Genomic DNA, 144,179 nt, shown 5'->3' on the forward strand with positions numbered 1-144,179 from the left:
TGGCATATGAAATGGCTGTGATATCCAAAAAAGAGCAATTCTAATGAAGCGTTACGGGGGGTTCACGCCAATACAGCAGATTGGACTCGGGGAGTTACAGTTGAAAATAGCACTTTATTGCTCTACCAAACATGTTAAGGGCATGTACAAACTGTGCACATGAACAAAACACCACGTTATCCAATTATCATGCAAAAGATACACTAACTTCTCCCTCTTGCATATTATTACAATCTTCCCCGTGATTAACATTTTAATAACATAAGAATGTTAATCTTTGACACAACGAAATACGGTTTCTCTAGTTCTCCATCAAAGAAAACATACAAAATAATCCTGAACTAACATTTGGATAAATGACAAATGACAATTAAGAAGAAAGGAAAGAAAGTTCAAAAGTAGCATTGACAGAAAGAGAGACAGAGAGAAAGAGAGACAGAAAAGGAGGAGTGTAACACCCAAGGGGTGCTTTTTCTTTCAGTGGTTGGCTCCCAGGACAGATTTAGGGAGACGAGCAGGATTGCTGTGTATCCCCTTGTTAGGACGCGTCGACCTGCGACATGATACCTCATCATCTCGGGTCTCTCCATCACGCAAATTTGGTGGGTCCCAAATAAAGATGAAGGGAGGTACACTATTCTCTTCGGCTGGGCACAATGTGGCAGTGTCGTCCTTGGCAGTCTTACTGAAGTCATGGGCTTGGGGAGTACCGTTAGATTCTGATCCCAACGTGACCTGCTGCTCCTCTGTCCTTGGATCTAGGGTAAGCAATCTGCGATTAACCGTCTTTGATGGTCCTCCGAAGAGGGGTCTTATTCTGTAGACATCTCCTGCCTGATTGACAGCTGTCACAAGGTAGGGCTCTCTCTCAAATTTATCCGCCAATTTATGCCGGCCGTCAAAGGCGCACTTCCGAAGTAGGACTCTGGTTCCTATTGATATCGGCGTACTCATGGGGCGGACATCATGATTTGACTTCCGAGCCTCTCTGGCAGCCCTTGTGTTCTTCTCCGCGATGTCTTGAGCCTGTTGGAGAGATTTCACATGCTCGGAAATGAAGTCTTCATCCCAGCTAGTAGTCACGTTACCTAGAAGTTGATCCAGTGGTGTGTATGGCTCCCTGCCATATAACAGACGATAGGATGACATACCTGTCATTCCATGTGGGGTGGCATTGTACAGAAACACCAACTGCTGGATTATCTCGGGCCATTTCCGTCTGCAGGCAGGTTCAAGGGACCGGATCATGCTACAGAGGGTGCGGTTAAACCTTTCAGTCTGGCCGTTGCCCTCTGGGTAGTATGGCGTAGTATGGGATTTCTTGATCCCATATAGCTTGCACAACTCCTTGATTAATGCGCTCTCAAAGTTTCTCCCTTGATCGGAGTGTAGCCGAAGTGGCGCCCCATAGTGCACAAACCAGGAATCGAGTAAGGCACGGGCTACCGTTGGAAGAAGTCTGGTCTTTGCATGGTACAGCTTGTGAGTATTTAGTGAACACATCTGCGATTACTAAAACATCTTCATACCCACCCTTCCCTCTGTCTAACTTCAGGAAATCTATGGCCACCAACTCCATAGGGCGGAATGCCAGTAGGTGTCGTCTGGGAGTGTGTACTGCAGGAGTGGGGGCCTAGGCGGTGACACAGGTGAAACACTTTTTCACATGTTCCTTTACATCTTGATGCAATCTTGGCCAAAAGCACCGACTTCGCAGTACTTAGTATCTCAGTAGTTCTGCTTATCCCTTGGTGGCCCCACTGATCATGGGCTATGTCAAGCATGACGCGGCGCAGAACCCTGGGAACAAGAAGTTGCCTCCTGGTTCCTGATTTAGTATTGGGGAGTGTACGATATAACACCCCATCCTCTTCAACGACATGAGAGAACTCTTTAAACCAGGCTCTTACCTCCTCATCATCTGCATCCAACTTATCCCCTGATTTCCAGCCCGATTTGTACGACTTGTAGAAGACACCCAACGTTTCGTCGTCTTGCTGCATCTGGGCTAGCTGTGTAGAAGAGTAAGAAGGATAGGCACTTGGGACAGGTTTTACCGCCGTCTCTGAAAGTTCTTCCCCGCTGTCGATGACCTCGGCTGGGAGAGCAGAACCAACTGACAGCTCGTTGATGGAAACCGTTTCTTCCTTTTCAGCTGTGTCTGGATATCGGCTCAGTGCATCTGCACATCTGTTCAGTCTCCCAGGTCGGTATCTGATCTCTAGGTCGAAAGATGCAAGCTGGGCAACCCATCTCTGTTCTGTGGCTCCCAACTGGGCAGTCTGTATGTGTGCAAGGGGGTTATTATCAGTGTAAACGATACATTTGGCACCCATGAGATAACCTTTGAACTTCTCCACCACGGCCCACTTAGGAGCTAGAAACTCTATTTTGAAGCTTGAGAAGTCAGGATACCTCTTTTCTACTCCTCGTAGAGAACGGCTGGCGTAGGCCACTGGATGGAGGTGGCCTTTCTCATCAGTCTGTGACAGGCATGCCCCTAACCCCTTGAGAGAGGCATCCACTTCCAACACAAAATCCTCCCCAAACTGTGGATATGCCAAGACGGGTGCTGTGGAGAGTCTTTCTTTCAGCAGCTGGAATGAATCTTCTGCCTCTTGCGTCCACTGGAACTTTGTCTCCCCATCTGCATGCCCAGTAGTTGCGTTCTTCCCCGCTTTCCGACGCAACTTCTTTCCTGTAAGGGAGTGGAGGGGACCAGCAATCTTTGCAAAACTGGGGACAAACCTCCTGTAGTACGATGCTAGCCCGAGGAAAGAGCTTAAGTTGGAAGCATTCTTTGGTGTAGGCCAACTGGTTATTTTCTCTACCTTCTCCGGGTCCACCATCACTCCTTGCTCATTGACGATATGACAAAGATGGGCCACCTCTCTCTGGAACAAGTTGCATTTTTCACCTTTCAGTTTGAGGCCATGTTCCGCTAGCCGCCTGAATACTTCTCCAAGCCGGGCCAGGTGTTCTTCCACTGTTTTAGAGAAAACAAGAATGTCATCAAGATACAAAATCAACTGAGTGAAATTCATGTCCCCGAATATCGATTCCATGGTGCGCTGGAAAATACTTGGGCTGTTGCAGAGTCCCTGGGGCATCCTTTCAAACTCAAATAGTCCCCATGGGATGCGGAAAGCTGTAAGGGGGATAGAATCGGGGTGCATAGACACTTGGAAATAGCCATGAGACAAGTCCAGCGATGAAAAGTAGCGTGCTCCTTCCATAGCTTCCAGTGATTCGTCTATACGAGGAAGGGGGAATGAATCCTTCACAGTGATGGCGTTCATCTGCCGATAATCTATACACAGACGGAGGGCACCGGACTTCTTTCTTACCAGAACCACTGGACTTGCATATGGACTGGTCGACCGTTTGATGATTTTCTTGTCGAGCATGTCTTGTAGAAGCTGTCGTACTTCCGCTGTCTCACTCGGGGGGATTCGCCGGTAGGGCATTCGGATGAGTTTATTGCTGTTGAGCCTAATCTCATGAGGGATGAGGGTGCAGTGTCCCAGATCAAACTCATCTTTGGAGAAGACCGCAGCATGATCCCGTAATAGCTGTTCCACTTTCACAGCTTCCTCATGTTCCAGTCCCTCCAGACTGATACCAGCGGGCAGTGAATTTGGGGGTTCTGTTGTATAAGTCTCGGTCTTAGGAGGTACATGTATCCCTTTTCCTTCCCTGGTTAAGTCCTCGGGACGCGTCATTCCATCCCTCTGCCCTGCTGCAGTGACTAGCATTTCTCGCACATTGACTTGGATGGAGTTCTCACTGACTTGCACCTCTAATTCATCTTGCACTCCCAATCGTAGGGCAGAAGTCACCTTAGAGCGTGCAGGTAAAAGAACATCACTATCACTAGTATTCACTAACAATAGGTTTGCGGAGGCCCCCTCCGCAGCACAGCCTTCCACGACCTTTAAAGGGAAGATAAACCCTAAGAGCAATGTGGATTGAGTGAAAGCAGCAACATTAGTACAACACATCAGTGAAAGTTTGAAGAAAATCGGACAATCGATGCAAAAGTTATGAATTTTTAAAGTTTTGGTGTTGGAACTGCTGGACGAGGAGACTACTAGAGGTTATGACATATGAGTGGACAACAATACCAAGAAAATATAAAGAAAATTCTACAAAAATCCATATTTCATGAAAATTGCAAATTCCATCAGCTTGATATTGACATATGTTAAGGGTAGCAATTGTTCCCCCTGCTTTCTGAAAGAGGTTGGTCCATTGCTCTTTCATAATTCTAGAAAAGTGAATTTTTGTTGAATTTCTTTTATATTTTCTTTGTATTGTTGTCCACTCATACGTCATATCCTCTGGTAGTCTCCTCATCCAGCGGTTCCAACACCAAAACTTTAAAAATTCATAACTTTTGCATCGATTGTCCAATTTTCCTCAAACTTTCACTGATGTGTACTACTAATGTTGCTTTTTTTACTCAATCCACATTGCTTTTGGGGTTTACCTTCCCTTTAAGGGAGTTACCTGTTTTGAACTGTCTCCTTCGATGAACCACAGGCCCTTGTTCTCTGCCTGTCCACTTTCTGGTGAATCAATGAAGCATTTGACTGTCTGTACAAACCTGGCAGGTATCCTCTCCTGTGTTGCTGTAATGACCGATGCCTCCTGTTTTGATTCTCGAAGGTTTAAACAGTCTCTAGCAAATTCGAATTCTCCCTCCAAGAAGTCATGGTGAAGAAGTGCCCTTAGAGCATTGCATCCGAGTAGTACCGGAAAGTCCTGATGACGATGTCCTGCAGATTTTCTTGGTACTACTAGGAATCCAACCATAGCTGCACGACCCCCGACTCTGACCCGAGCTCGAACAGGTACCTCTGTCCCTGTCACCCCAATGATCCTCATTGAAGTGTCCAGCAAGTCCACGTTCTGCGCTTGAGTCTCCAGCTGTGAATGGAACACATCAGAAGGAATGATGGAAGCCTCAGCCCCTGTGTCCAAAACACATCCGAGTTCCACACCAGCTATTTCAGCAACCACTGTCGGACTTGGGGAGACCAATTTCTCCCTTATGCTGACCCCTGCTGGAGAACCGGCTGCCTCTCCATCATTAGTTCCAATGTTTCTAACCACTGCCATTTCATTTGAGTTAGAGTCCAAAGCTATGGGCGTGTCATTATGTCCTTGCATCTCTGCTGTTTTGCCCTCAACAGCAGAGGATACTAGTTTTCCGACTGCTGAGAGCCGGTGGAATTGCTCATCTGAGGGCAATCCCTCTTGAAGTGTCCCTTCTGCTGGCAATTATAGCATTGCACCTCATCCATGGTTTTCTTCTTGGGAGCCTTTTGTTTCTTTAGGACAGCCACATCACTCTTCAGTTTCGTCAACTCCTCAATGATGGTCTGCTGGTGCTGGACAATTTCCCTCAATGTTGGCTCTCGGGGGCTTGGGGTGAGTCGGGCAACCTCTACTTCCACTTCCCTTGCCCGGGGGCGTTGATTCTGGGATGGTGACTCCTGGAAGAGGCGGAGTGCTTCCTGCCTTATTTTCGCGAATCCCTCCCCATCGTCTAGTTGGATGCGACGGAGTTCCCGTCTCACCCAGGCTTCCCGTGCTCCATTGACGAATTGGTCCGTAAGTGATGTGTCTCTCAGTTGACCCAAGGCCTGGGCTTGTGCCTGGGTCTCTGCCGCTTTCTCCATCTTCCCATATGTTCGAAGAAGTGCTCTGCTAAAATCACAGAGGGATTCCCCGTCCCTCTGGACTCTATTGTGGAACTGGCTACTCAGAGATTGAGTGTTTTCCTTAAACCCGAAACATAATTGCAGGGCACTCACCACTTCGCTGTATCGGTGCCTCTTCTCCTCGGGAAGGCACCGAATCTCCTCGCGAGCTGGCCCTGTGAGGTGATCGACCAGAAGCCGGGTCTTTTCACTGTCGCTCAGCCTCTGTCGTGCCGTCACCTCCTCGAACTCCTCGAGCCACTCCGAGAAGGACAAGTCACCCGGCTGAAGTGGTGTTCCGTGGAATTTGGTTAGGCGGCTCTAGGTCACACTTTGGAGTCCAATGGACCGCCGTAGCAATTGTCCGAGGAGATCCACATCACTGGGATGTGCTGTAGAATCTGTGGTGGAAGGGTTCATGATTGCTAAAGGGATGGGATGGGATTTAAGAAGAATAACTCAACGATACAGATATATGACAATATGGGAATACAGCAGAATTAAAACACTTTATCACTTAAATACTTGCTACTACTAAGATATGCCCTGTGATTTAATCCACCTCTCGCCCCTGGGTCTCCTAGCTGTCTGTGGGCCAAGGCTGTTTGGTTGCTCGCTCGGTGCTCTGCCAGTCAGCTGGTGCGTCCTTGATCCCTCAGTCCGGTAGCGATCCTCGTGACGTACTCAGCTCCTCCTCAACGGTTGACTCCTTGGATGTCCAATCCCACTCCTGACACCAATGAAGCGTTACGGGGGGTTCACGCCAACACAGCAGATTGGACTCAGGAGTTACAGTTGAAAATAGCACTTTCTTGCTCTACCAAACATGTTAAGGGCATGTACAAACTGTGCACATGAACAAAACACCACGTTATCCAATTATCATGCAAAAGATACACTAACTTCTCCCTCTTGCATATTATTACACTAACAAAGTGTGGGACCCACACTTTGTAACGATCACTTTGTTTTACTTTGTTATTGCCTTGGTTCTTTAGTTATTCCAAACTCGATTTTCATCAAATATATAAACTTAAAGAATAAATTCCTCTGGTATGCTCTGTACTATGTCCAAGTGTTTTCTTGGCATCTTGCAAAAATTTAACAGCCCAATTCTCATCTCAAATATTGTACTTTCCCTTAACAGTTAAACTTAAACATGAGAGTTCTTGTTACATAAGACAACAGTTACGTGCATGAGTAACCGTTAGGCATTGTACGGACCTACGGTATATAAAAACCTATTGGTCAGTGAACAATTACAGAGTTAATACGTTATATAGTTACTTACCCCCAAGAAGAAGCACTTGCGCTTTATAACGGTGTTCTACATAGATCAACATTTAAACATAAATATTAAGCATTGAAGAGAAACCATTTCATCAAACGGCAAAATATGTAGCTGCAAAAACAAAGGAGTACTAGGTGATCTATAGTTTGAATTTGTTATGTACCTGACAACTTTCTTTTGAAGAACATACAACTTATGTACATGAGTCCTAAATGTGTGTCCCCAAGCAATATTGCAATACATCAAATGAGGCATAACAATTGCATTGTATAAAGTAACTAGGGTATACTGGGGAAGGAAGAAACGAAGTTTGGATATTACACCAACACTGTGAGACACTTTAGTATATACGTTATTAAGTTGTTCTTTCCAAGGTAAAAAGCAGCGTAATTGTACATGATTACACAGTGAAAGCTAGAGAAACATCAAAAAGACTAATATATGTACTGTATATATACAAAATACAAGCAAGAAAGTGGTTCAGTAATGTAGTCAAAATGGAAACCTCAGGGATTGATAGATGACCAGGTGGGTATAATTACATGTTTCCAATCCACTATAAAATTTAAACTTGTCGAAGGGTAGAGAATGCCTTCTTCGTGGAAATCCCCTCCTCAGCGGTCTTTAAGGCGGCCATCATGGTCAACATTATCACACTCCTGTTCTGATGAGTCATCACCAACAGTTTCCTGTGCCCTGAGATCAATATCAAAGACATCTAGATGGAAACCAGTTCTTATGTCATCAGTATTTGTGTAAAATACAATCATGCAATAACAACTGGTTGCGTAGACATGTATGGTGTATTTTGCATCAAGTCAAGATTTCAACATAAGTGGTCCGACGTATAAGGAAGGTGCACAAAGTTTGTGTGCGAGTAAATAGGGCTCACACAAATTAAATCACATATTCTCCATTATCTTCAAGTTACAGGTCCCTGTAAACTCTTTTTGATGGCATCATTAAACACCGCTCAAATGAGGTCAACCATTCTTCAGTGATTACATACATCGCTTCATGTCAATATTGATATTGAACAAATTGGTCACTGGTTGACATCCTCTCTCAAATGCACATACCTTTCTGCGATTTTTTGAGCCCTTTGCACTTTTTTTTATTGGCTCCTGCATGCCAATTGTTAATGTCATACTAATGTCTATTGATAATTAAACCTTGAAGAAAAATTGATAACTACATCACTCTTTTATGAAAGCATTGTTATTGTAATATGCTCGCATCCTAACTCATGTCTTGTATGTAATAAATGTAAATCCACCAAGGTGATTTGATCATTTACCAGGCATTCATCAACACATAATCAACACTCGCAAGTATCGTACATTTCACACTGCATTAATAATCAACTAGTGTGGAAGCTGTCTTGATCTCGAGACAGGAGGATGTAGCGCCTTGCCGCTTCTTTTGGCGTCTGTGTTGGATCCTTGCTACGTGTCAACATTTTCTCTGCTGAAGAACAGAAACTGAAAAGTATTAACAGATTTCAGTGACAATATGCAGTCCGTGTTGATTGTCAGGTATTGTTTTAAGTGTCCATCTAAAGTGGCTTGGTGTTAAGCCTGCCTGTTGCACACAAAAAAAGTTTTCTTGTCCGGCTGTAGTGTAGAATTGAGTGTGTACATGTACTGATGTTAGATAAGAGTAGGGGTCCAAGTAAAGGTACTAGTAGGAGCACTGTTGGCAACGGCAAGGGAACTAATGCATTACTGGCCTCCAGTAATCCCCTATTTCCTTTGGGATCTTGAGGCAATGGAGAAGGCCTGGGAGCATCTGTTGTTTTTACTGGAGGAATTGATGGCTGGCACGATGCTCTCGGCTGAGTAAAACCAATTTCTTCAGTAATCTTAGATGTGGGAGCCTCAGTGGCAGTCCTGTTCTGCAGTTTATGCTCCATGATAGCTGATAGGGCGTTTTCTTTACAGTATGTACCCTCTAAAAGAGTCTTCTGCTTCTGTGTCAAGATATAATTGAGAACATTAAATTTTGTTTTCAGTATAACAAGTATACATTAACAGGCTAACATACATGTTATATTGTTAAAAAGTTAATGGTAATCAGAATTTTGAACTTTTCACTTGTGTAATAACTGGGAAACAAGATAAGCTTTCAAAGAGAGGACTAGGAATGATCACCAGTGCTACACAACATGCTTCCTTAGCTTACCAGGGAGGACTTGCTTGTTTCCCCATCCCCTTCCAAATCATCTCGCTTGAACTAAATTTAGGCAATTGATGCATCTACATAGATCTGTGCAGGTTCCCTTAAATGATGTCAACACAAGCACATTAAATCTTCAAGCTTCTTTACATGTGGGTTCCTCATAGCTAGTCTTCTTGCAGCTGTGATAAGGAAGCTCAAGCAGAGTAGTTGGTACAGGTGGAAGATCTCCACACACTTCCTCCTCAGTGGTGTCTGTTACTTTCCATCCATGGTTGAGTGGGCTGAGGATGGTGGGAAACTGTCCAAGATATATGGTACATGTCCTCCTGCTTGGTAGTTGGCTCTCATCAGATGCTTCACCATTGCTTTGTTTGTGGAAGACGTGTTAACCTCTGCTTTAGTGCCCATCAAGAACTTGTTATACCATGTTGTATTGACACTTTAACAATCTCGATCATACAGTCTACAAACAGATTTCTCCACTGTGTGTAGTCTGATGATCTCCTACAGAGAATGTTGCATCAAATTGTGGAAAGGCTAGTTGGAAATCCACAGATCCAGTCATGAGCTTCAAGGCTTTTATCTTGGACCAGCCAAAGAGACAGCTTGTTGAGATATCTTTTGGCATTTGATGCTCTTCATACACTGTAGGTTACCTAGCTTGTGTTGTCGACATGGGCACAGACTCTTTCCTTTGCCTCCGGGTTCCTCACAGCTAGTCTTCTTGCAACAGTGATACGGGAGCTCATGCAGAGTACTTGGCACAGGTGGAAGATTGTGGTGGATGATATTAGGAACCTAGTTTTGACTTTGTTCACCTCGAGGCTCAGCCTCAATGCATCATCATTCAACATGCTTATGAGTCATGTCTGAAATTTGTTTTTTTGATAGATCTTGAATGTAAATTCATTTCAAATTCCATCATCTTGATGGCACACTCATTTTTGCAAACTTAATTTTCTAAAGTAGGGCCAATGTTACAGCGTGCGCAACTTACGTGACTTGACTAACAGTAGGACCATGTCAGGTAGACCGTATGTTTGCTCTTTTATTTCCCCTTACCTTCATCTGTAGCTTTATAGCTAGGTGAATATCTTTAAAAGAAATCTTGGAATAATTGAAACGTCAAATCGGGAATTTGTACTGACCAATTATAAGATTGAGTTTGGTTGACCCACCTGTGTTGAGGTTGGCAGTACTGCTACATGTACCCTGTGGCTTTTCAATTCTGCATTCATTTTCCACACATCCTTGAATTCAAGCCAGTCTGCTTGTGCTGCGATGCCACTTTCTGGCTGATTTTTAATCTGTTTCCACAATGCAGCATACTCTTTGAACTTATTGAAACTTTTCTGTGAAAATGGGAACACTCTTCTGTGAGGTTTAATCACATGCATGTAACAAAATGCTGATGAATACCCCTCAGAGTCATCCTCATCAGAAGACAATGGAGACGACACATGCGCAGGCATCTTGTGCTGTGAACAGTGAATGCAACAGGGCATAATGATTGACATATAGGAATCATCTTCCAAAATACAAATTAACTGACAACCTCGAAAGTTACTTATTTTTCCTACATTTTCTCAATTTTCTGTAAAATCTACAACTTTATGCTTGTTGAGTTTAAGGGATAACTTTTAGTATGTATCTCAGATGATATGAGTGACTTTGAGGTAGTTACCTGACAGTACTTACAAAAGAGTGCTGGGTGTTTGGGGCTTTGCATGTCAAACTTTATATGCTGACTGGGCACATGTACTATTTCCTGACAACGGCATGCGATTCACTCTCGAAGATGTTTGGATGCTGTTATGGCCCGATTTGTAATTGATTAAAAAAGCATTAAATAAGGAACTACGATTGCATATGCTCTGAAATTTGGTGACTTTTTTGGCTAATATTTCCAATTTCCATCATTACCAAAGTGAAGTCATATTATCACAGTCTTATTTCTCTCATTTCCAAGGTATATTATGTGTTCTTTGTAGATTAAAAAATTGGCAATTCCTGCAGGCATACCAAAGCTTTATTTTATCATTAATCTTCGATGGTATTCAAAAAGATGAATGCTATTTCCCTGATATATCACCATTTCATGGCCTATATGCTCTAAGGCAAGTAGTTTGTTAAAGAAACAACAATAAACAAACAGCCTGGTATTTCTTGTTACTATGACAAAGGCCAGCATCTTGACATTTTGCAAGTAATGAAGTTGTAACATTTGAGCAACTTGCAGTATTGATTATAACGAGGTGCATTATTGATACACAAAGAACAAGCAATTTTATTGTGCCACCTTAAATCACAAATTAAAAAAAAAAAGACAAAAAACAGATACATTGTACTGTAGGCTTTTTGATGTAGGGTCACAGGAGATCAAAGGTTCAGTGCATACTAATTGTGCAGGGATCAATTTTTACTCCAAACATGATTTGTCACAATATTTTGTCATGTAATGTTTTATTGATTTGATTTTTTTTTACTAATTGTTTTCATTACGTATGTGTTTTTATTAAGTTCAGTTTAATAATGCCTTCCTACCAGTGATTAATTTACAATGGAAGCTGATTTTAAGAAATTATTTTGTTATGGAGTCTGTTCATGCAGCTTTTACACTTTGAAACACTGCACTGTGTATGTGATTGATTGCAGATTGTGTGTGTAAGGACTGTAGTGCTATGGTGGGTTAGTGATGAAAACAAGGAGGTTCAAAAGCTGGAGTTCCATCTGGCTATAGTTATTTATACAGCTGTTCATTTTCACGGGATGCACAAAAGAATTCTACATGTGCATTTGTGCCTTTGATAATGGTGGTTTGATGTTGCCTTCTTTCTAAGCAATCTGAAGATTCATTGAAGCTCTGGCATAGGTTGATGTCAGGCAATATTTTGCCTGTTTATTCATTAGTAAAATTAGATTAGATTTCACCTTATGATAAAATATACTTTGTAAAACAAAAGTCAATTCCATCCAGAAATATGTACAAAAGTGTAAATCAGAGTGTGAAAGTGTTGGAAGCTGAACCCTCCTGGAAAGCAGATTCTCATCACTTTTGTTTTTTATCAATTCTGACAAAATAAAACTGATAGGATGTAATCGTCAAGTTTAGTTCTTTATAATTTCATATGCCAAATTAGGGTCCAGACATGTCGGGTCTAGTAATTTTTTGATTATCATTTCATTAATTGGGTGGTAGAAGGCTTAACAGTGCGCCATGTATTCTTTCTAGGGTATGTGTTTGGACTTGAAAACGGGCCTATCCAGTCCCCAAGTTTGTTTTTTTCTTTTTTTATTTCATCATTACCCAGTTTGTTTGGGTTTTGTTTTGTTTTTCATTCATTTTTACTGAATTTCTGTTTGCGTGTCCTGTGTCTTTACCATTGTGTAATGCTCATCTTTTGTAAGCAGGGATGGTGAAAAGCAATTACCTTCACAAAGACATACTTGTGCATTAATCTTCCTTAGAGAGTGGCAGGTCATAATGTAATGAGACAATGACTCGCGGCTTTGAGTAGATAAGAAGAAATTGTCTTGACAAACACGAGAGATAGCGGAGTAGGTTTGGATAATTCAGAGGTAATGCATATACTCAATTCCTACCTACTCACAAAAAACCCCACAAAATCTGTGAGTCATCTGTTTTATGAAATGGGTCAAAAATTCCTAAAATTATTGTTGAATTGTGTGCTGACTCTAGTGTACCAGAAGATTGAAAAAAAAAAAAAAAATCATGCATCTGGTACGTACTGCTTGCATGAAAAAATTTTGCATCCAGTAAATGTGGAAAATGGCATGACTGAAAGTTAAATGCATATGTGGTCAGTGAGAATTGATTATATGGCAATTGACCAATCAGATTGCAAGAATATACTAACTTATGTCTTAGAATTAATTGTCTTCTTATCTGTGAGACAGATCCAGTTTTGGCACATGTGTACTGTACTTCAAATATCTTTGAGTGGCGGCATCAAACATGGGTTCAAAGGTAATAAGAGTTGTGACTACATCTCTTGAAGTTGAACCTCCTAAATAAAGCAAATCTCATTATAATGATGATAAGAGATTGCCTTCTAGAAAAGAAAGACATGTAAGAATGCCTGTGTATGATGTGTTCATTTATTTTGAGTTTATGTATTAACCAAATGAAACACATGTACAAGTGAAATGTGAAACTGAGTTATATGTTTGTGAAGTATGGCAATTTGCATTTTTGTACATGTTATGCAACATTGTTAGCTTATTAAGCTTACTGTGAATTTTCAAGGGACATACAATATTTTAACTTTAATTTTTTGGCATCTTTGTGTAAAAAGGGAAGATTCAGTGAGTTCAGCATTGACTACAGTGGGGTTATTACCAAAACACTCATCCTACCAGCAGTCTTTATATCACCTGAAACTTCTCTCTTCTAGACAGACTAAAGATCCTACGCGTAGTACATCTTGAGCACTCACTGTCTACATAAAGGAATGTAGCATAACAGTCACACAAGGGTGCATGGCACAAGGTATACCTGTATAGTGTGAGATAAAAAGGGCAAGCTCAGTAGCTGTGTTCACCTCCACCTGCCATGAATACATATCTATGTATTTGTATAATGGAGATTATGATTAGAACACACACACTTAAGAACAGTTCACTGTTCTGCTGTGCTATGTGATTTTATACTGGTTTATGCAGACAGGGGAGCTGTGCTGCTGAAGGTGTACCTGTTCAATTATTGTTCATGTGATTACAGTTTATATGTCCTCAAATGATCATGATCTTTGAACCTTGAATTATGCATACATAATAACCTAAATTGAAAGAGAGCACCTCTCAAAGGGGACAGATTAAAACATGCTTATTGTTTGTGTTCCAAGATGTCCGCAACATGCATCCATGGTTTCCAGAGCAACCTCTGGAGAGCCAGCAGAAAGGATTTATGACAGAATAGCTATTTACATTTTGAAATATGAAGGACAATGTAAACCCCAAGTGGAAGAAAGAAATTATGGAAGCAAAAGCAGTAAACTGTAATTAAAGTGTCACCAAACTTGGCGAGTATTTTGAAAAGTATTGTGGTGTGAACGTTAGCAATTCAGCTGATATCAAGTCCTGCTCTGAACATCAGAGAGCTCTCTTTGTCATGTTATAACAACTCATTCATTTTTTTTTTCTTTTAGCAGTTGTTGAAAGAACTGTTCTAGTGTTGTATTTGGACATTTCAGGAGGTAAGAAATGCAAGTTGTTCATGGCTTTACCCATGGACACTTGACTTTGTGCTTTTTGGTTGACCAAATCCACTTTTCATCTCATATTAAAAAGTGTAATTAAAGTCTAACTTTGATGGAAAGATACACTGACATTGTATGTGTATAAAAGAATTACAGGTAATGTTACAGCAATAGCATAACTTTCAATATTGTATAACCTATACTTATATGCCGCAGTTTTTTGTTTATTTGTTGTTGTTGTTTTTATATTTTGGAAGCTTGAAAGTGTAATAAAGTGCTGACCAGAAGGAGATACCTCTCACAAGCCTGTGTCAGAAATGATGATGACTGACTATGGTATATACCTTCATTGCATAATGTTGTGTATGGATTGCCTTAAAGCTTTAGACATCTTTATAGCTTGGTTCACCTTTATGCCACTACAGATTAACTTCCTTGATGTCACACGTGACACAGTACAAATTTCGTCTGCTGACACTAGTCCCAAGCGTCTAGATACTGCATGTCCCTAATAATGTAATACATTTAAGTGAAATGATCTTTTGTGTATTGCCATTAATGAAAGTAGTTCAATACCTGTGCCTAGTTTGTACATATGCAATACAGTGTTTGTGTACTTAGATTGTACCATCGTTATGAGTTTATTTCATCACTGTAATGACAAGTCCCGTCTGAAACCACACTTGCCAGCCTCATTTTGTGATTCACAGGTCCAGTTCTCCCTGCCCTTTGCACCAGTTACATTCCAGATGCTGACAATGCAAATATCATGCATCAAATTCCTTGCTTGTGTGTTATATTTTATTTATAGAAAAGGTGCTATATAAATATTGGATATTATTATTACTATCATTATACCCATGGGAACATTTTGTTTTAGAATAAAGTCGCATCACCAGTGGTGGTGGTCAATGGAATTGAAACATGGTAGTGTTTACATCCTTTTTGTCTGTCGAGTCAGTGCGCCCCCACTATACCGAATTTTTATGGGATATTATATGCATTAGCATGTGGTTGTTCAGTCGTGGGGTTTGTCTTGGATGAACAACACTTTATTTTCAAAGTCATTATGTGATTCAAATCATAAGCTATCTGACATGCTGTATGTTTGCTTGAATGATGGAAGGAACATTGGCAGAAGGAGTGTTGCTGAACATGGTCCTAAATCTGGGAAAAAAATAATAATGAGGGAAAAAAAAGCGGAACAAAAAGCTATTTAGTATGGGTGCCAATTTCGGATTTGGGCCTAACCCTGTTTTACCGTCCACTCAATTTTCTTTTGATGGTTTTACCCTTTTTGAAGGTTCTGAATATGACTCTTGGTGGTGGCCATTATCTCAAAATCCTCAAGGATGCAATAGTTGCATCATCCAGATTCGGATTCAGCACCTTGGCTTCCAAGTAGGATGAACCATAAAAACAACAGCAACAGCAGCAGCGGCAGCAACAACAACAACATCAACAAACAAACAAACACTGGCATTGACTGGTAAGACGGTTAAACAAGGATCAGCTTTTGGCACAAAGACTATAATTCCGTCTTCAATCTCCTCAAATTACTTGGTATAGCAGTGATACGTTGTTTTGAGGTATTTATGTGCCACCAGGACGCGTCATTTTGAGGATAGCAGCTAGGTACTGAATTGCCGTGGTAATTATGACCAAGGAAAATATTAACTTCAAAAACCTTACACGAGCCATGCAGGAAAACCCTCTTCATGATAAAGCAACCCAAAATTTCCCCTATCTAACAACCTGTACCAATGCGACTGAAATTTGGCACACATAGTCCATTCGTATCATGAATGTTTGTATAAATCTTAATAATTTTTGGAGTACCGACCGTGAGTGCGGCAGTCACCCGAATGCCCTATGGTTACTCCCATGACGGAGTGGGAGGGAAGGGGGAGGGGGGAGGGGTAGTCGTCACTCACAGGCTGCAGTACCAAACGAGTGGTGAAGGAACTGTCCTCTGTGTCTTCAGGTTGTTACAGGTTCATGAAGACAAACCGATTAAAGTAATGAAATTTCAAATCGGTTTCTCTCTTATCAGATATAGGTCCTGCATGATGACCTCACCCTACCTAGACATCTACACCACTATCAACATTGGAATGATTATCATCGCATGGTAGTGCTTACCGCCAAAACTTGGGTATGCAGAGCCCAGTGACATCACATCGATGATAGCGATATCATGTCTTGTGTAATCTTTTAAAAGAGCTGACACTCGATGTTTCTTTCAAGATAGATGATAAGTGATATGTAAACACATTCGGCATTAAGTCAATATCTTGTCAGCCTGTTGCCTACACCTACAGCACTACGGTGGCATAGCTCTCATGACCTCCTTACTAATGTAGGCCTACTCCTTTTCTCTCTCCCTCTCGATCTCTCTCTCTCTCTCTCTCTCTCTCTCTCTCTTTCTCTCTCGCCTAATTTTTACACAGACAGCAGCTGTGGCTCTCCTTTTAGCAAGCATAATCTGCCATTTATTTGCTCCTTGTGATATTTTAAAACTTGAACACACACGATATGCATTGCATTACACATTGATATGTGTACATGGTGATGATGATAATGCGGAATAGTCGGAACTTGCAGAAAACTTGAAATATTACTTTCGTCTGTTCGTGCGTTTTAAGTGTGCTTCAACGTTTTCGCTTCTAAATTACCAGATTTGCTCTATCCACCGTACCGATGCTGCTTAATGTTACTACATGTATCGCGGAAGCGCTGCAGGATAGAAACTTTGGCGGCCATGCTCGCACAATACACTTACTGTTTCATCTCTGCTATATGAATATAGCGCGGTCGCAAAACGCGGGAAAAACCGTGAAAGAAATATTTCAGCTTCCTAGGCCTACATTCGTTTGTTTTCCCTCAGACATTTATCCGTGCATCACAATCACATGTGCATCAATTAATTTTGTTGATTGACCAATGTGGCAGATATCAGATGCGTGTGGGACTGCTTGGCGCGGTAGGGATACCCTGCGTAATATCAGAATTTCGATTATCGATTTGAAATCTTTAAATTTCCCTAAACTGCTTGTCGTGGACCTCTTTAGTTCAATTGATTGTAAAAGTGTTTTTTTTTTTTACTATTTGAATGACTTTGATCATGTAAGTCAGTTCTGAAAAAAAAAAATCCATTATTGATTACCCCCTCCCCCCCCCCCCCGTTCGTTAGTTTATTGAGCGTAGGCCAAGTTATAAAAGTATATACAGACTATAATTTAATATTTTAACATGTTTCTTTGGTATATTTCTCATTTTCCTTTCCTTTTCCTTCTTATCTTCCCCATGCGCTAAGAAACATTTACCACTTAATATGATCGCTTTATGTATTACATCCATTGCCTTGTCCTTTTGTGGAGTTGTATAGGTATTTCTCTTGATAAAGATAGTTGTGATATATATTTGATATACATTTAGAGTGGTATGTCTGTCATAGATAGCTAACACAAAGTCCTTGCCTAGCGGTACCTTATACAATGTCGTGTAGCAGTGCTTTTTAACCATGACATTGTGATGGTGATGGGCCTCCATGTCTTCCCAAAATAAAGATTTAAAAATGTAATCGGGGCCTCGGGTTGAAAAGGGGTTTAGAAGCGCGGATACAGCGCATGATCTGGTGGCGTGTTGTAATGATTAATAATTCATTGTCTACTGTCCTGAGTTCAGCAGTGTCAATGACTGGAAAAGTGCATGAGATCGAAGGGGTGTGAGTGAACAACTACAGAACACATCCACTTAATGTACACAGATCTATATTCATACGATTTATTCTCTAATCAATTTACACACCTGTTGCTAAATAGACCATTCCATTTTTCCCCTCAACAGCTAACCATCCAATGAGCGACAAACACTGAACCGTATATGTATCGAGCTATATGAAAACAAAAAATAAAGTGTCATTATCCCTCTTTCCAAAACGAGTATTTATAATTGTACAGTTGAAAATAAAAGTACATGCATCGCACACGTGTATACAGTCAATTTACACACCAGTGTTGCTGAATAGACTATTCCTTTTTTTTTCCTCAACAGCAAACCATCCAATGAGCGACAAACACTGAACCATAATGTATCGAACTATATGAAAAAAAAAATATTGTCATTATCCCTCTTTCCAAAACGAGTAACAGTTGAAAATAAAAGTACATGAATCGCACACGTGTAGTGTGACATTGAGACGTGATATTCTTAGTATATTATATATGTTTATACATACTTATACATATATTTTATATATAAGCGTATCGTATATATGGTACGTATGGCTATAAAAAGGCTATAAAAAGCCTACTCTCATGCACAGAGGCAAGGAAATAAATATAAATAAATATATTAAAGGGATGTGATTAAGTTCGGTTATTCCAACGATTTATTTATTGCCGCTTGTAAAGTGAAGCAGGTCTGTAAATATGACCTCATTGTATCTGACCAAATGATCACTTTTCTTTCTTCCCACTGAATATGTCCTCACTATACAAACGCTTAAAAAGCAGAACTCGTTTTAAGCGGGCTGTTCTACCGTAGGAACACACACATTGAAAGAGAGATCACTTCGTTTTACCTCGTTCTAAGCGTGTGCGTTCTAATGGGAAACCCCTGTATTTAGACACGTTGTAGGAGGGGGGGGGGGAGAGATTTTTTACAGCAGTTGCTCAAAATTGGTGGGGCAAATCATGATCAACATTTATATTGGACAGGAACTATCGCATGCCTTCAGTATGCATGAAGGTACAGAATCAGTGTTGCAATGCAGGTTCAGAATGTGACATAAACACTGATGATTGAAAAAAAAAATCTAAATCACAAACTTACGACACCTCGGATGAATAATTGTCTGCAGATCCCGATAGGTAATAGAGTAGAAGTTAATTCACCGCAGTTTTCAATTACTAGCATTCCAGTACAGGGCCCCAGAGTGAGATCCAGAAAGAAATTTGATCTTTTTTCGATATTTTCTTCCAATGCCTTCGTATACTATGCCCCATAGGGCAGGGCTACTGAGGGCCAAAGCACTAAAAGTCAAGCATCATCTCGTATATCTTTCTGTCCGGAAGAATTATTTTTTTAATAAGACACCTTTAGTAATCATTTTGTAGAGTTCCCCTCCCCCTCCTCTCCTTAGTAACTACGAAACATTAATGAAACACCCTCGGGGTATACACAGCAGGAAGGTTGCATCGTGTTTGAATTTGTCTCGGGCACTGAATATCAAATCTTCTATACGCCTCTCGTTATCTTATTCTATAATTTTAGGAGATATGTGTTTGCCCTTTATGTAAAGGTGAGTTCCAGTTTGTTCAAAGTTTATTCGAAATTTCTCATTTCTGTTGATATGAACCCATTTGCTCTTGCCAATCTCTTGAGATGTTGATTAAACCTGGACCGGTTCCATGGGCAACGTGCTGATTTATACATATTCGATGAGATTTTGCAAATTTTCACCGCTTGTTTATTTTATTTACCGTCATTATCATTGTAGCAATAAAATCACCCGCCCCCCCCCCAACAAAAGGGGGGGGGGTGTGGGTGACATACCTGAAACGTGCTAGGTTAAACATGTCGTGGTCTCTCTCTCTCTCCCTCTCTTTCTCTTTGGTTTGAGGTTGGAAATTTCAATGCATATTTGGGGGGGGGGGGCTAGGTTCGCGAGTATGCATGGTGATATAAATGCGACTATTGCCACGTCAATTGGAAAATATATCCATATGATTATAGGAATTCGTAGTTGTGATGACGTCATATTCAGGACTGACATGCTATTCTTAATTTAGTCAGTTTTCGTTACGCTGTTGATGCCGGAGATGAAAACATGATAATTGCAGATTGTTTCCTCAGACAAAATTATTTTTGTGCTGTTTTGTGCTGTTTTGGGGGAAAGGGAGCAGTAAAGAATGAAGCAAATTTTGTTTTTTTTTCTCTCTATAATTTACTTTTTTCCAATTGCTTGAACTTATGCATTTCTCATATTTGTCATTACACCACGGATTACACTATTGCACTGTTGTTATGCGTTTTCATATAATATGCAAGGCAAACTGTTCAAGACCTAGCTACGACTGAAAGAGCGCTCCTTCCCATGAGTGGAGAATGAATAAATAAAAATGGATAAAATCGATTAAAAAAAAACAACTCATATTCAATTAACCTAAATCTTATCCACAGCTGTATAAATGAAAACGAATGTCACAAGTGAATGATCAGTGAAAGTTTGTAATGAATTTGATCCAATCAGGGAATTTTCGACCATTGAATGTTGAGAGTCGTACGGCCACATATGGTGTTCCTGATGCGTTTAAAGTAAAACAAGTGGGTAATTCATGCTTCTTGCTTCTTGGTTGAAAAGAGGAAATTGTTGACATTAAGTCGATCAAATTTAAGAGTCGCATATTATACTGAAGCAGTCAAGGTCAGAACTGTATTTCTGTATGATATTAAAGATAGGATGATTTTTAATTCAGTAGTCTCGCAAAGTCAATACCTTTCTGAATCTGGTTAGCTATTTTAAAGTTTTACTCATCTGAGCTTTCTTTTTCATGTGATACTATATTTCCTATGGACTTTTTTTTTCTCCTGGAATTCGCTTCCTGTCAATATTTCCAACCCTAAATCAACAAAATGTTAATGTTGCTGGTCATTCGTATGGACATCTCTTGAGTAGTTTGGTCTTGTGCAATTTTGTAACTGAAATTGTTACCATGCCATATGCATTATCGGTATTCAGCTTTAACGTGGTAACGCGTGGACGATAGCAGCATTGACTAACTGTAAATCATGCACTGAATTATGGGAGGACCACTTGGCAAACATAAATATAATGCCTCTATCACCATTAAGTGCACGGCAAAGACATAAAACATAACACATCAGTGCAAATCAGGAAAATGTGAGCAAATACTCTTTAACTGCTTTGCATTTCACAACTGAGTAAAGGTCAGTTTAGAATATGATATGATGTAACAACGTTTTGCCCTCAACATCACTAAAATGTTGGTCTTGTGGAATATCATTCTGACGCTTACAATGAGGTATTCTTGAAAGTTTATGCAGAAATACTATAGTTTTGATGCACAGTGAGCGATCCCTATATCTCAAGTATAGAGTCATCGTAATTAATTTTGTGTGGAGAAATTCGAAAATTTGCATCTTTTCACTAGAAATGTTTTTGATATCGCTTCACTGTCATTTGATCATGGCAGTTCGGCATAAGTTTATAAGTAACAGATCGATTAGTCAATTTCATGCTGTTTTGACACAGATATTGATCATGAAATTTGAATGTTTTGATATCCTATTTCTCACTATGTGTAATTATTATCCGTTATTCCTGGCCTTATTTCATTTTTGGACTTCGAATTTAACAAACCTTTGGAACGACAAAACTTCTGAATGACGCCATAAATGTTGGGATTAACGAAACCTGTTTTATTTCGGACGAATATAATTATAAGTGTACGGAATTTGTATGTTTCCGAATAACGAACCTCCGGAATATCGAACATTTACACGTAAATGTGAAGAGGTCCGCCGTATACATGCTATGTGAGGGAAGACCGAACTAGGCCTTCTCTTGTGCTAGCATTTCCCGCTCAACATTAATGTCTTGGAAATGATATACGAGGACACACGCACGATGAATATTATGGATGTCTTGATTACTCTGAACAGTTAACCCCTTACTCCCTCTTAACATTCTGGACGCAATTCTTTCCACCTTTTTTTTTTTTGGGGGGGGGGGGAAATTGAGACATCACTAAATGTAGCTCAATGGATGACTTTTTATAAGATAAACTTCTAAACACCAAAGACATATTTCTTTCAAGCTAACTCCAATTATTTTGTCTTTCTTTGTTTCCTTGTTTGTTTGTCGTTTGTTGTTATTGTTTGCAGATGTGTACGTGTGTTTCTCAATTCATGCGAAATTGTATACGTATGTCGCTATTCATGACGTGATTGTCAGATAAGTTGTTTAGACAAACTTCTTCTCGAAAGTTAATGTCTGAACAGTTGAGAGGAAAAGGTTGAATTGTATGTGCCATCCGGATTTCCGTGATTACCAAAACGAGTACAAATCGTGGTGGTATCATTATCTCTTTTCCATTTTGATATGTGCCGTTTGTGTGTTTGGCTTTAGAAAATAACTGACGTTTTACAACCAACATAAAACACTCAGAAAACATTTTCTGATCTAAGATATGCGATTGAAATTATTGTACTCAGACATTAGTGTCATATTTAATGGCAATCGTTGGAATAACAAATATAAAATTTTATGTTTTATACGATCATCTCAACAGATAAAGTGCCAAGGAAATAAAGATAAACTCTGAAACCCATAGACAAATGTTATACATATTTATTCATTATAAAATAAGATTCGTTAAATTACAGAGTAAAAGACCAGTGAGTTAAAAAAAAAACCCAGAAAATACAAATGTTCTTTTCTGCTTCACCCCAAATACACATGAGGAGTCAATGAGTATACATATTATACAATCATGACAATGCATGGAGCTATTTAGGTGATTCAGTAAGTTTTTTCATAGCTATACTTAAAAAAATGTTCAGATGAAATTGTGTTGATATCAAGTTAATAATAAAAGTATAGCCTGCACAATACCAATGATAAAAATTAGACAAATACAGAAAATTAAAAGTCGAATATCAGGGGGAAAACTATGTCAAAGGTATAATTAACCAAAATAAGTTTTGTTGCCACACCAGTTCACTAAACAAATCAATAATGACACCACGTGTATTGCCAGGGGATACACTGGAAGAGAAGTAGAAAACATGGTGGATCGCACTGCATAGCGGGACTTTGTATATGGGAACAGGTTGACTGCTTCTCAGCCAATCACGCTTCGTTTCGTGCAAACACATTGACAAATAAGGACTGGGTGTTAAAAGTAGATTGCTGCGTGTCATAAGTATAATATAGAGATCACTATTTCCCTGGTGAACCCACTGTATGTCATAACATGTTTAAGCCATGCATGCAGAAGTGACGAACAACCATAAGGGAAAGCGTTTGTTGTAGTTTTTTAAAGTCAGGAAAAGGAAATCTATCATTCATGTTGATGAATCAATTTTCACATGATGACTGCGCAGAAGATCATCATACAGGTGTGAGCAAAAGAAAAAAAAAATATCAATTTATATACGTAAACGGTGAGCAAGCTTTATCACGATCCGTCATGTTATATGAAGATTGGAGGGTTATAAAACAGAACATAAAGCGATCACCATTAATGAACTGTTATGCTGTGTATGAGTTTGTTAGCACTTTGGTAGAAATTGTAAAAACATTGATCAGAACGATAAAAAAGAAAGATCACGCAGAGGATCACGTTATCAATATCATTTTTATGATATTTACATTCTCAGATATGTGCGGTGTGTCTCATTTGCGTAAATATCACAATATGACTTTCAAACGTAATAACACTTCTGCAAACTGGCACGAATTGCCATGCTAATATTTTATTTTGTAATAAATGCATTAACATTAAAGATTGCAGTACAGAGTAAAAATGTTAAATAACACACACACACACACACACATATATATATATCTATATATATACATATACATGCATGGCAAAACCGGTGTGATTCAAGTATTTTCCATAAAACAGCAAAACAGTTAATTGATATAATATCTTGACAACACCAACGAATTTGATATACGATAGTAGACTGCTATTATCGTATTATTGTAATCACGGAAGAGGTTTTTCCATTTCAGCGTTGAACAAAAGTATTCATAAACAAAAAGACATTTAGTTCCACGATATTCTATCTTTAAAAAGGAAACATTCCGACAAAACTCCGCCACATCGTCTTTGTTTTAAAGTGGCAGTGCAGTGCAAGGCCAACAAATACAGCTTAGTCAGCTATGCGACATCACACCTTGAATATTCTAGTGAGATATACAATCTTCATCTATTTATGAAGACATAATACAGCGCGCCAATATCGCAAATGTTATCACCCCCCAAGAATTAGGACCGTAAACATTCCTATTGACAATACGTATAGAACTCCTCACATCTTTACAACCGTGGATAAGAGGCTGTTTGTATGTATCATAAAATGTAATGTAAACTTTGGCTTCGGGTGTATACACGCAGCGCCCACCGAGATAACATAGTATGCGGTTTCTCTACAACACATACTGATAGCGTCACATGCAGGGAAAGGTGTGTTTATCCAGCACAGCAACAACACACACGCACAAACTGGCACGGATCATAAATTAGTGCCCCTGTGATTTCTCTGCGCAAAGGGAAGGAATAGATTAGTTTATTGCTCCTTTTATGACTTAAAATTTCGCATGTCTGCATTCCCATGCATTCTTCAGAGGAAAATCCGCGAGGCGACAGACCCCCTAACGACTCGGACGTTAGGTAATGTTGTCATGTTTCATGATATGGCCAAATGTTTCCATCGTTGTAGTAAATGTGCGTTCAGAGTAATTAAGTGAATTTATCCGTAATTACAAGCAATCTTCACCTTTTATCGAAAAGTTCATTGATTGAAATGTCTTTTCACTTCCCCATCACAGATCTGCTCTCGTGTCGCCACCAAGGCACCAAGTCACCAAGCCAAAACCAAAGATGAAGTACTACGAGTACATTCAACAGATCTTGCGCATCGACAACGACCTCGCTCGTGCTCTCTTAGCCGAGTTCCTGGGCACATTCATATTTGTGGTAGGCGATATAAATTGTTCTTTTCTTTGCAGTGGCCATTTTGCATAATGTGTCGGATGGATGACATTGTTTTATAATAACGTTCTGTTGAAAGTATTGATTGACCACGTCTATACACATCCACACACACACTCGTATATGTATATGTATAAAATAATATATTAAAGCAAGTTATTTGAAGAAAAACAAATTCTTTGGAAATGGATGAAGATGTACCAGTAACACTATGCGCATGATCAGACCTCCCTGTTAGAAGTCATTCTACTATGTGCATCATTTCAATGATAATGATTGTTTTTACACAAATCCTCACTCTTTGCAGGGTTAAGACGGAAATATCTGTTTAATAGATTTATGTAGTAAAATTAAAGATTTATTCAAGAAACATATATTTCATTTACGTCTTCGTCATGAGGGTACTAGACATACATATATTTTTTCTGTTTCCTTTCACGACTAAGCTGGCACCTATGTCTTTTCTGATATTGCTAAAGAATTAGGCTATACTTTTTTCACGTCGACATTTGTCTCTTCAACGGCGCACTGCTAACTAGCATTCCGTTTTCGCATTCACTGTAAATGGTATGCTCAAGTGAAATTCTACTACCCCCAAAGGCTATTATTATGAAATGTGTTCATTGTCTTGGATTATCTTGAGTCATGTTGTTATACCGTTTGTCAGACCACGCATTTCACATGACAACGTCACACGAACTGCCATAAAGAGTCTCCATAAGTATATTCTCGTGTGGTGCAGTTTGGCCAACAGTTCAGATTCTTATTCAACCTCTAAAGGTACACTTAAACATTTTAGTTTACTGTCAAATTTAGTTCCATATTCATTAACCTTAATTAAATGAACCACAAAATTATCATCAGGTTATATCACATATGTTATCATCACCGTCAACCATGTTTAAAGCAACAATAGTTAAAGCAGTAATTCTGTCATTATTTCGTCACCGATGATTCTGATTCTGATGCCGATCGATAACTTTGTTTATCCCTTTATCAATGTTCGTTTTTATATCACTGCAATCATCACAAGCATAATAATTATGATCACCATTGTTTGTTGTTTTTTGTGGGGTTTTTGTGTTTTTGTGTGTGTGTGTGTGTGTGTTTTTTTTTTTACAGCTCTCATAATCCAAACTGTTGCCAAGCAAAACTTTCTGGTTGAGACTGTCAATAGTAAAGTTATAAAATGCCAAAAGTCTGTCATTGTAGTCATTTCTGCCTCTTACATTTCATCCCTGAGGCTTTCACCTCTTGACATTTTCCTCCAACACATGAAATATATCCGTGAAACTTTCCTACAGTGCTTTGTCGACGGCGCAGTGGCGCAGGCCACTATGGCGCGAACGCTTCCACAAGCCGAGGTTCAGGTCGCCTGGGGTGTTGGATGTGCTGTGGGCTTTGGCGTTTACATATCTTTCGGAGTCTCAGGTAAATACAATGTACTAGTATCAGCTCTGCAAATGATTTGTAATAAAATGTTCACGTTTGCAATTATGGGGGAGGGGTGCGGGCTGGAGGAGTAACAAATTAAAACCTCATATGCATTTTAGCAGATATCGAAAAGTATACATTTTTATGCAGTTTAGAAAGTGCGCATGTGTATCGCTAAACCGAAGTGTACAGTCGTAACGACAAAAATTTAGTATGCTTTTACCTCTGAAAACTGAACTAAACATAACATGAAATATTATGTCAAACAGTTGGATTTTGGGGTAATTATCCGTCCCTAGCTAAACGTAACTAAGTCGAATTTGAATCATGTGCTTATATAACCTGTGGTGAAGTATGGTGAGAGATTGGATATCTTGAGTTCCTGCTTTCAAAATGTTTCTCTGTAGGCGGGCACACCAACCCTTCTATTACATTTGCTGTGGCAACTGCCGGCCACTGCCCATGGTACAAGGTGTTTCCCTATATGGTTGCCCAGTGCGCTGGCGGATTGCTGGGTGGCTTCGTTGTCTATGCACTTTACGCAGGTAGGCTGGAACTACACGTGGCCATTTTCATCTACTTTGTTTTTTCCCCATTACTAATTCAACCAAGGTGGTACTAGGCTATTATAGTACCTCCTTGATTCAACATAGTGCGCACAGTCCATATGTCACATCTGTTGTTGACATTGCATTAATGTAGAATTTTCATGTTAAAGTCCAACCCTTGAGTATAGAGAACTTTAAAGAACTCTACCACATTATAACCGATGCGTTAAAACAGCTTAAAACCCAAAATTTATTTCACTCTTATTCTTCTTCTTTTTTTGGGGGGGGGGGGGGATGGTACTTTCGAACGTAGATGTGATGTTACCTACTTTTTAATTTGAAGTGACAGATTTATTAAAGTTACATTTTAGTACAATATTATAGTAATAAAAGGACGTTTGATTATGTATTGTTTGATAGTCTATTGTCATGCTCCCCCTTATACCACCTATACGCAGTAATGGCATTAAAGAATCTATAGCAACACTTTCTGCACAACTATAAGCGTAAACTTATGAAAACAATATTCAAAAAGAAAACTAAAAGAAATGTAATAAATCAACTAACTCCGGTCTCCGAAAATTCCTGATTTCTAAGTCAGTACAACTTCACATCAATTTGACATGGATAATACCATCTTCATTGTTTAGATTTGTGTTTTAGAGAATGCAGTCTAACTATAAGATGCATGCTCAGGTTAAATGGGAGACTTGTTAGATGATTGCATTATCACAAATATACCATTTAATACCCCGGTTAACACATTCAACTTGAATCAAAAGAGGTGTTTCGTGTTAGATTTTTGAATACGCCTATATTACAAGGTATTATATATGCAATTCAAACGTCTTTTCGGGTTATCAGCAAGTGTATTTCATCAATATCTATGAATTTGAGTTCAAACGAAGAAATATTCTGTGTCCTTTAGCTTCCTTTAAGCTAACCTGAAATAGAACTTAATATCTTCATATGAATCAAAAAGTACGTTCATAGAGCAATAATTAGATTATTTTCATTGATTGTGTAACTGTAAGACGTCTTACTTGTTAGTTTACTCTTATCAATCAAAATATCGTTTGTAAGAAAGAAAAATCAATTATGGATTCATGCTACGTGCTCATATGCGCTCTACTTTCTCTGTGAACTGCATGCCAACAATATGCTGACACACACACACACACACATACAGACACACACACACACACGCACACACACACACACACACACACACACAAGTTCATTCAAAAGTGTAAACATAAGCACATGTTGACATACAGTAGGCGGCCGACACAGTCACAAAACAACTGACCGACACATTCTGCACTTGTTTCTATAATTCTGCACATTGTAGAAATGTACTCTAACCACTTGGCGCTCACACCTAACATATTTTTCTCTGTTCTCTTTTCAATTGCTTTTGTGTGTTTTTTTTTTTTTACTTATTCTCTCAAGCCCGTTGTGTTCTCTCTAGGCCGCCATCTATTAAAATCAAGCAACTCATTTTGATGGCAAGCGGTCTCTTTTATTAGTCACTTATCATTTCCCAGAGATTAATCACAACAAGAAAATATGCTTAACATCTCACAAGCGTATAGTTGCGATGGATTATTGTTTTGATAGATTACATTGTATTATATATACCTATCTATCTACTGTGCGCATGTCCTGAGAGTTAAGTATTATGTCTTTCTTTATTGTGTTTGCGTTTTAGAATGCAGAAATGAGTGAAATGAACTAGAACAGTCAAACCTGTCTTTAGCATCCACCTAAGGGAGACGAAAAAGTGGTCGTTGTCGACAGATGGTCGCTATAGACAGGGTCTGTGACATGGCTTTTCTTAACAAAGATAATAATAATAATAATGATAATAATAATAATAGCAATAATAATAATAATAATAATAATAATAATAATAAAATTGCATTCTATATTATATTAATATTTTTCATTATTTTTTTTTAATTACTTTTTTTTTCTTCCGGGGGGATTCTTTTTAGTGATCTTATACAGTACGTGGACGCTAGAGACAGGTGGCCGCAAAGGCAGATTCCACTGGATATATTGTAATGGTCTCTGAAAACGCTTACTCTAGCACGGTAATTTGTTGTCCATTTCATCCATGGAGCTCAGTCCCATAGAGACTTTTTAAAACTTGAATCAGTCCAACTGAAGTGCAATGGGAGGGCCTTTATGTGCAATATGCATATCTACAGAGAAAGCGAAGAAAGAAATCTAATACGTTGATTATTCACTGCATAAATGGCTCTTTTGGTTCGGTAGCTGCTATCTGGGAATTTTCTGGTGACAGCGATGTCTACGTCCTCGGAGTCAACGCGACGGCTCACATTTTCGCCACATTTCCCAAGCCACACTGCAATCTGGCAGCGGGCTTTTTCGAGCAGGTAGGGCCTGTATGTTGTGTAAGAGGGTCTGCTTGTTGCTTTTCTTTTCACCTTCCTTTAATTTCTAATGGCATACTTATATATTTCATTTACTTTGTAATATGCTCTCATCTTTTGTAAAAGATTCGTATTTACATGTTCAGTTGGAGATGAAAATAAGTCAATGAGTGAGCGAAAGAAAGGAAAGAAGAAATGATACTGCAAGTTCAGTTTCATTATTAAGGCTACGAGTTGAATAATGTATTTCATCAGATTGTTCTTATATGTTCGCTGTACATCTCAAGAGTTGAAGACAATTAAGCTAATTCTACTACTAAAATTCACAATGCAATGAAAGCCATTGTCATTGCAAACAAGACTAGTGTTAGTCAGTTTTGATACAGTGTATTTGCTAATGATGTTTTACAGTGTTCTGCATGATTACAAATTCATAACTCAATAACGAATTCATAACAGGGATCCCCAGGATAGCTCTGTACTAACGGAAGTTAAGGTATAGAATTGTGAAGTTGTTTTTTGTTTTTATAGCACTTATTGGATTTTTAATATTCAATTTACAAATATTTGGTACGTTCAACTACATTTAAAAAAAAACAAATGTTTTTTTTTTTTTCCAGTTCATTCCATCCCACCATAATTTCATTCTATGTTATTCTTTCTCATGTTATTTTACTTTGTATGCGTGTATTTTTTGGGGGGATATAAGAATGACTTGAGAAAAAAAAAATGGCGCTGAATAACTGACGGTCATATACATTAATGAGAATGTTTGCGGAACTTAACGAACATTTCTAATTCTTTTACATATGTTTATTTTTCTGCTGACGGGCTAGGTCATAAATACAGGTCTTGTGCTTGCTATCTGCATGTCCATTTTGGACCAGCGAAATGCAAAGGTTCCTTCCGGACTCACACCGTTCTTGTTTGGGCATTCCGTTTTCGCGGTTATTCTTTGCTTCAACTACAACACCGGCGCCGCCCTGAATCCCGCCAGGGATTTCACCGGCAGAATCGTCCTCTCTGCTATTGGATACGACAGTTCAGCTTGGACGTGAGATACTGATTTGTTTGTTTGTTTGTTTGTTTCACAACACCTCATTCACAAATTCATAATTAGCGGTGATGATAACGATGATGATTACAACATAACAATTATATTGATCATAAGATCATAGAGATACAGAAAAGAAGAGAATGAAAAAAAAAGTCAGAAAGGAAGCAAAACTCGGGAAAGACAGATTATGAAAAACGGAGCAAACTGCGACCAGCTTCTCACGACATAGTACCTTGGTTGCAAGCTGTGCTCATAAACATCAACGCCATGTATGAAGAAAAAGACAAATGTAAACCTACTTGTCGTCACTCATTCCTTGGGACTTGGGACCAGACTGTTATACTCCATCACTATTAGAAGACAGAAATATCATAGAGAATGAAGAAAAAGACTTTGAAGCTTGCAGGGGGTCAGATGTACTGAGATGTAAACGACTTTCACCCAAAGCTTAATGTAGTGCAGTAATGGAAATGGACCAATGGAAGATTCAGCTCTGTGACTGTAAAAGTGTCAGCCGTTACTATATAAGGCCATTTCCCCTGCGAGATTCTATAAAATCCCTTATAGTTTTGAAAACGACTTGCCAGACCCCGTGCTCATTATAGGTTAAGGTGTTGTTGCTATTAATTACTCACTAAACTTTTATAAACCTATCTTACCACAGTGCCAATCGATCCTATCACTGGTGGTGGGTTGGAGCCCTTGGACCCACTGTCGGAGCAACGGTAGGAGTTTGGCTGTACTTCTTGTTCGTTGGCTGGCAACATCCACCCTTGCCGAAAGAAGATGAGGTTGAAGTCAAATCCCAACCACTTGAGTCCTACCGGACGCAGGGTTAGTCATCTGATCAAGGCTTATAATATAATGCTTCATCTTCTGTCTCTCATATCCATACTTTATACAGAGACTAAGCATACAAGATAACGCGCATAGAAACTAGATTAAAATAGAGTGCATGTGATAAAATAACTTTTTAATTGACTCTTCGATTGGGATATTTATTAAAGGGTGTGTACAGTTCTGGTCGATGTGAGGATTTAGCTTTTAACATTTTGCGAGATATTCAGAAACCGCTCTATGAGATGTCAAAAAGCATGGAATTCTAAGGGGTATCAAAAGTTTATTTGATGAAAATCGGTTTTGAAATGGCTGAGATATCAAAAAACAAGGTGAAACAAAGAGATCTTAATAAAAGGCGTGGTCTGTCGCCTTTTATTATTATCATCACTTTTTTGGATATCTCAGCCATTTGAAAACTAATTTTCATCAAATAAACGTTGAATCCTTCTTAAAATTACATGCTCTTTCACGTTTCATAACAGGTTTCTCATTATCTCACTTAGGAATGTTCAAAACATGAATCCCCACCTCAACCAGTACCGTACAGCCCCTTTAAATCAGTTTAAATTAGCTGATGACATTAGTCTCATGTATTTCATGGAGCAAGTGCCCAACGTTTAAAAATCAAATTGAAACAATTGTGAAATGAGCGAGTTTCGGACAAAGATCCACCCTTGACATGCTTGATTACATGTCAAGTTACAAAATCGCTGCACGACAGCAGTCTTTTTTTTTGTTCTTGTGGTTTTTGTTTTTACTGAACGTAGAAAATACGAATTTCAGTCACTGGCCATTGAAATAGAGAAAAAAACATGAACACAGGCCTCGAAATGGTTGAAAAACAAAAACAAAAGTAAACGCAACACCCAAATCACTCTATGAAAATATTCATTTTTCTTCCAGATAAGTGGTATGTATGGATTTACTTTCTGAAATTTGGTAAAGTCTTAAAAAGCTGGCTGGACATTCTAGGGACTGCAACCATTATGCCTTTGAATTACTTGAGCTGCAGCAACAAGATCCCCAGTCTCTAGCAGATTTAGGTGTCAGTATATCACCATCTTAATGAGCTATTCGTTAATCGTGCTGTGCATGTTCTTCTTTTTGTCATCAAGTATGTTATGTTTTTGTTTGCCTTCATAGATCCGGAGATAGAAGTAAATCGTCTATAATCAACGTGACGTCGCCTTCCCGTACGGAGCTTGGGGAAACAAACGAATTATGTCAGTGTTTGGGTCATCGAGTGCTTAGTTTTTTTGAGCCGATCATAATGAATAAAAAAAGAAAAAAACACAAAGAAAATGCAAATATAAAATCCCAAACAAGCGTCTTTTGGAGAAATATCGCACTTTGGAAATTTGGCATTTGGAAGACTTTTTTTTTTTCAACCGGCTATACCTCCAAATTTAAAACCTGCCTTTACCATCTATGTAGTTAAATCCTGATAATCGACAATAGTTGTCAGAGAGAGCAAAAACGGTGTAAGGTCTCTTCAGCAAGCTTGTATGGGATATCAAATTTTCCGATCATTAAATTGCACTGATTGATGTTTATATGTGTTGTTCGAAGGCCGAAAACACAACTCTTTTTTTTTCCCGACACAACTCTGCAAAATGGAAGTGACCATTCACGCCGATGATTTTTTTTTTTCGTCAGCTACTCCAAGTGCGTTATTAAAAAGCTGAGTCACATAAGCAATCAAACTGATGCCTATATAATATATGAATATATATATATATATATATATATATATATGGGTGAAAACGTTGAACGATGTACAATTGGCCATTTTCTTGCTTTTTGATATTCAAACCCTTGTAAAATTGTCACCTGGGGGTGTTTTTCATGGTTTTAGGTATCATTTGGTAGGGGAGGGTGGTACCTTTCAGAAATATATGCTTTGTAGTGTTCTTACTGCATTTTCTTTAAAAAAGAATGCCTTGAAGCTGAAAAAATTGACAAAAATGCATATTTTGGGAAAAAATCCCAGAATCACACGTCTTAATTTTTGTTCTAATGCAATTCTACAGCTTTGTTTTTCCTTGTGAGTAAGCCCACACACTTCAACTATTTAATCAAGTACTTCTGCCATGAACGTGTGTATTATTTATCTTATCAGGAAACATTGAATTCACTTATGTCTGAAAAAGAACGTCTCTGAATGAATTATCTTTTCCTTGACGCCAACAATTCAGGATGACTATGAAAACATTTAAGGCCATATTTATTTAGCGTCTTATCCATACTACCATTCCATCAAAATTTGTGAGTGAGCTGTGTGAAATAATCATGTGGTGGCTCATTAAAGAAAATTATACTGAATAACCATCAGAGATGTTCAGTTGTTTAATGGTGTCATTAATGAAAGTGGATTATGCTTGAGATAAAAAGTGGATATCAGTATGTCAGTGTTAGCCAGGCGACTATGATGATTGGCAGCTTTAGTAGCATACTGTCCACAAAAATGAGTTCTGGTTGAAAACCCGAATTGGCGAATGTCTCTGATCAAAACGAATGTCCCTGACTGAAAGTCTCTGAAGGGATATTCCCTCATCTGACACTTTCGCACGACATGATACTTTATTTGCGTGCTTATTTTACGCACTGACGAGCCATCCTTGAATCGAGTCAGCACAGCTCAACGACAGATATGCCCACAAATCTTGAAAATGTGAGTAATAACAAAAACTTTCCTGGTGTTTGTGCCCATTTATTACAATCATTATTCCGTAGATTTGCCAATCAGTATCATTTGTGAAATTATGTATTTTAATCTTTGGATTAGAGGTAAATTAAAAAAAGGATAGACAGTAAATATGTAAGAATCTGCACGAAAATCAAAGACCGCACGTCTCTGAGCAAAATGAAAAACGTCTCTGAAAATTACTGTTTCATGAAATAAAGACATCCACTATACAAATTATGAGAACATTAAAGTAAATTTATGTCTGGATGGGCTCAATTAGTATAATAGGAACAAGTAGAACCAAGTTAACAAGGGCGTGTTGTAATATTAAGAAAAATGAAGCTCCCTGAAAGATGTTGAAAATATGTAAAAGAGTTTCAAATTTAAGATTTTCTGTTGATTGAGCAAGTGTAAACACATTGCCAGGACATAAAATATGTTTTATGACTAGTAATAGGTCAATAGTCTTTGATTATTATGTAGTAGTCACTTTAGTTTACGTATTTTTTGTGAGAGAGGCAGAAATGTAAGAAAAACAGGTTTAGGTCAGAGACGTTCTCTGAACAAATAGGATCTGCTCTCAAACCAATATCAATGACCCACCATGGCGAATTGGTGCCTATGTTTGTAGCACATTGGCTCCTCAATCCAAATATAATGCCAATATCTTGTAAAAATCAAACCCATTAATTACTGATAAGCAAAGATGTTTACGTCAGAGACGTTACATTGAACGTTTTACACATTTTCAACTACTACAATAAGGAGTAGATCTTTCATTATTCCACAGTATATGGCCATCGTATACATACATCGTTCTAGGTAATTTACGCAATCTAAAAACAATGTTGATTTTATAATTTTGATCAGAGACGTTCATTTGTGCGTACATTGTTCTTCCAGTGCATGATAAATTTATTTTAATATCATTTTAACTCTATCTTTTTTTTTTTTTTACAGCAAGATGGGAAGACCGGATGGATTTTAAATTCTCCTAATCTTAGAATTTCGTCCTGCTCAGGATCTTTAGGCTCAGTCATGTTCATGGAGCCTACAAGTTCCAGACAACGGCCGTGGTACTGGCAAGACCGGACGGACATCTTGGAGGTGCCATCTGTTAACAAAACAATGACTATCCCAACCCCTGTTTCAGGTAGCAAGCGACGCAGTCGGTACCATGCACTGATTGAGGACATGGAATACCAAGTGGAGGGGAAATACAATTCAACGTTATAACGCGGAATCTGTTTTTTATGCACATCACTACGTTTGCTTTTGAGGCTGTAAAATCTGTGGCTTACACGCTAAGAAATAAATGTTCAAATTTGCACCTAATTTGTAACAATAGCAGCACACCTGCGGTGCATACTAGCACCCTTAATTGTGCTTAATTGCACCCTTAATTAACTGCCTTTTTTATGTTTTGCTAATTCCTGCAAACGAGTTCTCGTACAGTTGATAAGAATATGCAAATGAGTGAGCTAACCATGTCATAACCTCACAATTTTCCATTGATCGTGTACAAAAAAAAATAACGAAAATTCAATTTTTCTGTCTTTGAAATCTGAAACATGATGCTATTCCTGGTTGATTACCTTCAGAATAGTAATCAGTTAGATATACCCGGATTAAAGCCTCGGGCATAATTATGTTTGAATGAAAAACTTAAGATTTCAAAAGTTTATGTGCAAACTTTATGGCAAGTTGTGAGGGAATGACAAGCTCAATTTGCCATTAGCATATTCATAATGACCATTCAAAAACTGTTTCCTGAAAAATTAGCGAACTTCAAAACGTCATAACTTCATTATTTTTTTTTCTTGAGCCCATAAGATTTTATTCTTCCTTATCAGCGGGTAGCTCATATTTGGGCTGGATATCCCCTGTAATGACTCCTTTTCTCTTAGAAGTAAGGTGAGATGTTCTAGTGGTATTATTTTTGAGGTTTGTAAGCCAAATACATGAGAAAAGGAAAAGTACTTACATCTGAAACAAGAAAATGTCTATTAAGAATGTCCCTTTACTTAGTTTCCTCTACAACACTATACTTATGTATCGCCTTCGAGTAGAAAGAAGGATTGATAATCCCCTGCCGATGTGACAGGTAAAATATGATATTGTAATGTTATCATTGTCAACCTCTTGAAAGAGGTTTTCAGTTCATTTTGGTCAAACATTTGCTGTACCACACCGTTGATATTCTTTTGAGTTTGGCGTTTACAATTTATTTCTGCCATAGTATACATACAAGCACAGCGGAATTTGATGCTTCTAGGATGAGTATAGGTTAATTACAGCTTTCTGAGACGACATCATAACGGTGGCCCAGGTACGGTCCCTAATAAAAATCCGAACTGGCCGGACATACACATACAATCATATTTGAGGTATAGAATAGTATTACTAAATTCGTGTTTACCTTTGTTATAGATTTGAACTACATTACGTATTTTGAAAGAAAACATATACGATATTGATAGCATGTGGGCACACCTTCGCATACACCGGAAGGCGAAATACAAAGTAGTGGTCATCATAAACAAAAACAATTCTTGACATATGCCTCGATAAATGATTTCTCAATGAATGTGGAATGTTGAGTTACGAGCATCTTTTAAAATAGGGAGTTTGGTGTTTAATTCTAGTGATAACTTACAGCCGAAACGTCCCTTATGGAAAAGCAAATGTCTCTGATATAAACAAATAATTTAGGTATGGTAGTCAAAATTTCATGTAATTTTTATTTGTCTGTAATTTAAAACTGTTGTAAGATATGAATAATATAACAAGGACAGGTTTGTTGTTGATTTTTGGTGTAGAAATCGAAATTCCTTTTACAATTTGGAGGTTTGTAGTTACAATCGGTCATCATGAAAAAGAATTCAAGTTTGAATTACCATTCTGAATTGTTAACAAAAGATAAACATGTGTTTAATAAAAGAATAATGTTGTTTGTTCACAAACCTCGTAATTATGGATCAAAGGACATCGTTTTTATTGTCTATCCGCTGAGGAACGTCTATGAGTGAAACCTGAACGTCTCTGATCGAAACATGGCTTACTTTCAGCATCTGTAAAGGGCTTTTATTGGGATTTGAGCAAACGAAATGCACTAAATTCATTATTAGTATCTAGTGAACATTAACATTTAAACAAATGAGACCCCTGCTATATGTTTTGTTCAAATGAGATGAAAGTGAAGATAAGAATATAAAAATCTCTGCTTAAATGACAAAAACTCCACTTTTTTCTTTAACTTCCGTGTGTATTAGCTTTTGTAAACTTCACAGGAGGTAAACAATATTTTAGGAACAAATTAACACAGTCTTCAAAAGCATGAACAAGATGAAAATATATTCATTTTAATGTTTTTCTACCCTTCATTTGAATTTTCACTAAAACAGTGTTTATTTTAGTCAGAGACGTTCGCCGATATGTCACAGTTCTATCTAATCTTGAATGAAAACAACACCCTTGGAGATATCCCAGTATAATTGGGTTTCCAAGAAAGCTAATATCAATGACATTTGACTGAGATATATTTATATCAATGAGTGACGTTTTTTTAATTTTGACCCCTGATTTGCCCAATTGTACATCGTTCAACGTTTTCACCCATATATATATATATGATTATAGAAGTCTTGGAACAAGTTCACTCGGTTGACATCAGGTTCATCCGTATTTTATTGCTACTCGGAGTTTCATGCCACCTTCATTTAGGGGCAATCATATTTGCATTTTCTTTTGCATTTTCTTCTTGATGATTGCCCCTAAATGAAGGTGGCATGAAACTCCGAGTAGCAATAAAATACGGATGAACCTGATGTCAACCGAGTGAACTTGTTCCAATACTTCTGTCTAAAGCTCTTCCTTTGAGGATATCGAGCACTCTTCATAGAAGGATAGAACCACCAAGTATATATGATTATATATATATATATATATATATATATATATATATATATATATATATATATATATTGATTGCATGAGAGGAAGACACATAGATGCGAAAGATAGAATAAACAAACTAGGCACAGCTAGGCGTAATAAATATAGCAATGCATACAGTTAAGGCTGCAACTTATCAAACTTATATGAGTTGGCACTTTGTGCTGCAATGGCCTACTTCTTGTTTACACATCCAACAATACTTGACAAAGAGAGCTCGTTTATACAACTAACCACTATGATAACTATAAATGTTGGAACAAATATAACGCTCGCAAGTTGGTTTTGATGTATAAATTCTGTGGTTTATTTGACTAGGTCATAACTGAAATCTCTTTGCAGTTATATACTCACAGATGTAATGGTTTTATGTGAGTGTATAGAATTTACATCCTGACCATTGATGTCTGAACTTTGAAGTGTTACAAAAATACAAACGAACAAATGAATAAACTCAGAATACATAGTGGTGATAAACAAACCCGTTGAATATGATGAAACTAATGCATTTCGTACAATGTGTCGTGCTCAAATTATTTCATGAGTATGATCATTATATGAGTATGATTATGATTATTATTTTTATGAGTATGATTATCAGTACATAATCATATTTCGACATTAATTTCAATGTCGGCCCTGACAGGATTGTCACTGGGGTCACGACTCTACACAGTGTGCTAAATGATTTACAGTCACTACATAAAACATAGATTTAGACGAGAAAATGGAACGGTCACTTCTCACCTTTGCGATCCTTTCCAATTAAATTGAAAATCCCTGGTTTGTTTGGGTCTTTTTTTTTTTGATAGCACAAAGCACAAGGCTAATGACTAGTGATTACTTCATTTAGGAAGCATTACAAGTTTAATTTCATATAGTTCAAGTGCATCAAATAAGCGTTAGACTGAAAGCATCTAATATATGTACATGCATGATTATACCATTATAGAGGGAATAAACATTTGTATTATCTGGCACTACATTCAGCTTAATCTTAACCATACTCAGTACAATTGGCGATGGAGTTGCACTGGTTTTCATGTTTCACTGTGCTGTGTTTATCAGGTTCTGTTTACATTGTTGATAGTTTCTCCTTAGATAGCGTGCCTCCGTCGTTATTTAAATCACTGTAGACATTACCAGCATTACCTTCTCTGAACTGCCCTTTTGCGTTAACTTGTTCACATATCTTTGAGAGAATTTTGTTCATTTTCTTTATCATTGTTTTGACTGTGTTGATGTCACGCAAAAAAAAAAAAAAAAAAACGTTTATGAATCACGAATACGCGTGACAAAATAATGTTGCAAGCAGTGTTGGTTGGCATGCAGTGAATACGAATAACAAATACGCTTGATATTGACATAATACAGGCTTTGAAGGTTTTTTTTTTTTTTTTTTATAGATTTGAAGGGGTACTAACTTGGCAATTGTTGTTCATTTTACATAACACTTTGAGTACGCAGATTTTGTCAGAAAAAGTATTTGGAGAAATCTCATCTTCATTTTTAAACATGTACTGTTTGATATCCTCGAGAGTAAACCTTATGTTTCACTCCCACGCAAAACAGGCGTTGTTTATAAATGTCCATGTATTCTACTTTCAAGCATTGCTCGATGTGTGTTGTAAAATCATGAGCATGCTGATTCGGATTTATTTTATTTGCTTTTTTCCTTTTCATTATCGATTTTGTTCTCCAGTTTCATACATCACACACTGAACTTTGCCTTGTAAATTTCAAGTTGTGTACACAGCCTCATACTGGTTCCATATCGGTGCTGTGCTCTCCATGTTTGCTAGACATAACATTATAAACTTGCGATAACCCGCTTCACGAAGTCACTGTGTTATTTTGTCTGGTTTATGAACTCCATTGTTATCAGCTAAATTTCATTCCATTTATGCTAGTATATCGGTATGGTTCCGCCATACACTGTATCAGAACCTACACCCGGATGAAACGATGTGTGTACATGATATGAAATGTGAAAACGTAACTGTACATGATATTATATTTCCTATGAATGGTGATCTTTGATTCATTAAAAAAAAAAGAATGCCAACCATTTAGATTTTCCAAGACAAGAAAGTATAATATCAAGAAAGAAAGAAAAGAAAAAAAAAAGCTTATTTGATACACAAATTTAATGGGCCTGTTACCTGCACATGGAGATATAATGGACATTTTAGCGGTATACATGGTATAGTCTTGTTACCGTCCAATTATAACCTATGGAATGTGGCTATATGAATTACGGCTGTTTATCGATCGTATGTTTCAGATTTCCGTATTATGAATCATATTCCAAAGACTGATGCAACACACTCAAACGCATTTAAACACGTAACCATTATGAACATGTTTGAAAGCACACTAGCACTACCCATTCAGACAAATCATTCAGATTTACAGATTCAGATTCATCTCTGTTGATCTATGATAGGACATAGTAATTTTGTTTCCATTGACATTAAATTTACGATACAAACACGTCTCACATCATAGTTATTTGTTTCCATGATAGTTACAATCAACGTTATGAACATAACATAATGAATTAACTAAAAGTGTCCCTATAACTAATGTTCATCTGTTGTGTCACATTATTCTCCGAAGAAACTGACATTTATACATTCATTTATTCATGTTATACTTCATTTCTGTTCCGCCTGTCTTATTCTGTCATGTCTGTGGGGAGTTCGCATCCCTCAATGTCGACGCAGTGTGCTCGACTTTGCAAAAATCTTTAAACACTTTCTCCGCCAGTGACTTTGGGCAGCGTGTACAATGCTATGAAGTTTACTGTTGCAATCGGCACTCAAAGGTTTAAAAGCGTCAATGCAAACTAGGATTCGTTTTGTTCTCTCCACATCGGGTATAGGCCTATATGTATTGGGGACGTGTTTGCACTTGACTATGAGCACCGTGCAACCATGAATTTGGAGACGATGAAAAAAACAAAACAAAGACCGATATGAAAGCCATCAGTCATCACTGAGTGTGAAGCTTGATACTGTGTGTGTGAGAGTGACAAGACCTGTGAATAGTCTTCATGCCTAATAATCCTACCCAAATGAATCTTAAAATGGTAATTTATTGTGATATACACTTACAGGCATTTGTGAACGGGAAAGCAGTGCGTGGTGTGTGCCTATAAACAAGAGAACTGATGTGCAGAATTTTGAATGTTCTCTATGAGCTCCAATAGGACCATTATTATTTTATAAAAGCTCCAATCCAATACAGCGCGAGAGAAATAAGGGTTACATAAGGGAGTCTGATTTATCCTATCCTCGACCTTTCGGGTGACATTGAGTTCCAGCGTTGAACACTGGACTGAATAGGAGTACACTGTATACTGTAAGCAATAATGTTAATCATTATTTTTAACGCTCGAGTAATATTGTAACAATGCTTTTGGTCACACTTGAAGAGGGCGCCAGACTTCAAAACTCACTCGCAACGCACATGCACAAACACGCATACACACGTACGTATACACCACTGGTCTCTGTATAGGAGGGATTTCTGTACAGATCAGTGGTAAACACACATTGTGTAATTTCTCGTCTCATTCGGATGCTGGGAGTTGGATATTGAAATTCCACTTGTCACTGAGGAACCAACGGATATATCGACTGTGCATCAGGGAGTGATGTCGAAATGTAAAACGACTACATCATTCACTGAAATTGACTGAATACATGCATTACTTTTGTGGGTCAGAGGGATGGGAATAGGTGGTAGGTGGTAGGGACGGGGAAAGGTGGATCAGGAGAATTTGTGGGGCAGCGGAGACAGGATCTGCATGGATAGTAGGGAAGGCTTGGGGGGTGGTGGGAATAGGGGGGGGGGGTGTAGAGAGAGTGTTTCGGGAGTGAGGAGAGGTGATTGGTGCCAAGCTTTTTCTTTTCTGTCTTGTTTTGTGATGTTGTGTTTTGTTTTGTTTTGTTTTGTTTTCTTTGAAATGCCATGGGTGTGCTGTCAAGGGGATCCCAACGCAGCACCGGCCACATGGCCGAAACACTGGTGATCCCTGGTGTGCTGCTGACGACCCATGGCATTTGCGGAGTTAACATCTTTCCGTTTATTATCTTCCTAAACACACAAAGAATAGTAGCCACATTATTTTCATGTCGCACAAGAGGAGAGCAGATTGGCGTTCGAAGGGTACTTCCTGTGTATGTCTGTTTGTTTACTCCCCTTTTGTCTCTCTTTCTGTTTCCCTTCCTCCTCTGTCTCTTGTCTCTATCCCCCCTCTTTCTGACTTGAAAATCAGTGACGTGTGAATGAAAATTATCACCTCGCTTATTGGTTGCTTTGAGGTGCCACACACTTATACGCTTATATCTATGTTTTATACTTATGTGCTGTTCCAATAATGAGGGGGACAAGAAAAATGTCTCTTTTTTGTTTGTTTGTTTGTTTGTTTGTTTGTTTGATGACATTACAGAGTAGGGCGTTTAGTCTTTCTCATGATAAAAACTGAATCGAGTTTGAGAGATGTGATGACAGTTCGTATTATTGTCTGTGTTACTCGCATCCTTTTCAAAATAATGTTAATTTGACTTTGCTGGAGAACTGGTCAAAACGTCCTGAGGCTATAAAGAGACAATGAAGAAAATCCCTTAACCGCATTTATTTCAATTCTGAAACTCATTAATCGATTAGAGCAGCACCTGGAGTTTATTATTGTGAAAAATGTGTATCGACTTGGGGAAAGAAGTGATGAGCGAATAAAAAAAAAAAAAAAACAGCTTATAATACTTATACATGATGTATGATAAATTACACAAATATTTTTGCAAGTATTTGTTGGAACATTTTACAACTTTATCCATTCTTGTCCATACTTATTCTCTGACATTAATGTTCCAGATCAAATCTGGGATTTGTTTTTCTCTGCCACGATTCCTCTCAATTTATTACTGTGTACACGGAAGATGAAAGTGTTAAACGTAAGGCCGCTGTAACGATTGCTTTCGGGAAGATATTTTCTGGAAATCTGACATCAGTACCTTACAATGTTAACTATCGTTTTCAACTTCACTTATAAGATAAGATCAGCAAATTGCAAACAATGCATGTCTATAACTTCACTTTGCATAGCGACCTGTGCATCTTAGTTCTGATGTATTTTCCTGTTTATACAGACTTTAAAGTATGTTTGTTTGTTCGTTTTTTGTTTTTGTTTTGTTTTGTTTTGGGGTTTTTTTTTTTTGGTTGGTGGGTTTTTGTTTTTGTTATTGTTTTTGTTTTGTTTTTTTCCACCGGAAATCAAATATCTTTCATTAATAAATCATATCAACATTCAATTTTCTGGTTTGTTTGTGTTTGTGTGTGTGTGTGTGTGTGTGTGTGTGTGTGTGTGTGTGTGTGTGTGTTTGTTATGTAAGCTACTACTACATAATAGAAACTGTAATCCAATCAAGTGTTACCTTTTATTTTTTTGAAGAGTACAACCGCTAAACAAGCCAACGAAAGTATTATTTTTCTCTCATTTCTCAACACACCCATTGTCTTTCTTATTTGAGGCGTAGACAAACACACAAATAGACATAATATAATCGGAAATGAAATACTATACATTATTTACACCTTTTTTAAAAATAAATTTCAACGTTTCATCTTAGACCTCATCTCATTCAGTGTACAGTGTACTTCAATGTACACTCTAGATAGAACTCAAACTAAATAGGAATTATTGCAAACGGAGTCTTATGAGACTTCTACTTACATATCTGTTCAAATTCTAAGTGGATTCTATAAAAATAGGATCAGAATCTTGTTAAGTGATGAAGAGAATTAATTAAAAATATGATCACATTGTGAAAAGAAACCTTTTAAGTACTCATCTGAAATTACTCCAATTCAAAATTGACTAGTTGGTTTTAATGGTGTATATCTACGAGATTATACATGAATGTATACATAACGGGGTTGGTCATAATCTTTTGGAGAGCTTTGATTTACAGGAAATGCATTAAGCAATTTTTGATTTCCCTTTAAATAACCTGTCTCGATATGTAAGGTAATATCGATTTAACATGTCTTAAAAAAAGAAAAAAAAAAAGAAGAAAGGCAGAATATATCTTTTATAATATAAACAGACCGAGGTTCATTGCTCGGTCTGATAGACATGCAAGATGGACGAGGATGTATTCACAAAAATATTACCGTGTTCGCACGAAATCTTCTTTAGCTTCTTTATGATCTATTTCGTGCACATTCCTTGACAGTGCATGGCGGATCAAGAAGGGGCGCAACCGGCGCACGCCCCCTTTATTTTTCGTTAAAAACAAAAGAAATAAAAAAAAAATGAAATGAAACCCGAAAGTGGCACCAGAAATATTAGATGCCCCCCCCCCCCCCTTTACAGAATTCCTGGATCCGCCCCTGCTTGATGTCAACACCACCTGTAACGAACATCCCATTTGTGTTAACAGTGATGTGTGTCTAAAATTATGACAGATAAATCAAATCAACTCATTTTTTTTTCACAATAATATTACTAGAGTAACAATGGACGGCGTTGATAAAAAAAAAAAGTGAAAGACTTGAATATGACTTAAAAGTTAAAAATGTACAAAATATCTGAGATATATACACACAGCATAGTATACATAAAATAGCTACTGTATTATTAGTTGGAAAAAACGAATTCAGATTATCAACTTCAGCTTCAAGCAAATTTGCGAGAACGATCACTTTAACAACTGCTGGTTTTACAGACAGTCACTAGCAATCAACAGGAAAGATAGTTTACACATTCTTTCAAAAGCATCATCCCCATTAAATTCACACAGAAATCAAGGGTTGAGGTAAAATGTATGTTTCTAGTTTGATTCCATATTGTACATGATCTTTTTAGAAATGGGGAAAATGATTTTTCAGCAAAAATCAATTTCCGTGAGTAAAACTAAGCTGTCTCTACAATTTCTACAGTCAGATTTTTTTTTTTTTTTTAATAGAATCATAGTAAGCAACTCAAGACTGTCCCACTCCAACCATTTTCAAATGTAACTGAGAATCTATAAAGATTCAACAGAGTATACACAAATGCACACACAAGTTCACAATGTTAGTGGATGTACTGGAGCTCTGTGTTGTAGTGGATATAAGGTTTTAGGCTACAGAACAAATGTTCCTCAATTAAAATCATATTCAGTGTTACTATCTTTGGACAAGGGTTTTTCTCCTTGTTGTATTTTTATATTTATTTGTTTGTTTTTAAAGAAAACAAGTCTCACTAAAGAATGTCTCGGACTCGGAGAAGAACAGTCATTGGCTAAAGTGAGTGACCCGTGGTGAAATAAAACAAACTCAAACTCAAACTCTTCACTTAAGTATATGAACGGAAACCTTGCAATATGCTTGGGTAACGATAATGACAGGGCCTCTTAAAGAGTGCTCCTCTCACTAAAGAGGCTGCCATAGTTTTGTTCTTCGGAATTTCTAGCTACGGGAGGCAATGATTGATGATCGTATTCTGCTTCACGTATTATGAACACACTGTATTCCAAGTAGAGGGGAATAGACAGTTGCATGTGGTCATCATTATGAATATGAGTCCGAATGGATTGTCATGTATAACTTTTAACACATACCTACAAAATGAAGGAGAAAAGTAGAAGGCACAATACATATTCCTAATGCACATGCCTCAGGCCTAAACGCACACATCTTTCAAACACACGTTCACGATCTCGCCGCTAAACTATCAGTACTTGGCTAACCCTACTGATCCTGCACAGTTCTCTCAGTTTCTGTCGAGTTAAGTAGTAGTTTAGAAGGACAACATGTTTTCCCACGCACAAGATTGGGGAAAATAAACACATAGCAAATAAACAAACAGATAATGAAACTTGTATAGACTATAAGGACGTTCAAAGACAAAATAAGGATCAAAACATTACTCGGGCGCTATCTTTTGTGACCGCTTACGCCCGAAGACCTTGCCACTGAAACCTACGTCGTCGTTGTCTCTTCTTCCCTGTAAATCGTCTGAGTATGGGTTCTTTTTGATATCGCGTTCCACTTCGTCCATGATCTCCTTCATCAGGCGATTGTACCGATGGGCTTGGGCGATCTTCACGATTCCGAGGATGATTACCATGACGAGAAAGATAATGGACAAGCCAATACCCATTATGGCGTAGATGGAGAGACCTTGAGGTTCCTGTACGGGTTCTGTGAGAATATAGCATTGTAAATTTGTTAACTTTATGCGAAAGACAATTTGAGTTAATCTTCAAAGTAGATTGTACAATCTCGTAGGTAATGAGGTTGATCATGTTCAAGTGTAAAATCTACCATCTTCATACCAGTCACGAGAACTGTACTGTTTTGTTTGCGTGCTGTCTGCACTGTTGAACGGTTTCTCTTCATGTATTACCATCGTTCATAGAATCACCGCTATTAAATATCAACGTGATTATAGTAATCAACAATGAATAGCAGTATCTCCTCCATTACTATCACAAAGCATGAATTTTAGAAGATCAAAGAAACAAAATTCACAGATACCATCAGGAGAAAACAACATGATGAATGGAATAATGCCCTAACCCATTGTGAAATAAGGCAAGTGCCATAATGTGTCTCGCCCATTCGCGTACAAGAAATTGTACGCGAATGGGATATAACAGATAAAAAGAGATATAAAAGGGTAAAAATTTATGGCAAAAAAAAGTGCCATAAAAACTTAACATTGGGCCCTTGAATGTCGTTGACCCCTGCCTGTGACCTTTGACCTTGTGGTGACCATCCACTCCCAAAGGGACATCTACCATCTAAGTTTGGTCACAAACGGACCTATGGATCAAAAGTTATGACCCATAATAGAAACGCGCCGTAAAAACTTAACATTGGGCTCTAAAAGTTCGTTGACCCATGCTTGTGACCATTAACCTTGTGGTGACCATCCACTCCCCAAGGGACATCTACAATCCAAGTTTAGTCACAAATGGAGTTATGGATCAAAAGTTATTACCCATAATAGAAACGCGCCATAAAAACTTAACATTGGTCTCTACAAGTTCGTTGACCCCTGCTTGTGACCTTTGACCTTGTGGTGATCATCCACTCCCCAAGGGACAGCTGCCATCCAAGTTTGGTCACAAACGAACCTATCGATCAAAAGTTATGACCCATAATAGAAACACGCCATAAAAACTTAACATTGGGCTCTAAAAGTTTGTTGACCCATGCTTGTGACCATTGACCTTGTGGTGACCATCCACTCCCCAAGGGACATCTACCATCCAAGTTTGGTCACAAACGAACCTATCGATCAAAAGTTATGACCCATAATAGAAACGCGCCATAAAAACTTAACATTGGGCTCTAAAAGTTTGTTGACTCATGCTTGTGACCATTGACCTTGTGGTGACCATCCACTCCCCAAGGGACATCTACCATCCAAGTTTGGTCACAAATGGAGTTATTGATCAAAAGTTATGACCCATAATAGAAATGCGCCATAAAAACTTAACATTGGGCCCTAAAGTTGATTGACCTGTGAGCTTTGACCTGTGAGCTTTGGCCTTGAGGTGACCTTCATATATGGTAAAATGTGAAACTTTGTATGACCCCTCTTCCCTCGAAGTTTGATTGCAATTGAAGCCCAGAGTAAAGAGTTATTGAAGTTTTTGTAGCGTTACGGACAGACGACGGACGGACGGAAGGACGGACGGACGACGGACGGACAGACGCCGCAGGCGATCCCTTAGTCTCCCCTCACCTCCCCTGGGCTCGACAATAGAAATTGACAAGAAAGACTTAATTCTTCGTGCAAGTGTTGAGACTTGCTATAGAGTGCAAAATTTAGTTTGTCATCCAGCCTTAGAAAATTAATGTCAAGTGAATTACAGCCACATGAGAGCAAATTGTATGAAATTAATGAGTGGTTGTAGTCGACCGATCGTCTAGTCCTAGAACAATTTTGCTCCAGATATTATCATTAGATTGACAAGTCGGTGGTTTAAATGTATGTCCTATGTTGTGGAAATTAGAGACTGGTTAAATTGATCAAATCCACACATATTTCAAATCAACAGTAATAATAAATCCAAATTAAAACAAATAATAACTGTAATTATTCAAAATGTGCTGTCAATTCAATCATCAATCCTAGATTTAGGTTCCCAAAATGAACAATGGCATAAGACCAAATTATGGCTAAAAAGAAAGAAAATTTGTTGTACTATTAAGGAACTACAAGCGTACTAACAATGAATTTCAACTAAACGTATGTAGGTGTAATAAAATGATACAGTATCAAAACAAAGGAATACGTTTTGTTTTTTGGTGTTTTTTTTTTTTACTTTGACACTGTCGGCGTTTATATCTGGTTTATATTACATCTTATAGAATGGTGTGGGTACATTAGACTCTGACAAGCTACTGTACACACACTATGGACAACATTTATTGCCCTGAGCAATGACAATCATAATGCAGGCGCCACACTGTCCCGAAATTGAGCAAAGATGGACACAACCATAAAGGAAATGTTCAAATTCGGCTCTAATCGTGTAAACATAGTCATTCATGAGGGTATCTTGAGCCACACTGTGACCGCCGATGGAATTTCTTAGGCTTCAGCAGCAACTCCGTGAGCGGTGAAAAAACTTCATGTAGCCATTTTGTTTCCGTTGAACAAATTTTTTGTTAAAGATTCATATCGTCGTGTAGTCCGAGTGTGTAGTTCGGGTACCATCGTGTGACCTGTAGGCATGATACTTGCTTCGGCTGTTGATTGTCTTTTGACCAAGTTCGAGGCCAAATTTGCACGGAATTGAAAATTCCATATTCGTATCGCCATCTTGTGGCAATTACGTAACAGTGTGACAAAACAAGCAGTTTGATTAAAACGTGCATGGTCCCACCTGTGCAGTTTCCTTCGTCGCTCCAGTCTCCACACATATTCAACGTGTCGCAGACGAGACTCTGGTCAACACACCAGCTATTGTTGCAGGCGAATTCCCCGTCTGAACACGGCGCTGGAAACAAAATGGGATATCAGGTCACAAAAAAAAAAAAGAAAAAAAAAAAACATGATTCACTTTCTATACAATTTAAGTGACTTAAGTGTAATGTCACTCATTGTTCAAGTTAGCTTTAAGAAAGAGAAATAAAGTAATATTTGCATTAGAAAATGGTAATTGGAAACCAAGCTTCACCTATAGTTTAGAAGAAAGTGATAGTTGAACCACATGAAGTGATTATGATCAGCACTTCACAAATCTTTCATTGACCTGAACACAAAATATCACTTTTCTGCTGATAAAATCAAAGAGAGTAACTTCGCGTCCTTTACATCGAAAGATGTGTGTGTGTGTGCGTGTGTGTGTGTGTGTGTGTGTGTGTGTGTGTTGTGAGATCCTAACAACTTTGAAGGGGAAAGGTTTTGTAGTCGCTGAAATTATCTAATCAAAAAGCATTTTCATATATTTGTGCACAAAGGTGTGAGATGATAACATAGATTTGCATTTGAAACTTGCAACTAAAAGTTGGAATTTACATAACTTTATATTTCGGTGTCGTATCTTAATGAAACTTGTACCATTGTCTTTGTAGTTTTACTCCATTTGTTTAATGACCGCTTGATAATGAGTGGAATTCCACTTGAAGTAAATACCCAAACAAGGACACAATGAATGAAATCTTTACCGGGAATGCTGGATTTATTCAGTAAAACAGTTGTAATCATTATGAAGACGACTTATGAGGATGACTTTTTAAAGACACAAATGGACAGCGATTCATTTGAACATATCCCAAAGCTGCGGCGGCTTGCAGCTGCATATTTCATTTAATCATCACATATCATCACAGATTTAAACTACATTGATCTTTAAAGTAGCTATTATACATTGCACTCTCTGTGCCAGGGATTTTGAACAGTGTGTACAATACTATGGGATTTTATGTGCCAATAGGCACTCAAAGCACTCAGATGGTTAAGACTTTAGGCCTAGACGAAGTACTCGGCTGTCTTTTATGATTTAAGAAGCATTAATATCTGCCACTGGAGTTGTACCAGTTTTAGTGGTAGCAGCAGCAGCAGCAGTATGCCTAATATATTTAAAATATATAGTAGTATAAGTAGAAAGAGTAGTAACAGTAGTAATAGTATAAGTAGTTGTAGAGATGGCAGTAGTTGTAGTGGTTACATTAGAAGTAGTTTTAGTAGTAGAATTTTACCACCCGCGATGCTACAGTGTATCAGTAATTAAATCTCAGCAGTATAATTGGCGGTTGGACTTAATCATTAACAGTTGCGTACACCTTCTCCTTATGATCTTCGTTGTCGTTATCGCCTTTCAATTACCCCTATTTTTCTATCAAACATCCCCTTTCGTCATCTCAATTTTCCTTCCAAAATGTAGAACAAGGAAAATGAATATCACTACAAATATAATAAATATACTAGTATACTGTACTACTTTCACCACTATAGTACCTCCACTACTACCATAGTTCTACCACTAGTATAGTGTATTATTCTTCCTCGTCCTCCTTACCTTCATCATCATTTCTATCATAATTTCAACGAATCTTGCATTTTCATTATTTTCACCTTCTGAAACCTGCGTGTAGTAGATGCCAAAGCCAAGACCCCTCCCGCTTTCGTCCGATCGGAATCGAAACGTCACGTTACTGCTGGTAGAATTCACGTTGGGTAGCTGGTGAAGGCGACCGCAGAGCTCTGGGGTCAACGGTGGGTCATCCGCTGTGTTCCCATCGAACACTCCGAGGCTGTCAAGGCAGCGACCTGTGCAGTGTATCGAAGGTCAAAGACAGAGGAAGATCATCGGGTGTGTCAAAAAACTAGATATATAGGTTTTCCCGGCCAATTTCGCACTTTTTTTCAGTCCAATTCCTAATTGGTGCATTCAATTTAGCACAATTTAGCCTAGACGGCATGTTCGGTATTTCAATTTTATAATCTTTTCATTCAAATTCATTTTGGAGCATTCAAATTACCTATTACATCATTCGAATCAGCACTTTTTCAGTTCAAATTCGTAAGACAAGCACCATTTCGCAAATCGTTCATTCAATTTAGCACGATAATATAGTCACGTGATCACGTATACGCTGCGCTCGTTCATTCGAATTCATTCTTGGGCATCCAATTTCGCATTTACTGCAGTCAATTTAGCAGACACGTTTATGCTTTTATTCTGATATCACCTTTGCAATAGTACTTTCAAAACATGCGTATGTGTTTATAATGTTCGATAGCATTATTTCATTTACAGATACATTGATCTTAAGTTTGTTTTGTCAATAATTGGGAGAAAGAGGTTTCAATAACTTACATCGTGATTATTTCTTTCATCTGCATGTTTCATTATTTTCATTTGGTGGGTGCTAGATTACGTTAATTATCATTAGGAATGAATAAAAGTTCTTGGCTCAGCTCTAGCCATCAATTTGTCAAGGTTATTACCCTCAAATGCTTCTATGATTCTTTCCCTGTCTTCTTGAGAGATACACTCTAAAAACGCAAATGTTGAATCAACATTTAAAAGGGCCGAGGACTGACAGCATTTTTGAAGTGTTGCATCCAACTTTTAAGATAGCATTTTAAATGTTGAATCTAGCAGGAAAACCAACACTTTGAAAATGCTGTCACTCCTCGGCCCTTTTAAATGCTAATTCAACATTTGTGTTTTTAGAGTGTACGCCTGTACTAACTCGTGCTGCCATGACTGGACATAAGAAAGTAGAGTGAATCTATGGTATAACTGGTGCAAGCATGGCATGTATAGTTCTGATAACATGTGTGAAAGAACAACAAACAGAACAACAAACTTGAGTTATTTAGAGTCAAAGATACCTTTACTATATACTTAACAGTGTGTGGATGAAACAAAAATTCACATTTAAATACATATAAATCACGGTTCTCACCTTTTCAAAATAGAAATAACATCACGCCAATTTGAATGAACATGTTTGGAATTTGACTGCCCATACGCGAAATTGAATGACTGAAATACCATGTTCCGCCGGTGCTGGCGAATTTGAATGACTGAAGAGCATGTGCCAATTTGAATGCCCGTTTTACGAATTCGAAAGGCACATGTGCGAATTTCATTGATCGAAATGCTAAATTGAACGAACAAGTTGCAATTTTGAATGACAGAGTGTGCAGTGACGAGGATTTTCGCTAAATTGAATGAACCTTTTATCAAATGGACTGACAAAAGTGCGAAATTGGCCGGGAAAACCTATATTAACCATCTCTTGCAAGGTACGTGGACATAAAGGAGACAGAGGTTGTACAAACAAACGAAGTCGTCAGCGCTCGACAGACACAGATAGAGTCAATAGACGGCAGAAAATGTATTCTCTCAACATTTCACAAAATTTCACATTAAGCTTCAGACGTATTCCCGCCTTTTTGATGACTACCAGTACCTAATTGTTAATGAGAGCCAAAGCGTAACCTTCTCACTATGAGCATGTTATCGATGTGAAACTGATGAAAAAAAAATCCATATCGGTGAAATGTTGAGCAAAAGACCCCAGTTACGAAAATATTATCACTTTCAATATTGATAGAGTACATGAGAAAGCAACCTACTATAGTGTATCTCAATTGGCTCACTGTAGGCCTATCATTTTACAGTACACTGCGGGTATTACTGAAGCTTTTGGTCCACTCCTTTGTATTTTTGCGCTTATTTCTTGTACTGCTATCACTCGAAACTCTTAAGAGGCTTAAAGTCATGAAAGGGGACCCTTGTAGATCTTGCACTAGAAAGACGCCTGCACGTTCCTGTCAATAAGAAGTTCAAATCTAGTTTGCGTCATAATTAAGGACACAGAATGGACGGGAACGAAACAACGAAAGCCTATAGTATACGTATAATATCTCTTCGAAATGTATAACTACAATTATTGATGTGTTTTCGTAAACTTCTCCGTCTTTAATATTCACCTTGGTGTCATTAACGACCAATGTACCTCCAACAATATTTCATATTCACCTTTTATGACGAATAATAACTCGACATCTCGATATGATTACCATAGTGACGAGATACTGACGATATTTCTCCACTGGCTTCTGTCTTTTGATGTATTGATTTTAACATGCTTAATGTTGGTGCCTGTAATGTTGGTTCTTCAGCATACAGAAGGCTGATGACGTGTAATCTAATGCTCCCTTGCGAACACGATATGACCCCCCCCCCCCCCGTCCAATCATTTACAGTCGACGTAAGTGTAGAATTATTGATTAAAATTTATCGTCAAGCCGAAGAAATTTTCCACAGCCATATCATTCGGCAGATCTATCGATTTATTGTGTTTGCGTATGTTTGGGGGGGGGGGGGAGTGAGAGGAATAGGTTTAGGGACTATATACAGATGTCAGATGTCTGTATGCGTTCTATTCCTGTTTAGGGAACCTGCAGAAATAAACACAACAGTTAACATCATGTTTAGGGTTTAGTTTTGGTCTTTTTTGTTTGTTCTGTTTTTAGAGTGAAGTGTCGTGAAATATTGGTAGGCCTACATGATAACTGGAACCTTTACAAAAAGTCAGCATATACGTACTGTCGACATCAATTACTTGAAAAGACAAACTTTTGAAGGCAGTTGGAACTTTTGGTCAGTTGAATACCATAGAATTGAGCCCAACATGATAATGCATTGAAGATGCAAAACAAGAAGGTGGAGACTAATTATTTTGATGGCCGTATTACACAGGGTCTTTTTTTGGTATGGGACAAGAATATATTGTATTATGATGTATAATGATGAAATTTATGTACTCAGTTTAACTGTACATTCATACCCCACGAGACAAATCAATGAATTCCATTTACCACTCTCTAGGACGATTTTTGCAAAGTCTATATTCTCCTCCGCTGGACCTAAATTTTGGAACTCCCTTGACAGCAGCATAAAAGAATCTCTAAGTTTTAACACTTTTACTTTGAAATTAAAGAAAATGTTTATCAATTCTTATATCACTGGGGATTTGCATTTCGAAAGTTGCTAACTGATTTCTTTGCTGTTAAAGTCTTTATTTTGTTTAATCTATTTCATAACTGTTATATATATTACTTATATAACATAGTCCACTTCTTGGTAAGACCAAAGTCTCATGTGCCCTGGCGTTGACCCTTGAACTCTTCCTCCTTTGTCCTTTTCTGTCTCTTCCTCTGTCTTCCTGTCCCCCTCTGGCCTTTGACCTCCTATTTATTCTTTCCACGCGTATGTAGGAGAGCAGCTTTGTTTTTGTCTGTGTGTGCGTTTTGTGTGCGTACTTGTTTTATTCTCTGTTTCCCGAGGACTACGTCAAATTGTCTTGTTGCATTATTACTATAATTTTCACGACTCACGAGGGGACTGCATTCTACAAGCTTGGCTTTTTAGCAGTCCCCTCCATTTCCGACCTTTTCTTTCTTATGATTCAGTCACATTTTGCCCATGTACTTTCTGCCCCCCCCCCCCGCCCCCCCCCCCCCCCCCCCCCCCCCCCCCCCCCACGGAAGAAAGCAGTATCCAGTAACTGCATAGCTGCTGAGCTGAGATAAATGCGATTTTGTGTTTTTTGCAGATTCTTTAAAAACACAGAAACATTCAAAAATAATTTTGTGGTATGATTATGCACCATACCTAGTTGTCTAACAATACCTAGGAAAAAAAATATGTTTCCGTTATTTTTTAAATGTTATTTAGGAAAATGCAGTTACTGCGGTGGCTCACCCTTGATTCTGGGTAGTTTCCCCACGGAAAAAAGCAGTAACTGCAGACGGCCAGGAGTCTGCTGTTTTCCCCATGGAAAAAAGCAGTAACTGCACATGTCACATGACCATAGGAGGAGAATTGTTACCACCACCAGGTTATAAAGTTCTTCTACTTTCTGGTTAGTCTAGATCTATAAGATCTAGGACCTAACGCTAGACCTAGACTAGGTCTTGTCGATTGAATGGCATTCTGTGTAAAAATAAGGTACCTAACGTTACATGTAGGCCTACCCTAATTGAACTTTGAAGTGCCCGGCCTGGCCCCTGACACATGACCCTGGACTAGACAATAAAATATCAAGTCTCTTCGTCTTAGATCCTAGTCGAACTCTGACGTTACACTTAAGCTAGACTACAGATCTATGCCCAATGTTAGTGCTAGACCTAGATCTATTACGTTAGATTAGGCCTACTGACATTTTGTCTAACAGTAAACAGTTAACAATAGATCTAGATCCTACTCTGTAACGTTTAACTGGTACGCGGTAGACCTATAGGGCCTACGTCTAACGTTAGACTAACGTTAGTGTATTAATACTAGTGCTCATCTCCCTTCAATATATTTTCAGCTCACCTACATTTTCTGGTTCTGGCCAAAGCCATGGCTAACATGACTTTTCCTCTGCAATTCATGATAGATTTACAGGCATGCCTGGACCGCAGAAACTGTGTGACAGCATGGTTAGCACTGGCATGATCACTCAGACTGTACCAGACCTGCAATACTGTGCAAGTGATGACTGTGATGTGATGCAGTGTTTAGCTAGTTACTATTATATCCCTCACAAAATGCATCTCGTCCTCTGATTGGTCGAGAGCACTGTAAACAACAAAACATAATTCTACCATACAAGTGCGCGAAAAAGACTATACTCCCTAGGGAAATGGTAAAAATTATATACCTCATTTCTAGAATCCTCTCATCTGATTGGTTAAAAGGGGAGTCATGAAAATAACTGTGCCCTATTTTTGAGTTACTGTGACCGGGGCCCGGGCACAGTTAGTAAATAGGTTTTAGAGACAGTCGCGACCCCGTACACGTAGATCGCTCATATGTACGCACCAATGATACGACCGCCGCGCATTCATTCAGCGTGCTGTAAAAGAGACTAGCGGACTGGTTTGGAGACAATCGCAACCCCGTAGTACACGTAACGTACACTGTACACATCACTGTACGCACCAGTGATACGACCACCGCGCTGTCGATCAGCATTGATTACGAGTGCTGTAAAAGAGACTAGAATCTATATTTTCGGTATCTATATTTCGGAATCTATATTTTCGGTATATAAAACAAATAATAACTGCTTTACATTCGGGTCACAATTAAAATTATGGGCCCTCGGTGATGTGAAAACCGTAACCATGCCCTCAGCTTCGCTTCGGGCATAGTTACGGTTTTCACATCACCTTGGGCCCATAATTTTAACTGTGCCCTCATAAGCAGTCATTATTTGTATACTATACCACGCTGGTGATTTTCGCGCCTTTTTTGCTTCGCGTCGCGACGCGAAATATTTCACGTGTAAATGAATGGGTATCGCAGCACCTTCGCTTCGCGAGAGATTTCATGTACAAATGAATGGGTATCGCGGCGCCTTAGATCACTGCACTACGCGAGAACCACAAGGCACGCATACACTCAATGCGACACGGGTTACGTTAGAGAACTCTTATAAAGCCCTCATTCTACGTTACAACAGAGTAGGCGATATCGTAGATCTATAATTAGACAACAATAAGCAAGCTAGGGTTCTTCGACGTACCGTAGGCCTTTGAAAGTTGGTCTCGCAGTTCACTATTTAAACTCGAGCGACCCACCCAAAAGATGTTGACAAACGAAACTGCAGTAGATAGTAGGCCTGCATGCTCTAACGTTATATAGCGCTAGTTAAGCCTAACGTAAGTTCTACCTGTCTAACAGTAGGCCCTATTTCCCGTAATCTCATTCCTAATAATTATTTTTAGAGTGTCTAACGAGTAAGTTAGAGTCTAACTTGTTCACTGTTTACGTTAGAACACCGTACGAATCACACGAATTTACAGTGGCACTCGATGCTTTAATTGCTAGAATTTTTCCAGTGCCTAATCTAACCTTATACGCTGTTACTGAATGCTACCCAAATTTACAATGTATACTTGCATTTTAACAGGAAATGATAGTCCATATTCATGTACAGACATGACAGCTAGGTAGAAAGACGACAGAAAACACAATCAACTGCAGCTCACAGTCATATCGTTGATCAGCTCGAGCACGCACATCATCACCGCGCCGCACTGGCAACCGAACGTGGTACTTGTTGACAGATCGGATAGGCGTATTGCATGTATGAAGCGCGTAGTGAGTTTGCAGTTTGCGCATGTTTACCAGTACGTTGTACAGCAATGCACCGAGTACACTTCAGCGCAAAGACGCTTAACTAATAAGACACGAAAGTGCGCGCTAATCATGTACAAAACAAATGGACAGCGCGCGGTCTTCAAGCGTATACGCACATCACCTGAGACGCGCTACCTTGACGCTTGATACTAGTAAACATCAGCAGCGGCTTCAGGGACAGCGCGTCTCAGGTGATGTGTGTCTTTGCCTGAGACGCGCTGTCTTTGAAGATGTTGTTGTTGTTTGTCAAGCGTTTTGATTGTGAGATCATGTTGTTGCCAAATTTTTACCTCCACGAAATAATCCTTATTACTCTAAAATCTCGTTCTTCAAAATAATCCCCTTAATCGAAAAAAAGCTACGACTATAATTTTTAAATCTTTTTAAGATAATAAAAATACCACTGTCTTTGGCAATGAATGATGTTTCTAGGTGTACTGAGTTTGTACTTAGCTCTCTTTTGTATCGTCATGTAGGGTAGCCATTTTGTGTCCATTGTTATCGCGCGCCTTCATATCTTATTATCTCTACTATCTTTGCTTCAGCGGCTGAGCGCGCAGTTGTCTCTTCATACTACGCGTACGCGCTGCCCTCCTGCTGAGCTGCTTTCCCGAGCGTGAATGACTAGTCTATCTTCTTGAAAAGTAAAGCAAGATGCCCTTAAAAAAGAGGTAAATTACATAATACCAGCAGTCGAATACTCTTAAATTCATTGGGAGGGATATAAAACAAATATACCAGGCCAATTTTTCGAGGCACCGGTTGAAACTATGTGCCTTCGGTGACTTCAGTAGCACTATTTTCTTCGGGGCTGCGCCCCTCAGAAAATAGTGCTACTGAAGTCACCTCATGCGCATAGTTTCAACCAGGGGGGCGTTTCATCAACGAGTTTGTCGGAGTTTTCACCGACAAATTTGCTATCAGCCAATCAGACGCAAGGATTTACACTGACAACTGTTAAAAGCTAATGAAATCCTTGCGTCTGATTGGCTGATAGCAAATTTGTCGGTGAAAACTCCGACGAACTCGTTGATGAAACGCCCCCCTGAGCCTCTCAGGCCTGGTATATTTGTATATTATACAACACCTCAGAATGATGTCGAATTGTGATTGGCCAAGAACATGTCACATGACATTCAATAGAAAATACCTATCAAACTCATTGAGAGTGACAGCCATGCAATAGGCCCCTGGCATGGGCCTATTGAACGGCTCGAAGGTACTATAGCACGGCTTCGCAGGGGGCTACTATTGCACGGCCGCTCACTGTAGAGTTCTGTGGCTCACACTGAGATAGCAAAGCGCCAGCAAACTACGTGCTGGCCGGCTGCGCTGCGCTGCCGGTAAGTCTCACAGACCAGGCGCAGCGCGGTGGAGTACTGCAACGTTAACGTGTACTTCTGTACGCGCAGCTACCTTACCTAGCTAGTTGCATGTATTGCGGCCTTACCTACTGCTGTGTTTTTACTTTTGACTCTGATCTGCTGCGTGGACCACAGTGATCCCAAAATCAAGACTTCATTTCAAGTTGAGAAACCGTAATTTGATTATTTTTCTGTGTTTTTATACAAAATCATTTTCGGAAATAGACAAAGTCTAGACCTACTACTAGATCTACCGACATCTCAGATCGGCCTAAAAGGCCTAACTCGATCTAACGTTAGTGTAGAATGGATATAGACCCTGCACAGTTTGTGATTCCTGTGACTGTGTGGTCGAGTCATGACGAGTGTTTGAAAGCAGTACACAGGGTGGTTTACAATTCTCGGCCTAATTGTTACATTTATTTTTGGGCCTTCATGAGTGGCGGTCACTAATTTAGTACTGTGATTGTGGACAAGGTGTTGTATAAAACGAATAATTTATGATTTTGTTCGTGCATTGGGGCACGTAATATCGCACTCGGCGCGAGATTCGCCACTGGTCTATTCAACGCGGCGCTACGCGCCTTGTTGAATAGACCAGTGGCTTATCTCGCGCCTCGTGCGATATTCGTGCCCTGATGCACTCACAACTCATAAATTATTCGTATACTGTATTATGCTGCAGAATTTACGCGCATGCAGCTAGCTGCACGCGTATTCTGCACTCTGAGCGCGCTGAGTCTGCCAGGTTTGCTAGTCTCCAGAAAGAAGCTTTTTCTACAACTTGTCATATGATTCCCTGCGGGCAGAGTCAAGTTACTCAACTGGTGAAACAATCTTTTTATATCTACTCCCCTAACTTATGGAATAAACTGCTGTTTACATTGTTAAAAAAAATAGTAGAAAAAATGAATGGTATTAGGGGAAAAAATATACAGGAAGGACTATACAGAGTCTGAATGATTAGACTAAATTGTTAGTTACTGCTTTCTTCCGTGGGCTTTGTTAGTTACTGCTTTCTTCCGTGGGGAAACTTGCAAAGTTGAATCAACAGGGGTGGTATTCTGAGGTCGTAATTAAGTCTGTAATTAACTTCGTGATTAAGTCGTGAAGTTAATAGGCCCTTAATCATGGGCAAAATCGGTATTCTGAGGACGTAATTAAGGTATGATTAAGTCCCCTGTAATTATCTTAGGTCCCTCCCATCTAATTGTTATTCCATCCAATCAGACGCGTTGTTAGAAGCCAAAATGATGATTACACGCGCAAACATGCCCTCAATGCGCGCTCCTGCACGCCCCCTGTAATTACAACCCAAGAGCTCCGTGCGCACACTCCGGTATTTGATTACAACCCCTCACCTACGCATGCGAAGATCTCAACCTCTTTGCTCACATAAAATGACAAAATTCCTCGAAGATCGGCTATATTTCTTTTTTCTCTGAATTCTATGGATACCATGATAACAAGATTCAACCGCTCCTCGGTTACCGAAGACGGTAAGCATCGTTGTGGCAGAGAAAACACGATGTAATGCGTGATATCGGAGTAGTTAATGACTCTCTTTGGTATCATTAAGTTTTCCATTAACTTTCATACTTAATTACACCCTCAGAATACCGATTCGTAATTAACTCTGTGATTAAGTCCTCACAGAGGTGCACGCGCATTGATACGCGCAAACGCGTAGGTCCTTCCCGCCAAAACGCTTGTTGCTATGGTAGTTAATATACCCCCTACTTAATCATGCTCTCAGAATACCAATTCGGTAATTAAGTGCTAATCAGACACTTAATTAGCTCTCAGAATACGGCCCCTGGATGCAGTTACTGCTTTTTGCAAAAGTGAAAAATTGCATTTTTGGTCACTTTCTTTTTTTTTTTTTTTGCAAAACTGACCTATTAACATTGGAGAGCATTGGGTAAACTATTCATTTTTGCAAAAAAGTAAACATTCATAAAAATGTCAGTTACTGCTTTTTTCCGTGGGGGGGGGGGGGCAGCTTTTTCAACTAGTATGTTTATTGAGTCATGTAAACAAATGACGTGTATCTAAATTTCATTTGGAAATGTAATAGTTACATTATACTTAATTTGCTTATATGAAATTGTCATATTGTATGTTTTGGCCGGAAATGAAATAAAAATGAAATGAATGAAATGAAATGAAATTTCTGTAAAATATTTGTATGTTTGTGTTTGAAATGGAAAAATGAATGAATGAATGAATGAATGAATGAATGAATGAATGAATGAATGAATGAAAAAGGGAGCGCAGCAACAAAACGGTAAGCTGGAGGGTATGGAAGAGATATCCCCCTACTGGCGACGAGGGAAATTTTGCTTTTTTAGAAGTAAAATTCAGCGATCTGGTGCACATTTTAGGTAGAATACGCGGGAAATACTTCTATAAAACGTAAGAAAAATAAATATTAAGGAAAAATGTGAATGCCTAAATTGTGGTACCTGCCACCTCTCTCCCCACAACAAAGTCTGTCATCGTAATTGTAATCAACTCGTCTGTATCAAATTATTTAGCTATCTTGACCTCCACTGCATTCGATGACACTCATATACACTCGTAAGCGCTCATGAAACTTTTTTGTGACTATTACGCTTTAGCATAATGATTTGGACGGAATTCAAAGGATATGATATGGATGTTAAAAACAGTCAAAAAACTTGTTATGTTTATTATCTAATTACATGTAAACTTTTAAGACTGTCAAACACAGAACGTCTTCTACAGTCTCTCATAAAATATCAAATACGGCATATATACAAGGCTCGACACTATAGCACTGAGGGCCCCGGTGATCCAGGGCCGCCACTGTAAGTAGATGTCGGGCCACCACCAAAAAATGATATGCGTTGGTGATCCGATTGGGCCATCAAAAGAAAAAAGTAGTGTATCACGTTGATATGTATAATTGTCATAAACAAACATTGATAACCATGTTAACATTTTCTATATTTGAATGCTTGTGTCAATGTCTACTCAAAAGTGCACTCCAAAATATCTTTCTGAGATTTCTTAATGATGAGACACAAAAGGGCAGAAATAGACATTGGAAGAAAATAGCGGTGGTGGTAAATATCATGCCGAGTTTGAAAAGAGTTTCTACCGTTATACAGTCCCTCCAGAGAGAACCTGTGAAACTGCAGCAACAGTCGGTGGTCAGGGGAGGCGTAGAGCGTCATCGTACAATCGACATTCTCCTTGTAGTACAGTCCAACCTCGGGCTCGACCAGGCCCCCGACGTCGGCTCTCACGGCGCCATTGCAGTTTGAAGATATGTACGCTGTACTCAAAAAGCCCATGCCAAGAGACAAACGAATAGATAAAGGAAGAGATAAACGAACAGACGAACAAGACAATAGAAAGCAACATTACTCCTTCTCAAACAGACGAAGATATAACTGCTTATCGATAGGAGAGATGAACATCGCAGTCTATTTGTAAGCTATTGCTTCTGTCATCGTCCAGTATTTACAACACCTATTTCAGCCACCAAGCGTCATTTTATGATAACTTGTGCCCAGTGATCAGTGACTTGTTCTTGCAAGGGTGACGATGCTACTCTAAGATTTTTCTATTTACTGCATGTGGATAACGTTTAATTTAGTGGGGGCGCTGTGGCAGGTCCCGACTCCCAGTCGGAGGACCCGAGTTCGATTCCCGCCCAGTGCTTACACCGTACGTCCTTGGATAAGATGTTTTACCCACCATGTCCCTCTCGACCCAGGTGTATAAATGGGTATCTAGAACGCTAGGGTAATGATAATGGCGGGACCCTCTGGTAGAGCAGTGGCAACAATAAAGAGGCTACCCTGGATAAAGAAGACCTATTATTATCATTATTATTATTATTATTATTATTATTATTATTATTATTATTGTTATTATTATTACTATTATTATTACTATTATTATTATTATTATGATTATTTACAGCCCTTCATTGCATTCCACTTCCAGAAAGAAACAGACAGACTGACAGACAGGCAGTCAGAAATAATTGTAATAATCCTGTGTATATCGAACACACATTAGACAGGGTTCATATTTCTTGCAGCATACAGAAAAAAAGCAAACTTAACATGGAGAATCATTATGTCCTACACTGTCCCTGAAATTAGCCACGGAGTTTGCATGTATTGCAGTTCATATCATAATAGCTAGGACTTGAATCGAATAGAAATGATTTTAGGATTCTGTCTGAAGGAACCTTGAAGACGTGAAGATGATAATCCCTGTTTTCTCCGTATTTGACATTATTGCATGGAAATTAATACTTCTTGCTTATAGTGATAGAAACTATGTCACAAAAATATAGGCCTACTACATGTACAATGGATTATGAATATACTACATAACTTCTGACCATCGAGTAATCTTGCAAGTGCCGTGGAAAAGGGTTTGAATTCTCAGTTTGAAAACGCAGCGCACAGTCCATGTGACCATGACAACTCCTTCGAGATTATCAACATATTTGCTGAAAAGGAATCGTATTTATAAGCATATTTATGTTCACAATACCAATCCAACACACAAATAAACAATGGAATGAAAAAAAAAAACACGAAATGATTCTGGCATAATGAAGAATAATGCTTTCATACAGGCATCCGAGTTAATGTCATACCAGTGCAGGCCTATATTCTATGAAATAGGCGGACTATAAGGGTAGTAAAATCTATAACACTGAAGGAGCGCTTCGGGAAATCCGACTGCGCTATATTCATTTCCTATCTAGACTGAAACACTTGCAAGTTCAACATAATTTGGCACATGGAAAATTCCAAACTTACCGACATGAAGTGCTCCTACTGCGCTAACTAATGCCGTAAGATACACGACGGACGCCAGCTTGACTCTGAATGTGATGGGAACCTGTTGCAGCTGCAGCGACCCGCTGACATATGACGTTACTAAGGACGCCATGTTGGGTTTTTTTTTTTTCCTCTCCAGACGGCCTCACAATCATGGTGGGCGGCCAGAGATGTATGGTGATGCGGGCACGTTTGTGAACTTCACGTTCCTTCCAAGATCGTTGCTGGTCGCTTGCGCACCACATAACGGACAGTTAATGGGTGTTTGGCCAAATGTGTGTAGGCACTATTTGCTTTTCCTTGCGAACTTTGTCCTCTCCCAGCGCAATGTTGAGTTCAGTTTGAAACCGCCTCAAAAATAGTCTATGCAAGATACTGATCTCGTTACAAAGCGTAAGAGTCATGAGAACCTAATACAGTATACTTGATTTAGCGCGATTACATTGTGTTTAGTGTTTCATCAATACTAGAAACAACTGTGGTGGCGACTCTAAGGTCTGTTGCAAATATAGATCATATCTAGAATGATGGAAGAAAAAGAAGAATAAGTTTTTATCGAGGCGATGCATTAAACCTCCAAAATATAAAATGTAACAAACTATATAATGGTAAAAGTAGGTTATTAGTATCACCATTTTATAGCAAAATTTTCAAGCCTTAGGTTCGTGGCAAGAGAATAATAAATGGCTGTTTGACTGTGGTTTTGTAGCATTTAATAAAGGACTGACATATCTTTGCGACTGTGATATCATTTTGTCTATGAAATATCTGCCTCGCAAATAAAGCATACGACCGAGTAGACATGACACCGAAGATGATTCTATCTATACGTTGCAAACAATTTACACTCGAGTTGATTGTGTGTACGCATCATTTCCCAAAGCATGACACTATTCAAGTTGATAATTAGGGCCTGGTATTTTGTTTTAACTTTGTTTTCTGATGTCAATTCTCTTAGTGAATGCATGAAGACAAAATCACAGCCCCAAATCTTTTTACGCTTAGAGTAAATTTCATATTCTTATTGAGCTGCAAAACAACAAACGAAATACTCCATTTACGTAGGTTACAGCTTTGATAGTAAAATAATCAGTAAACCATTAGATGATGATTTTTTTTTTGCATGTGTGATGTAAGGGAGATCATAGAGACCAAACCGCGGTATACATCTTAAACTGTACAAATATTATGTCTTTGCAGGTGATAATGAAAGCGAATAAGAGGTTTTCCCCACTTCGATATAATTATATCTTACAATACTTTTGGAAACTTGGAATCAATCAAAATCATATCTTGTGTCAGGCAGACATGTCTCTTGATGTTACTCATTAATTGAAAAGAAGATACACTGTCAATGAAATCAGATAACACAACTTTTTTTTTTCTCTCTCTAACATGCCTTGTTTGCTTGACTGTGACCATGTAAACTATTCACGAGAAAAAAGTCGGTCCGAACCAAGTATCACGCATGAACAATTACATGTGATGACAGACTATTATATCTCGCAAATCATTTGTGACAACTAGCAGTCTGCGGGCGACGGGTGCACTAGAATACATTGAGCTTACTGCACCATAGGAATGCTTGGTGGGATGTAATGTCCTCTACAGTGCCTTTTGTGTGTGTGTGTGTGTGTGTGTGTGTGTGTGTGTGTGTGTGTGTGTGTGTTTGTTGTCGTCTTTTTCTTCCTCTTTTTCCTGTTGTTTTGTAGTTATTACACGTTTTGTTGTTGTTATTGTTGTTGCTGTTGATGATAATTATAATAATAAGGTGTTATTTATCCAGGGTAGCCTCTTCAGTGTTGCCACTACTCTACCAGAGGGCCCTGCCATTCATTATTACCGAAGTGTTGCCAGGTACCCATTTATGCACCTGGGTCGAGAGGGACATTGTGGGTAAAACATCTTGTCCAAGGACTAAGCACTGGGCGGGATTCGAACTCGTGTCCTCCGATTGGGAGTCGAGAGTCTTGTCCACTATGCCACAGCGCCCCCACTGTTGTTGTTGTTTTCTTCTTCTTCTTCTTCGTCCCCTCTTCACTCGTAATGAATTGAATTTGGTCTTTTCGTGTCAAAACCCGCTCACAAAGTCGCACATTACGTTGTAATACTTAACGGATTTCGGTCGGATGCGTTCCCGTCACTGAGCAAGATGAATAAAAAATTATGTCAGATATACCTCGTGGCTTTTAGCACAAGGAGAGGACACACTATCCCATCCAATGCGCGGCATCATTGCTATATCTTTAGAATTCTCTTTTCCCCCTTTTTGGTCGTCTCTCTGTGGGACATGATGTCAGTCTAGATGAGTTTTCTTGTCTACATTGTGTCGGAATGACAACTTGTGTTGATACCTTCAACCATATGCGGTATCGATGTCAGGTATCCCACGAGAAGACTCCGGGTGGAGCAGGTTGCCGTTCCGCACGTACACCATCGGCCGCACGTGGATCCGACATCGTTTTACCTCCACCAGGCCTTTCAGACTCGAACACTTTGATTTACAAGGTTGTGAGTTGAAGTCTCAGAGAGAGCAGTGATTGCATTGTTGTTTATAATGCCTCGGAAGTCAAAATATATCTAATGCCATTTTTCTGCGTTTTGTCAGTCGGAAATGTTCACGTTGGCTGAAGTGGCATACAGAGGTTACAGGAGGCTCGAAAGAAAGACGGCAGGGGGATAACTGATTCCGTCATAGTGAAATTTTAACAACTTTGATAGCAAGAGAGCGAGATGTTATGGACTACTTTCGAAGTGACATCCTTGCGTATATAGAGATGAATTTTTCTGTGTGCATGATAGCTTTCACGGTTCCAATTTTCACATGTCTATACGAACAACAATACCAACATAGCAAAAAACAAAAACAAAAAACCTTCTAATTAAAGGTTTGTTGTCATAAGCAAAGCTTGTAGAAATACGTCATGCCTTATAGAGTTTATTGAGCAAACCACATAATGATTCATATTTCATCGGTGCATGCTCTTAATGTTACGATGTGAATTGCCCCGGATGACGTGCAAAAAGTCATCTGGAATGACAGTTTTCATCCTTGCGCTCTAATCTTTGAAACTTTTGCTATTTTGATATGATTAGGTCAGAACCATGGGGGACTCTTTTAGCTAAGTGGCCGCAAAGGAGATTATTGAAGGAAATATTTGAAATGGGAAGTTGAGCAGATTTTTCTTTTTTGACACAAGAATTACCCCCTGGTTGTTTCTTAACCCATGGCCTACGAATACCTGGTGGTCCTGTGCAAAATCTAGTGTATGGAAATTGTTAGCGGGTCGAAAGGGCTTACTTGTCATGCTTTTGGAAGGTTTAAAAGAGGAACGTATAACGTGCACAAAATAAAGCTGCACCCTGATAAAAGAACAGAAACAAGCCATTCTCAGACTTACTTCTTGATAACGAAAAAGTGTATCTGAGATTGTGTACACTGCTTCATGTCTTGATGTCAATAAGAATCAATACGGCAATTTCTGGGATAAAGTTTATCACAGAAAAATAACAAATTGCAAGTTATTCCACTTGGTGAGCAAGTGAACTCAAGTTCAAACTGCCCTATAGTCTATAGAGAGTTTGTAGCTAGGCCCTTAGTCTGGAGATGGTTGTTTGTTCAAACGAAACAGTTTGACTCTAACGTCAAATGTTGAAAATGGGTTGATGAATTTGCACTGGATCTAGGTTGTCAGACGGGATTATTGGGGGCACTGTGGCATAGTGGTTAAAACTCTTGGTTTTCGATCGAAGGTCTCGAGTTCGAAATCCATCAAGTACCAACGTCCTTAGACAAGATGTTTTACCCACCATGTCTTCCCTTTAAACTCAAGTGTATAACTGGGTAATAATGGGTAATAATACAACGTGCATTCTGGTTGGACAGTGGCAACGCTGAAGTGGCACTCCTGGGGGCATTTCATGAAGCAGTTTGGTAGGATATTTTTTGGACACACTGTTACAAGCTACTGAAATCCTTGCATCTGATTGGCTGAGAGCAAATTTGTCCGACAAGTTTGTCGGACGAAATGCTTCATGAAATGCCCCCCTGGATAGAGATATATTACTACTAGTATCATATGTTCTGTGAATGTTCTCAGTCATCCAGGTGAAGTATAATAATAATAATAACAAGGTCTTATTTACCCAGGGTAACCTCTTTAGTGTTGCCACTGCTCTACCAGAGGGCCCTGCTATTATTATTACCCTAGCGTTGCCAGGTACCCATTTATACACCTGGGTCGAGAGGGACACAGTGGGTAAAAACATCTTGTCCAAGGACGTAAGCACTGGGCGGGATTCGAACTCGGGTCCTCCGATCGGGAGTCGGGAGTCTTATCCACTATGCCACAGCGCCCCCTCATGAACTATATTGGTAAATCTGGTCAACTGGACTTACTTGTAATTTGGAGTAGCAACGTTTCATGCCCTCTCCGGGACGCTTCATCAGGCCGACTGATCTTTGGCGGCAATTGGTTGTTGACCCGTAACAGGGTCGGGGAATTTCGGAAAGCGCCGAGGAATCTTCCGAACTGCCGGGTTGTAGGCTCCGGCTAGGTTGTGTCGCAGGCCCAGGCCCTCCTCGGTTTAAGGATGGCTCCTCCCTTTTTACGTTTACGGGTCAATAACCAATTGCCGCCAAAGATCAGTCCCGGAGAGGACGTGCAACGTTGCTACTCCAAATTACAAGTAAGTCCAGTTGACCAGATTTACTGACATAGTTCATACTAGTATCATAGAGATACTTTCCGAACTTGACCCTTTGCCTGGGGGAATCAAATGCTTCATGTACCTATATAAAATCTACTGAGTCCCACCCTTTTTAGGACCACTAACCTTTTACTCTTTTTTTTTTTAAGATATCTGAGCCATTTTAAAACCGATTTTCATCAAATAAACTTTTGATTCCTCTTAGAATTGCATGCTATTTAATACTTTACAATGATTCTAGGTGGTTTCTCTTTCAAAAAAAAAAAAAAACAAACCAACAACCCTGAATACCCATCTCAAAAAACAAACAAACAAACAAACAAACAAACAAACAAACCTATACCATCCCTCTAACTCCTGGTGACATAGACAGAAAAAAAAATACATCCAAACCACAGAAAGTAATGAACGATAGACACATTTAATTCAGAGTTGTATGATTGGTATTCAAGTATCCACTTACACCATGAGCCTGTCACTATATTGCATGGCCTCCTACATTTCCATCATTATCTTGTGATACAGTCCTACGATAGACGATTCGAACAACCATGATGAACAGTATGGTAAACTCATCATATGGACTTTGGTCACAGTTTTGTCCATCATACACTTTCACTTCATAAACCTCTTTTTATCATCATCTTTGATTTTGCAAAGAAAAATAGCTATAGGTTGTCTTATTTCTGTTGACTCTGCCTCTTAAATCTAACCAACAAAGCTATGAAATTGTCTTACAATAGAATTTGACACAAGCGCACGGTAAAATACTGACTTTACGATAATTTTTTTTTTCATAAATGCTCGGCCTTCACTCTGAGTAATAATAGATATATGGCACAATGAAAAGCAATTGCAGTCGATAATAAAAACGTCCAAGGCTTTGATATTTTCAATTCTAAATATTTAAAAATGGAAATGAACTCAAGCTTTTCAAGTCTTTCAATAGAAATCGGGTTTCGAAGTCACCATTACGATGGTGCTCCCGTCAGAAGGATATCGGATATTGCTGTTTTTGTGCTCCGTTTGTTGTGCGCTGAATTTCCAGCATACACCGAGCGCCAACCCTCACCTCAAATTGTCAAGGCACACACTCACAATCACCCTCCTTTGACACTACAGCATGCAAAATAAAACAGTTGTGTCAGGGGCAAGATACTAGTAGCCTCGTCATAATAAATCTATTCAAGATTCAAGATTCAAATCTATTTCATTTCCATCGAATAAACAAAGAAATCATATACAATACATATATGTACAGGATATTTGTAATAATTGCAGAATGTGATATAACAAAGTACATATGAAAATGAGTAGCAGATGAAAAAAAACAAAACACCGCAATTATATCTTTGCTAATATTTACATAAAGCGTATAATACAAGTCAACTAAGGATGGGGATGGAAATGCAGCAGAGCCCGCGGGAAAACAACAACAACAACAACAAAATAGATATAGAACGTGGAAGTAAACACGACATGGACTTTCAAGTTTAACCGAAGAACGTGATGCTGTCAACAACAGTGGATTTAATTCTTTCATCCCAGAACAGACTGGAGAGTATAGTGGGCGCCTTCACAGTATGACTACTGCGTGTTTTCAGGTAATTCTGATGAAAATATCCCTATGCAAACACGCTGCGCATAATTCATTACAGGAGTAGTGCATCGTGATAAAAGACACCAATATTTGTTAATTCGAATTTGAATGATAAGACACTCATGTGCTTACAATCCTACCAGACATCCTTATGTGCGTCTATGGGTGCGTTTATCAACTCTTTTTCTCGGCAGAAACAGGTTTTCCAAACAGCTTTCAAGGAATTTTTACGATTTGATAAACGCAAAGCTGTTTTGAAAGCCCTTTCGGAAAGCCTTTTCGAAAGCCGCAAATTTGTGGCTTTCCAAACAGGTTTCCTAAACAGGTTTTCTGAAACCTGTTCGTAATAGCCTTTTGAAGTTTTTTTTTTTTGAATTTTTTTTTTTTTCAACTGAAACATAGCCTTGTATTTTTTTTTTTTTTGCGTATACATGCATGTAACTTTATTATTGTATCATTTGATATCATTTGCAAGATGTATGTATACGATTGTGATATGATTCCTAATTTATACTGTGTTATGTTCTGTTGGAAAGAGGAGAAGAATAAAATAAAATGAAATGAAATGAAATGAAATGAAATGAAATGAAGTTGATAAACGCAAAGCTGTTTTGAAACGGCTTTGTAGTATTGTACTGCAGTTATGAACAATGCACGCCGTATATGACCTCTTCTCCTCGGGTCGAATTGCGCAATGCAGCTGTGCAGTGACGGGCCAGTTCTCGTGTTCGCGAAGAGTTGATAAACGCAACTATTTTGGAAGCCGTTTCTAAAGGGCTTTGGAAACGGCTTTCGAAAGGGCTTTGGAAACGGCTTTTGAAAGCCCTTTAAACAGGGGAAAGTTGATAAACGCAGCCTTTGGCAGAATGAGTGATTGTTTGCCCTCCTAATAATGTTGCCCGAGCATCTAAAGGCGAAAGAGGACAGACGGCGAGTTAACTTGGGGAGACACTTCGCTGAATAATGATATCAGGAGTAGGAGACAAGCACTGGTTGATATAAGATGAACCCCGAGATTCAAAGAGCAGCCAAAGATTTACAAACTGAAGAATCACGTGACAAAAAAAAAAATGTTTTCAAAAGACGAACTACCACAACACTTTTTTTTTCTTTTTCTTTTTGTTGGTTTTTATGGTAGTGTTCTTTGTTGGCATGCTTTTTTCTTCAAGTTAATAATTCGTTTTAAAAAGTATCCCTTCCATCAACACCTAAACCAATCCGTACCGAAGCTCTTTTATGTCTTTGGAGCGTTATCGCTGTTCAATGTAAAATCATAAAAACATGATTATCTACTCACTGATGATCACTTGAGAATAAAAAAATAAGAACCCAGAACTTTTATTCTGCTTCAAGCAAAGAGTTCCTAAGGCGTTCTCCACATATAAAAGTATAAATTTTATAATATAATCATATACTTTTATGATATTAATATGAATTTCATAATATATAATTTCAAAATATAAAAGGATTAATTTCAGTCAAATCAACGCCCACTTAATTTACCCGTACATATGATCGGCGTTAAGCAAGGGCGATTGAGTACTTCCTATCACAGTCTGCTACAATTGATGACATTAATCACACCCCTGCTACTTGGGGATGTACATCTTCTTCAAACCATCCCGTATCGAGTCGCTTTGGTCATCCTGTGGTATACTAGACTAGGACCCAGACACGCAGCCGTGGTATTAGAACCATTGACGACTTTAGCGATTGATCTACTCGGTAATCTATAATGCAGATTGATCAACGCCAAGATCTTCGTCATGTTCGTAAGCAGAATTACTGGCGTTTGTGTCAACATCGGGCGACTCTGTTGTGTGACAAGGAGGACGATGATGGTGAAGGAAGACGAGAAAAATCAACCAGAATTACGTCATTAGAGTTTTAGAACTGAAACAGTGTAGGCCTATATGTACAATAACCATAGTTTTCTCTAACTGAAGGTAAAGCCTGCTGTATTGAACGGTACTTATTATTTTTCGGTGGTCTCTTTTATTTCTCCAATTTATTTACAACTTATTATGGCACTGACATAATTCCCATGCCAAATTTTCACCGTCAAAGTAGAAAACTAGAAGCGAGTCTGTTCTCATGGAGTGCCTTTCTATGATCACAGATATAGTGATCTTGTCGTCTTGTTTTGTGAGGTTCATTCAGTTAACTAAACAGCATATTGGTAAATTGTTAGTATCATATCAGCGTGGCTAATCACACAGGGGAAAAAAGGAATAAATGAAGCGAAAAGAGACGGATCGTCCAGCGATCAAGGTTACTGAGAAAATAGACGGACACCACACCCAGCTAGGACTCATTAGCCTTGAACTCACCTTGTTTTAGGTTGGTGCCTTCCAAACCAAGTTCTGCAGTATCATCTACCCGTGGGTGATGCAGTTCCACGGCAAGATAATAGCTCCAGGACCCGAGAGCAGACCCTATAGTTGGTCCAACGATGGGTATGACCCACCAGTGGGAACCCCGTGGTCTTTATTCAACAACAAATACCGAATTCGGTTGACCCAGTTAGTGTACACGGCTACACGATGATTTCAAATATGCATAAACATCAACAGCAATATTATGGTCCATCAATTCAACAAACGAACTGATAACGCTACACAATGGCATTGCAAAAGTTTACATCTATTGATTTTGGTAGGCTAACAAGATGACAACTTGTGATGTTAAGACCATCACCAACAATAACTACTACTACTGCTACTACTACTACTACTACTACTACTACTACTACTACTATACTACTACTACGACCACCACTACCACTATTCTCCATCTTGGGGTCACGAGTTCGAGTCCGCTATCACCAGCGGTCGTGCCTAATAATATACAGCTGCACTTCATCGTATGGTCCTTCAGGGTAAGGTTTGTTATTCCGAAGGTTGGTCAAACCTAAAATGAAATAAGGTTCGCTAATCGAAAAATGAAAAAAGAAAATAAAAGAAATGGTGCGTACTAAGAAACCTTCAGAATTACGAACCCTTTTTCATTGTAGGGATAACGAACCGTTAGAACCTTCGGGATGACGGACCTTATTCCAGTTTCGGATTATCAAACCTTCGACATAACGAACTTAATTTCATTTTCTGCATTACGACACCTTCGGAATAACGAACCTTCGGAATAAGGAGCCTTCGGAATAACAAACTGTAACCGTCATTCGGAGGGGAATTTACGCCCTTGGTCTCGCTATTGCTCGTTTAGCATCTCATTACCATCGTTTCTGCCACATGAAATAAATCCACTCACAGTGGCGTAACTACGGGGGGGGGGGGGGGCACGTGCCCCCCCCCCCCCCAAATCCGCTGGTTAAAAAAAAAAAAAAAACTTACCAAAATGGTAATTCAAGGGTTAGTAAACTGCTTTTGAAATCGACATGAAAGGGTGATCAAGAAATAAGATATTTTTCTAAGATTTCTTTTAACCATAACTAAAAAGGTATATAGTGTGAAACATTGTTCAAAAAGCCCGGAGCCGACAAAAGATTGTGATTCAGCGTGATTCCTGGTTGGCATTCTGAATTTAAGCTGGATGTGCGCAGTGTACTCTGAACATCCGAACGGGAAAAAAAAGAGTCGTTGCAATGTTGCGCAATGTGATGTAGAATGTACACCTTTGTACCTTACGCTTCGTTATAAATATCAAAGCTAGATCATTGATTTTGCAGTGTTGCTTTACATACTAGTCTATATTAAAATGCCTTGCGTTGCCAATGATAAGACTTGACCTGGGCTATTTCCTAACTTTTCTATGTTATCTATAAACACACACACACAAACACAAACAATTATTAGGGGATGCTCTAAAGTGCAGATTTTGGACATCCTTCCCCCGCTTGGTCGCTTCGACGCTCCCTCGCTGGTCATACCTCCCCCAATCATGAACATAAACCAATACCCTTGACTACCAGTGGCGGATCGGGGTTTTTTTATGCCTTTCTCCTGATGTTGCTGCCTTTTCAATTTCCAAAGCGAAAAAAAATGCTCTACAAGGGGGGCGCATGATTGAATTGATTGAATTGAAAAAAAAAAATTGAATTGAAACGGCTTTTTTTGGACTGTAAAATGTCAAAATTTTCAAGCTCGCATTTAGTCGTTATGCCATTCTCCTGATGTTGCTGCCAGTAATTGACACCAGTTGCGCCCGGTGCGCGTTCCCCCCCCCCCCCACCTTAATTTCCAAAGTGAAAATAATATAGCTACAAACGGCAGTTCTTGGACTGTAAAATGTCAACATTTTCAAGCTCGCTCGCATTTAATCGTTATGCCATTCTCCTGATGTTGCTGCCAGTAATTGCCAGCAGTTACGCCATGTGCGCCCCCCCCTTTATTTTTCAAAGCGAAAAAAAAAAATATAGCTACAAACGGCAATTTTGGGACAGTGAAATGTCAAAATTTTCAAGCTCGCTCGCTCCGCTCGCTCGCATTTAATCGTCACTATGCCATTCTCCTGATGTTGCTGCCAGTAATTGCCAGCAGTTGCGCCCAGTGCGCCCCCGCCCTGAATTTCTAAAGCGAAAAGATATAGCTACAAACGGCAGTTTGGGACTTTAAAATGTCAAATTTTCAAGCTCGCTCGCTTCGCTCGCTCGCATTTAATCGTTATGCCATTCTCCTGATGTTGCTGCCAGTAATTTGTCGTTTCACACCGACATTCCATAATTCATGTAAGGAAAACTTACAATGGTGCTCAACGACTGCGCTGTGGAATGTATCACATTCCGTTACGTATTGTAGTCTCCATTAAGTTTGCAGACTGATAGCGCACGTACACATGCGCACACACAAACATACACACGCACGCACGCACAAGCATACACACCCTCATAATTACTTTTCCACGAGGTGCCCCCCCCCCCCAATGTCTTGACCCACAATACACCACTGTCCACTCAACAGTATGCTTATAACTCGTTCCTAGATTCTGCTAGGTATTGCTCAATCAAGTGACAGTAATGGCACTATAGCGGTGACTTTGTGGCAATCCTGATAACACTGGTATAGCTTTCCGGCCATTTGAAACAATGATAAAATCTAAATGAAGAATAATTACTTCTGTAACAGGGTAGAGAAGAAAAAAAAATTAAACCACAGTTGTATATACCACTTTCAAACTGACTTAATCGGGCGTCTATTCACAGAGGCCACGACCCTGATAGCAGAGACACGTCAGAACGACGTCTATTTCACGTCAGCGCTGTACCTATATACATTTGTTGAAACGTTGTGTTTTATTGTGCGTTGTCATTTGGCGAAAGACAACTTCATTTTTAGGCAGTAATGGTAAATAATCAAAAGAAAGCTACTTTACCCGATATTAACCAAATTCAAGATCTTTTCATTTAGATGGAACATCGAGCATCACATCAGGGGGGCATTTCATGAAGGAACTTGTCGGATAAAATGTCCGACAAGTCAATTATATCCGACAAGTTCAGAGAAATCAGCCAATCAGACTAAAGAATTTCTCAAAACTTGTCGGATATAATTGACTTGTCAGATATTTTATCCGACAAGTTCCTTCATGAAATGCCCCCCAGAGTTATAAACGCTACTGACGTTGTACTGTTGTTGTTTTTTCTTTAAGTATACCGATAACTCGATGGGCGCCTGACGGCGCAATGATTGCATCTTCCATGCACTTGGTATGTGTGTCTATGTGTTTGCGTGTGTGTGTGTGTGTGTGTGTGTGTTCGTGTGGGTGTTGTGTATCTATGTACTTGTGTGTTTGTGTGTTTATGTGCTTGTGTGTTTTTGGATGTGGTAGGTGTGCAGCATACCGTTACTTGCAAAAGTCTTGTGCATGCTAAAAAAGTAATAATAATCAAGATTTATTTTGAAAGAAAATAAAAGTAGGTCAAAAAAGTGAGGTCGTTGTTCACGTCTGAAAAAATAAACTTTCTGGTCATAATCATAAAATTGTAAGAAATTGTACACTCTTTTGTAACGTTATTCAAACTTTCAACTTGTGTTATGAGCACATATTTTCTATTTCAATTGCGGAAACATATTGTGAACTACAGGTTGTAGTTTAGTAATCATGTTATTAAGCATTACAACTTTTTGCTCGTATATTATATATATATATATATATATATATATATACTCCTAATGTATATATATATATATATATATATATATATACAACAATGTTGCAACTATATATACAGGAATAGGTGGTAGACGTAGATACAGGATTTAGGACATTAGGAGTAGAGTAGGTTAGATTCGTATTATGGTTGTACCTTGAGTTACAGCTTTATTACATCTTGGAATGAGATACTGCTAAGCCTTGCGGTCACAACTTAAAAAAGATATCAAAATCACGTCCATTTTATTTGTTTATTTTCGCCAAAAAGGCGACTTTAGGACTTTTTTCTTGTTTTCTTTAAAAAATATACGTTAGAAAGGCATGAATTGACGTGCAAACGACGTGTAAATGACGCTACTCTGACGTGACATCTTGTCTTAAAAACGGTAATTTACACGTCATTAAGAGTTTTCTATATGACCGCCAAATATGACGTCTTTTGGACTACTTCTACACTTGGACTACACGTCAGAACGACGTCTATTTTATGTCAGCGCTCTCGTCAGAAAGACGTCGTAAACTGTCGACAAAATTACGTCATCTTACTCAAATGGAAGACGTAAAAAAGACGTCATATTTAGACGTCAGAAAGACGTCTAATATGTCGTCTTAACGACGTAAATAAACAAAGATAATGGACGTGATCTAAACGTCTTAGACTGACGTTAAAATGTATCTTTGCTCAAATGGAAGACGTCAAAAAGACGTCATATTTGTGACGTCTGTCTGACGTCTAGCTGGTCGTACAAAGACGCCTTAATGACGATTAGACTACTACTTGAAAGACAATATATCACGTCAGAATAACGTCATAAACATGTCGTTTACACGTAATTTACACGTCATTAAGAATTCTCTATAATATGACCACCAAATATGACGTCTTTTGGACTCCCTCTACTTAAGCAAAAATACGACATATTTCACGTCAGTTTAAACCATCTATATGAGGTTCATTTTCTTTATTTTCGTCAAAAAGACGTTTTTTGACGGCAGATCTTGTCTTTAAATTAGAAATTTACACGTCTTCATGGAGTCATTGTATGAGCACCAAGACGTCAGAAAGACGTCACAAATATGACGTCTTTTAGATGTCTTCCATATGAGCAAAAATGCGATTTTTTTTTCTTTACGTCAGTTTATTAGACGTCTAAATGGCGTCGATCTTCTGTGATTATTTGTGCCAAAAAGACGACTATAATGACTTCAAATTGACATCATTCTGACGTGTCTCTAGTATCAGGGAATACGTCGCTAGTATGACGTGAAAAACACCTTTAAAGAGCAACGTAAATTTGACGTCATTTATTCGGTGTTAATATGACGTCATAAATATGTCCTGAATTGACGTAAATTTTACGTCTAGTAATACGTTAATTATACAACGTCGTAAGTACGTCGCAAAACTGACGTAAACTTTATATTATCAATTAGTCGCTAATATAACATCAAAAATACGTTGCAAAGCGACGTAAATTTTACGGCAGTTACACGGCGTTAATATGACGTGAAGAATACACGCAAAACTGACCTAAATTTTACGTCTTTTGTACGGCGCTTATATGACGTCATAAATACGTCGCAAAACTAACGTAGATTTCACGTTATCAATACGTCGCTTATATGACGTCAGGAATTCGTCGCAAAACAAAGTAAATTTGACGTAACTATTACGTCGTTTTTATGACGTGCTAAATACGTCGCAAAGCAACTTAGATCTTGCGTCATTAGTACGTCGTTAATTTGACGTGAAAAAATACGTTGCAAAATTGACGTAAATTTTACGTCATTAATACGTCACTAACAATTGGTAAAACACATGACGGAAAACTGACGTAAATTTTACGTCATTACGAAGTCCGTAACATGACGTGATAAATACGTTGCAAAAAGACGTTATAATCACATCATTTTCTGGTCATTCTATGACGTGCGACCAGTTTTACCAGTTGCGACCAAATAAAGACATCTTTTCGACGTCAATCTGCTATGTGGGAATTTATATTTCTCTGGTGTTGTTACCATACACAGGTTTGACTGTTCAGTGGTGTTAATGAAATTAAAAAGAATGGAAAAAGAGGAAGAATGAATTAATGAACCAAAAGACTATCCTCACATCCAAATGTCCGAGCCATAGCCAGCGGCCGCCAGCACCAGCCTCCCCGACAGGTCAAGCGTAGGATTGAGAGGCGGTCCAGCGTTGTAGCCATAGGCGTGGATGATGAGAAAGACGATGAAGCCGAAGAAGAGAGGGATAACGCCCTGGGGTGGAGCCTGGTTGCGACGATCAGCCACGGCTCCGATGAGCGCCAGCATCAACGCCGTGTTCAAAATCTGTATCAAGATTGTGGTAGATTATAACGTACTGCTATTCGCCAAACTCGATGCGTGGCCAACAAAACACCATAGATCATTGATTACACTTGTATTCTGAAAACTCAATCAATCAATCAATCAACCAATCTCTCTCTCTCTCTCTCTCTCTATACATATATATATATATATATATATATATATATATATATATATATATATATATATATATATATTTATTTATTTATTTATATAATATATATATAAACCCCTCAAAAAAGTTTGGAAATCTGAGTTTGATCAATCATTTCTCATTTTTCCTTAGAAATCAGCATTTTCATGGAGTGAAACATGTATGCGTTCAACCAAAAAACAGATAAACAAATAAACAAACACACACACACACACACACACACACACACACACAAACGAGCATGACTCAAACCATTTTATCTCACAAAACCTCGCCACATTAACCACAACAAAGACATGAAGAAGTGAAATGGCATGGTCTTGGTTTTATTGGTGAGTTTCATCTTTATTATGTCTTCATTTTGTCGTTATTTTCTCTTTACTTTATGTTTAGTACATTGTCTTTATAATTGTCAATGAACATGGTCGGGGCTCAGTATCTGGTGGACGACCCAAGTGCTTGCACCACCGCCTGGCACCGTGTCCTCATGCTGTTGATTAGTTTCGTGATTCGCTGCTGAGGAATGGCGTTCCACTCGTCAACCACTATCTGACGGAGTCCTGCCAATGTCGTTTCATTTGTGACCCTCTTCCCCACAGCTCGGCCAAGTTGATCCCAAAGATGTTCTATGGGGTTGAGGTCAAGGCTGCATGCAGGCCAGTCCATTCTAGTGATGCCCTCTCTCTCGAGAAAGTTGCGCACATATCTCGCTCTATGTGGTCAATTGCGTTGTCATCTTTTTGAAGCATCTCATCTTTAATTTGCCCTATGGCGCGGGCTTTTTGAACATTGCTTACACATGGCATGATGTACAACCATAAAACTTGATGAGCTATCAAAATTGTCTGGCATGGCACCACTGAAAATTTGAATGTGAAGTTAAGATGTCTGTTGAAATTTGCCTTCATGGCTGACCAGTTGAGAACAAAAGACATAATACAAAAGAATATGTTGTCTATTTACTCTTCACGACCGTTTTTATTCATAAGGACAGTTCTTGTTCATTTTGCAGCTTTTCAATGCAGACCTTATCAGACACTTTTGAGTACAGCCCTTTACTTGATAGCATAATCATATTGAGTAGGATATTTCAAAGAGAATTTGATAATCTTTCCATTGATAGCAAGCATGTATTGTATAGTGCTTACAAACTGGAGAAATTTACAACTGCAGTCAAATTTCCAAACTTTTTTGAGGGGTTTATATATACATACATGTCGAGAATTCACGTATTGGCTCCAATATAACGAAGAATCAAGAAATAAACTAGTAATGCATTTTTTTTTTGCCAATAAAGAATGAGTTTATTGTACTAATTTTCGGTGGCCTCCACCTTCTTCAGGAGTCTGCAAAAAAAAAAAAAAAAGCATTACTAGTTTATTTCTTGATTCTTCGTTATATATATACAGTCAAACCTGCCTTAGCGGCCACCTGTCTATAGCCGCCACCTAGTGACCTAGCTGTCTGTAGCAGCCACTGAAAAATCCCCCCGAGAGAAAAGCCCTGTTTAAGACCCTGTGTATAGCGGCCACCTGTCTAACGCGGCCAGCGGCCACAGATTTTGTTTCCCTCGGTAGATTTTCACCTGTCTATAGCGGCCACAGACCCGGTAATTCGGCGTGTTTTTCTGGTTTGTGGCCGTGCCAGTCATTCATGGGCAACGTTCAGTGATCGCCACCGCTGCATTCATCACTTATTCAGTCATGATAATGCACTAGTGTTAAGCTTTCTTCACGACTGTACAACATGCTACTGTGTAACAATTTCATAAACGCCGGCATTGTTCAATGCATGAAACGCACGTGTGCATACATACGCATGTACATGTATGTCCTACACTAAGTACTTATAGATGTATACAACGATGATACATGTATCACATGTACAGTACATGTATAGGCAATGCACACATATAGTTGGATAACCTGTCTATAGCGGCCACCTGTCTATAACGGCCATTTTTCGTTTCCCTTGGGTGGCCGCTATAGACAGGTTTGACTGTACTGTATATATATATATATATATATATATATATATATATATATATATATGTATATATGAAGGGTCTGTTTGCAAAAACCGATAAGTCCATTTTTGAAGATTTTGAAGTACGATCTCTGTCATGAAGTACAAAATAATACCTTTTAAATGATATATCGGTCACTACATATAAAGGTATATTTTTGAAGTTATGGTCAAAAGAAGCAAAACATTTCTTATTATTCTTTTTATTTTTCTTGACCTTTAATCGCAAATATCTCCATTTGGCAAATATAGACTTATCGGTTTTTGCAAACAAACTCTTCATATATTTATATATATGTAACATTATATAAACAATAGATGATTCATATATAAACTGCGTCAAAATTTAACGAAAAGTGTTCTAAACACTGATTGATGCGATACGTTGGACGATATAGGCCTACATGCATTCTACACATAAAGTAGATGACACTTTCAGTAGTACACTATCAGTGCATCGAAGAGAAGTTTGATACTAGCAATGACAATTATTCAGCAACATGATAGCTCAATGGATTCAGTTGTGAAAACTCTTGAAAAAATGATACAGGAAAACAGGAAAAAGCAGTATGTGTAAGCGAAGAAAAATTGGTCACCAGCTGAACGCCTATATAAATTGTATTGATATGTCTCTCAGAGAATTTAAAAAAAAAAGAAAGATAAATGACTTGTATCCGTGATTTTTCACTTGTGTTACTCTTTCCCCCCAAATCAGTCCGTCAACTGACTGATAGCTGAGTATACAGAACCGTCGGCATTCTCTTGTGTGCCTTTGCTCTCGCCACGGTCATTTTGTTTACTCCATTCGTCCACTTCCTGACGATACCCATCCATCCTGTTTTTGTACGTCCTAGCCTTGCCTTCCCTTCAACGTGTCCTTCTACCGTCATCTGTGCTGTCTGGTCGCCGTTTCCAATGACCGTGTTTCCACATACAGCTTCCTGTTCCTTAGCTGTATGGGCAAGCAGACCTTCTTCTTCTGAAACTCCTCGCATTGGTCTTCATATCTCTCTAGCTGACCTGGAACATTCTACGCCATACCCACAGCTCAAACGCATTTAATTTCCTAATTTCCCTCAACTGAGACTATTTTCATTTCGTCGTTTTGATATCGTGCCGAAAGAGGGAAAGAGAAAATGAGAGAAAACATCGAAAGATATTGTGGAGAAAACGCTTAATTCATAGCTACTTTCAATCCATTTAATCACCAGAAAAAGTATGTATTATACGTGTGATCATCAAATAATAGTAGTAAATCTGAGGTGTTGCTCAAACCTGTTCAAAAACCGCTGTAATCGGTGACAGGAAAGGCTGGGGAAAAGTGGCGAAGATTGAAGCTGTCCCATTCTCACCGAAAACCTGTCGAGTTCCACCGTCCAGATCATCAAAAGCGTCTATGATTTAGTGCAACAGAAAATAGATCACGCTCAAGCATCATAAGTGAGCAAATTAAAACGAAAACAAACTACTGCATCTGATTACGTAGAATTGAATCCTTAAAAAAAAAAAAACGCTCTCTGTTTTTCCATGTAGCTTTCTTTCAATCTAGAGAAGGACCAGTCATAAGGGTTACAGCTCGTTATTCCGAAGGTTCGTTATTCCGAAGGCTCTTTATTCCTAAGATTCGTTATTCCGAAGGTTCATTGTTCCGAATTTCATTTTCGGATTAACAAATCTTCGGAGTAACGAACCTTCGGAATAACGCCACAAATTTTCGGATTAACGAACCCTTTTTCATTTTCGGATTAACGAACCTCTAGGTATAGGGAATTTGCGTGTTTCGGAGTAACGACCCTTCGGAATAACGAACCTTCGGAATAGCGAACCTTCGGAATAACGAACAGCACCCCATAAGAAGTTTTCTGAAAACACAAAACAACAGCAGATCACCTTTATACTAGGTGCTACAAAAACATTTCCCACTTTTGATCCATAACAGTTTGAAAACTACAAATCAGATAACACTGTCATTGGTATGAGTAATAGCTGAGTGGTGTACAATTAAGTTGCAGATGATTTGTATATGAAAGCATAAATCATTTTCGTGAAGTCCATGATTAATTTTAAAGTTAGGTTCCAGATTTTGGTCAAATTCTAACCCTATGTACAAAATTTGAACATTTGATTAATGATGTGTATGTGAGTGTGTGCTTACAATGGCCTTGAACAATGGACATGAATATCACCTGTTCAGAGCTCTGCTGAATAGGCTTCAGAGGTCTATTGCTCCAGGCACATGAATGCTTTATTAATGATTCATGTGGATTGCCCTGGGCACTGCTAGTCTGAATTCATGGTAAAGGGTGAAATGCATGCACATGAAAAAAAAGTAAGCACATGTATTTCCATGTGCTTGCATATACTACATTTCAGGATGAATGAAGACTAGCTGTGATAGTGGAATTTCTCATGAATAAATTAATAATAAAGCATTTAAACCCTGGCCATTGTCCAGAACCATTGTCTGGGTGTTAACCACACACTCCCATACACACCAATAATGACCACTGTGCAAAGTAAAGGTTTGTACAGAGGGTTGAAAATAGAGCAAAATCTGAATCCTAACTTAAAAATTCATCTTTAATTTCATGAATCTGATTCATGCTTTCATTTTTAAATTACTTCCAACAAAACCCTACACTATTCAGCTATTGCTCATATCAATGTCAGTGGTATCTGATCTATAGTTTTTGAACTATTAAGGATCAAAAATTGGAAATGTTTCTGTAACACCTAGTACTTATACCATGTAGGGGAGGAAGGTCTCGAGCCTCGGTGATTAAGTTTGCCTTTTCCTCCCCTGGCAACCAGCAGCATGCACCTGGAACCACCACAATATTATTTTCATATCATGTAATACGATTTTCTGTTTGTATTTTATGTCAACTTGTATTGTATATTGAATTGCCGAATAAATAAATAATAATAATAGTAGCAATTCAAGAGTGATCGGTCTGTACATAATTTAATATTGTTTATATTTATTTTGCTTCGGCTCATTTTGTGCTTCTGCTTTAGACTACTAAAGTCATGCATATGATACTGGTAATTCGTGTTTCTCTGTCGAGAGCCTGTACTGAGTCTTGCTTTCCAAACGCGTTCGCTGAAGGGGGTGAAGTTCAACGAACATTCTGTCGTGATTAGTCCCCAAGTTTTCATCCTGCGCAGCTGGCCTATTGCATATTTTATCGATGTTACTTGTCCATTCCGACAGATTTAGAGTGTATCGGAGCTGTCGTGAGATCTTAGATTGTGCTTCCACTAAACACCATTCTTATATAAGCTATTAAAAGTGTTCCTTCTTCAGACATGTCCTGGGAACAATCAATACATGCACTTCGTGCCCTAAGTCGAAAATGTAATTCTGGTTGTCTGTTTACGCAGGACTTCAAAGAAGACACGCAATAATCAGATCTCGTTGAGATTAATGGATACATTGTTGAAGATTACTAAACGGGCTATTGGTTCAGTTCCCCCAGTGCCAATACTCGTGGCCGAATCGGGACATAATTAAGTGATCACACAAAACCATCCTCATCAAATCTGTACAAGTAATCTATACTATAGCCCGCAAAGCAAGGATCTAAAAACTTCGTGTTTTCTTTTGAAGAACAGTTAGAAATTGATTTGTGTGTATATGTGTGTGTGCCCTGCATTAGCTATTTTGCAATTGTTATAATTATCATGGACGGGCTTCTCGTCTATGATAATATTCTCATGATAGTTTCCTGTGTTCACATTCACTGTTAGTATAAAGATAACATTGTTTTCCCCTACCAATCCATCCCCCTCCCATATTTCTCTATTAATCTCTCCGTCTTCCTCTCTCTCTCTCTCTCTCTCTCTCTCTCTTTCTTTCTCTTAGATAATTGCACCGTTAAGAGCAATAGATGAAGAAAGGAAAGGCAACTGTTCCTTCTTAATTCCCTACCCTGCTACATTATAGATCATAATCATTTATTGGAATCATTACACATTAGATCTATTTTTGACGTTTTGTTTAGAGTGAAAATGTTATGATAAACCAGTGTATGTTTCAGGTCAAATATGGATAGTTTAGTTTTGGTTGAGAGGGGGATTCAAAGTTTATCTTTTTTGCGAGATAATTGGAAACCATCTGTAAAACATTATTGTAAGAGGAATTCAATGTATATTCAGAATTATATGCTTATTGTATCACGAAACTGTTGGAAACATTAAGGCCCCATCTCAATCAAAACTATATCACCCCTTTAATACGTAAATTTAGACAAACATAACTGTGGAAGCTTCATGAATCTGGGTGTAGAACAGTCAAAAAGAAAGACAATGGAATTTCGAAGTTTTTTCATGTGATACTGAGTCACAAACACATAGCTATGATTGGCTATGACCGCTTGTTTGTCAGATGTTTTAGAATTTTTCAACTTTTTGATAATTCAATTCATATTCATTTCATTTCATTTTCTTCCACAGAACATAACATGATGAACGAAAATTACGAATGATCTTGAGAACACAATAATTGGCTATATGATGAAAATTAGAGGTGTTAACGAATTAAAAGCAAATGTACATATTTTCCAACCAATTGTAATATGTATATTGCAGTATCCGTGCTCTGAGAAAAAGCAAAATGAGGGGTCCACTACAAAGTGGAGCTTACATACTGTGGACAAATCATGTAATCGACTCATGATCTTACAAAATAAAAATGTAAAGTCATTCTGGACATGACAGACATCACAGGACAGAAGGAAACAAACATAAAAACAAAACACAAATACATATACAAAATCACAGCAACACAGTATGACTATATAGACAAGGTCTACAAGCTGTTATTGAAGAATCAGAAAAGGGACGGTCAAGAAAGTTGCTTGAATATCTGATGATTCAGTGTAGCTGTAAATCTGTGATGATAAAACGAAAATATGCATTTCACTATCTGGGGATGACGATATTTATATTCATTACGGATTAATTACAAACACTGTCTCTTCGGTAGGACTCGAAAAGAGGCAAAATATCAGCTTGGGCTAAAAAGATTATATAATGAGAGAGCGTTTTCTTTTTTGGTTTCATCGTTCGGAGAATCAAAAAATGTAGGGCCTGTGTATGTGAATGCATTTTGAGCTTATCAAGTCCTTAAGACCAGTAAGTGAAAACGATTCGAACACCTACTAGGATATTTATGAAACAATTCATTTCTCTAAAATATGAAATTAAAGGTATGTGGGATTGTATTATACTTCAATTAAACATTATTGTTTCAACTGTAACCAATACAAATCTTTAATTTTTTGAATTCTGTAATCCAAAAAACAAATGGTGAATCTGACTGGATGCGCGGGGTGATCCGCTTAGATCATTTCGGTAGCAACTTTTTGGTAATGACAGCAGTTTATCTAACAAAATGAATGCTGGTGGTTTTTTCCCCATGCTAAAATTCCATAGTTTCAGTTAAAATCAAGGAAGGATATAAATTCAACAGAGAAGTGGAAGGCATATGCAATTGAAATCTGTTGATAATACCAATGTTACGTGGAATAGCTGTACAGATGTTGACCCCAAGATGATTTATTATTGACAGTGACAACCACCCAGAAATTTGATTTTAGATATATTTTCCAAAGGAGTGCCGTTAAATAATATGATATCTGTTGGCAAAACTTCATTCGAATGGCTAAAAGTCATGTACTATATACTTGGCTTCTGAAGATTTAGAGACAATTTATTTGCTCTTATCCATCGAGTAACTTTTTGCAATTCGGAATTTTTTGTTCATACAAAAGTAATTGGAGTTTGGTGCGAAAAGAAAACATTTGAATCATGTGCTAACAGTGTAAATCACTGGATATTCGAGGATCTGCAAAAATCATAATGAACCATAAAGGACTAATAGTAAACCACCCAGTGGAACATCGCAAGTAATATCTTTCAAGCTTGAATATTATCCCTTCATAATGTACATCAACTATACCTCCCCCTCCCCCTTAAACAAAGTTATCTTGTTGAAATGTTCAGATTATAATGTGAAGGCATAATATTAATTCAAGTCTATGATAAAACAAAGAAAAGAGAAAGAAAAAAACAAGGTGAACTTTTCTTTGAATTGACTTGTAAGGCCATACATAGTGAAAATTCGTATGATTTTCATACTTGAATGTGCTCGGTAACATCTGAATTAAGAACTGTAATTTTCTGACTTTTTTACGTCTGGCTTTCATGAAACTTTGTTGTTCTGTTTCTTTGATTTTGTTTATTCAAAGTAAATTCAGCAATACGGTCGTGATGTCATGACGACACGAACAATCTTGTGTCTATAACAAGGGGCAGTATAATAGAAATTACTATACTTGTACCTGTGTAAATCAAGTAGGCTGTGCCAGCTCCGAGAAAACCTCCCATAAGTTGTGCGATGATATAGAAAGGGACCTTCCACCAGGGAAAGGCGCCCACGGCAGCCAGGCCTAGAGAGACGGCTGAGTTTAGGTGACCACCTGACCCCAGGGATATATCATGAAAGACGCTTAGTAGTTGGCATGTCAAAATATGTCATGTAGGTTTCACGTAATTAAGTACGTTACAAGCGTGCATACGTATACTGTTAAGATTTTGGTCGCAATATAGATTCCTATATATCTTTAATACATCTACCGTTTTACTTAAAGGCATAATTTACCATTTGCAGATAAAATAAAAACCCAGCATTAGTGCTTGTGAGTGAAATGTGAGTTAGGGATAGAAACAACCAATGTAAAAATTTGAACCAGTATGTGAACAATAGTTATGATAGAAAATGTTTCCAGACTAAACCGCCTAATATGGTTTAATGAAACAAATAGTGATATCTCCTTATATTTTAGGCTTTATTGCGAAAATTTTATATGGTAGGATGTTTTGTAATGCAACTGACCTATAGGCATCAAAAGTAATATCTTGAACATTTTTTAAATCACTGCTCCCAAAGGTAAACAGGACCTTTAATAAAGGAGCATATCATCATAACAAGTAACATAAGATGATAAAAGTCATTTAATCTCTTCAGGAAGAAAATTGAAATATGTGAAGACAGCGGAAACAGAGAGCAAATGAAATAAGAGGAAACGAAATGGAAAGGTTAACTTTCAAATGTTATGTTGCTATGAAGGCTAATCAAACTACAGGAGAGAAAGGACATTAATTTGCATCCTAAACATCTACTTCTCCAGAGGTTTCTATCCTGTCGATTGCTATAAAAAGCTTTATGTAAGGGTTCATTATAAATCAGCTGTCGTTCTCTTCCCTTTGATAACGTTAATGACGTCAAATTTATTTGCGATTATTGGAGAAGAGACCTGTGCTGACAACTACAAAAAAAAAAAAAAATGGCAAAAACACCTGATAAACTTTCAATTAATTTCACGCGGATATAATGAACAAAAGCTTGAATGCAATGCTTTGATCTTTATTCATCAAAATTCAAGTTTGATATTTAATTACACTACAAGGTTGACGTTAAGCGCCGTTACACATTATATTCTATTAGACATTAGACAGGCCCTACTTGTGTTGACGCCTATAGGTTTTGTATCAGGGAAACCACTCTATTAGTCTTGAAAAAAAAAAAAAAAAAACCCGCATCACTACCAATAACACGGTCTATCAAAGACGTGAGATTCATGTCGCCCCTCACTCCGCCGCTCTCTCTCTCTCTCTTCTCTTTTCTTTCCCCTACTGTTTATTCTTTTTCTTTTGTTGCTGTCACGTACAGTATATCATGATGATATAAAGGATTGACTGACAACACAGATTCAGTTGTAATTCGTGGTTAGAATAAAATAGACTACAGAATAAAATTAGATTAAATCAAGTGAATTAAAAAGAAAATGAAACAAAGAAAATACATAAAGAAAATAGAATACAAGATAGAATGTTAAATCAATACAAGCTCCATTGGGACGTGGTACATCCAATAGTATAACATCTGGCCTGTTGTACAAAACATTTCACTTTTGTCATACAACCTTTATAAAGCGTAGCCAAACACACATATCTTAGAAATATCAAACACTAAGTATGTTTACTGCGCAGTCTATACAGAATCACTGCTCATCATCATACTTATTCATGTATCCATTTCATTTCATTTATTTCATTTCCAGCACACACACACAAAAAAAAAAAAATGGAATTGCAAATATACATTCAAATAAACATAATTACACAAAATCAATGCAACATTGAAATCAAGAAAAATACTGTGAACTGAAATACAACAAACGATGTGACTTTATGACAAATACCGGAAGAAAATTGATCGGAAATGGAGGAGACGGTTGAAAAAAAAAAAGCAGAACATGTCATGAGACTAACATCTAACTGCTGAGGGAACAAGAGTAGACAAATTGCCTCGGAAAAAAAAAAATGCACACAAATTCCACAAACACGTAGCCTTTTGACAAGGCCTCGTGGCTGAAGATTGAGACTAACTCGCCACACCGAGAACTGCGAGAAATGGGTGAACGCGAGACCGAGTGGGGCAGCCACGAGGCCTCTTGAAACCTGGGTTTTTTCCCTACCACCTCCCGACGAAGGCGAATATGAATTATTCATATATTCATGGTGAGCAATGCGGTCGCTGATTGGCTGCTACCCTATAGGGTAACAGAATTGGCGAGAAACAGGGCTCAAGATATTCAAATTCATGTCAGGTTTCAAAAGGCCTCGCGGCTGTGCCGCTCGCGAATATTTTTTTTTTTTCGTACATGGAAACGCTATGGGATATGAATTATTCATAAGTTGAGCTGAAAGACTGAAGTGCGCAAGCGCGTGGACTTGCCTAAAACAGTGTATAGCTTGGTCAACTTGTACACAATGAACGGACTCGACCACAGATATAAATAGGTAGATTGATCAAGCCCATTCACATCCCACGCGTAGCTTTATAGCCAGTTGCGCGCACATTACATGCCGCCATTTTGATTAGTCTTTTGTTACGTCACGGCTTGCGATGAACAGGGGGGCATTTCATGAAGCATCTTGTCAGATATTTCGTCTGACAAAATGTTAAAAGCTACTGAAATCCTTGCATTTGATTGGCTGAGAGCAAATTTGTCCGACAAGTTGTCGGACAAAACGCTTCATGAAATGCCCCCCAGGGGGAGGTAAAAAAGAAGAAAAAAAAGTCAGCGTAGGCCTGCGCTATGCTGCAACTCTGCAAACCCTGTTCTGCGCACGCTAGCCGTGACGTAACAAAAGACTAACCAAAATGGCGGAGATCGCGTGCGCTGGCTATGCTTTCATACCCCACTTGATCATTCTACCTATATAGTTCTGTGGACTCGACTCGCACAGGCCTACACTCTGTGTTCACATGCAGCGAGCTAGCTATGACAAGTAGGTACCTGTGTATGTGTGTGTATGTGATGTGTGTGTGTGTGTGTGTGTGTTGTGCATGTACATACGTTTGTGCGTAAACATGTCACTGCACTCACGAGGTTCGTCCAATCAATGAACAACATGCAGGAAAATGACATATCACGTACTTCTAATTAACTAATCAGTTTGAAAACACAGAACTAGACTACTGAAGTTCGGTCTACTATTATTAGTTTACATGTGGATTGGTAATGATCTTATCGTTGTAATACGAAAGTGCACTCGAGATGCTCGAGGTACCATGTTCACTGGCAGCACTGAGAAGTCGATTGTGAATACACGTCAAATCATAGCCAAGTAGTACGGAGTAGGCCTACTGTGGTAGCGGTGTATTTACGAATACTAGTACCCGATCCACAAAAAAGTTGGGCAAAAGATTTCGAAAGAGCTCTTATTTGGCCATTTATGCATGTAAGAATAGTGGTAATGTGGCATCAACTCCACAAGCCTATGGCTGTAGAAGTTTTGACTTGTAAAGTTGTACATTTCACGCGAACTACGCATGTACCTGCTCTCCTATCCACGCCGCCTGCCCTGGCTGACAATCACGATGCTCTCCGCTAGCTCCCCGCATATTTCCAGCGGGGTTACGTAGGGCGCTCATGAACTGCGAATCGAATGTAAACTGAATAGCGAGCACGTACGTACGCACACAGTGATCACACGTGATCATGTATGTAAATAATTATGTACAGTATGCTAGTCCGTTCATCCTGTACAAATTGGCCAAGCTATAGAATTCTAGTCCACGCGCTTGCGCACTTCAAAATTTCAGCTAAACTTATGAATAATTCATGTCCCATAGCGTTTCCATGTACGAAAAAAATCTTCGCGCGCCGCTCGGTCTCGCGTTCATCCGTTCTCTCGCAGTTAGTCTCTTTCACAGCCACGAGGCCTTGCCAAAAGGCTAACAAACACGAGGAAGCTTTCTCGAAAGAAAAAGGATTAGCGTGGAAGGAAAAAAAAAACAGGAAGAGACTGGAGGAGACGAGGAAAGGACGAAGGAAAAGGAATTGGAGGCACCAGATACATAGGTTTACCAAGATGTAGAGGAGATTTTAAAGGGACTGTACGGTACTTGTTAAGGTGGGGATTCATGTTTTGAACATTCCTAAGTGAGATAATGAGAAGCCTCTAATGAAATATGAAAGAGCATGTAATTCTAAGAAGGATTCAACATATTTTATTTGATGAAAATTGGTTTTCAAAAGGCTGAGGTATCAAAAAAAAATGATAATAATAAAAGGCGACAGGCCACGCCTTTTATTAGGATATCTATGTTTCACCTTGTTTTTGGATATCTCAGCCATTTCAAAACCGATTTTCATCAAATAAACTTTTGATACCCCTTAGAATTGCATGCTCTTTGACATCTCATAGAGTGGTTTATGAATATCTCGCAAAAGGTTAAAAGCTAAATCCTCACCTCGACCAGAACTGTACACACCCTTAATGATATCAAGAGACGATAACCGATCATGATAAAAAACGAACTTGAAATCAGGGCTAACAAGAATATAAACATTCTGCATAGGAATTTCTGAGAAAAAAAAAACACCTCTCAAAGTAAAAGTATTAAAACTTTAAGCTTCCTTCATACTGTTACTGAGAGAATTACAAATTCAGGGCCAAAAAACAGAGATTATGGATTTTGAAAAAAATAGTCCTAGCCAAGTGCAATTAAATTCATCCCATGGTCGGGTAGGATGTAAATGGACAGTTTTGGTTTAAACGAAGATGGAATCGAATACAAGAAGGAGAGAATGATTGGTAAATTGTACGTAATTTGTCCTGAATGCAAACGATACAAATTAATCAATAATCTTTACATGTTGTTGCCATAAAATGGAACATCAGTATGGCATCTCCACGATTAGGTACCAATAATACAAAGGACTGTTTTCTGTAATAATAGTATTCTTTCTATATAATTATAAGGAATATGTGTTTCAAAACGCGAGTATGTCATAATAGATTAGAGGGGAATTAAAAAAATACATGTTGATTGAGTGAATAGAGCATTATTAGTAGAATGCATCAGTGAAAGTTTGAGGAAAATCGGGCAAACCGTTCAAAAGTTATGAACTTTTGAAGTTTTGGTGACGAGGCCGCTGGATCAGAAGACTACTACGGATCATGACATCACATAATATGGACTACCATATAGAGAAAATATAAAGAAAATTAAACATTTTTTCACTTTTCTATCAAAATGAAAGAAGACTACCTCTTTCAGAAAGCAGGGGGAATAATATTACCCTTGACATATGTCAGTAACAACTATAACAAGTTTAGGGAATGTGTTTTTGTCATATGAAATGATATTATGTGGAATATACTTTCTTTATAAGGTAGTCTAAATGTGATGTCATGAATGATCTGTAGTAGTCTTCTGATCCAGTGGTCTCGTCACCAAATTTCAAAAATTCATAACTTTTCAACCGATTGTCCGATTTTCCTCAAACTTTCACTGATGTATTCCACTAATATTGCTGCATTCACTCAATCCACATGTATATTTGGCTTTAATTTCCCTTTAAGTAAGGTGATAACAAAGTAGAGTACAACATAAAAGATAATTCTGCATAGTTCTGAATGTCGCAATAGGCGTGTTACATTGGCTGTAACTTTCATGTGAACAATGCACTCTGGTGATTGCGTGAGAGCCAAACGACCATCTCAATATAAATATCCGGCAGTGCAATGAGAAGGGAAATTTCAGCTGTTTGTACAGACAGACAGGAACGTATTGCATTGTTAACCCAATTTACTAGTGAAATCAATACATCCTTCTAAGCCCGTATTGTGTGGACAGACAGCGATGTGTGCAAACACAGAATGTAAATATTGTGCAGTTTGTATACTTGACAAATTAGATAATGGTAATCTGTTTATCTAGGCAGCAACGCATCGTGCTGTGACAAAGTAAAGTATGTGTGCAGGCTGCGTCTACTCTAGTGAAATGAAGAATAAAGAAAAAAATAGAATAGGAACAATATGTATGACAAAGGTTTATCGGGGACGATTGTCATCACTATGAGGGCATAGCCCCCTCCCCCCAACAAAGCTGATGACTCATATAAACTCATATAAACACCACAGATAAAGGGATAGCATTGTCCTATACGTCCTTGCATAATGACGATATTAAGATACCATTACTGGAATGCCTATTATTTAATCAGAAATGAAACTCTCACGAGTTGAGAAAATCAATCTTCTGTATCTAGTATGCAGACGCATCATGTGTTTTGATTAAAGGACCAGTTTCTTCGAGACAGTCAATTCTTAAAGACAGACTAAGTGAAATGACTTTGTTATCCCTAATATTATGAAATCAGACACAGAATTTCAATGTCATAATTAACGGACTTACAAGTTTTGTTAAATCACCATTGTAACAGATTTCATCTATAATTTGAATACAACAGCAAAACATCTCAAACTGGTCTGTGAACTATTGTGAAAATTGAATGTAATTGCAATGCAATGTATAATATAGTAATGAATTTATTTCGTCGCTAAATTCTGAAGAGAATGAATAGTATTTCATGTACTCTCTGAACAACCGTGTTGGCTCAACATTTCATGTGTAGCATTCATAAATTTGAATAGCCCAAAAGATAATGTATAAGAGGACAGTCCACACCCCCACGAAGTGACGTCACTTTCCAGAATGTTTAGACATGCATCTCACCTGATACCCCGAATCCAGAGTAGATGGACAGTGCGAGAGCCATGCCGATAGAGAAGGCCGTTTGGAAGTTCGATGTCGACATCGAGAGCGTCGCTCGAGCAGCCACTCCTCGCACGAGGACCTTGGAGAGTTAACGCACGGGATGGAAGCGAAATGTTGTCAAAAATGGTCAAAATAATGTAGGCTACATGTATCTAAATGATTTAGGTTTTCATGTCGTTTGTCCTAACAAACAGAAACTTTATGATGTTTGCATATCAAGAACCCCAATCCCCCGAATTTTAACAACTTTGTTTTATTTCGTGAGACCACTCTTTTTAGAAATAAAGGCAACAAACATAAAAAAAAAATATCTGTAAGAGAACAGTTGTGATGCATCGTGAATGGTCTGAATTGTAAACGTCTTCCAAGGACATTACGGGTTCGCGGCACGAGATCCACACCAACGAGTCAAACAGCCCACGATTTAGACACCTAATTAACAAGACCTATGATGAGTTCGACAGCAAGTAGAATGGATCCATGAGCTATACGGTCCATCAGCTCTACACTAGGCAAATAAGGCCCATTAACTTGACACAATGGGCAATCAGGGCACACAAGTTCCACACTGGGCAAAGAAAGCCCACGAGACCGACATTACAGTACAGGACTTAATGTAAGCAAACTGTTAAGATTTTTTTTTTCCTAGTGCCGAGCTCATGGGCTGTCTGACTCGTGGGATGTATGACACGTGGACTCTTTTAAATGTCCGAGCTCATGGACTGTATGACTCGTGCTTGTCCAGCTCGTAAGTAGATCTCAACATGATTCATAACAATGCTTTGTAAGCCACATTCTTCTTTTCCTGAACTGATTACAAACGTGCTTGGCCGATGGTGTTTGAAGTAAGTTTACAGATGAAGGCATAAAAGCTGCAGTTCAGAATTGATTAGAATTGATCTCCTTTCTAAGTGACCGCTTATAAGGCATTGGATGCTTTATAAGCCAACAACTACGAAGGCTTGAGACCCCTCCCAAGGACCAGGCAATGACGTTATTGTGCATTAGGCATAATAGGGGTGCAAACGCTGCAGCCTTGCAGGGGCTTCGAATCAGGGACATCGTGATCGATAATCCGCTTCAAGAACTCAGAATCATTCTATGTCATTATCAGAGGGCTTACCTCATATGGATACTTACAGCATAGAGATACATTCCGTAGAATTCACACAGCGTTTGTCTGGCCAACTCATTTCTCAACGTGAAGATCTTTCTTAGCTTGTCTTTATTTTGCGCGCAAGCCATGCTGCCCGTCCACGACTATTTGACCTCCTGCAGACACAGTTCTCATAGGAATGACGGCATATTGTCGAATAGCTTTCTCTCATATCCACAGTGGATCAAAAAGAGAATTTAACCTCCCCTATGTTTCTTTACCTTACACTTTATAATATATTCGTCACGTTCGCTCCTCCGGAGAAAATACAAATATTGAGTATTAAACCGCCTGTATTACACCTTTTAGGCACAACCACATTGGTCGGGTATAAGTTAGTGTACCTGTTATGGTCGGTGTTTGAATGACGGATGTACAAACGTTGGGTTCACACAATGGGTATAAACGTCCAACTTTATTCTATTTGTTGCATAAACAAAAGGAAGACACGCTTGGGGAAACCGCGAGCACCTTTGCAGGGCCTCCATAACGTTCTGGATGTCTCAACAGCAGATATCTGCCTAATAGATGCGCAGGGGAGTCAACCTGAACAGTATAAAGGGCTCTTACCTTAACAGAGCCACATAGTTATACTCAAGAGTTGTTTCCTCATCATGCTCATATTGCTGATTAGTAAGACATGGAAAAGTGAATAACGGAAGAAACGTATCAAAAAGGGGGAAACAGTGGTAATAGAAAAATACAGATGCAACACTTTCTCAGAAAGATCTGCAAGGGCCTCCACAGCAATCTTGTTCCCGCAGATCTTTACTGACATACAGTGAACTGTCAGAGGTTCAAGTACATGTAGTTCAGCGCATGGGCAGTCAGATAATTTGAGATATAATAGTTAATGGTTTTGTACGCAGTTATGTCAGCAACTCGACGAGAGAGCGTCAAAGAGGCAGAAGCTCTTTGGAGAGCGTACAAATGTGTACGTAGGAACATGCTATACAGTATATGTCCGTATGCGTGTGTGTGTGCGCGCGCGTGTGTGTTTGTGTGTATATGTGTTTGGGATGTCTTTTTTTAAGTTATATATGATACACTTAGTCCTGTTTTTTCTACTTAAGGAAACACCGCTGACCTTAATTCATTTGTCATATACGAAAATAAGGTACACTGCAGATTTTCAAGCACTGTGTGTACTTATTCAGTTATAATCTCTCTTTTATCAGGTAGAAAATTGAGCAAAGAAAATGGGATTCCATCGGAATTCGAACCCGAGACCTCCGGATTGCTGGCCAGGTGCTCTACCGACTGAGCTATAGAAAGCCCTACTTCAGTGTTCGTCCCAGAAATCCTAAATTCTTTAATACTTTAGGGTTCATAAATGTTTATAAAACAAAGAAACAATGTGACTACTTCCAGTGACATGACGCTCTTATGAAAACGTTGATTTCGGCCTCGGTACCGGTAAGTATATCAAATATTGTGGAGTTGTTTTATCACTACTATTAATAGTGCGTTTATATAGTGCTCTTTGTATATAATTCTCATAATCATCATGGTATCTGTTTGGACATTCTGCCATATGAATATATATATATATATATATATATATATATATATATATATATATACATATATATCAATAATAATGTCACAATAGAGGAATGCATTAAATGTCAATTGCCCTGAATTTAATTAAAAATCCGAATTTTCGGGGCCTCCCCCTTCGTCAGGGATGAAAGTGCTAATGAATCATATATATATATATATATATATATATATATATATATATATATATAAACTAGGTGTTACAAAAAAATTTCCCACTTTTGATCCTTCAAACACTTTATAGTTAAAAAACTGTACGTCAGATAACACTGCCATTTATATGAGTAATTGCTAAATAATGAACAATTTTTTGGAAGTAATTTTGAAATGAAAGCATAACTTGGTTTCATTAAATTCGATATTATTTTTCCAGTTTTCAGATTTTGCTCTATTTTCAACCCTCTGTACAAAACTTAACTTGGCACAGGGGTCAATAGGAGTGTATGGGAGTGTGTGGTTAACACCGAGACAAAATTAATGGTCCTGGACAATGGCCAGGATTGGAATGCTCCATTTTCATTTATGACGAATTCCACTATCACAGCTAATCTTTATTCATTCTGAAATGTGGTGTATGCAAGTACATGGAAGCATGTGCTTATTTTTTTTATTTTCATGTGCATGTAGTTCACCCTTTGCCATGAATTCAGACTAGCAGTGCCCAGGGCAATCCATCATGAATAATTGATAAAGCATTCATGTGCCTTGGAGCAGAGCTCTGAACAGGTGGTATCCATGTCCATTGTTCACTGTCATTGTAAGTACACACTCACATACACATCATAAGTTCCTGGGTTAAGTTCAATTTTTGTACGGAGGGTTAAAATTTGACCGAAATCTGGAACCTAACTTTGAAATCAATCATGGATTTCATGAAACTGATATAGGATTTCATATTCAAAACACCTACTTTAACTAAATTGTACACTATGCAGCTATAACTCACATCAATGACAGTTTTATCTCAATATCGTTTTCGAACTATTAAGGATCAAAAGTGGGATTTTTTTTTGTAACACCTAGCATATATATAATATACATATATGTTTTTCTATCATGACAGTATACCATAAATCAGTCATTTCGTGGTGAATTAACTTACAATAAGCGTTTTCAAATTACCAAATTAATTCATCTGAACAATATTGCCTTGATATCATTTCAAATTGATTTCTTCGTTAGAAAAGGTTTTGTTTTTTATCGTACTGATTTATTATGCAGAAGAAGAGAAGACGTTTGAAATAATCACGATGTTAATTATTATGATATTATAAACAGTTCCCAATCCAGCACCTAAATAATTACGTTCCTAAGACGGTACACGACTAACATACAATGATCATCGATCATCAGTGCTGGTGATCAATCGAAATCCCGCTTCACAAGTTTTATCAGTTAAACCACCGTGTCTTGAGATACGTCAAGACTAGGATTGATTACACAGTGCAATATCACGTTAAGAATTCTACGCGGTGTACAAAATATTTGATCATCAACACAGTCATACAAGAACAATAACAGTTGATAGAATATAAATTGGTATACACGTAATACTTTGTACTTTCTCTTTTTCATTATCTTTCATTTTGTCTCCCCCTCCCTCTTTACCGCATTATTGTAATTATATCGTTCTTTCATTACAATTGACCCAACATCTTTAAGACTACAGTGGACCTACAGATACTTCCCCCAAATTAGTACAAATGCTACTACGATCGTTTTTAAATTAACAAAGAACACAGAGAACAGAGAAAGCCAGTTTTATACACAACGTGTTATTCATGTATGAAAAAGGTTGATTATTTTCCCAAAATAAATCAAGGTAGATATGTCCCGTTGATTCAAAGGCACAATTTGATTTCAGAATACATATACGGTATTCTTTCTTCTTTTAATATCCAGGGCAGCCTCTTCACTGTTGCCACTTGTCTACCAGAGTGTCCTGCCATGATTATTAACATATTGCCATTATTGCTATAATTAACCGTTGCCAGGTACATATTTGTACACCTAGGTCGAGAGGGACATGGTGGGTAAAAACATCATGTCTAAGGACGTTAGCACTGGACGGGAATCGAACTCGGGTCCTCCGACTGAAGACCTAGAGTCTTACCCACTACGCCACAGTGCCCCCCCCCCCATAATTATCTAAGACACATGCCAAATTTTTGAAGCAAAACGTAATCTGAACTTCAAATACCTAGAGGGCGTTTAAACGTACAAGTCGAACTTAACAAACTTGTGATAACCTCATGATCAAGTAAAGCATGGATCTTACTTGTATTTAAAAGAGATTTGGGAGTTTGAACTTAGCTCCCCTGCATGTCGAGGAATGATGTTGTGCAATCCACAGCAATAACGAAATGATTTCTTTTTATAGGCTTCCTAACCCGCTTAAAACCTCCATTTAAGATTCTTAATAAACCATACACGTAAAGGGGATGGCTAGTAACTGAATCAGTGAGAATGCTGGGGATGATTGTTCCAATCCTCGTGGGATTCATTTAAGAGTACATTATATATCTATTGTTGTGTGAAAATTACTGTATTTGCTGCAGAATGGTCTCATATTCAAGTAATGTGCAGTTTAATGTTTCCAGGTTAGCATGCCTGTACAGTGTCGGGGCCATCGTATTAACGAAATGATTTCGTTTCAAGCTCCCTAACCCGCTTAAAACATTAAATTCTTAATAAACACGGAATACACGTAAGATAAAATGAGATGGAACTAAGAAATGGATAAATCTACAAAGTGATTTGGCATGTCTGGGTCGCGATGACATAGAATAATTATTGTTCGTCAAATTCATCAAATAATATCATAATCAAATGATAGTTCGTCAAAATCAATAAATACTCATTCGTCTATCAACCGTCAACAGTATTGATTATTTGAAAACATATTTTGAAAGGAACTTTTTACTTCCACTTCTCCGGATACGTATAAATAACTTCTAATGGTGTCCTTGTTTTTATCCTCAAATTCATAGAGGAAAAAATTACATTCTGATAATCTTATCTTAAGAAGAATATAATGAAGAGGTGTTTTGAAATGCTACTTCAGTCACGTTACAAATGCATTTCGGTTTTACTATACTAAAATATTTCACAAGAAAACGTCGTTGGTGCTTTCGTTCACCAGCGTCTGATCGTTGTAGATGACGTCAACACACAGCGGTCCCGACATCCTGTCTTCTCTGTCCTTTTCGTGGTTGACATCGAATTCCGTCATTGATGTCGAATTTTCACAGCTGTTTGGAGCTTGAGAATTACCGACCTCCCCAGTCATTTCTGCCATAAATTGTATGAAAGTAAAATGGCAACATAGATGATACAGTGACAGCGGTGATAACATCATTCTTATGATTGATTACATCTGCACCAAGTCATTGAAATTTGGGGATATGAATTGGACATGCCTGTTGCACCTGCCTAAAAGCCGTCATCCAAGTAAGTCAAACAAATTGCTCATCGATAACGGTCTCCACCACCTGCATACTTAAAGATACCATCAAATATATTCACGTATATTATACACTTTATCTTCTGTTTCTTTTCAGTGCTTTTGTTTATATTTTCATGTGAAAAGTGTTGATTTTGTCATAATGATTTCATTTGTACAAGTGGAAAATAAAAGAAACTTTAAGCAAACTAAAACATAAGAGAACGCCTGCCCCACGTGATTATGTGCGAACAGTCCGGCCGGATTCTGCTGATTCTCACCTGTAGCTTCACTATGCTGGATCATGTCTTTGGGGTCTTCGGTCAGCGGTGGGTGATGCAGCGTTATGGCGAAGAAGTATGCCCAAGACCCGAGAGCAGATCCAATAGTTGGTCCCACGATAGGAATCCACCACCAGTGTACGCCGTTAGGTCTAAACATGAAACAGGAAAAGGTGATTTTATAATCAGTTTGTCGCTCAGACATCGAAACGCCTTCCAGGTCCACATAGTGATTGCAATGGCACGTACTAGCTATTCTTTATTAGAGACACAATATCATATTTGACGTTTTTATCAATAATGTGTAACATTTCTAATGCATAATAATAACTGCATTATATATATATATATATATATATATATATATATATAATTATATAAATGCGTACATTGCAGTATGCATAATCAGAAAGAATTCATCTGACGACAAATCCATCCAAAGCGTTTTCCAGCCTGGACAAGCTTCTCGTTACTTTCGTTGGAAATGAAATCATTACGATTTGTATACGATATTGCATTTTCATCTTCAATGTTTTCGTGAGTTAGTTGTTCACATGCAATCATTACGGGTCGAGTAGTTGGACAGTATGTCCGTTGGTAGAGCGTTTTGAATTGGTCACCATACAGCCTCAGGGGTGGATCCGGGAATTCCGTAAAGAGGGTGCGCCTTTACAACATTAGAGGGGGCACACGCACCCCATCCCCCATTTTATTTTTATTTCTTTTGTTTTTAACAAAAAGATAAGGGGAGCGCCCGGTGCGCCCCTCCTGGTTCCGCCATTGCCATATACACGTGCACTTACACCCAGACTTCGGGTCCGTAACCAACTGCCGTTAGTAACAACCTGCCCGATAGGTCCAATGAGGGATTTAGCGGCGCACCGGCATTGTAGGCATACGACATGAGAATGGTGAAGACGATGATACCGAAGAAGAAAGGCGCTACGGCCAATGGGGGCGCGTTGTTTCGATGATCCATTATCCCTCCAATGGCAGCAAGGAGCAAGGCCGTGTTTAGGACCTACAGCACAATATTGTACACATGCATTTTTGGGGTAAAATAAGACCTGTGCATGACTAATAAAAAACAACAACTACTAACTGAATAATCAATACAAAAAAACACACACACACACAGATCATGAAAACGCAGTAAACATTTGTATTGTTGAGGCTGCTTTAATTTTACTGATATAGTCTTTACAGATATGTAATCTGGCAATGTCCCTTTAAATGCACTGTTATCCCTGCTTTTTGGTTTTGGCATAATGGTAACTAACCGCTTATTTTCTGATCGTTTGAATAATCCGATGTAGCTCATGAGGGTTAAATTCCACGTAATGATTTTGAATAGTGAAGTTATGCTACAGACGTGTCTCAAACCGACGACCATTCCGTTACTTATTGTTCATGCTAAACAAATTACTTCGAAGACAGGATGCATTTCTATAAGTTTATTAGAAGACACACTTTGTTCCTTTAATAGGAGAATAGTGAAGGCTCTCAATGATTAAAAACACAAAAACGACAAAAGAGGAAATAACCAAATAAAAATCCGAATTTTAGTGAGCTATTTTGTGCTTCAAGTACTCAGAAGCAACCGAACATGTGAGACGTATTAAATTATATACGATTATTTTTTTTTTCAATCAGTTCATAAATTAGTCGTTTAATTCACAATGAAAAGGATTATTCTTTTATGATTTTCTTGTACCGTTGTTAAGTAACAAAATCGTATAGAGATCTAACCAAATACGAGAAATGCTATACGCAGTGTTTTAGTATGTGTGTCTTTGGGTGCGTGCATGTTCGTGTAGTATTTGTCAGACGAACATACACAATAATAGTGAGCTGCAAAGTCTCTTTTGTGTTCGTGAGTCCATTTTGCAACCTGGAATTTGGATTCCTTTCCTAATGCCCCAGTCACATAAAAACACGGATGCTCAAGGATCTACACGGTGATCCGGAGACGTCCGGGGATATCCGGGGAGATCCGGGATTTTGGTATGACTGTACACACGGTATCAACACGGCAGCTACACGGATAAGGTCGGAAGAGCGCGGCGTCTACACGGACAAACACGGCATCTACACGGCAGCTACACGGCAGCCACACGGACCACCCCGGATTGCTCTGCCAACACGGCAATCCCCGGATGACGCCGGATGTTTTTGACCTCCAAAAGTTGCCGTGTTGGCCTCCCGGCGTCAACACGGATCTCTCCCCGGATCAGATCCGGGGTGGTCCGGGGTGATCCGGGATGTCTATGTGACTGGGGCATAAGCTACGACATTGTAGAGGTATGTGATTCAGACCTTTACTCCGTATAATGAAACTGGAAACCTCTTTATGATGGAGGAGAAAACAATTCTATATAGATTTCCAACACATTTCCAGTGGACAAAGTCCAAACGTTATTTTTGGTACAAAAGGGAGGCGTATTCTCGAGTGACATGGGGTTATAGTTTTTCACTTTTTTAGTTAAATCTGAGGTGTATTACAGTAATATTTCATGTTTGGAGACATTACTCTTCAACCATGCAAAATTTCGTTTGCAAAAGGAATATACGACCTTTAAAGACTATTCCACACCATGCTCCAGTTGGCTTGAAATAAATGGAATAATATCAGAAGGGATGACAACATTTCCTTCAACTCATACATAAAAGTGGTCATACAATTGCCAACTGTCAGCGTTTTATGAAGACACGGAAAACTTTAAAACCTCAAAGCTTTCATATTAGGGCTGATTGTCAGGAAACCTCTATCGTTCTGTTTGTCTATGTTTACGCCATTTAAACCAATGTGAATATTTTGAAGAACTACAATTTGATGACAAAAAGTGAACTTATTGAGGATTAATACTATTACGGAAGACAACGAAATACCGCGGCAACATAAAATAGCAAATTGCTGTGTTCCCGTTGATGGACATTATAAATTGATGTTTAGTCTCTACCTTAATCGCTGCATTTCATGTGCAATCAACTGCCGAGTTCGCCCTCCCTCCCTCTTTCCTTCTTTCTCTAGCTAACTCTATCTCTCTGTATTATTCTTCCCATGACACAATGAAAAAATTTATCAGCTTTTTAGATATTTTTACAATCATTTAATATTTACGTATAGTTATAAGATGCGAGACAGATTCATAAAATAGTTGATTATAACCTTGGTAGTTACCAGACACAACTGCGTGTTACTCATCTATTTTTGTTATTTACTCTTTGTTGTTGTTGTTGTTGTTGTTGTTGTCGTTGTTGTTGTTGTTGTAAATTTCGACGGGTAACAAGAAAGTTCATTACCAATCTCGCCTTCCGTTATACAGACCAGTGGACGTACCTGTTCGAAGAAGCCGGTAGTAACAGAGAGGTATGGCTGTGGAAACGTAGCGAAGATGGCCGCTGTACCGTTCTCACCCAGAACCTGCCGAGTGCCACCGTCAAACTCATCGAAAGCATCTTGACATAGAGCGAAAAATGATATGCGGGACATGATAATTATGTATATCGGGTACCCTATGTCATCTCTTATCTCCAGACTTTAGAATAATTTAGAATAAAACGCTTTCAGAAGGTTATAATTGACATATATTTTGACCTTGAGTGGTGCAAGATCACATGACTGATATAACTCTTGCTATCATCCAAACTGTTTCAGATAGGATGAAGATTACACGTTATCGGAACGTGTAGGCCTACAGATTGTCCAATCAGTATTTTGTTAGCCCATAAAGTCTCACAAATCACATTTCCTTGGTTTGGTGCTGTGAATATCTTTCTATTATGACTTTTACTATTCATTTGATAGTGCTCCATAAGGCTGAGTGAAATGTTCTTTCATTTTTTAGCACTTTGTTATCCTAATAATATCACAATGGTTTGTTACCGCTATAGAATTTTTAAAAGCCTCATTTTTGCTTTATTCAACTGATCTTTCAAATAGCAAGATATATTAGAAGAATGGGGTTTGTGTTTCTTTCTCTCTTTTTTGGGAATCTCTCACTGATTTTGTATACATTAATGAATAAGTTTTAACTAATCCTTCTATAATATAAGATATGCAGCGAAATTTTGACGTGGTGTTTAAATGATGACAAATAATGCTTATGTGGCGGCTCTGCGGTAAATTATTGATATTTGACAGAAGCGAGATTGAACGACACCTACAACGACACTTGTTTTGTTCTCAGCAACAACAATAGATACAAATTCCTGAAAACGTCATAGCAACTAAGGTTTTGCAAGAGGCGGCAGAAGAAAAACCACCCAGATGGTGAAAAGAATGATACAAAATATTGAAAATAATATAGGTCAAAAGTGCCGAGGGAAACCGCTCCTCACCTTTCGCAACCTTTCACCCCCTTGGTTAAATCCTCATATGTCACCACCAGCTCGACAACTTACTTCGCCTACGTCATCGTCAATGACGAAAGGTGTTTCGATGTTAGCTGATGACAGCGAGCTGTAAATGCTTCTCACTCACCTTTGTAAACTAGATACACCAGGGCAGAGCCGACGAAGCCCCCGGCCAACTGGGACACGAAGTAGAAGGGAATCCTCCTCCACGGAAAGACACCAATCACTGCGATCCCAACGGACAGGGCCAAGTTGACATGACCACCTGTCGATATGTTTGCAAGCCAACTTCGTTTGTTAATACTCCTTTTTGGCGAGATATGGAAAACATGAGCAAGATCTGGAAATCAAATTTCAGACGTTTTAGACAATTTTCTTTACTCTCTCTCTCTCCCTCGTTTCCTCCCTCGCTGGACCTTATTCACGCATACCTTAAAGGGCATGTGCCCTTCCTACAAATAGGAATATAACAAACACGAGAAGATCAAAGAAGAGCTATACAGTCACTGACAAATGTGATGCTAAAAGGGGACGACGGAAACGAGACACTCTTAGTAATTGACAATATATCGTACGACTCGACAAATCATGCTACTAAAACATTCAGTCAAACAGAAGATAAACTGTCATGTGATTCTTCTTTTTTTTTCTCAGCGTTTAACGCTGCCAAAGTCATCAAATATCATGGGATTAGAAGTTCGAGTAATAACAAAAAAGTGCGATGATTTTGATATTTTTTACACGTTTAGTAAGAAATAAATAATTTCATTTCAGATAAATCTAATCGTGTCTGCTTGGTCTAGAGAGGTAAACAACCTGACACGCCGAATCCGGAGTAGACAGCGAGACTGACGCCCATTGCTGATCCGAACGCCATGTTGAAACCCGACATAGACCTCGATACCGTCTCCTGAGCAACCACGGCGTGGGCAAATAGCTGCGAAGATAATTATTATGACTTCAATATCTACGTTTTTCTTTAGATTATCGTTTGCTTATGGATAAGAACCATAGTCATCAGAGTTAAGTGATTTCATTCTCAAGAATCTTTTGCCTTCATAGATCCACAAGGAAAGCAAACAAACAATTTAGATTAAAGTGAAAATATAAGATCCGACGAATATTACTCTACAGCACAAAAAATGATAATAATAATAATAATAATAACATAATTATAGAAGTCATTCGGGTCCGGCATTTTTGTTTTCAACTTCTTTTACATCTCACTGGCTTCGCTGATACCAGTTGTAAATGAAAAGTGAATTCTTCCATATTATGTAGTTGATTCTACTAAGAGATACTTTGCATATGGGTATAAGAATTGTGGTCCCATGTCTCAGATACAGACTTATGGACAGATTGATGTGCACAACTTAAGCGAAGAGGCTGTCTCAAAAAGATGAAATCAAAGTTTTTTGCGGAAAGATAATGCAATCACTTACCGCTAAAATCATTGTCGCGTAAAATTCACACAGCATAAATCTCAGGAGTTCATCTTTGATTGTCAGCGTTTTTAATAGCTTCTCGATCCACGACGGCTTTGCCATGATGAAGTCATAGAAGCACGATCCTCGTCGTTTTCGGGTGATGATACTTTAGGAACGAAAAGACGCACGTGTTTCGGCGAAGCATGCAGAAAATGGTATGTTGCATCTCACATTATCTTATCAAACCGTGATCATGATTACGTCGCACACGAGTTGCACACGGCAATTGATACTGACTGCATAGCAACAAAATTGAGACCTCATCGTCTCAATAGTTATCTGGGGATACCATGTATTTCATAAACATAATACCGGGGGTTTCCGTGATGTATCATAGCACCGAGACCTTCTCAACCTTGATGCTAATATTGTGACATCATAGAGATGTGCAACGTCCATTGGGTGATTTTTGGAAAGAGAGGCGGGGTAATGGGGGATCTTGGAGGGTCCCGATGACATCGGTAAAGAGGGTCGGTCGTCAATCTTGCGCAGAAGTCAATATTTTTGACAAGGTCAGCGTTGCGGAATTAAGGAAACGTGATGCGAGTAAAGTAAATATAAAGGTGATGGGGATAGGATAGGTGTCGATCGAGGAAGGTTCGGGGATGTGCCCCATCCCCCTCCCCCTTCACAACATTCTTAGGCTTTAAGATGGCCGGTATCATCTCCCACTTTACACTTTAAGACCAAAGTGATCACAACAAAATCGTTTGCAAAGAGAAAGAGAATGACCTTTAGTTCCTTAAGGCAAATTTAACCTTGGAATCACTTGATATTTTCCGATGACTAAAAAACAAACAAAACAAAAAAAAGCAAAAAAGCAATTAATGATACGAAGTGTGTGTGTGTGTCTATATATATATATATATATATATATATATATATATATATATATATATATATGTATATATATATATATATGTATATATATATATATATATATATATATATATATGTATATATTCATATATTTATATATTTATATATATTTCCATCATTCTCCTAGCGCATTTCATTTACTGTCTTTGACGGATTGCAAAACGATGACAGTGAACAATTCGAAGCTCATGTCCCTTTGCTTCGATCGCATAAATTACACAGAAGCGGTGAGTGCGTTTGTCAGTAAATTAATTGTAATATGGCCCTTTCTGATGAATAAAATCATCAAATATGATAATATATTGCTGGCTGTAGGAAAGCTTCCTGATAATTACTGGTATGTGAAGCCTATGCCGTCGTGACTAAGAGACATCAACGAGCCAATCTACTTCAGCAAGCGTCCAACAATATGGACACAAGACAGCGTTGTATTTTACACGAAGCGCTACTTTTGCCGATCGCCAAGTGATTGAGTGGGTGAGATGAGGGTCGTGCATTATCAAGACGCCAAAGCAAGCCAATATATATTTTGGGTTTAGTTCTGATTGCAGGCAAAAAATAAAAAATAAACTGGTATCAGCATTCCTTACATCCATACGAGTATAATGAAAGGAGACATACATATAGTTGGTGGTTGCTCGGGCATGTCTGCTATAATGTAATAAATAATTTGTCTATATGATCTGATTGTGACCCTACCATGTGGGCTGACAACGTACTGGGCTGTTCCAATATTTTAAGGAAACCGAGAGGAAAAAAAGAATGAATTTCACTCGGCACCTAGTTATTTTGAGTCCTCTCTTCCCATCTGAATTTCGTGAGAGAATGTTTTCTTAATACAGTTGTAGTATCAAACTCTAAGAGAGACACACAATGTCACATGGACTCCACAAAATGTTCGATATGACATAAGTCACTTATAACTGTATAATTATTGATTGATTCGTTTATTCATTCTTATTTCTTTGGTTGTTATTGTTTGCATCGATTGATTGATGCATGGACTGAGTGCTTAACTGATTTTTTTTTTTTTTTTTTTACAAGAAAAACAAAAAACAATAGAGATTCCTGATTGATTGAGTTTACGTCTAGCTTCCGTGACTTGTCGGACTCGTGTTCGATACATAGCAAATTTCACGATAGCGAGCTTCAGATCTGCCGCGACACGAACGCTAAGACGACGCAGCCTCCCGGGTTGGACAATGGAAACAGCTGTCTCGCGTATGTGCAGAACACCATCCCCGTTGCCTAATTAGCGTCGTCTTAGCGTTCGCGTCGACGATCTGAAGCTCGCTATTGTGGTGCTACTTCGCGTCCGTGCTGGAAGAAGTCAAGGCTTCACTCACGAGCGATGACGACGTCTATGTGGCTGCATCTTGCGAGTGCCATCGTTGTCAACCGCTCTATCATTTGACAGGATCCTGTTCTATGACTTCCGCTGCTAATGTTGTCGACGTCGATTTCGACACCGAGTTTTTTTTTTTTTTCTTTGGCAAGTTTGAGAACAATATCTAGTCAGTGTTCTCAACCTTGGTTTCGGGTATTTCGATTACTAGTACCCTTAGACAGTTTCTTCTCGAATGTTGATGCGGGTCTTTTATTTTGTTTTCCAGTGATTATATTTACTATATTTGTTTAATTAGTTTCTCTAAATTTCATGATAATTTTTCCCCTTTTGGTTATTGTAAACTTTCAGAGACTTTCTGGATTCGCTGAGCTCAACCTACAGGTGTTGACATCATGGAGTTCCTCTCTGATCATACCGTCAATTCTTCCCAGCTTTAGGCTTTCACTGCGTTTTTCACGGCGGCGAAAATTCCATTATTTTGCAAGAAATCTGTCATGACGAAATACGGCTTGTCGTTTGACACTTGGTAATGATTTTGAGATTGCCCTATCTGTCTGGTAGACATTTGCACACTGAGGTTTCGCCATTTTGATCGCATTCCTATTGAAAATAGGTCGCTCGTTCTGGTGAATAGCATGTCAGCGACACGAGCTTTTGTGCATATACAAAGTCTTGAGGAATATAATGGAGGCACGTTTTTATCATTGTCATGTAAAGAAGTTGAAGTAATCCGCTTACCCCTAAAAAGCAAAAACAATCCATTAGTGCTTCCGTGACTAACCTTTATCCACGTGATGATATACGTGATAACAGCGGGAAGGTGTTTGAAAAGGAGTGGAATCTCTAATTCATGCTAATTCATGCGTAGGTTTATAATAGCATGACAATTGAACGCTTAGCATTCCATTGGCTTTGATGTCCCATGCTCCAAGCAGCTCTTCCATAGAGTCTTGATATGGAGACCGAATAAGAGGTTCTTGATTTCAACCATTTACGCTGTATTTTAGAGAAAAATAAATGTGGATTGTTGAAATGTTCCTGTGTGGATTTTTTTTTTTTGGTTATAGGCCTATGTTACGGAACAAATACTTTTTGTTTTTCTTCAAATATACTTGTTATCAATCAATACCCCGGACTGAAAAAAAGGAGCATTAGTATCACATTTAAAAAGTTAGCATTTAACCATCTTGCTCACATTGTACATAATTTTGTTTGACAGGTTTAGTACCTGTTAATGTGAAATCTATCGGATTATGGCTAATGCATGTTTCCGCATGCTTAATAGCATTTTACACAGTGACAAGAAATACAATTTTTACCGATTTTTGTTCGCGTGTCCTGTTCTCTCCACACAAATAACTGCTGCCTAATATTGATTGAGACAGCGAACTGTTGTTCGCTCGTGTTTTTTGTTTTTTTTCGTTTGTTTGTTTGTTTATTTTTGTGAATGAGGAATAACGCATATAGGCCTACTTAAACAGAAATTCTGTCTTTTGTCGAAGCAATTCACTTAACACCTGCGATAGAGCGCATAACATCTGGGCGGCACGGAGCATGGGTACAAAGGAGAGATAATGTTCTTGTTCTTGTTTTTTCTCCTAACATCTCACTGGATTGTCGGGCTGTTATGTCTTCTTCTTCTTCTTCTCCTCCTCCTCCTCCTCCTCCTCTTCCTCCTCCTCCTCCTTCTTTTTCTTCTTCTTCTCCTTCTCCTTATCCTCCTGGTTAAATCTACATGCCCCCTTCAACTACCAGTAGCTGAAGATTCTTGAAGATTGTAACTCAGACAGCGAAAAAGAAAAAAAAAGAGGCTTTTCCGCACACAAATCGCTGTTTGAGTCATAATTTTGATCCTTTGGCGTCACTGAATGAAATCAGTAAATTTTGTAAGGCCCTACATATCGATGATGTTGATGTAAATCCAGAACTGGAAATTTACACTCAAATCTAAGGAAGATCGTATCGGAATTTACTCTAGCGTCATATGGTGGCGCCCTCGGATTCCTAGTTGCGTATATCGTTCATCCTTTGCAAAGATGGTGAAAAGTAATTGCCATCATAGAAAAGTGCTAGTAATTATGAAATGAGACAAGAATCAATTGTCTTCCTATCTGTGAGGCATATCAAGTTCGACACATACATTTGTACTTTAAATATCTTTGAGTGGATGCAGGGAACATGAGAACAAGACAGTTTTTACTCAAATCACCTGAACCTCATTGGCTGAAATACAAGCCGCTGACTATTAATAAGCCAGTTCGGGGTTCCAGTTTGCACATGAGTAAAAAAAAAAATAAACAAATAAAAAAAAATAAATAAAATAAAAAGGGGTCATTTTGTACTGCGGAGACAGGTTGGTTTTTATATTCACTGAGATAAGCATCTGTGATGCAATGATTATTCATGTAATCCTTATTAAAGGAGCCTGCCAGTAAATGCACCTGACAGCAAGCCTGGTATTTGGCAATGTGAAAAACAACAACAAAATGTTAATACCTTGACTACAGCACAATGAAATAGATGCTTCCCAAAGTGGTGATTGACAAACTTTTCTGGCCACTTCATCTACGCAGGTTCAGCTTTTGTTTGAATACGAGTTTCATAAATTGCTATGTCCGGCAAACTAAAGCATTATGTCGCGTTGAATCGAGTGAAGTGCCTAATCAAGTGAGAAAAATGAAAAGTTATTTGTACCCATGTGCACATGAGCTATCTCCGAACTGACTTATTGTATACGCAGCACCCAAGGAGCATCGCACACTCATTCACACAGTCATGCACACTGTAATTGACAAGATCATGAATAACTTTCAGTGTGGTCCCAAAGTGTAAGGCCTACCATGTTGCTTCGTTCGCGGCCGAAGTCCAAATAGTAGAGAACCAAACAATGCCGAGTATGTGTGTATGCTTGTTGTCGGGTCTTTCGTTTTTATAAGAGAAATGTATCTGTCGACTTAATACGCGAGACAAAGGATTCCTCTAGCTGGGAGCATGTCGACCTAGGCGACTTGTTGACAAAGGGAAAAATCGTAACAACGGAAGGCTCAATATTCACATACAATTTATAATGTACAAGCTGTGCATTTACAAGATTTTGTGTAAAAACAACAACAAAAACATTGGGTACGTGTTGAAATGAGTGAACAATGTGATGGAGACTTGATATCATTGTATTTTCACTTTGTACAGAAACAACACTCGACTACCGCTTGCTCTGTGCCCCTACAGTACACGAGCATAATCATGTCAGGAAAGGCAGGGAAAATGATAATTAAATCATTCAGGTGTACATGTACTCGTGTGTTTGAGAATAAAGATGCAGCGTCACACCAGTGGAGGAGACAGCCCCTTCCCCCCCCCCCCCTCCACACACACATACACACACACCATTCTTTTCTTTTCTTTTTTAAACAGTCAGCCTTGCACGAGTTGTGAATCCAAAAACCTGGAGATCTACATTACATAACAGGTACACAAAGTCTCAAAGTGAGGTGTGGCATTTTAGAGGTTTTAATTTGATTCAGTCAACCAATACAGCCAGATCACATACATATAATCATTACATGTATCAAATGCACTTAAACATATGGTGTGTTGACACAATTACACACACAGTACAAAGAATTTGCAAATTAAGTGACATAATCCAAAATGCCTTTTTTCAGTCCGTCATGACGTATTGCTTTTTAGCACATAAAATCATTCCAATATGGAGTTTTGTGTCACTTTTCAAGGCCTTTACACATCTACATTTATACACTTCATCGTAACAAAAAAGTGGTAAATAAATACAGGTACAGTAGTTTCAATCACACTTAAAATGGAAATATTCACTTTTCTCAAAAGGAACTCTTGCAACAAATCTAACATTACTGGTACCCCTCATAGAATTTGAAAAAAAGGAAAGAACTATTTAAGTTATACACTTCAGGGAGACATATACATGTATATTGTACGTGTATTGATTGTGATATGCGTATATTGTATGAACAATTCAGTTTTATGCTTTATTTTTTTTTTGAAAAGCAACATTAAAAAGAAACCATCACAAATATTTGCATTCCAAGAAAGAGGAGAAAGACCGATATCAAAGCAATGGTTTTAATTGTTCCTATCAGATTTTATGTTTGCGTAATCTTTCCAACAAGGAAAAGAAAACTTACAGTAATAGATGTGGTAATGGCTGACATAAAACATTTTTATAGGTCAGCGACCTGGGAGGGGAAAAAAATATCAATATTAACTTTACCTTACATTGTGGATATATAATTGTCCTGTATTTAAATAGCCAGTTCCTGAAGCAATATCTATTCTATCTTGACGTCACATATTTCTAATGATCACGCAGTGAAGTAGTCTGATGTCTGTAATATTGGAGATTTCTTGACACCGTAATCTGGAGCAGAAGTGATCCTTTCAATGTTTTATAGTTGGATAAGCTCTGCTGGTAGATCCGACAGACTGATGTGTCAGTGACGAGGGAGGATGTACGTTGAACACATCAGTGATTGACAGCACTTTGTTATCACTTAAGAACACATCACTGCCTACACGCAACAAAGCATACACGCATCACTGCCTACACGCATGGGTGCACACACACACACACACACGAATGCACTCACTCATGAATGCATTCACACATGAATGCATACACACATGAATGCATTCACCGATCTATCGCTTTCCTCTGACGGGTGGGGGACCCAATTAACCCTCTGCGTGCTTTGAGTGCCAATTAGCACAGAAAACCCCAAAGCATTGTACACACTGCCCAAGATCCCTGACACAGAAAGGGATCAACAACATTGATTACAAGGAACACTTGGCGAGTATAACTGTACTCTGAAATCCTGCATGGAGTCACAATCAAGTGTGACCCATAAATAGGCGAGGCATGCAGATGACCTGTTTGGTCATGAAACTGGATTTGATATGCTAACTTTCATACCATACAGAATGGCACAAGTAGGTATAAATGCAGCTTGCTGCCTTCACCACCCTGGCATGTGCGAATCAAGCCAATTCTAATTTTCATTTTAAATCAACTGTAAAGCAACGCCGTCTAGAAAAGTAAATGAAATCTCTAAAACAGGAAATGCTCTTCTTCAGATATGGAAATAGCCATGTCTACTGGCTTCCCTGTTATTCTAAACAACTTCAGCTAGAATGTGGAGGAAAATCTTATCACCCTCATGCAAATCTCATGCAACTCTGCGCAACTAAAAAAAAAATAATAATAATAACAAAACATAAGTTTTTTTTAAAAGAAGAAGCCCTGAACACGAGTCCTTGGCCTGTCAGAATTAATATGTAGGAGCATCAAGATGCATCAACTCTCATAAATGCTTCATCAGACTTACTTAATAGATCACTGAACAATGTTATCATGTTCCTAACAATGTAGTTGCAGTTGGAAGGTGAAATTTCTTTTGTGGAACTACAGTTGTACGGCGAAACTTTACCTACACAATATGCACATTACCTAGGAGCCCCACTTTCCCCAATACTATCATAAAAAGAGAGAGAGAAAAAAAAATGACAACTGCGTGATACTCTTCATGCTATAATATATTAAAGTTCTGTTTTCCCTTTCTCTCCACTAAGATTGACTGGTTTGGAGGTTGCTTCCTTCTTGATGAACTTCACAAAGTCGTCAACCTCGCGGCCTCCTTCGTATTTCTTGGGCTTGGACTTGTTGTTTTTAGGAGCCCAGTACAGAGTTGGGAATCTGGAAAAAAAGAAAACACACCAAAGGGTCAATATTATTCAGTGAAATGACAGCTTTGCATGTTGATCACATTTTCATATGCTTATTACTCGCTGGAAACCATCAAGTCAAATACAAGAATGTCTACACATAACACAACAGCTTCACATGTAGTCAATGTTGAACTTCATTTATTACTGGCTTCACTGACTGGGTGCCTGGAAAAAAAAAAAAAAAATCAATGACCCCCCCAGGCCAAAATCTTTTGCTATGAAAAATTATTGCGTGGTAATGTGTACCGAGTTAATCAAGTGTATTGACCGATTCGGGTTCGTTGAGGGCAGCAGACATTTTGTGGCACTGGGCGCAGCCATGAGCTCAAATTGCGGTGTCTCAGCCGACCCCCCCTGCTCTCCCCCACCCCACGGGCAACATGTTTATCGCGCACTTGTAACAAAGGTTCGCGCACTAAGCAAGCATTCGCGCACTCAGTACGAGACGCCCATTGGCTAAAGCAACCATGCGTCAGTTTTTCATTCTGCGCGCGTGCTAATGTAGGGAGAGGGGTGGGGAGTGGGAAGGGGGGGTCGGCTGAGACACCGCGTAATGGCGCTGCCCATGCCAAAAATACACATAGCGCGTCACAGGATCGGTCAATACCACTGAGACAAATCCAAGGTATGGAAAAATAGCAAAATTATTTTAATCTGAACTCTGATCCCTGACCTCATGACCAAAAACTTCCCCAAGAGAATCATTGTCAGGCAATACATGTATATGTACTACGTTTCATAAAAATACCTTTAGCCATTGTCCAGATATTGAAAGAAAAGTTAAATTTTAGCATTTTCCCTCAACCGTTGACAATTGACCTTAAGTGTGTGTACCTACAAGTTGATAGGCACAGCTTTGTCTATTCAAACACACATTTGCCACATTTCACGTACGATACATCAAACAATTTTTAAGTTGGATGGACAACCTGAAAACATGATGCCTCCAGTGATATTTCTTGATGGAAGGCATAAAAGCCCCTTTGTCAATATCCCTAGATTGGACTTACCCCCTGACGTCAAAAGGTGATGGCACATCATTGGCTGTGGCATCCATCTTAGCGATGACTATGTTCTCGTCTCCTTGAAGCTGTGTAAGCAATGTAAAAGCGCCAACACATTTTGTATAGTCAAACAGACTCATATCTGCATAAAATTACGAAGAAGAAAAAAAAAGTTGTGCAGTAAACGCCACGAGCTGAAAATTGCCTCACTCAAAGCCAGCGAGAGAGTCCTGATTTTTTTTTGCATGCACTTTAAATGCATAAAAAAATTTGACTGCATCACAATTCACAGAGATAACCTTTATTGTGGTTCGTTTGCCAATTGGCAAAGTGTTTTCTCCGCTGATTAGCACAAATGTCTGGAAACTAATACAAGTAGTCAATGAATGGAGATTACCAAATCTACATAACTCCCATAATCCCTATTGTGTCATCGTGCCCTTCCTGTTGGACTGAGGCACATTGTTACACCTGAGTGGGCTTGCTAAGCTTTACAACCGAGTCAAATTTGGATGGATTACTGACAGCCATTGGAAAAAACACTTGGCAAGTTCAGCCAAATGTCTGAGCACAAGACGGGTTGAATAAGGGATCAATTGAAAGCAAATCCGTTTGCATAACACAAGAATTTCACTGGAAGAGTCAAACTACAAATTTGGTTTCACTTGATCTATGTGTACACAGTATGTTTGTCTGGTGTCCGCATGTGTAATTCTCTCTTTTTCTAATCACTGGAACAAGAATTTCACAGACAACAAGCGTAATGTTATTACACTATACTTTTGTGGGTGTGTTCCAAGTGTATGGACACAAAGAGGGTCTGGAAATATCATGGTACTTAAAGTGGAAAGTTTCGTGGTGTGGACATTTTTGCGTATTTCGCACAACCAGAAGATAGCGCAAAAATAAAAACACACAAATATTTTTGCATGCCATATGTTCCAGTAGTTAGTATCTTGATTCCGCGGAATGTAAAACAAGCAAAATTGATCTTACCTGGCCGAGTGTAAAAAATTACCCCCCCAAAAAAAACAAAAACAAAACAAAACAAAAAAAAAATCCACTTTTACAGTAAGTAAGCTAGACCCAGTGACCTCTTTATCAACAGAATTCCACCAACATAAGTATTAGCATGGTTTGCATGTACTAGTACTGCAAATGCACAAATTTTTGTGGTACATTAATTTTCGCACATTTCATGCTATGTTTGGCTGGCACAAATTCTAAAACCCGCAAAAATATCTTCACAATTTTCTCTGCACATTTTGTATGGGTTGACAATCGTGCAGCCCGAATTCAAGAACCTGCGGATATGTTTTTGAGATGCTCAGCGCGAAAAATTAATTGTGCAAAAATATATGGTTTACAGTATTCTGTTTCTTTTCCCTGCTATAAAATAAGATTTTCTTACCTTTTCTCCTAGCTCATTGTACTTTGGTTCGAGGCTCTTGCAGTGCCCACACCAAGGTGCGTAGAACTCAATTAAAACATCTTTCGTCTCATCTCTGACAATTTCGTCGAATGTTTTGGCTACCACAACCTATGCAATGGAAAGAAAAAATCAAGCGAGATATAGATTGAGAGGGGAAACAAAGAGGGAAAGAATGCATGAAGATAATGATTATACATGTACATGTATCTTCTGGACATCTTCTACTATTGGAACGAGTGTTACTGGATATACAGCAGTGCTGCTTGGAGTTATCATAGTGTCAAATGCAATCTCACAGTGGACTCTCCATAATACAATGTATAACAAACTAATTGAGACCAGCAAAATCCCACTGTACTGAAATGTTGATTATTCAGGGTTTAAAAGAATATAACATACAGAAAACATTTGAACTTGGGAGAAACAGTATCACTATCATACACTGAGAGTCCCTCATACAAAATAAAGACCCCCAAACACTTAATGTGGGTTGGGCAGGAGAGGAATAGAAATTATAAACACACTTTACATTATTGCACTATGTTCCCATTTTGATTTGATGAATTAAACTGATTTAAATCACATTGAGAGCAAGGATAAAACTGGACATCAGTCTCTAGCAAAATTACTTTCATTTTCTGAATCTTTTGGCACAGATACACTTCAAACGAAATAACAAGAAAACTTTAATAGGACTCAGAAATCCAGTTATTGCATGGATCCTTATGAGAACAATTTCCAACTTACAACTTAACCTATTTTAACTGGGCTATTTGAGATCTCGGCTGCCGATCGCGCGATTGCCGCAAAATTTTGCCAAAAGATAGAGCCGGATGTCAACTACAAGATTACATGGTCATAGAATAGAAAAATATTGGCTTTCTATTTTTAATAAATCAATTATGCAAATGTATGCATGAAATCATATTTTCACCTATAACTCCATTAAAAAGACTGAAGGATTACTAAATTTTTTCGTCAGAGTTCCTCAAGACACATCAAACAATTTTCTTGTAAAAAAATAGCACAATCAAAATCAATTTCTTTTGTTTTTTATTTCTTATGTATCCTATTGTTTTTTCGACCTTTTGTTTTCTATTGTTTTTTTGCCAAAATTTGTTGCAGGCACTTTTTCAAGCTTATCTACACTAGAATCAATTAATTTGAATGGTTAAAAGTTGAAATAATCTAATTTGTATCAATTTAACCAAAAAACACAATTTGCATTGGATTTGCACACGATATCATGAATTTGAGCCGTTTTCAGGTTGACATGCATATATATGCAAAACATTACGTAACTTCAGAACGGTGTACCCGGACGTCGCAAATTTGGTCTCAAAATATGCAGGAGACATCAATGAAAAAAGTCACAAAACGACGCGGCAAAATCTTTGCGCGTTGCGGAATCGTGGCGCGAAATGTCGAGGGGGGGGGGGTAAATTTGACCCCCCCCCCCCCAGTTAAAATAGGGTTGAGTAAGTACCAGGGACATGCATGATATTTCAATATTACAGCATCATAACATCAGTCAAGCTGCAACTTATTATACCACAAATAGATGCTGTTCCTTTGACTAAGTTCATTTTCAGTGATTGCAACTCAGGGTTAGACTGCTTCTCCCTAGCCTCATCACCCTCACAAAGGATTACAGGTGAGATACAAATAGTCCTCAGAAGCACACATGTGACTTTGCACAAAAGGTAGGTCACAACAGTAATTTCCATATTGACATTTTAAAAACATGACTTGGCTTGTCACAACAGTGGCGGATCCAGGGAGGACCGCAACTGGCGCACGCCCCCCCCCCCTTTATTTTTTGTTGAAACAAAAGAAATAAAAACAAAAAAATCGGGGGAGGGGTGCGTGCGCCCTTTAATTTTGTAAACGCGCCCCCTCTTTACGGAATTCATGGATCCGCCCCTGCACAATGATCAGATAATTATCTACAATGTGTGTAAATCTGTAGGGCACAACACTACAGATTTTGTTCTCATGTTTTTAGCACAATTATGAACAAAATATGCCAATATTTCTCTACCTAAAGGAGTACTGAAATCAAGACACAGCCAAGCCTGCCTATGTTGACTGGGACTGGCAAAAACCTATCTACATACAGTGCACTCTCATTATAACAAAGTTGCCAGGACTGGCAGTTTTCACTCGTTATGTTGAAATTTCTTTATTATCAAACAATAACGTGTACAAATATAATTATATCAATGATAATTTTGGGACCTGAAATTTTACTTTGTTTTAACAAGAATTTCATTTTAACTTTTATAATGAGAGTGCACTTTACACGAACTGCGACTTAGACAACATAATTAACACATTTATATCCATCAAAAATATAATTTTCCCTTCAACATATCCATTTTTTCAAACTTGGGTCTTATGCAAGGTCAATGTAGGCTGGATTGAATGTATTCAAATATGTGACTGCGCATCACAAAACGAACAAAAAGTCGCACCCCTTGATTTTACGCGAGGACTCAAAAAAGGTGAAATGGGGTCAACCAACTAAATATTAGGTTTTTAATATTTTCTGAGAGAGCTACCCTTAATCTACATTATTCTTAAGTTTGGGATCATGAAATGGATTGGGAAGTGCATTTTCAGCAGTTTTTTCTACAACCCTTTTTTGTAAAGTAGTGACATCAGGTATGTCTTAGAGGCCCCTTTCCATTTCTTGATAACCCTTTGTACACTCTTCACTTTCAAGTCTGATAACTTTTGATGGGATAAAGCTACTGCTTTGAAAGTTGGCATTAATCATGGACAGAATGTGTTAATAGAGCATGTTTAAATTTCAGCCTAATCTGACAATCTCTTCATTGTTGTTGCTCCGGTGGTTTACATCTTGTTTTTTTTTTTTTTGTCCCATTCATTGCACAGCTAGCACAGTTTGGTGAAGATTAAGTGCTTGAACAGACCCTGTACTTCAGAGCCTCTTTTCTCGGTTCACACTTTTCCAGAGTGTGTGCTTTCTTTCCGTTATTTAGGTAGGTTAGGAGAGTCAATTTCAGTTGAGCTACACATCATTTTAAAGCTTAGAGTCTGCTCCTTCCGAATCTGCCCTTAACTAAAAATCTGTGCCTGGCGACTTTTTGTTGGTTTTTGTGATGCAGGGTCATATATAGATTGTTTCAGGGGTATTTCATCACCAAAGGTCACATCTATGATCTGTAAAACCCAATCTTACCTTGACAGGACCATCATTGTCTTCTGGTACAGGTTCACTCTTGAGGTACTGTTCCAGCTCACCATTGAAATACTTCTGCAAGAATGACCTCAGTTCATCCATACTGTTCAAATGATAAAACAATAACACACAAGTCATTATCTACATGTTCCCTTTTCACTATACAGGTGTAGCCAGAAAATAACACCATCCATCCCCTCCCTACCCCTTCCCATTTAAAAAAAAAAAAATGTTTCAAACCATTAGCAAGCATTTACTGTTGTGTTAAAATCACTTACACAACAAAATCTTCTTGCATACACTACTGAAACTACTTTCGTCTACTTATCTGCTGACCCGGAGTACAGCACAAAAAATAAAACATTAATACAGTAATCTCTACATAATCGGGCAACACCTAAAAGAATTGGGTACTCTGCTGAAAGCCACTATCTAAAATTGAGAGCAGTGATTAAAAAATGTTCAAATTATCACATTTGATGCATATGTATAGTTAAGTTGTATCACAAAACACCCTACTGTACAAAATTTCACAATACAGTAGCTAATATACAAGGATATATCACTGATTAACTCAACTAGAAAAGCACTCGCAGAGCACAGACCACCGCCAAGCCGGAGCCAGCAACTCAAATTTCCCAAAATAGTAGCTTTTTGAATACGTCATTGCACTGCGCCTTGCCGGAGCAGAGCACGCACTTTTGTGCGCGCATGTAACACCTTCAGTATGCACAGCTTGAACCCCATGTTCATTGACCTTATATGCCAAAAGATGAAAAAGCCTTCAAAAATCCATAAAGATTCTCGAATCACTACCATAATTGAATGAGGTGTTCCTTGTGTCAATACTGACTTTTTATGCAAGTTTCATTTCAATCCGAACACAACTTTTTTAAAGTTATTTTGCAAACAGACAAACCAATGCCGATGATCGCTTAACCTCCTCTTTCCTTGGCGGAGGTAATAAACAGTCATGGTGACGGTTTATTCCAGAAACAGCCTTTAATAGAGCTATTGTTCACATTTTGTATACCTGGTATCTAACAATATTTAACATTGCTCATACTGATTAACATTTTATCATGACAGTTATTTTCATATCTAACTCACATTTTAGAACGATTTTGAAGCACTAAAGCTGGTTTTTTTTTTTTTATATCTGCAAATGTTAGCAAAGGGGCTTTAATCGACATACAAACTGAAGAAACGGTTTCGATGCATGTAATATTCATCAGATAATTGGGTAGGTATTTCAGTTAAAGGAGTAGAAATTTTCTAGGCAAACCTCATCTACTCTCTTAGTTTCCCATAAAAAGTCTTTAGAAATGTGTGTAAATATTAGAAATTCTGAAGAAACTGTGAGGTTTTAACAGAAGATAGCATTTGGGTTTTCGTTTTAACTTAAAAATGTGCAGTGTAAGAGCAATTCGTCATATTACTACAAGTAGACAATGCATGCCATGTACAAATTGTTGTACCAATGCACTACATGCACTTCCAAAACTACAAACACAGTGATAAACTAATCACAACATTTGTCTAGCCAGCTTCCAAGAAAAAAGAAGAAGAAAAGAATAAAAGCTAGCTACACTGAGACTCCTATGTACCTTCAGAGCAAAGAGGAGAAAAATAAGTGAATCAGTTCACATTTTCTTTTCTTCTTCAATGGGACCTGCATAACTGCACCACCATGCCAGCGGCATACTGTAATGACTGCAATTTTTGTGATTTACAATGTTATGTCAAAGTGATTTGTTCAAAGTATATACATTGTACATTCATGAATGGCGAGTTTGCACTCGTGCAAGCAGGGCCTCAGGATGGATTGCCAATTAGCCTTTACAGTTGGTCATTAACAGGGTATGGTCTTCAAGCATGCAAACTTTTTTGGGTTTGTATGTCGTTTTCCTTGAAACCATAACAAGAGAAATTGAAGTTGCTGCAAAGGCTCTTGTGTGACTTTAGACAAGCTGCAGTTATAGTGATATAACATGCTGTAAAGTAGCGGTACAGATAGGTGTAATATTTGTGTGTGGTAGCTGTGATGTGAATGGAATATGCTTTCTGGCCACTTAGTGGGTAAGAAATGCTCTGCCCGACACTACCCGATTAAGCTGAGACTACGGTAATAATAAATGAATAAAGAATTCAACCAAATGGCAAATAGTTATTTGGTACTCCAGGGTACCAAATAATACATCCTAAGTAGAAGCACAAGAGGCACCACCTCCAAGTTATATGAGTGGTCACTTTATGACAAAAGCATATTTACTTTTCTGAACATATATCAATGGATAAAACGTGACCAAGACACATCCGATTACAACTATTTCAGAAGTCTCTCCTAACTTTCTTCTGTTGAGTGAGAGAGAAGAGAGAAAGAGGAAGAGGTATATAAAAACATCTAAAAAAACTCACCTGAATTTTTCAGACATCACAAACTTCTCACCAGCTGCACCTTCAATGGCAACAACTGGGGCTCCCTCCTCAAAGTCCAGGCCAAACTCATCCAGTTTGCGAGAAAAGTCGCTGGCTTGTGCCACGGCAAAGTACATCGTCTGATCAGAAAATTCTTTGGCAACCTTAATGACTCTGGAGAAATGAAGAAATTATACCATATGTTCATATATGTTTTCCACAGAAAAGGGATGCCAATTAGAGCAAAACATTCACAAATTCTAGATAAAGGGTTCTTCCTTTTTTCTCTGCATGTGTTGCAAAAAAAAAAAAATTCAGTTCAACTATTCAAAAGTTAGTGTGTCTTCATCAAATGTTCAATCAAAATTATATCTAAATCTATCATATCACACAGTGCACAATAACACCTCACCCATAACGAATCATACACATTACTGGATTACAAGCATTACAGCTTGCCTTCATTCAGAACAGGTTGTTTCATTCCATATGTAATATAACAAAAAAGACAGGTACGCCTTATACATTCATGTATGGCCATTGTCATTCACAAAATTTGTTGAATTCTATATTACATTGAATTATGAAACTGGTCAAATTCTAATGTGTTAGATGAACAGCTTTAATGCGAAGAAGTCATTTTTACCTGTTTCTCCAGTAGTTTGTGCCTGCAAGGGAAAAATAAAATCAAAACAATGTCATTTAACAAAATATAACTTACAGTCAATTTACAATCATACATAATTTAAATTTATTCTAAAAAGTTTATATCACATTTCACAATACATATTTGATATGAACATACCCTTATAGCATTTTCCATTATTGGGGCATTAGGGGTTTGCGATCATTTTATCCGCTTATACCATCCCAGCCAGTGAGCTTCAAAATGTGAACGTTTTTTCGAGAAAGATGCTCATGTGTTAAAAACCCTTATGCATAACAAACAATGTGCAAATGAAATCACAATACTGTAAAAGTGGAAATTTTCGCGGTGTTGAAATTTTCGCGCATTTCGCGCAACCAGAAACTAGCGCGAAAATAAAAACACGCGAATATTTTTGCTTGCCATACGTTCCTGTGCGTGATGTCTTGATTCCGCGGAATTAAAAACACGCGAAACTCTTCTGACCCGGCCTAGCGCGAAAAATTAGTCGCGCGAAAATATCCACTTTTACAGTAACTAAAAGTACGTTTAACATCCTTCCACCGAAATTCATTCCAACCTCTTAAGCATAACATACACAGCATTACACTGTGATGAAAGCAAACCTGGGCCCTGTTTTATCAAAAGATATAATCGATTTCAAATTTCCTTAACACACAGGCTGCCATACACTTATGACAGAAATCAACTATATAATCAATTTTAACTCTTCATAAAACAGGGCCCTGTTGTGAACTGAGTACCAACCTTTGACATTGAGCTTGTAGTCTACATCGTAGTAGGCGGTGAGGAGGGGTTTCTTGAAGAACTGACTGTTGTCAGGCGTCATGTGACCACACAGGCCATTGCTGTACAGGAAATGTTTTGAAAGAATATTCAAAGTCACCAAATGATCATATCTCATGAGGAAAGATACCAAATGTATTTTCAAAATCGAAAAGGATAGAAAGAGGGAGCCTGAAAGATATCTTCGTACTCATCTTACTTTGCAAGAAATTACTGGTAGCTTGAACAGAGGCGAATGTGGACTTCTTATTTTCTTTCATAATCAGTTAAAATTTACTATGACTCAAATGGGATTTTAGTACAGTTGAACCTCTCGTATCCGGACAAGTCGGGACCGGGGCTCATCCGGATAAGGGATTTGGCCGGATACGGGAGACTCAATGCTTTATACATGTACATATACATACACATGTACTGATGTAGCCCATTGTAGTACCACATGTAGTAATATGTATACCGCAACCTTTTCATTGTTACATTTGGGGATGTTTGGGGATGTTGAAATGTCTGAATGTAAGCAATTTGGAAGGAAATTTGATGCAATGTATGTTAATCATATTGGAAATAATATGTAATTCATGTGTGTTTGGGTAGGAGTTCTCAAGGAGTTGGGAATCCCCCTTTCTTCCCGTAATTATTAAAAAAAATCACGGCGAGATTGCGTCCGGATAATAGAGAGATCCGGATAAAGGGAGGCCGGATAATAGAGGTTCAACTGTAATCAAAATGTGCTTTTTTCATTTCTGGTCCACTGTTTGGATTTGTCATGTTTGTTATTTTCATACACCCAAACATGTATTAGCTTCAACATTTTCCAAATAAACTGAAAGTCTGTAAGAAAAAAAAAAAATATTAAAGTCAGTTATGTACTCCCAGCCATTAGACCTGTTCGGTAATGCCTGTTTCAGCCATGACTGGGGGGCTTCAGTAAGCCTAACAATAAATGATTTATGCACTGACATAGCAATGCACTTGACTTGTTGCATGACCCATTTAATCATTTTTTTCTTCTTTTGGAGGTGCCCTTGTTATTGCTGACGTAAGTTACAGTGTTTTGAAACCAAAGAAGTCTACAGTATATATAGCCAGTATATTAGAATTCTCAACACATATCACTCACACAGATGGTGAAATGTAAATATGCCACTGTTTGGCTTGCAAATATGAACAGAGTGCTGCCCGGGGCCATTTGACCTTTTCAAATTAAACAAATCACTGGAATGATGAGAATAAGACTGTCTTGTGAATAACTGTGATTGTTTTATTCCCAATTGCCATTCATCTCAATATCAGAGTCACATGGTTTCTTCATACTTCACGGTAATTCAAACAATCTTTAACAGAGGAAGGCTTATGCATAGTTTGCCATATAAAGCACTGGTTCCATCATCTACACCATGTACCTCATGAGAATTATTCGAGCTGCTTAACTAGCCATTATGATACATATAAAATCTCCCATCGTGTCCAGAAAGGACAATTTGATCCAAAATATACAAAAATCATTTGACAGGTAAACACAAAATCACAATGATTCTAACATTGCTTCATGGTAGAGGCATTTTAAAACGAACATAAACACACACACACACACACACACCAACAAACATACAACACAAATAGAGAGGAAGAGAGAGATTGCATAGACACCCAAAGGTCAATACTGTGTAAAACATGAGACATTAGAATCATAAATACATGCTTCACACAGACCGCACACAAACATGTAGAACTTTTCTTTCTTACATGTTGTCCTTGATGAAGGTCTCGATGTTCTTCTTCTTGATGGCACCCTCATAGACCACCTGATTGTCTTCAAATTTGTTCTTGAGATGGCTTGGTCGGAAGAGCACCACTTTGCTGATTGACAGAACGTGAAATTACAGAGAAGAGAGATGTCACTGCTTTATCCCATGACTTGCATATGCCATGCAAAACTTCATTAATTTCCTAATATGAAGTGACATTGAAATCAGATTTGCATCAAGTCCATGCAGAGTTGTACAAACTTAAAAATTACAGCGTTCAAGGAGGAGGTTGAAGTTACAGCGCTACAGACCAAAAACCTAATCATTCCAATTTTGTACCAACCAATGAAAGCACTGTGAGGCAAGATTTTACTACGTTATCTAATTTGCATTTGTGGATGCAAATGATATACATTGTACCTACTTTGCCTTTTGGTGTTTTGGGTTTTTTTTTAAGGTGAAACTTATACAAAAAAAAAAAAAAACACCCACACACCAACACATACCTAGAGTTTAACCCATCAGAGTTTAAGTGTGAAAACTTACTTAGCAGCTCCATATTTCTCGGCTGCAGCTGGATCGAAGCAGTAGGCGAATCGGAAGTCTTCAAACAAACTGTCAGCGGCCTTCTTGTATTCCTTCATGTCACTGCTGCTTTCATCAGAGAAAAATCCTATGGAAATGTAATGGTACCGTGGAAAACCAAGACTGTAAATCTGTTCATACAAATAACATATCACTACTACAGAACACATGGAACCACAATACCACAGCACATGTATCATACATTATATGATTTACACTGAACAAATGTTTCATGTTCATAACAATGTCAGCACATCAGCACTGTCCTATATTTTAAGCCAAAACTTTCCAACAGGAATTGAAGAGTACTTGGGACACTACAGTCACTGATTTTGATAAATAAGCTTTGTAACACAGGTATGCATCTTAAACAGTTCAGCCCTCATTTTGGAGCCAACTCAAAGGTGAGCTGACATATGAAAGAGACGACAAATGGTTCCATCTAAAAAAGGAAATAGGTCATGATAGGGATGCACTCTAAAACTATTAAGGATTGTCTCAAAACACTTTTAAACCACTTGTTAGGTGACACATGATATGCAGATATACACAGAAAAAGGAGAAATTATAGAGTATCTAAATATTATACATGGAATATCTATATACATCATCGGTATTTGTATGCATTAACTGGGAAAATGGCAACTTTTCCATTATAAATTCTAAGTCAACTTCAGTGAACTTTCCTTGCTGATTTATTTGCAGATGAGCATGGTTTTGTATCATAATTTGTTACCATCAAAAAATGTTTGCATATTATTATTTTCATAATAGTGTCAAGGAAATTTCTCTTTGGTGAAATATTTCATATTACTGGTACAACTTACTGTAAAAGTGGATATTTTCGCGTGACTAATTTTTCGTGGTAGGCCGGGTCAGAAGAGTTTCGCGTGTTTTTAATTCCGCGGAATCAAGACATCACGCACAGGAACGTATAGCAAGCAAAAATATTCGCGTGTTTTTATTTTCGCGCTAGTTTCTGGTTGCGCGAAATGCGCGAAAATTTCAACACCGCGAAAATTTCCACTTTTACAGTATACTAAAAGATCCTTCGGCCAAGTTATTTCTAATGCATGTTTAAAATATGTATATAGCAATAGAAAAGGCCAACAAAGAAGGACTCTTGTGGGAAAACAGTCTGTGTACATCACGCACCAATAATGCCAGCCTCCATGTCAGATAAGAAACTCTCCACATCTGCTACAGATTTGAGCTCTTTGGACTTAGGACCAGCCTGCTTCTTCATGTAAGAGATGATGCCGTCTGGAGGGATGAAGAAAACATAGTGTAACAAGTATGAATCACTGGAGAGTTTAAAATGTTCATTGCATGCATGAATGGAGCAGCAAAAAGTGGAAAAACTAGGTGCCTACTGGGCCAACGGACAGGTTGGACCAGTAGAAGAAATGGGTTAGTGTGCAGCCTTGTTCAAAGTGTCTCAAAGAGATTCTGAGCTATTGCTCAAGCAGTTGATATATTCAAACATTTTCCAGATTTTTTTTTTCTCCCCAACTTAATTTGGCCAGGATCACTGCAATATTAAGAACCAGTGCAGAAGGCCCAGGCACTCTAAACAGTATTACAATTTGATATTAGGTATGGCACACATGAGATGTGCAACTGCCCACAATCGGTCTACTCCTTATCAACATGCCTTCGGCTCTTTAGCTTTTTACTGATCTACCACATTGTATGTAGAATTTGGTATCAAATATTTGTGACCCACTACAACAAAATGATACTAAAGTCGGGCGAGGTCGATTATTTGAAAATTGCACGATCTAATCCCCTAATCTTTCTGCTTTAGATTGATATATAACACATTTTATAAAAATAATCGGCTGCGGAGATATCGATGTTTAAAAGAGAGCATGTCGAGACGTCTGGAAAATCACTGTTTCGAGAAAAGCGCCCTAAAAGTCTTCCTTTCGACGCAATCGCGATCAACGGACACACAAGTCAGTTTTCACCTCTGGACAATAGAAGGTAAGCCCTAGCAACCCCCGAAGAGTTCATTCAAGCACATCAGCGTCGGCGGTCTCCTCACCAACCAATCAGTGACCAGGATGTGAGAAGCGGCTGAGCATAGCGCACCCCGCCCGCACGCACCAGTTGACTGGGCAGTGTGCGAGCTTCACGCTTCGGTTAGCAGCAAGCAGCAAACTGACCAATGAGATCACTCTGGTCGTTGTTAGGGGCGGAACCTATCTGTGGCGCTCAATCCAAATTTTCAAAGCAGTTTCTGCTTTGTTGAAACGCCAAAAAACATGGCTCAGAAAAACGCTATTTTTTTGTCTTTCCTTTGATCATTTTGCTTCAAAATTTTGACAGATGATAGAAGACAGGTTAGACTCCAATAATATATCAAAATCAGAAAATCGTAAGTTTTGACCAATTTTAATGCTCTGACTTCAAACTCAATTTTACCGGCTTCGACCGTGCGCGACTTTAGGACCTTTTTGTTGTAGCGGGTCACATTTATTGTCTGAAATACCATGAATGAAGTTAATGAAATTCTCATATAATGGAGACACTCCGCAAACAGTAGATCTTGGCATATGACGTTGACCCCATTGTAATGATCTATTTCAAATCATTACACCAACAAATGGCCCTATCCCTATTTGAACAAGAGTAGATCCTCTTAACCGATTGAGGATGGGCTGATATTGCTACAACAAGCATTTCTCATACACACCTGTCTGAGTATACACGGGACCCATCTTCAATGGGTTAAATTCAGGGAGAATATATGAAAGCAAAGCATGGTAAGTCATTGGAGGAAAGTAAGGCAGCTGCATCAAAGTTGTAGGCATAGAAAGTAACTCCTACGTGTATTCATTTTACCACTCCATCCAGCCTGGACTTGGGTTGGGGGGGGGGGGGGGGGGGAGAGAGATGGGGAAGAAAGAAAGAATGTAATTATTCGTCTGGTGCTTCTGGTTGATGAGAGATATCTATAGTAACCTTACAGCGGCATGAATGGACAGAGTTTAATATCTATAAACACATCAGTGAGAGTAACTAGACTTTGGCCAGCTTCTTACCTGCTTCCCTGGGTCCCTGGTAGTCTGAGGCATCCCCATTGCGAAACACTTTGAGAGTAGGGTAGCCAGACACTCCATACTTGCCACATGTGTCCTTGCCACTCTCAGTGCAGTCCACCTATAACAACAATGAAGATAGGATACAACACATACACAGTTTTAACTGTATTAACAGGATAACAGTGAAGATAATGTCAAGCTCTTCACAGAGAGATTGTAGTCGTAGTACCCACTGCATGCTATAAGGATTAGAACCAACTGACTGGCTGTCAAGCATTACCTTGGTGGTCTATTGGATAAGATGCCTGTCCGGTGATCAGGTCATAGGTTCAAATACTGCCTGAGTATAAATGCCCATGATTTCTGTTATCATGGTAACTGCTTAACATTGATTAATTCAGTACTAATTCACATCCATGTAGGGCAATTTGTCAATCAGTGGGAAGAGAGGTTGTAAGTGACAATGGGGGGGGGGGGGGGGTATATGCCATACAGGGTTACCTGCACTCAATGTGCATGAATTCCACAAAACACAATATGGACTGTAGCACAGTTGTATTCAAGTGTAGGTTATAACAAGATACACTGCTAAGGAATATACCAAATATTTGGGGCACAATCAATCTGTCAATTATCATTGATATATCAGTTTGTGTACATAGCACTACACAGTATTCTGCAGGAAAGAGTGGGTCATACACATGTACCAAAGACAGCTCACAGAAAGCTGCCATAGGATGTAGAAAGTTTTTTTTTTTTTTTTTTTCTACATAATACTTTTACCTAGTCCACCATTAGTTGTTGTTTTTTTTTAAATAATGGTATTTCCATGTAACTTATATTTTCTCTCATCTGCCAATTCCGATGCTTTCATCTTTAAAAAAAAAAAAAATTGTGGGAAAAATTCCTGCACTTGGTTGTTTTACACAACTCATCAAAACTTACTTACCTTGGCCAATGGAATTGGAGGGTCCTGACTAGCCAAGGCAGTTGCCGCTTTCTCATACTCAGGAGCCAGACGTTTGCAGTGTCCACACCTGACCAAGATATCAAAAAGACATACAAATTTATGTTTTACGTGTACATATTCACAAGTCAATGCACAACAAACTCCAAGAAGTTCTTCATGAAATGTTGACAGAAGATAGATAAAGATTCCTCTTGTTTGTCTGTTTGTTTTTCTTCTCAATGAATGGTTTTGGCTCTCTGGTTTGAAACATTTCTGCTATCAAAAAAAAAGGAAACTTCCGTATCATTTCCAGACAGACTAATACTGGAAAGTATTATACAATTCTATGTCTTTCACACTTTATTGATTTGTTATTTATGTACATTACATGCTCATTAATTTCAAAGAATTGGTAAAGGCTGGTGTGTCTGTTAAATCTAGACAACTTCATTTGTTGAGTTTTACAAGGCATTATGCTGATGTGTCAGGAAAGTATGCACAGTACTGACTCTGGAGAAGGCTTGGGGCATGAAGGCAAGTTTTGAAATAAAAAGGGAGTAGGGGTATCAGAGTTAAATCCTTAAGCCTGTGTTTGACTTCTGACCATCATTTCCTCCCCCTAGATGTACAACATCAGTAGGCGTGCTTCAACATGATGGTGATTTACTTTCCTTCTTCTCTATTTTTGACATAAAGATCACAATTCATAACCAATGCTGCATCACGCTTAGCCCGACCAGATGCCGTGCACTAGCACAACGTTTGACGGTGTGTGATACACATATCTACTAAACCCCATACACATATCTACAAACCCCTCGAACATGGCCACACAACAACAAAACTGTTGAAAATTTCTACATTCTTATCACAAATTTTACGAATCACTCACGTGAATTGAAATGCTTGGACTATGAGCATGGTATATCAATCCATAGTGAGTCCTCATGCAACATACACTGAGCAAAAAAGTCAGTTTTATTCGGAATGCTGATCATCGCTTGGCGACTCAAAATAAATCTTCCCCAGCTTTGAGTGATGCAAATTGCGCATGCGTGACCGGAAGTGCTTCGTAGCGAGCGCGGCATGTGCGCTGATGGGGTCAACACCCCTTGTCGATCTCTTTCGTGAGCGCGCTGCAGAGTTTGTACTGCCCGATCGGTCGACAGCGCCCCCTTTGCCCACCATTCGCAGTGCCGCCGACATTTCAAATCATGTCTGCCTTTTTATGATTTCTGCGACGTACAGGATTTTAAAAAGTGTCATTTTTTGTAAGTTGTGAAATAGTTACAGTATCTCAATATCGATAGCCAAAGACGGTAGCTAAATAGATAAAGCTTTCATCGTATGTAGTCTGAGTAACAAATATGGTGCAGTAAATTCAAAATAGAGTCGGCGCCACGGAACCCCGAGATTACGTAGTGTCCACACCGTACAGCTCTGTCGTGACTTACACTTGTGTACAGCGACAGGGCTGTGTATAGTTACATCAGGCTAGGTACAGATTTCTTTCTTATACTAGAATCAGCCTCATCATAGCGCATGCAGCATGCAGCACAACTGTTAAGTGAATCTAATCTTCACATGACTACACACATCGCTGGTGACGAGAATAATCTGATATTGATGTCAACATGATTTTGCAGTGGACTTCGCTCTTCACATGATCAAGCTAGCCACCGTCCTATCCTACACAAGTCAGTATTCTGAATAATGTTCTGACAGTGTGTAATCTATTGTCCCTCCTTCTACTTGTTCTAGTAAGAGGAAAAACACTCGGGCTGTCCCTCGATTAGGACATAGAACTCTAGAATGGAGGTCCCGTGTACACGCAAGAGAGAGAGTCAGAACTCATGCATGTAACACTCAAAAGATCCCGCTTCCTCAGTCCTGTTCATCGCAAAGAACAGCAACACTGCCAGCAGGGTGTTCAACCCGGCGCGGCGGTGGCGGTGAGGTGGTCCCGCCTCTACTGTACTGGACCCTCAGGATAGCCTATGGAATTGGAAGACCAGCTATCAATTGCAGCTGAATATATGGGCTATCCAGCCATCTCTTCAAATGGAAATGAAACAAACAAACAACAAAAAACAAACAAGAGAATGGCTAAAGATAGAAATAATAATGCCAGGTCATTGAGCACAGCAGTTCGAGCAACATATTATCATATGCAAGGGACTAAGGACACAGCATAGCGGCTTTTAACCCTCCTTTGCGAGGAAAAATTCTCACCATGGTGCGAAGAATTCCACGAGAATTAGTTCTTTATTATTAACAATTGCGGCAAAATCACTATCTGTGGGTTCCAGGACATCAGAAGCCCATGCCACTCCACAGAGCAGGACAATGCAGGAAATGTACGCAGTCTTCATGATGTTTCTTTCTTCGATATTACTCAACTAGTCGACCAAAGCGCTGATATAAGCCTACGAATCTGGCCACACACACATCATTTACGTTTACAAGTACGGTGTGTGGGCATGCTACTCTAGCAGTGCGTTTTTCGGCTTTATTCATGATAATGGGGAAAATGGCTTCCACGTGTGCTTAGCGCTGGCGCGTTTTGATTGGCTGAAGCTTGTGAACCATCCTTTTTCCGCCCAGGGACGGACAGACACAATCCTCTAAGTACACGTGCACCTTCCGCGTCATGATTTGGCTACATCCATTTTCTGGAATGGTTGTAGGGTCAATATGAGCAAAATAATTAATGTGAAACAATTCACACTGGTAGTAATTGTTAGACAGGAGATTTTAAAGGAGAAACGGTTAAAGGTTCTGTTTACCTTTGGGAGCAGTGATTTTAAATACATGTATTTTCAAGATATCACATTAATTTTGATGCATAAATCTGTGTAAGTCTGTTGTATAAAAAAAAAAAATCCTTTACCATCAGCTTTCGCAATAAAGCCTAAAATATAAGGAGATATCAGTATTTTTTCTCAATAAACCATACCTGTAGACGGTTTAGTCTGGAAAAATTTTTATTATAACTATTGTTCACATTTTGTGTTTAACATCTTAACATCAATTGTAAGGATTCAAATGTTTACAGTGGTTGTTTCTCTCCCTAACTCACATTTTAGAACTATTTTAAAGCACTAATGCTGGGTGTGTTTTTTTCATATGCAAATGGTAAATTATGCCTTTAAAGTATATGGCGCACTCACTTTTGCACTGAATTGTAAATAATTTATTTATTATTATTTTTTTCCCTAAATAATTGCAAAAGATCGACCAGACATTTTCCGGAGCCTCAGGGGTCTCTCTTTTGGCTGGTAACATAGCATGCAGCGATATATTTCATGTAGTCTTTTCAATTCCATGTATTTCAATACGTACGTCTTTCTTTATTTATTTCTTTCTTTTTTGAAGAGAATTAATTCAGTGATATTTAATCAATTTGGTATAATGGTAAATATCAGTGAAAAAGGAACTTTAAAAAGTAGTCATTTGCTAATTGATTGTGGTTTGATCGACCCCGAAACACACCTTGTGCTCAGAAAATGGCATCAGTCATTATATACCTCATATAGAATCCTCTCATCTGATTGGTTAAAAGGGGAGTCATGAAAATAGCTGTGCCCCATTGTTGATCAAAATGACGTCATGATTTACTGCGCCCGGGGCACTTGATTGACTGTGCCCTGTAAATACGTTTGGAGACAGACAGTCGCAACCCCGTACACATAGATCACATGTATGTACGCACCATTGATACGACCGCCGCGCTGTCGATCAGCTTTGATTACGAATGCTACGGTATCATTTCGGAATCTATATTTTCGGTACATAAAACAAATAATGACAGCTTGATATTCGGGGCACAGTAAAAATTATGTAGGCCCTCGGTGATGTGAAAACCATAACTATGCCCTCAGCTTCGCTTCGGGCATAGTTATGGTTTTCACATCACCTTGGGCCCATAATTTTGTGCCCCTCATAGCAGTCATTATTTGTATACTAGTCCAGTTACGAACAACTTACGAGCGACTGGTGATCAGTTCTTGTGCTGAATTATGGAAATTCTTATAAGTGTAGCACACAACGGCGTAGCCAGGATTTGATCTTAAGGGGGGGGGGGCGGTTAGTCTGCGAGGGAGCGAAGCGACCGAGCCCGAGCGAGCGGAGCGAGCGAGGGGGGGGGGGAGGGTGTGGGAGGGGGGTGTCCCCCCTCCCACGGTAAGAACTTTTTGCATTTTGATGTTGTAAATTGTGCAATTTGATGCATGTTTTTGCGCGTTTTATCGACGAGAAACAGTCCCACTTGTTTAAGGTAGGAGTATATTTTGATGTAGACTATTATTGAACAATTTGCCTATAAAATGGTACAATTTAAATACACTTCTTGTGTTAATTCTTTTCACTGAATATCATGAACGCGACTGAACCCGAGCGAGCGGAGCGAGCGAGGGGGGAGGGGAGGGTGTGGGAGGGGGGTATCCCCCCTCCTACGGTAAGAACTTTTTGCATTTTGATGTTGTAAATGGTGCAATTTGATGCATGTTTTTGCGCGTTTTATCGACGAGAAACAGTCCCAATTGTTTAAGGTAGGAGTATATTTTGATGTAGATTATTATTGAACAATTTGCCTATAAAATGGTACAATTTAAATACACTTCTTGTGTTAATTCTTTTCATTGAATATCATAATAATAATAATAATAATAATAGCTGCTTATATAGCGCATAATATTCCTGGAATCTCTATGCGCTTTACACAAATGGGTAGAGTACACGTACCATAAACTACAACTTACAAAATTTTAACAAAACAATATAATTAAACATACAAAATACAACTTATCATAATCATTTAATAACAAAACAAATATGTTTTTAAGGACTTGAGGAAAGTGTGAGTACATGTGATGGCCCTAAGTTGACTTGGAAATTTGTTCCAGAGTACAGGTGCTGCTGACTGAAAAGCCCGATCCCCATATGAACATGTTTTAGTTGCTGGTATAACTAATAAATTCTGGCTAGAAGATCGTAGATTTCTTTGTGGAATATATTCAATGATCATGTCAGACAAATATGTTGGGGACTTATTTATCAATGTTTTATGACATAATGCAAGGATCTTAAACATGATTCTCTTATCTACAGGCAACCAATGCAGGTGTGACAACAAGGGTGTTATGGGATCTCTTCCTTTTGCTCGCATTACAAGTCGGGCGGCGCAATTTTGAACAATTTGGAGTTTTCTTATGTCTTTTTCGGGCAGGCCAAATAGAAGGGAATTACAAAAATCAATTCTAGAAGAAACAAATGCATGGATTAACTTTTCAGTAGTTTTTTCGCACAAATAATTTCGTATTTTCCCTATTCTCTTTAATGCACACATTGCAGATTGAGTCATAATTTTAACATGTTCTTTCAATTGAAGGTGTTGATCCATGTGTACACCCAAGTTGCGTGCTTTGGTTGTTTCATGTACATCCAGTCCATCCACTACAATACATGCTGGTGAAGACGCAGGATTAAATCTCGACGAAAAGTGAATTAGTTCAGTCTTCTGTGGATTGATTTTCAAACAGTTTTTGTGAGTCCATGAAAGAACATCAGCAAGACAGTCATTGATCCTGCTTATGGCACTCTGTAAATGTTGTGGTCTGAAAGTTAGATACATTTGGGTATCGTCAGCGTACAACATTGTCTCCAGACCATGAGATTTGATAATTGCTGTTATTGGAGAGCTGTATAATGTATAGAGCAACGGTCCGATAATCGAGCCCTGAGGCACCCCACACTTATCATCGATTGGTTGGGACAGAGAATCGTTAACCTTCACAACATGCGAACGTTGGGAAAGGTACGATGATATCCAATTCAGTACAGTCCCATCGATGCCATACAGATAATTTAAACGGTTTAGCAAGGTCTTGTGATCAATTAAGTCAAATGCTGCACTGAAATCTAACAGGACCAGCAAGACTTCATTTTTTTCATCCAAGGAAACCAGAATGTCATTCTGAACTTTGAGCAGAGCAGTTTCCACACTGTTGTGTGACTTGTAGGCTGCCTGAAACGGGTTGTGCAGATTGTTTGCCGATAAGTATTCCTGTATTTGTTGGACTGCAGCTTTCTCAATTAACTTCCCTATAAAACAGAGGTTTGCAATTGGACGATAGTTAGACAATTCGTCTGCAGAAACATCATTTTTCTTGCGAAGTGGTGTCACAACTGCCTTCTTCAGTGACAAGGGGAAAAATCCAGAATTAAGACTAGTGTTAATAGTCGTTGTCAAGAATGGTAGTAACACTGAGGCACACTTCTTGATCACCGTGTTATCATGAACGCGACTGAACCCGAGCGAGCGGAGCGAGCGAGGGGGGGGGGGGGGGGAGGGGAGGGTGTGTGAGGGGGGTGTCCCCCCTCCCACGGCAAGAACTTTTTGCATTTTGATGTTGTAAATGGTGCAATTTGATGCATGTTTTTGCGCGTTTTATCGACGAGAAACAGTCCCAATTGTTTAAGGTAGGAGTATATTTTGATGTAGATTATTATTGAACAATTTGCCTATGAAATGGTATAATTTAAATACACTTCTTGTATTAATTCTTTTCACTGAATATCATGAACGCGACTGAACCCGAGCGAGCGGAGCGAGCGAGGGGGGAGGGGAGGGTGTGGGACGGGGGTGTCCCCCCTCCCACGGTAAGAACTTTTTGCATTTTGATGTTGTAAATGGTGCAATTTGATGCATGTTTTTGCGCGTTTTATCGACGAGAAACAGTCCCAATTGTTTAAGGTAGGAGTATCTTTTGATGTAGATTATTATTGAACAATTTGCCTATAAAATGGTACAATTTAAATACACTTCTTGTGTTAATTCTTTTCACTGAATATTATGAACGCGACTGAACCCGAGCGAGCGGAGCGAGCGAGGGGGGAGGGGAGGGTGTGGGAGGGGGGTGTCCCCCTCCCACGGTAAGAACTTTTTGCAATTTGATGTTGTAAATTTGATGCATGTTTTTGCGCGTTTTATCGACGAGAAACAGTCCCACTTGTTTAAGGTAGCAGTATATTTTGATGTAGATTACTATTGAACAATTTGCCTATAAAATGGTACAATTTTAAATACACTTCTTGTGTTAATTCTTTTCACTGATTATCATGAACGCGACTGAACCCGAGCGAGCGGAGCGAGCGAAGGGGGAGGGGAGGGTGTGGGAGGGGGGGGGGGTGTCCCCCCCTCCCACGGTGAGAACTTTTTGCATTTTGATGTTGCAAATGGTGCAATTTAATGCATGTTTTTGCGTGTTTTAACGAGTTGAAACAGTCCCACTTGTTTAAGGTTGCAGTATATTAAATGTTAGTGTAGATTATTATTGAACAATTTGCCTATAAAATGGTATATCATTTAAATAATCTTCTTGTATTAATTCTTACAGTTAATATCATGAACGCTGTCTGCAGTTCAGCAATCAAACAGAAAAAGCATGCACACGTGGGTGTAGATAGGGACATATCCCCTCCCACACGAAGGTGATTTTGCGTTTTCAGACCTGAAATTCAGCGATCTGGTGCAAATTTTTGGTGCAATACTTTTTCATCAAGTGTTAAAATCACGGAATTTAGCTCTTATTCCGAATGTGCACCATCTGTGTGTATGTATAAAGGATAGTGAGGTAGAGCTTAGGGGAAGGGGGATTCCCCCTCCCGCTCGCGGAGCTTTTGCGTTTTTAGAATTGAAATAAAGCGATCTGGGTATAGCCACAGTCTACTTCTATGCATGGCGGAAGGGGGGGGGGGGGGGAGGGGCGGGCGAGCAGGGAGAAGGCGTGGGTCCACCCTTCCCTTCCGATGGAGCTTTTGCCTTTTTAAGGTTGAAATTGAGATATCTCGTATACGCATATTTGATGGAATCAACATTTGGGAAATCACCAAAAAAAAAAAAAAAAAAAAAAAAAAAAACTGATGGAGGGGGGGGGGGCTGAGGGAGGAAAGGGTCGATTAAAAGGGGAAATTCCCCTTATACATGAGGGAACCTTGAGTTTTCGGAATATAGTGATAAGTCTTGTGCACTCAGAATTATTCATTTTTTTTTTTTTTGTAAATCTAAAAAGTGTCCTAAGCTAGGGAAAGAGGCACAGAGGGGGAGGGTTTGGGAGGGGGATACCCCTCCAAGCACGAGAGATTTTGCATATTTTGAATTGAAATTCAGCGATCTGGTGCACACTTTGAGTGAATATGAAAAAAAAAATATCTTATTTGATGAAAGGTTGCAAAGGAGACCCGCTTCATGTGCATGCATACAGTATACACGCATTTTTTTTTCCGCCTCCCAAATCCCCGGTCAAATCTTGGGAGGGGGGGGGGGGGGCGACCGCCCCCATCGCCCCCCCCCCCCCCCCCTGGCTACGCCAGTGGTAGCACATCAGAACTGATCACCAGTCGCTCGTAAGTTGTTCGTAACTTTACGAACAGCTTTATGATATTTGTGTGATCATTTACCGCGCGCACACACCGCTACAGCACGCGTATGCCGGCAGCTCCATAGTACGCTCGTGTATTAATTTGCCGCGCACGCACGCATACGAGCGGTTACAGGGGATAGCGCGATAAAGCTATGAAGCGGCGCACTGAGGTGGATGCGTAATGATAAAAAACGTCCAGAATCTGGACTACTGTTCAGCTTGCATTTACTCCTCCTTATAGTTGAAAGATAAACATTTGGAATTCTTCAGACAATCTCCAGCGCACTGAATCCTGCTCTTCACATCAGTAATGGTCGCCATCATGCTTCCTCGTAAGCATTCCTTCACTGGTACACCAAACTCGTTCTTTACCAACGAATAAAGACTGGATCTCATTCGGGTTGGAGGCAAAGGTGCAGCTGGGGGGGGGGGGGGAGAGATAAACATGAAGTAAAGAAATGAATTTGGCTTTTTTTTTTTCTTCAAATTTCATAATGGTAATTTTTGGTATGTGAAGAGAGTATGAATCTTTCTTGATTCGTTTTTAATCACTAGGAATTGAATTATTTTTGTGGAACACATGATAGGTAAACATTTCATTCTGTCATTATTTTGAAGAACTTAGGATGACGATAACAATGTGATAAAGAGAAGCATGTCACTTTTATGGACCACTCCATTATGGTTCAATCAATCGGGAGGAAAATAAATCCTGTAAATTCTTACTACTATTCACCTGTTGGTTTCTCAAGAGAAGTATTATGTTCATATTTTCAGTTTGATGATTATGAAGTAAACGGTTAACTGAGGTACGACCGATTGCTGAAACCGATAACAAGCAAGCAAGCAAGCAAGCAAACAAACAAACATACAAACAAATAAACAAGGAAATGCAAACGCAAACACTTTGGACACTGAATATGAAAAACAATCTGTAAGAACTGTCGATAAACTATCTGTAACAGTTGTGCTTTTGGAGAAGTATCCACATATCAAGGAAGCATGCAAAATTTTTTTTTTTCTGACGAATGGGGTGTTGCAAGAAAGTTGCAATCGATTGCAAGTTGCAACTGATTGTTACTGGCCAATCAAAATCATTGCTGCATGCATGTCTTCTTAAAAGGGCAGACCCTGAGCCAATCAGAATGGTTGTTTCAAAATTAGCAATTATTTGCAATTGATTGCAACCTTCTTACCAAGCTTCTTACAACACCCCAAAAGACTGGTAGCGCGCTGAGCGATATATCGCCTGACAAACAATGATTAAACATGATATCAAAAATAAAATTGATGTTAGACTTAAAGTGCTGAGAGCAATTTCTTGTTTTCTTATTGTACCGTGGGCTATCACCATGTTTAAATCTTATATAGATTGGACAAATATGTCGTTTCTTTGTGTGCCGTGTGTGTGTGTGTGTGTGTTTGTGTGTGTGTGTGTGTGTGTGTGTGTGTGTGTGTGTGTGTGTATGTGTGTGTGTGCGTGCGTGCGCGCGTGTATGAAAAGCGGAATTGCTGTAGAAAGAGTAGCAATGAATGCAGAAGTTTCCTTCTCGTTGAGGTACAAAACGAAGCTGGTGATGGCCTCTCATTCTGTCCACGACCCTCTCCTCTAAAATAAACCGGCGTAGCCAGAATTTGATCTTAGGGGGGACATCCCCGCCCCGCCCCCCCCCCCACGGTGAGAGCTTTTTGCATTTTGATGTTGTAAATTGTGCAATTTGATGCATGCTTGTGCGTGTTTCATCGACTTAAAACAGTCCCGCCTGTTAAAGGGTAGCAGTATATTTTGATATAGAATATTATTGAACATTTGCCTATAAAATAGTATAATTTCAATAAACCTCTTGTATCAATTTTTATTATTCTAATAATGAATATCATGAACGCTGTCTACTATGCAATCAAACAGAAAAAGGCTGCACATAGACCGTGTAAACAAGGGGTATTTCTCCTCCCACACGAAGGTGATTTTGCATTGTCAGAGCTGAAATCCAGCGATCTGTATGGTGAAAACATTTCAAAAAATAATAATAAAAATGGAAAATATGTTTGTTTGGGTTTTTTCAAGGAAGTGTATGACTAAATCATGAAATTTAGCTCTTATTCCGCGTGTGCAACTTCTGTGTGTATGTACAAAGTCTAATGAAGTAGAGCTTAGGGGAAGGGTGTGGAGGGGGATGCCCCCTCCCGTTCGGCGGAGCTTTTGCGTTTTTAGAATCTAATAGAGCGATCTGAAGCACACTTTTGTGGAAAGTTCTGAATTGACATTCCCCTAAAGTGTACTAAGTCTATAAAGCAATGTGAAGTTGGCAAGATACCCGTCTTATATTTTCGAGGGAGCTTTTTTTTTTTTGTTGTTGTTTTAGAACTGAAATTCAACAATCTGACCCACACATCATTATTGTTGGAATATCTGGAAATTTGTCAATCAGAGAAGTGTAACAAGTCTGTGGAATGAAAAGAACAAACAAACCAAAACAGGAGGATGTGGGAGGGGATAACCCTAGTCCCCCTCCTACACGAGGGATATTCTGTATTTTCTGATCGCAGTTAAACATTTTGGTGCACACATTTTGTGGCATAGGCCCTATTTTGAAAACTGTCTATGTTCAAAGCATGGAGCTACGTAGTAGCTCCATTGTTCAAAGTGTAGCCATAATCTACTTGTATGCATGGGGGTGGGGGTGGGGGGGGGGAGGTCAGGGAGAAGGTGTTGGAGAGTGCTATTCCCACCCTTCCTGTATGAGGGAGCTTTTGCCTTTTTAAGTTGAAAGTGAGATATCTCGTATACGCAAATTGGGAAATTATTTAAAAGAAAAATCATATGGGGGAACTGAGCGAGGAAAGCGTTGATTAAAAAGGATATCCCCTTGTACGTAAGGAAACTTCTGAGTTTTCGGAATATATAATGATAAGTCTTGTGCACAGTCAGACTTATTCAGATTTTTTTTAATAAATCTTAAAAGTGTACCTAAGGCTAGGGAAAGGGGAACAGAGAGGGAGGTTGAAAGGGAGACCCGCTTCATGCACATGCATACAGTATACACGCAATTTTTCATTTTTCCCCACCTTCCAAATCCCCGGTCCAAATCTAAGGGGAGTGACCGTCCCATTGCCCACCCCCTCGTTAAATAAACAAGCAAACAGACAAACAAACAATTTACTATGTCTCAATATCCTCTGATGACAACTTTCGGATCGGGTGCCACGTTTGCCTTTGGTGGCGATATCAATGTAGTAATGGGAAGTTCGCGCTCATAGTTTCGACAGCTCCAAGTTTTGATTTGTTGAAATAAGAGTGGTCCTTGAGAAACGAAACCAAAACTCTGAACCCCCCCCCCCAAAAAAAAAAAAAAAATACACTGAACACAGAATCTGATCAGAAGCTTCACCATAATAACGCAGGGGCGGCCGCCCCCCCCCCCCAAAAAAAATATAATAGTAAAAATGAATAAATAAATAAAATTATATATATATATATATATATATACATAATACAAATAGGGAATTTATTAGCTAAGACTAGTAATTCTAACAAATGTTTAGACATTCATTTTTCGTTGCATGTGAGCAGATTATCTCAATCGCATTCAACGGTAACCGTTGCAGTTTTTAGAGGCCTTTGGATATGGAAAATCGTGTAAATATCAAAAGTTAGCTTTAAGCACTGGCGGATTTAGAGGCGGCACAACTGGCCAATGCCAACCCTCCTTTTGAAGCAACATTTTATTTTTTTTTTTGTAATTATCATATGTGTGCCCCCCCCCCCCCCCCCTTGAGAAAAAAAAAAAAATCTTCCATACGTCCCTCTCCCACCGCTAGTTGTTACTAACGTGACACCTGACGTATCTCCTGGTAGCGCTCCCGGAAAATAGTTTTAACCCCCGCCCGCATCGCCCCCCCCCCCCCTTCTTAATTTCTAAAGCGAAAAAATATAGCTACAAACGGCAGTTTTTGGACTGTAAAATGTCAAAATTTTCAAGCTCGCTCGCTCCGCTCGCTTGCATTCAATCGCTATGCCATTCTCCTGATGTTGCTGCCAGTAATAAGCTAGTTCGGAGTTAGCTCATGGGCGCATTGGTACGAATAACCTTTCTCTTTTCTCAGTCGGTTAGGGGCACTTAACTCGTTTTAGAGCGACATAATGCATAAGCTTTACATAACAATGGGATCCACAATCCTGTTCACACAAAGAATATAGAGTTGCGTAGACCAGATGAGCAGAACGATCCGTCAATTTACACTTGGGAAAGCATCCATTTCATTATTTTGCATTGAATGTATTGACAATCTCTTTCTATTGATATTGCCAAATACCACTTTTGCTGTCAGGTGGATGTGCTGGCAAGCAGCATTTATAAGTATCTCATGAATAATAATTTCATTACAGATACTTATCCTAGTGAATTTAAAACCATTATGCCTGTTGGTCCGAATGACCTTGTTTCTGCTCATGCGCAAAGTGGAACTACGAACTGGCTTATTGCCAGCAGTTGCGCCCGGTGCGTCTCCCCCCCCCCCCCTTAATTTCCAAAGCGAAAAAAAGTAAAGCTACAAACGGCAATTTTTATACTGTAAAATGTCAAAATTTTCAAGCTCGCTCGCATTTTAATCGTTATGCCATTGTAAAAGAAAATGTTACTGCCAGTAATTGCCAGCAGTGCGCCTGGGCCGCCCTACCCCCTCCCTTAATTTCCAAAGCGAAAAAAAAAAATATATATATATAGCTACAAACGGCAGTTTTGGGACTGTAAAATAAAATTTTCAAGCTCGCTCGCTTTGCTCGCTCGCATTTAATTGTTATGCCATTCTCCTAATGTTGCTGCCAGCATGGACCCTACGTAGGGTCCATGCTGCCAGTAATTGCCAGCAGTTGAGCCCGGTGCGCCTCCCCCTTAATTTCCAAAGCGAAAAACATAGCTACGAACGGCAGTTTTTGGACTGTAGAATGTCAAAATTTTCAAGCTCGCTCGCTCGCATTGAATCGTTATGTCATTCTCCTAATGTTGCTGCCAGTTATTGCCAGCAGTTGCGCCCGGTGCGCCCTCTTATTTTCCAATGAGAAAGATATAGCTACATACGGCAGTTTGGGGACTCGCTCCGCTCGCTCGGATTTTATTGTTATGCAATTCTCCTGGATAGATGTTGCTGACAGTAATTTGTCGTTTTACACCGTCATTCCATAATCCATGTAAGGAAAACTTACAATGTTACTCAATGACTGCGTTGTTGAATGTATCACATTCCGGAATGTATTTGTAGTCCCATTAATGCAGACTGACAGCGCACGCACACACGCACAAGCATAGACACCTTCAAAATTACTTTTCCACAAGGTGCCCCCCATGTCTCGACCCATATACATGTATATATATATATATATATATATATATATGTGTGTGTGTGTGTGTGTGTGTGTGTGTGTGTGTGTGTATGTGCACTGCAAAAAGTCCGGTGTTAAATAGTGAACACCGAGCTGGTGTTAAATTTTCGGTGCTCATTTATGGTGTTAGATTAACACCTACGGGTGTCATTTCCAAATTTTAAACTGTTTTTTGAAGAGTTTCTTAGTAACTGCACTTCTTGTTGATATTTTATTTAAACAAGACGATCAAGAATTTTACATTAAAATACTACATTTTTGAAAAAATGTGAAAATAAATTTACACCAAAGTAACACCAGCTGGTGTGGTCCCTTATTGAAGCTGGACGGGTGTTAAACCATTGATATTAACACCAGCAAATATCAAATCAACACCATGTGGTGTCATTTTTGAATTGACACCAGTACAGTGTCAAAATAACACCAGGTACAGTGTCAAATTAACACCACGAAGTGTCAGGTGAACACTTTTCAACACCATCACAGTGCATTTTTAACACCTGTGGGTGTGGTCCTTTATTGAAGTTTGATCGGTGTTAGATTTAACACCAGTGGTGTTAAATCTAATACCGATGTTTTTACAGTGTGTGTGTGTGTGTGTGTGTGTGTGTGTTTATGTGTGTGTGTGTGTGTTGTGTTTTATTTTACTTTTGTCTCAGTAACTTTGGTCTGCCTGGGTCAAAGAACATAACGCTCTGTCAGATCTGCTCAACCTAACTGAACTTCAAAGAAGAGACAAACCCTTCACA

General features: G+C 38.7%; 6 protein-coding genes across 7 annotated transcripts; 1 reads left to right on the forward strand and 5 right to left on the reverse strand.

Moving 5' to 3' along the window:
• Positions 1–477: 477 nt before the first annotated feature.
• LOC140231089 (uncharacterized) lies at positions 478–1,248 on the reverse strand. The gene has a single exon (XM_072311241.1). It carries the CDS (start codon positions 1,246–1,248, stop codon positions 478–480), a length of 771 nt encoding a protein of 256 aa, XP_072167342.1.
• Positions 1,249–24,569: 23,321 nt separating this feature from the next.
• On the forward strand, positions 24,570–33,134 carry LOC140230413 (aquaporin-9-like). Of its 2 annotated transcripts, none has more exons than XM_072310562.1 (8): positions 24,570–24,823; positions 24,982–25,129; positions 26,449–26,575; positions 26,986–27,123; positions 29,407–29,528; positions 30,362–30,579; positions 31,247–31,416; positions 32,566–33,134. In XM_072310562.1, the coding sequence occupies exons 1-8, from the start codon at positions 24,765–24,767 to the stop codon at positions 32,592–32,594; spliced, it is 1,011 nt and encodes a 336-aa protein (XP_072166663.1). In that variant the 5' UTR covers positions 24,570–24,764; the 3' UTR covers positions 32,595–33,134. The 2 variants fall into 2 exon arrangements, with proteins under 2 accessions (XP_072166663.1, XP_072166665.1); XM_072310564.1 differs by having other exon boundaries at positions 31,247–31,373.
• Positions 33,135–44,454: 11,320 nt separating this feature from the next.
• LOC140231091 (low-density lipoprotein receptor-related protein 12-like) lies at positions 44,455–63,533 on the reverse strand. Its single transcript, XM_072311242.1, has 5 exons — positions 63,401–63,533; positions 61,714–61,890; positions 50,649–50,843; positions 48,955–49,068; positions 44,455–46,255 (listed from the first exon to the last, which is right to left on the reverse strand). The coding sequence occupies exons 1-5, from the start codon at positions 63,531–63,533 to the stop codon at positions 45,978–45,980; spliced, it is 897 nt and encodes a 298-aa protein (XP_072167343.1). The 3' UTR covers positions 44,455–45,977.
• An 8,502-nt stretch (positions 63,534–72,035) lies between these two features.
• Positions 72,036–94,756, reverse strand: LOC140231092 (aquaporin-9-like). Its single transcript, XM_072311243.1, has 6 exons — positions 94,652–94,756; positions 93,470–93,590; positions 86,715–86,852; positions 81,646–81,764; positions 77,956–78,173; positions 72,036–72,216 (listed from the first exon to the last, which is right to left on the reverse strand). The coding sequence occupies exons 1-6, from the start codon at positions 94,754–94,756 to the stop codon at positions 72,036–72,038; spliced, it is 882 nt and encodes a 293-aa protein (XP_072167344.1).
• A 4,558-nt stretch (positions 94,757–99,314) lies between these two features.
• Positions 99,315–105,853, reverse strand: LOC140231093 (aquaporin-10-like). The gene is made up of 7 exons (XM_072311244.1): positions 105,749–105,853; positions 105,123–105,243; positions 104,434–104,571; positions 103,291–103,409; positions 100,754–100,971; positions 99,951–100,102; positions 99,315–99,518 (listed from the first exon to the last, which is right to left on the reverse strand). Exons 1-7 carry the CDS (start codon positions 105,851–105,853, stop codon positions 99,334–99,336), a joined length of 1,038 nt encoding a protein of 345 aa, XP_072167345.1. The 3' UTR covers positions 99,315–99,333.
• Positions 105,854–111,507: 5,654 nt separating this feature from the next.
• On the reverse strand, positions 111,508–132,036 carry LOC140230942 (protein disulfide-isomerase A3-like). Its single transcript, XM_072311083.1, has 13 exons — positions 131,857–132,036; positions 129,625–129,712; positions 128,676–128,793; positions 126,784–126,891; positions 125,590–125,716; positions 125,042–125,155; positions 123,257–123,357; positions 122,489–122,510; positions 121,843–122,016; positions 119,425–119,527; positions 116,199–116,327; positions 114,794–114,873; positions 111,508–113,751 (listed from the first exon to the last, which is right to left on the reverse strand). The coding sequence occupies exons 1-13, from the start codon at positions 131,994–131,996 to the stop codon at positions 113,595–113,597; spliced, it is 1,461 nt and encodes a 486-aa protein (XP_072167184.1). The 5' UTR covers positions 131,997–132,036; the 3' UTR covers positions 111,508–113,594.
• Positions 132,037–144,179: the final 12,143 nt, after the last annotated feature.

This window comes from Diadema setosum, chromosome 7, assembly GCF_964275005.1.
Source record: "Diadema setosum chromosome 7, eeDiaSeto1, whole genome shotgun sequence".
Classification (NCBI taxonomy): Eukaryota; Metazoa; Echinodermata; class Echinoidea; order Diadematoida; family Diadematidae; genus Diadema; species Diadema setosum.

Coding starts and splice junctions, on each gene's coding strand:
- LOC140231092 (XM_072311243.1), bottom strand. CDS start 94,756: ATGGCTTGCGCGCAAAATAAAGACAAGCTAAGAAAGATCTTCACGTTG. Junction 81,765..86,714: donor AGCCTACTTGATTTACACAG/GTACAAGTATAG, acceptor ACTAAATCATAG/ACGCTTTTGATGATCTGGAC. Junction 72,217..77,955: donor TATGGCTCGGACATTTGGAT/GTGAGGATAGTC, acceptor TGTTGAATAAAG/ACCACGGGGTTCCCACTGGT.
- LOC140230413 (XM_072310562.1), top strand. CDS start 24,765: ATGCATTCTTCAGAGGAAAATCCGCGAGGCGACAGACCCCCTAACGAC. Junction 29,529..30,361: donor CAGCGGGCTTTTTCGAGCAG/GTAGGGCCTGTA, acceptor CTGACGGGCTAG/GTCATAAATACAGGTCTTGT. Junction 30,580..31,246: donor TACGACAGTTCAGCTTGGAC/GTGAGATACTGA, acceptor ATCTTACCACAG/TGCCAATCGATCCTATCACT.
- LOC140231093 (XM_072311244.1), bottom strand. CDS start 105,853: ATGGCAAAGCCGTCGTGGATCGAGAAGCTATTAAAAACGCTGACAATC. Junction 105,244..105,748: donor ACGCGACAATGATTTTAGCG/GTAAGTGATTGC, acceptor TTATCTTCGCAG/CTATTTGCCCACGCCGTGGT. Junction 104,572..105,122: donor CTCCGGATTCGGCGTGTCAG/GTTGTTTACCTC, acceptor ACATATCGACAG/GTGGTCATGTCAACTTGGCC.
- LOC140231091 (XM_072311242.1), bottom strand. CDS start 63,533: ATGGCGTCCTTAGTAACGTCATATGTCAGCGGGTCGCTGCAGCTGCAA. Junction 50,844..61,713: donor TCTGGAGGGACTGTATAACG/GTAGAAACTCTT, acceptor TACACTGCACAG/GTCGCTGCCTTGACAGCCTC. Junction 46,256..48,954: donor CGACGAAGGAAACTGCACAG/GTGGGACCATGC, acceptor ATATTCTCACAG/AACCCGTACAGGAACCTCAA.
- LOC140230942 (XM_072311083.1), bottom strand. CDS start 131,996: ATGAAGACTGCGTACATTTCCTGCATTGTCCTGCTCTGTGGAGTGGCA. Junction 128,794..129,624: donor CTCCAATTCCATTGGCCAAG/GTAAGTAAGTTT, acceptor TTGTTGTTATAG/GTGGACTGCACTGAGAGTGG. Junction 122,017..122,488: donor ACAAACTACTGGAGAAACAG/GTAAAAATGACT, acceptor TCATTTCTCCAG/AGTCATTAAGGTTGCCAAAG.
- LOC140231089 (XM_072311241.1), bottom strand. CDS start 1,248: ATGATCCGGTCCCTTGAACCTGCCTGCAGACGGAAATGGCCCGAGATA.